Source organism: Eubalaena glacialis, chromosome 15 (genome assembly GCF_028564815.1).
Source record: "Eubalaena glacialis isolate mEubGla1 chromosome 15, mEubGla1.1.hap2.+ XY, whole genome shotgun sequence".
NCBI lineage: Eukaryota > Metazoa > Chordata > Mammalia > Artiodactyla > Balaenidae > Eubalaena > Eubalaena glacialis.
The window spans coordinates 66,560,205-66,701,536 of record NC_083730.1 but is presented as its reverse complement, the minus strand read 5'-3'; the positions used below and the strand labels follow the sequence as shown (position 1 = coordinate 66,701,536).

The window sequence follows — 141,332 nt, the reverse complement described above, 5'->3', positions numbered from 1 at the left end:
TAAAGCAAACAGGGCCAGGGGAGGAGCCAGAGGCCGGTGACAGCATCGCACAACGTGGGTGTTATGTCACCCTAGACGTCGCGGTGACCTGATCCACGGGCACAGGCCCGGACCTCAGCTGGGACCACAGCCCACCGCTCCTTGCTCTGTGCCCAAGCATCCACTGGCTCTGCCCTCCAGGTTCCGCGGGCACAGGGGGTAGTGTGCTGCCCCTGGACAGTCAAGTGCGGAATTATCGTACACTTAAAAAAAAAAGCTAAGGGACTTCCCTAGTGGCGCAGTGGTTAAGACCCCGGGTTCCCAATGCAGGGGGCCCAGGTTCGATCCTTGGTTGGGGAACTGGATCCCCCATGCATGCCAGCCAGCTAAGAGTTCGCATGCCACAACTAAGGAGGCCGAGGGTCGCAGCTAAGGAGTCCGACTGCTGCAACGAACACCTGGCGCAACCAAATAAATAAAATTAAAAAAACTTTTTAAAATTAAAAACAAGAGGAAAAAAAACAGTTTTAATTGGGACTTCCCTGGTGGTCCAGTGGTTAGGGCTCCACACTTCCACTGCAGGGGCCCCGGGCTGATCCTTGTTCAGGGAACTAAGCCACGTGGCCAAAAAAAAAAAAGAGAGAGAGAAAAACAACCCAGTTAAGACTGATGTTACCTGTATTTTATCACAATTAGTATATATATATCTATTAAACAAACGTGACTGTGAGTAGAGGCTGGAGGTTGCTGGAATAAGGCCTGTATAGAATATATTAGCCAAATGGTAACAACAGAATTCTGGCCAGTGGAGCACTGCCTGCCGGTGCCACTTCGGCTGTGCTGGGACAGGCCTTAACTGACCACTGGTTAAGGTCACAGCAGTTCACCACGAGGTGCCATTTGTCCTTTCTGGGTTGAAAACCAGGCCAGTTTGGACTGATAGTTAGAGAAAGAGGGGGATAATCACCCCTTCTCTTAATGCATCTTGTGTAATGGGTCTCCTCCTTCAAGTCCCAGTTTTAACGTATTTTGGGCCATATTAACAATTTTAATGGCTCAGCAAGTCCTCAGGGTCTGATTTGGCAAGACCAGAAGTAAGGGACAAAGTTTTTTGTTTTTCCTTTTTTTAAAATTAATTAATTAATTTATTTATTTATTTTTGGCTGCGTTGGGTCTTCATTGCTGCGCGCGGGCTTTCTCTAGTTGCGGTGAGTGGGGGCTACTCTTCGTTGTGGTGCGTGAACTTCTCATTGCAGTGGCTTCTCTTATTGCGGAGCATGGGCTCTAGGCGTGCAGGCTTCAGTAGTTGTGGTACGTGGGCTCAGTAGTTGTGGCTCACGGGCTTAGTTGCTCCATGGCATGTGGGATCTTCCCTGACCAGGGCTCGAACCTGTGTCCCCTGCATTGGCAGGTGGATTCTTAGCCACTGCACCACCAGGGAAGTCCCTGCTTTTGTTTTAATATTTATTTATTTGGTTGCACCGGGTCTTAGTTGCAGCACGTGGGCTCCTCAGTTGCAGCATGTGAACTCTTAGTTGTGGCACGCATGCGGGACCTAGTTCCCCGCCCAGGGATTGAACCGGGGTCCCCTGCATTGAGAGTGGGGAGTCTTAACCACTGCGCCACCAGGGAAGTCCTGCAAAGTTTCAATTTTATTCCAGTTAGGGCTTCTATCTTGATAATGGGCGGTCCCAGAGGAGCGGGAGCCAGACCCTGGAAAAGTAAGGTGCATTTTTCCTTCCGAGCTCTGACCCCTGGGGAAGCCCAGGTCGCAATATGCCGAGACCAGGTGGGGGCAGCCATGGACATTCTGAACTGGGGGCTTTCCTTGGTGGGAGGGTTTGGTGCTTTGGGATGAGAGGACCAGGTCTTGGGATGCTCCTCAATAATTGCAGGTCACCTAGGGCCTCGATAAGAGTAGTGGTTCCTCAGCAAAGGATGCTGTGCAGCCTTGGAATCTGTAGGCGCTTCTCTGAGAAATGATGCCACATGTGTGCCGAGAGCCCTTCTTCCCAGGCATCCTTGGGGCCGGTCCCCATTCCACTGCATCTGCCATACTTTTCGTTCTCTACCTCAACTCTGTACCACGATCCAGAGGGGGAATTGGCAATCTACAGCCTGGGGGCCAAACCTGGCTAGATGCATGTTTTCATAAATAAAGGTTGACTGGACGCCCCCCCCCGGGAGCGCTCAGCACAGTGTAAAGCCCTTGAACCCTGCCAGGTTGTTTAATAATTGGCCTCCCTCCCCTAAAGTAGCCACTGAGTGAGGGCAGGCCACTGTCCAAGCCACAGATGGCGGAGCGAGGGGAGGGCGGAGGTCATGCCCAGGAATGCGATGCTGTGAGGGTGGATGGGGCGTGGCCATTCCTGAGAGGCTGGTGCGTCTTGTGGAATAGATTATTCGTTTGGGGGCCCAGTTTGAGGGCACTGAGATATGCTGGCCAATTAAAGTGAATCCAGAGCCAGTATAAGCAGGGGCAAAAGCTACTTAGTGCCTTTTTTGTGGTCCAAATCCTTAACTGTGTATTAAATTTTGAAATTCTGACCGAACCAAATCTCAGGCCTGTGTTCCAGATTCTCTTTCTCCCTTGCAGAGGGGTGTGTGTGTGTGTGCATGTGTGTGCACTCTCACAATATAACTCAGAGGTACGCTGTATCCTCTATAGGTCCTTCAGCGTGTCCTATATCCCATAGGAGGTACGCAGGCTGCGGGCCCCCTCCTCCAGGAAGCTCCAGGCAATACTGTCAGTACGAGCCTGAGGCCTTGGGCCTTGGACCAGTTAGACACGTTTATCCTTAGAATGTGATTTATTGTGAACACGTGTTTTGCTCTGGTGTGCGGGTTTGGGGCCTGGAGTCTGAAAGACGGAGGTCAGTGGCATGGGTGCTGCAGCCCATGTGACTGACCCCCAGTAAAAACTGAGGCCGGGGGGCTTCCCTGGTGGGCAGCCCTTTGCTCCCAGTCACACGTAGTTGCTGAGAATTAAGTGGGGCTCCGTGGGGGAGGGGGACGCCTGGGAGCCAGTGCCTGGTCTCTCCTGGACGTTGTCCTGAGTGCTTTTCTCCTTTGAAAAGGGCACTAGTTGGCCTTTGTGACCAAATGATCCTGGCCCCGAATTTGCTTTAACCTATGGGAGACGTGAGATGGGGCTGCATATCCACGGGCCTCAGTCTAGTCACAAGGGGGGCCGCAGGACTTGGGGATCGGCTGGGCCCCCCTGCCGGCTCTGCACACACCTGGTGGCTGCTGCTCACCCCTAATCACCCGAACCCTGGCCCCAATTCCCCACTCCCAGCCCATCCTGAACCCCAACCCTAATTTGGGTCTCTCGGAGCCTTGTCCTGACCATGACCCTGACCCTGACTAGCACCCAGATGCCATGACCGCTGGACTTGGGAAGGTGTCCTCCACTGCTGGGGTGGGCCTGCTGCCCTCCCGTCCTCTTCAGGCTCTGCCACAACCTGCCTGCAGGCGAAATGTCCAGGAGCCCGTGGAGGTGGCCTGGCTGGTGCCCCCCACCCCCTCCTGTGTCTGTCATCATGACATTGGATAGGAAAGAAAACAGTGTCACCCCAGAGCAGTGCCGCGGGAAGAACTATGGACCCTGTAGTTTCTCGTTCACAGTGGAAATTGCTTTTTGTACTGATATCAAAAGTAATGTGTCTGTCGTTTTAATAATTCAGAACATGAACAGTCAGTCCTAACCCATCACCTAGAAATCGGTAACATCTGGTGCGTATATTAGGGGGTCCTTGTGGGTTCCGTCCCAGCCCCCATCCCCACTTCAGTCTTCATTTCTTCTTCTTCTTCTTTTTTTTTTTTGAGCTTGCAGGAGACCAGTCCCACAGGAGGAACGCAGCTACTGCGAGGAGCTGAGGTAGGGCCCCTTCCCGCTTTGGAGCAGGATGAAGCCCCCATCACGGGTGGTTATTTCCAGACAAAACCAGAGTGACGTCTCAGGCTCACTGCTGGGCAGTCCTGCTGGCTGCACCCCAAGTCCACCCATCCTAAACGTTAACACACTGTTGACGAATGGGGTTCATCCCAGTGATACAAAGATGATGGGATGATAGAAAACCTCCTCAAAATCCAGCTGTATCTCCACCACAGGAAAGAAACCCACACAGTCATTTCTGGGGCATGCTGAGGTGTGGCTTAATTCTGCATCCAGCCCTGATTTTTCAAAGACCTAGCAAACTAGGCCTACAAAGATAGTTCATTAACAGGATAAAAATCCGTTGTGGCCAAGAGTCGGCATTTCGCCCGACAGTAAAATACTAGCTCTGTTCCCCCTTAAGTCAGGATGGAGACCTGAGCCCATGGGTAATCAGCCAAGTACGTTCCACCTGCCATCCCTGGTCAAGGTGGGTTTAAGACATACGTGTCCTCCAGGTGGCACAGAGCCTAAATAAGGTGTTTGCCCAACTTGTTTTCCAGGAGCCTGGAGTCAGCTGCGTCTAGTTCGAGCTGCTATGGTTAAGCCTGGATGGGACCACCCACCCTGCACTGGGCCTGCGCCTGACCTTTCCCCCATCACCTTTCCCCAAGCCTCGGACCGTCCTGCTCCTTCAACCCACAAGTGTCCCAGCCCCTGGCCTTCGGGGAGGCAGCTCTGCAGCTAGTGCTCTTGATGGAGCTGCAAACCTCGGCGGCTCAGCGTTTTCCTTGCTGCGTGTCGGGCAAGACGAGCCTGGTCAGGGAACTAACTTAGCGGCCAGCCAGGAGGTAAGTCCGGACGACCTTTTGCCTGTGGCTCGTCCAAGGCTGGTACTGAGAGGCTGTGGCCGAGTCTGGGCAGCGGCCTGGTCCGTCTGTTCCAGGACCGTCCCCGGATTTCCCTGGAGAGGTGCTGAAAACTTCCTCTCTTAGTTTTGTTTTGCAGCAAAGAGACAGTTTGGGGGTTTGGGTTTGGAAGACACTTTTGGGTGAGTAACCTCATTACAGAATTGCACATGTGCCTAGATTGCCTGGCAATCCATCCAGGTTGGAGGCCCACTTGGCGGGATGCTGACAGAGGACACAAGGTTTGCAGCTGCTGAGGTACCGCAGGCCAGGGTTGGAGGCTGGGGCTCTGGGTTTTGGTCTTGTTTGTTCTGGTTTGTTCGTCTATGATTGTCTTAATTGTTTAGAGTTGGCTACTGGGGATTGAATAAGGACCCATAGGGAGATTTTGCTGCTGTGACCACCTGGAAACAAAGCCCCTTCAAAACGGGAAGTGTTAATTCAATTCCCCCTTTGCATTCTCCAAAATTGGGTGATTTTTCAGCTGTAAATCCATAAGAAAAAGATGGTAACACTGTGTGGCCACCATTTCCTTTAGACTCCGGAGCAAAATGGTCTGAAAATGGATCCTTTAGTTACAATACATATTTGCGACTTGATTTATTTTGTAAACGGGAAGAAAAATGGGATGAAATCGCTTCTGTACAGTCTTTGATGTTACTGTATCAGAATAAGCCTGTGCCAAGATGTCAAGTTGTGACTCAGCAGGAAAGGAGGCCAAGGAACCCCTCTTGCTTGATTCTGATGAGGAGGAGGACGACTTGCTGCTGCTCTTTAGCTACCACCGTCTGAGCCTCAGGCTCCCCCCTCCCTACCCCTCGGGTCTGGGAATTGAGAAATAGGAATGGTCTCGGTCTCCCCATCTCCTACCCTCCAGGGCACTCGACTTGGCCAGGGAGCTGCCCAAACTCAGGCCGGGCAGCATCGGTTAAGGGGAGTCCCTGCTGGGGGTGTGAAAGCAGAGAGTGGACAGCCAATGGGATGGGAGGGATCCGGGCCCACGCCCCTCCTTCAACTTCAGCTTTTTTTTTTTTAATTAATTAATTTTATTTTTTCGGCTGTGCCACGCAGCATGTGGGATCTTAGTTCCCCGACCAGGATGGAACCTGCACCCCCTGCATTGGAAGCCTGGAGTCTTAACCACTGGACTGCCAGGGAAGTCCAACTTCTTATTTATTTAATTGGAAGAACAATATGCCAACTTAGAGAGATGACCAAAGAGAACGGAAAATCTTTCATCGATCCTTGCAACCTGCAACCCGACCTGGGCAGATGCTTGAAATTCATTAACTACCCTCCTCACCTCAGAAAACCTTCGAGAGATGCTGGGTGGAGCCTGGGAGGAGGCAGATCAGCTTCACGAAGGAACCCCTGGTGCCCCATGCAGCCTGCAGCGAGCGTGGCTTTGCCAACAGCAGATCCTAATTGGGATGTGAGTGCTGAGGATGGGTAAAACTCAAACATTATGGAGATCGCATTCTTGCAGGATTGTGAAGAAGAGGCCAAGACACGGAAGCCTTACTAAAGCAGAGGAGGTAAGACAGAAATCAAATGAGGAGGCTTCAGAATTTCTAGGCAGGGTCTGTAAAGCCTCCAGGCAATACAGATGCAGACCTGAGGCCCCAAAGAATTCAAAGGTGGTCAGTGTGATTCTCATTGGCCAGAGCGGCCCCTGACATACAGAAGAAACTTCGAAAAGTCAGGGGGCTTTAGGAACACCTACCTTTCAACTTGTTAAGTTGCCTTCAAAGCTCTTAATGGCAGAGACCAGGTTCAGGAGAAAAGGGAACAACGAAGAATGAATCGGGCCACTCTGCTGGCAGCTGACTGAACCCAGGGAAGAGCCAGACCAAACTGAGGAGGTAAGCAGCCTAAGCTCCCACTTGAACAGGGCACCTGATAGCGGGATCCTGCCAATGTGCATATTGCAAAGAGCAGGAACACGTCCTAAAAGAGAGTCCCGCCCTAAATCAGACTTTCTTTTTTTTTTTTTAGGCTGCGTTGGGTCTTCGTTGCTGCGCGGGGGCTTTTCTCTAGTTGCGGCCATTGGGGGCTACTCTTCGTTGCGGTGCACGGGCTTCTCATTGCAGTGGCTTCTCTTGTTGCGGAGCACGGGCTCTAGGTGCACGGGCTCAGTAGTTGCAGCACGTGGGCCCTAGAGCACTGTCTCAGTAGTTGTGGCACACGGACTCAGTTGCTCCATGGCATGTGGGATCTTCCCCGACCAGGGATAGAACCCGTGTCCTCTGCACTGGCAGGCAGATTCTTAACCACTGCGCCACCAGGGAAGCCCCTAAATCAGACTCTTGAAGAAGGTAAACAGGTGGCGCATCAGCTGCCTGAGCTAAGCATGACAGTGACCACGAATGACGGGGCCCTGGGGAACCCTTTAAATCCCACTGAGTCCATCACTATGTCCCACACAGAGCCCCGGTGACCATGACGGTTGGAAATCAATTTGACTTTGTGATGGACGCGGGAGCCACTTACTCAGTTTTAAATACCCAGTTTTCTAAACTTTCTTCTGAGACTGTTAGTAACTGGGGTGTCAGGAGAAACCTTCAAAAAGCCTTTTCTCCAGCTGCTAGACTGTCAGGTGGAGCATACCTTTCTGTACGAGATTTACTAACTAAATACCAGGATTACCTTTACACCTGGACGAATGGACATTGAAGCATCACAAGAGCAGGCTCTCAACCCCCAAAGAGAACAGCCTGCAGCCACTGGGAAAGATATCCTGCAGGAGGTGAGTCTGGAGGTGTGGGGTGTGTGTGGGCAGGAGGCTGCGCCTATACGGGTTAGGCTCTGTCCTGGAGCAAAAATTCCAAACTTAAAGCCCTTCCTATGAAAGGAGCCGGCAAAGTGTGGAATTCAACCCCTGCCTTCCTGGAATATGACTTAATACACCCCTGCTGGTCACCTTATAAGACTCCACCTTTACCAGTCCAGAAACCAGGCACAGGTGGATATCAGTTTGTACACCACTTCAGAGCAATGAATCAAATTGTAGGAAATACTCATCTCTAGACCCTAACACTGCTCACTACTTTGTGCAGAGATTTGTTGGTTTACCCTATTGGATTTGAAGGACTTTTTGTTTTTTTGCATAACCTGAGTTTTGAATCCCAAGAGTTGTCTGCTTTCAAATACAAGATACAAGAGTTAAACACAAGTACTGCTGGACAGCACTTCCTCCGGGATTTAACAATCTCCCCTCAAGATTGGGAGAAATCCTGACCACAAGTGTGAGGGATCCCACCTAAATGAGGGAGCCCCCAGGATGTGGATGATACTCTGATGGCCAGTCCGACAAAGGACGCCCGAGACCAGAATACAGTTTTGACGGAACTTCCTGGTTGAAGGAGGCAGTAAGGTGCCCAAGAAAAAAGCACAGAGCTGTCAGCCCTCTGTTAGACACTCAGGTTTTGAACTCACAAGGACAGACAGCTGCTCCTTGATGGAGGGAAGCTCTCGCCAGGGTTGCTGTTCCCACCAAGAAACAACCACGGGGGCTCCTGGTGATGACCGGGTTAGGTCCCACTTGGATCTCCAACTTCTATGTTGTAGCAAAACCCCTTTAGGAAGTTTTTTTTGTTTGTTGTTTTTGTTTTTTTGGATTTTTTTGGCTGCACCAAGTGGCTTGCAGGATCTTAGTTCCCTGACCAGGTATGGAACCCGGGCCCACGGCAGTGAAAGCGCCGAGTCCTAACCACTGGACCGCCGGGGAATTCCCTAGGAAGTTCTTAAAGGGGGAGACCATGACCCTTTAGACTGAAGTCTTGGAAGGATAACCATCCTGAAGACCAGCTCCATCCTTCCTGGACTGGACCTTGGGTGGTGGTCCTCATGACCCCTTCCTCGGTGAAGTTGAAGGGACACAGATATCTCCGGGCTGGCAAATGACTCCCTAGCCATCTTAAGTTGGTTCTCAAAGAGAAGCTGCGTAGGGTTTCCCTGGTGGCACAGTGGTTAAGAATCTGCCTGCCAATGCAGGGGACATGGGTTCGAGCCCTGGTCCAGGAAGATCCCACATGCCGCGGAGCAACTAAGCCCATGAGCCACAACTACTGAGCCTGCGCTCTAGAGCCTGTGAGCCACAACTACTGAAGCCCGTGAGCCTAGAGCCCATGCTCCGCAGCAGGAGAAGCCACCACAATGAGAAGCCTGTGCACCTCAACGAAGAGTAGCCCCCGCTCGACGCAACTAGAGAAAGCCCGTGCAGCAACGAAGACCCAAGCAGCCAAAAATAAAATAAATAAATAAATTTACTTTTAAAAAAATGCTGTGAGCAAGAAATGAAGGTGTAGGGATTGATGCAGAGTTGACTTTGGTAAAGTGAAACTCTTTAGAAGGCAATTTTTTTTTTTAATTGAAGTATCATTGGTTTACAGTGTTGTGTTAATTTCTGCTGTACAGCAAAGTGACTCAGTTATACATATATATATATTCTTTTTTATATTCTTTTCCATTATGGTTTATCCCAGGAGTTTGGATATAGCTCCCTGTGCTATACAGTAGGACCTTGTTATTTATCCATCCTATATGTAATAGTTTGCATCTGCTCATCCCAAACTCCCAGTCTATCCCTCCCCCAACCCCCTCCCCCTTGGCAACCACAAGTCTGTTCTCTATGTCTGTGAGTCTGTTTCTGTTTTGTAGATTGGTTCATTTGTGCCATATTTTAGATTCTACATATAAGTGATATTATATGGTATTTGTCTTTCTCTTTCTGACTTCACTTAGTATGATAATCTCTAGTTGCATCCATGTTGCTGCAGATGGCACTATTTCATTCTTTTTTATGGCTGAGTCATATTCCACTGTGTAAATATACCACATCCTCTTTATCCATTCATCTGTTGATGGACATTTAGGTTGTTTCTGTGTCTTGGCTCTTGTGAATAGTGCTGCAATGAACATCGGGGTGCATGTATCTTTTCAAATTATGGTTTTCTCCAGATATATGCCCAGGAGTGGGATTGCTGGATCATATGGTAAATATATTTTTAGTTTTTTGAGGCACCTCCATACTGTTTTCCATAGTGGCTGCACCAACTTACATACCCACCAACAGTGTAGGAAGGTTCCCTTTTCTCCACACCCTCTCCAGCTTTTGTTATTTATAGACTTTTTAATGATGGCCATTCTGACTGATGTGAGGTTGTACCTCAGTGTAGTTTTGATTTGCATTTCTCTAATAATTAGCGATGTTGAGCATCTTTTCATGTGCCTATTGACCATCTGGATGTATTCTTTGGAGACATGTCTATTTAGGTCTTCTGCCCATTTTTCTATTGGGTTGTTTGTTTTTTCGTTATTGAGCTGCATGAGCTGTTTGTATATTTTGGAGATTAAGCCCTAGTCAGTTGCATCATTTGCAAATATTTTCTACCATTCTGTAGGTTGTCTTTTCATTTTGTTTATGGTTTCCTTTGCTGTGCAAAAGCTTGTAAGTTTGATTAGGTCCCATTTGTTTATTTTTGCTTTTATTTCTATTGCCTTGGGAGACTGACCTAAGAAAACACTGGTATGATTCGTGTCAGAGAATGTTTTGCCTATGTTCTCTTCTAGGACTTTGATGGTGTCACATCTTATTTTAAGTCTTTAAGCCATTTTGAGTTTATTTTTGTGCATGGTGTAAGGGAATGTTCTAACTTCGTTGATTTACATGTGGCTGTCCAACTTTCCCAGCACAACTTGCTGAAGAGACTTTTTCCCATTTTATATTCTTGCCTCCTTTGTCAAAGTTTAATTGACCATAGGTGTGTGGGTATATTTCTGGGCTCTCTATTCTGTGCCATTGATCTGTATGTCTGTTTTTGTACCAATACCACACTTTTGATTACTGTAACTTTGTAGTATTGTCTGACATCTCGAGGGTTATACCTCCTGCAGCTTTTTTTTTTTTTTTCCCCTCAGGATTGCTTTGGCAATTCTGGGCCTTTTATGGTTCCATATAAATTTTTGGATTATTTGTTCTAGTTTTGTGAAAAATATCATGGGTAATTTGATAGGGATCATGTTAAATCTGTAGTTTGCTTTGGGTAGTATTGCCATTTTAACAATATTAATTATTCCAATCCAAGAACATGCGATATCTTTCCATTTCTTTGAAGCCTCTTTAATTTCCTTTATTAATGTTTTATAGTTCTCAGTGTATAAGTCTTTCACCTCCTTGGTCAGGTTTATTCCTAGGTATGTTTTTTTTTTGGTGCGATTTTAAAAGGTATTTTTCTTTTTTACATTCCTTTTCTGATATTTCATTGTTAGTATAAAGAAATCTTGCTACTTTGTTGAATTCATTTATCAGTTCTAGTAGTTTTTGTGTAGAGTTCTTAGGGTTTTCTATATATAGTATCATATCATCTGCATACAGTGACAGTTTTACCTCTTCCAGAAGGCAATTTAAATACCTTGCTAGTTGCCAGAATGACTGTTCTTTTCTCTTGTGATGTTTTCTTTGTTTCTAACCTCCCAGGCTTGGAAAGACAATTCAATGATTCGGATTTCTTAAACTTTGGCAAAAACAGGTCATCTCTCTAGCTGTTGAATTTGTCATCCAAAACTTCTTTCTGTATTTGATCATGCTGACCCCTTGACTGTGACTGTCACTCATTTTTCAACCATCCCTAACGTCCTTGACTTCAGAGGTAACATATCAGATTAGGCTCATCACCTGTCCCATTTTTCCTTGACGAAGCTGAAATTCGGTTCTCTCCTTGTGTCCTCAGATAAAAATAAATAGTCCTGGTGTGTGTACCCCCCGTCAAGGTCATACTTGATTAGGATATTGTAGGAACGGTTCTTATTTCCCCAGCTTAAGTCCCTTCTATATTTAATACCTAAGTGTTTCAGCCAAATGAATAATGATCCAGATGCTCCAACATGTAAAAAGGTAAGACACTGATCCCTGCCTGAGTGTCCTAGATAAAACCCATATGTGTGTGTGTATATATATGTGTGTGTGTGTGTGTGTGTGTGTACATATATATACGTGTGTATATATATATGTGTGTATATATGTGTGTGTGTGTGTTTGTATATAATTTTTTTTCTTTGGCCGTGCTGTGCAGCTTGTGGGATCTTAGTTCCGCCACCAAGGATTGAACCCATGCTCTTAGCAGTGAAAGCGTGGAGTCCTAACCACTGGACCACCAGGGAATTCCCTAAAATCCCTATAAGTAAGAGCCTAAATTTTAAAAATTAATTAATTAATTAATTTTTATTTTTGGCTGTGTTGGGTCTTCTTTGCTGCACATGGGCTTTCTCTAGTTGCGGCGAGTGGGGACTACTCTTCGTTGCGGTGTGCGGGCTTCTCATTGTGGTAGATTCTTTTGTTGCGGAGCATGGGCTCTAGGCACATGGGCTCAGTAGTTGTGGCTTGCAGGCTCTAGAGCGCAGGCTCAGTGGTTGTGGCACACGGGCTTAGTTCCTCTGCAGCATGTAGGATCGTCCTGGACCAGGGATTGAACCTGTGTCCCCTGCACCAGCAGGTGGATTCTTAACCACTGTGCCACCAGGGAAGTCCCAGTAAGAGCCTAAATTTTAACAATATATCTGACATTCTGTGTGCCCCCTTGGGGTGCACTTTGTGGTTATTTTTTGTTTCTTTGGCCACACTGCGGGTCATGCAGGATCTTAGTTCCCTGACCAGGGGTCGGACCCACACCCCCTGCAGTGGAAGCACTGAGTCTTAACCACTGGATGCCAGGGAATTCCCCTGTCTGTGGTTTTGATGACCAAGTTTGGGTCTATGAATGCCTTAACAGCTGGCCTGAGGGTGGTATGTTTACTGGGATCAAAATGTTAACTTGAAACCAGACAAGAGAATATTCTCAAATGAGTGCTAAACAGTGTCATTCCTCAAACCCCTGTTAGGTCTACACCGCTTGTCAGCAGGAAGTGGCCAGAGTGGCCATTGTCCATCTTCCTCAAGGTTGAGAAACAATCAAAAATGGTCAGTGGGCTGAACCTGTGTATAATCAGTCAAATCTATTCCACCTGTCATCACTCATCAATGCCATTTTAAGACTGCGTGCCCTGATTCACAGAAAGATAGACAAGATGAAAAGGAAGAGGGCTATATACCAGATGAAGGAACAAGATAAAACCCCAGAAAAACAACTAAATGAAGTGGAGATAGGCAACCTTCCAGAAAAAGAATTCAGAATAATGATAGTGAAGATGATCCAGGACCTTGGAATAAGAATGGAGGCAAAGATCGAGAAGATGCAAAAAATGTTTAACAAAGACCTAGAAGAATTAAAGAACAAACAAACAGAGATGAACAATACAATAACTGACATGAAAACTACACTAGAAGGAATCAATAGCAGAATAACTGAGGCAGAAGAACGGATAAGTGACCTGGAAGACAGAATGGTGGAATTCACTGCTGAGGAACAGACTAAAGAAAAAAGAATGAAAAGAAATGAAGGCAGCCTAAGAGACCTCTGGGACAACATTAAATGCAACAACATTCGCATTATAGGGGTCCCAGAAGGAGAAGAGAGAGAGAAAGGACCAGAGAAAATATTTGAAGAGATTATAGTCAAAAACTTCCCTAGCATGGGAAAGGAAATAGCCACCCAAGTCCAGGAAGCGCAGCGAGTCCCATACAGGATAAACCCAAGGAGAAACACGCCGAGACACATAGTAATCAAATTGGCAAAAATTAAAGACAAAGAAAAATTATTGAAAGCAGCAAGGGAAAAACGACAAATAACATACAAGGGAACTCCCATAAGGTTAACAGCTGATTTCTCAGCAGCAACTCTACAAGCCAGAAGGGAGTGGCACGATATACTTAAAGTGATGAAAGGGAAGAACCTACAACCAAGATTACTCTACCCGGCAAGGATCTCATTCAGATTTGATGGAGAAATCAAAAGCTTTACAGACAAGCAAAAGCTAAGAGAATTCAGCACCACCAAACCAGCTCTACAACAAATGCTAAAGTAACTTCTCTAATTGGGAAACGCAAGAGAAGAAAAGGACCTACAAAAACAAACCCAAAACAATTAAGAAAATGGTCATAGGAACATACATATCGATAATTACCTTAAACGTGAATGGATTAAATGCTCCAACCAAAAGACACAGGCTTGCTGAATGGATACAAAAACAAGACCCATATATATGCTGTCTACAAGAGACCCACTTCAGACCTAGGGACACATACAGACTGAAAGTGAGGGGATGGAAAAAGATATTCCATGCAAATAGAAATCAAAAGAAAGCTGGAGTAGCTATACTCATATCAGATAAAATAGACTTTAAAATAAAGAATGTTACAAGAGATAAGGAAGGACACTACATAATGATCAAGGGATCAATCCAAGAAGAAGATATAACAATTATAAATATATATGCACCCAACATAGGAGCACCTCAATACATAAGGCAACTGCTAACAGCTATAAAAGAGGAAATAGACAGTAACACAATAATAGTGGGGGACTTTAACACCTCACTTACACCAATGGACAGATCATCCAAAATGAAAATAAATAAGGAAACAGAAGCTTTAAATGACACAATAGACCAGATAGATTTAATTGATATTTAAACCCATTCTCCAGGATAGATCACATCTTGGGTCACAAATCAAGCCTCAGTAAATTTAAGAAAATTGAAATCATATCAAGCATCTTTTCTGACCATAGCGCTATGAGATTAGAAATGAATTACCGGGAAAAAAACGTAAAAAACACAAACACATGGAGGCTAAACAATACGTTACTAAATAACCAAGAGATCACTGAAGAAATCAAAGAGGAAATCAAAAAATACCTAGAGACAAATGACAATGAAAACACGACGATCCAAAACCTATGGGATGCAGCAAAAGCATTTCTAAGAGGGAAGTTTATAGCTATACAAGCCTACCTCAAGAAACAAGAAAAATCTCAAGTAAACAATCAAACCTTACACCTAAAGGAACTAGAGAAAGAAGAACAAACAAAACCCAAAGTCAGCAGAAGGAAAGAAATCATAAAGATCAGAGTGGAAATAAATGATATAGAAACAAAGAAAACAATAGCATAGATCAATAAAACTAAAAGCTGGTTCTTTGAGAAGATAAACAAAATTGATAAGCCATTAGCCAGACTCATCAAGAAAAAGAGGGAGAGGACTCAAATCAATAAAATTAGAAATGAAAAAGGAGAAGTTACAACAGACACCGCAGAAACACAAAGCATCCTAAGAGACTACTACAAGCAACTCTATGCCAATAAAATGGACAACCTGGAAGAAATGGACAAATTTTTAGAAAGGTATAACCTTCCAAGACTGAACCAGGAAGAAACAGAAAATATGAACAGACCAATCACAAGTAATGAAATTGAAACTGTGATTAAAAATCTTCCAACAAACAAAAGTCCAGGACCAGATGGCTTCACAGGTGAATTCTATCAAACATTTAGAGAGGAGCTAACACCCATCCTTCTCAAACTCTTCCAAAAAATTGCAGAGGAAGGAAAACTCCCAAACTCGTTCTATGAGGCCACCATCACCCTGATACCAAAACCAGACAAAGATACTACAAAGAAAGAAAATTACAGACCAATATCACTGATGAACATAGATGCAAAAATCCTCAACAAAATACTAGCAAACAGAATCCAACAACACATTAAACGGATCATACACCATGATCAAGTGGGATTTCTCCCAGGGATGCAAGGATTCTTCAATATACGCAAATCAATCAATGTGATACACCATATTAACAAATTGAAGAATAAAAACCATATGATCATCTCAATAGATGCAGAAAAAGCTTTTGACAAAATTCAACACCCATTTATGACAAAAACTCTCCAGAAAGTGGGCATAGAGGGAATCTACCTCAACATAATAAAGGCCATATATGACAAACCCACAGCAAACATCATTCTCAACAGTGAAAAACTGGAAGCATTTCCTCTAAGATCAGGAACGAGACAAGGATGTCCACTCTCACCACTATTATTCAACATAGTTTTGAAAGTCCTAGCCACGGCAATTAGAGAAGAAAAAGAAATAAAAGGTATACAAATTGGAAAAGAAGAATTAAAACTGTCACTCTTTGCAGATGACATGATACTATACATAGAGAATCCTAAAAATGCCACCAGAAAACTACTAGAGCTAATCAATGAATTTGGTAAAGTTGCAGGATACAAAATTAATGCACAGAAATCTCTTGCATTCCTATACACTAATGATGAAAAATTTGAAAGAGAAATTATGGAAACACTCTTATTTACCATTGTAACAAAAAGAATAAAATACCTAGGAATAAACCTACCTAGGGAAACAAAGGACCTGTATGCAGAAAACTATAAGACACTGATGAAAGAAATTAAAGATGATACCAACAGATGGAGAGATATACCATGTCCTTGGATTGGAAGAATCGATATTGTGAAAATGACTATACTACCCAAAGCAATCTACAGATTCGATGCAATCCCTATCAGATTACCAATGGCATTTTTTACGGAACTAGAACAAATCATCTTAAAATTTGTATGGAGACACAAAAGACCCCGAATAGCCAAAGCAGTCTTGAGGGAAAAAACGGAGCTGGAGAAATCAGACTCCCTGACTTCAGACTATACTACAAAGCTACAGTAATCAAGACAATATGGTACTGGCACAAAAACAGAAACATAGATCAATGGAACAAGATAGAAAGCCCAGAGATAAACCCACGCACCTATGGTCAACTAATCTATGACAAAGGAGGCAAAGATATACAATGGAGAAAAGACAGTCTCTTCAATACGTGGTGCTGGGAAAACTGGACAACTACATGTAAAACAATGAAATTAGAACACTCCCTAACACCATACACAAAAATAAACTCAAAATGGATTCGAGACCTTAATGTAAGACTGGACACTATAAAACTCTTAGAGGAAAACATGGGAAAAACACTCTTTGACATAAATCACAGCAAGATCTTTTTTGATCCACCTCCTAGAGTAATGGAAATAAAAACAAAAATAAACAAATGGGACCTAATGAAACTTCAAAGCTTTGGCACAGCAAAGGAAACCATAAACAAGACGAAAAGACAACCCTCAGAATGGGAGAAAATATTTGCAAATGAATCAATGGAAAAAGGATTAATCTCCAAAATATATAAACAGCTCATTCAGCTCAATATTAAAGAAACAAACAACCCAATCCAAAAATGGGCAGAAGACCTAAATAGACATTTCTCCAAAGAAGACATTACAGATGGCCAAGAAGCACATGAAAAGATGCTCAACATCACTAATTATTAGAGAAATGCAAATCAAAACTACAATGAGGTATCACCTCACACCAGTTAGAATGGGCATCATCAGAAAATCTACAAACAACAAATGCTGGAGAGGGTGTGGCGAAAAGGGAACCCTCTTGCACTGTTGGTGGGAATGTAAATTGATACAGCCACTATGGAGAACAGTATGGAGGTTCCCTAAAAAACTAAAAATAGATTTACCATATGATCCAGCAATCCCACTACTGGGCGTATACCCAGAGAAAACGATAATTCAAAATGACACATGCACCCCAATGTTCATTGCAGCACTATTTACAATAGCCAGGTCATGGAAGCAACCTAAATGCCCATCGACAGATGAATGAATAAAGAAGTTGTGGTACATATATACAATGGAATATTACTCAGCCATAAAAAGGAACGAAATTGAGTCATTTGTTGAGATGTGGATGGATCTAGAGACTGTCATACAGAGTAGAGTAAGTCAGAAAGAGAAAAACAAATATCATATATTAACGCATGTATGTGGAACCTAGAAAAATGAGCCGGTTTGCAGGGCAGAAGTTGAGACACAGATGTAGAGAACAGACATATGGACACCAAGGGGGGAAAACTGTGGTGGATGGTGGTGTGCTGAATTGGGCGATTGGGATTGACATGTATACACTGATGTGTATAAAATTGATGACTAATAAGAACCTGCAGTATAAAAAGACAAACAAACAAACAAACAGAAAGACTGCGTGCCCTCCAGGTGGCTTGGAGCCCAAACTTTAAGGTGTTTGCCCAAGTTGTTTTCAAGGACCTTGGAGTCAGCTGTGTCTAGTTTGAGCTGAGATAGTTATGACTGGATAAGACCACCCACCCTCCAAGGGGGCCTGCGTGAGTGTCCGCTCTGTGACTTTTTTTTTATGACATTTCTTTCTTTCTTTAAAAAAAAGGTTTTTTTAATGCATTTTACTTCTATGCTAACACATTATATACTTGGTGAGGTACGATCTTTAGTTCTTTTTTCTTAAATTTATTTTATTTTATTTATTTTTGGCTGCTTTGGGTCTTCATTGCTGCATGCGGGCTTTCTCTAGTTGCAGCGAGCGGGGGCCACTCTTCGTTGTGCTGTGCATGCTTCTCATTGTGGTGGCTTCTCTTGTTGCAGAGGATGGGCTCTAGGTGCACAGGCTTCAGCAGTTGTGGCGCGCGGGCTCTAGAGCGCAGGGTCAGTAGTTGTGGCACGTGGGCTTAACTGCTCCATGGCATGTGGGATCTTCCTGGACCAGGGATCGAACCCGTGTCCTCTGCATTGGCAGGTGGATTCCCAACCACTGTGCCACCAGGGAAGTCCTCAGTGACTTTTTGAACATGCAGAGGCCTGTAGTTTAGTTACACCTGCGCAAAACAACAGTCATAACACCTTTTTCCAATCACCTTTCCCCACTACTCAGACTGCCCTGCTGCTTTACTCTTCATCCCATAAGTAGCCCAGCTCCTTGCCTTAGGGGAGACAGATCTGAGGCTAGTTCTCCTCACTTGGCTACAGACCTGGGCGTCTCAGCATTTTGGTTTGCTGTGCATCAAGCAAAACGAACCAGATGCTGTATCCGTGAGGAATACGATTGTGGGGAAGGACAAATGTGAGAAAAACAGCTAAAGTCCATAACAAGAACTCAGGAAGTTGAATGTCAATGGCTGAAATGGCTGCTCAAATTCCATTCAAGGCCTAGGATCCTTTTATTTTCCATTCCACTATGTGGGTCTTTGTCCTCAATTATCTCATGGTTGCAAAATGGCTACCACACCTCCAGGCATTGCATCCAAGTTCCAGGAAGAAGAGAGGAGGAGGAAGGAGCAGTATCTCCTATCAGGAAAGCAGACTTCCCCAAAATCTGTAGCAGACTTTGTTGGTCAGAACTGTGACCATCACAGCTGTGATTGTTTTAGAGGCCAAAGTGTTGAGGTGGACATGTATTGCTCCTCACCCCAAACAAAGTCTGCCACAGGTGACCACTGCCACCAACACAGTGTCGCTCTGAAGTGCTGGGCAATGTGGGTTTTAAGAAGAAATGAAATAAAAGGCTATCTATATGAAAAGGAGAGGCAAGCTTTTTATTTCCAAGTAATGACTTTACCTAGAAAACATGATAAACCAATAAACTGTTAGAGGCCTTCTAGAATGACTCAGTAAAGCTGCTTGGTGTAAAATAAATAGACAAAAGTATACCTACAGTCAAGAGTTGTTCTATATATGTTATCACAGAGCCAATTTACAAACCCCACAAAATTAGACTGAATTTAAGAATAAATATATGAACATATATGAAGAAAACTATAAACCTTTTCTGATGGTTAGATGCAGACTTAAATGGACAGTCATTTACCACATTCTCTGATGTGAAGACCTAATATTATATAGAACTATGTTAATTCTTCACAAACTGGTCAATTCTAATCAAAATCCCAATGAGATATGCAGGGGCATGAAGAGGCTGAGTTCCGAGAAAATGAGTCCTGGGTCACCTGCAAGAATAGATTAAAAAAAAATTTTTTTAGACCTTCTTAAAATGTGGTCTCAGTCCTACCATCTATGAAAACGAATGATGGAGCAGCAATAATGGAAAAGACAGGCCTATGGACCAGTGAGGAATGCAGTTCAAGAACGATGCAGGGACCTTGGATTTTTACATCCCAGATGGATGGATTTAAGAGTTAAATGTATAATATAACCAAAAAGGGATTTAAGGAAGGGCTTTCTTAGAGCCAAGTAAAAATATAAAGAAAAATTGAATAGACCTGATTACACAGACTTCAAAAACCTCTGTACACTAAAAATGCAGTAACAAAGAAAATGTACATTCCAGACAAATATGTGTGTACATATTGCATATGTGTATTGTATATATGTGTATATATTGATATGTATGTGCATATATTGTGTATATGTGTATGTATTATATGTATACATGTGTGTATATTGATATGTGTATTTGTACTGCATATGTGTATATTGCATGTTTATATACTGCATGCGTGTACATAAAAGAATGGAATAGTGGACAAAAGATAGGACTAGACAATTCATATGAAGAGAAGAACAGTCAAAAACAGGAACAAGTAACATCCTTAAATCTATCTACTTATTTATTTATTTATGGTTGGATTAGGTCTTCGTTGCTGTGCACAGGCTTTCTCTAGTTGGTGTGAGCGGGGGCTACTCTGTTGCGGTGCGCAGGCTTCTCATCACAGTGGCTTCTCTTTTTGCGGAGCATGGGCTCTAGGCACGTGGGCTTCAGTAACTGTGGCACGTGGGCTCAGTAGTTGTGGCTTGCAGGCTCTAGAGCGCAGGCTCAGTAGTTGTGGTGCACAGGCTTAGTTGCTCCGCGGCATGTGGGATCTTCCCGGAACAGGGCTCGAACCCGTGTCCCCTGAATTTGTAGGCAGCTTCTTCACCACTGTGCCACCAGGGAAGCCCAGGAACAAGTAACATTCTTAATGTATCAAAATGGCAAATATAAAAAGTGATTGGGAATTCCCGGGCAGTCCAGTGGTTAGGACTCAGTGCTTTCACTGCTATGACCCAGGTTCAATCCCTGGTCAGGGAACGAAGATCCTGCAAGCTGTGCAGTGCAGTCAAAAAAAAAAAAAAAAAAGAAAAGAAAAAGCGTGTGTAGTTGAGGTCTATACCGATGGGGCTTTTTCTGTAGACTTACATGGTTGGAAATGCCTCACAGAGTAACTATGTGGTTTCCTTTACTCACAGGACTAGATCTGTGGAGAAGAACTACAAGACAGAGCTGCTAATAAACTGTGAGAAACCTAACAGTCAACCTTTTTTTATCTTAGGTATTGGCATATGCTAACTGTTCTAGGGTATGATAGCTTAGGAGTGAATATGATTTGAACTTAATGCATGTTTAGAGGGTGTCTAAAATTCAGAACCAGGCAGATCCATCTCCTGACCCTAAACATGGTTGTACAGTAAATTGCTTGAGGAAACTGGTTCTCAAAGACTACAGGAGGGGAATTTTTTTTTAATTAATTTTATTTATTTATTTTTGGCTGCGTTGGGTTTTTGTTGCTGTGCGCGGGCTTTCTCTAGTTGCGGTGAGCAGGGGCTACTCCTCGTTGCAGTGCGCGGGCTTCTCATTGCGGTGGCTTCTCTTGTTGCAGAGCATGGGCTCTAGGCGCCGGACTTCAGGAGTGTGGCTCGAGGGCTCTGGAGCGCAGGCTCAGTAGTTGTGGCACACGGGTTTAGTTGCTCCGCAGCACATGGGATCTTCCCGGACCAGGGCTCGAACCCGTGTCCCCCGCATTGGCAGGCAGATTCTTAACCACTGTGCCACCAGGGAAGCCCAGAGGGGAATTTTTGAAGTGTGTCAATGTTCCATTGGAGATCAAAGAAGCCCAACTAAAAAAATTGTGGACTATCACAACTATAGATTGAGCAAAATTTCTTTTTTGAAAGGGCTATTTTGAAGATTATTATTCTAATACTGGAGAAGCTAAGGTGATTGGCAGTGGAATGAATCAGAACGTGTACAATTCCTTAAAAATTTATTTATTGACTTAAACAATTCTGCCTATAATAAAGCCCTTTACACTTTTTTGTAAAAAAAAAAAAAGACGTGTATACACGCAGAGAAAAAAACCAGAAGGAAATGCATCTCCAGGTCATGACCTGTGAACTGATTCTAAGGGTTATTTTTATTCTTATAAATTTGATTTTTTTCCCCAAATTTCTTCAATATACATGTATTATGTGTATGATCAGAAAACAAAGTTTATATGTAAATAAAAGAACATCGAGACTTCAGTGGAAGGGGGCCAAAGGGTATTTCAAACAGTTTTCAAGAAGAAAGACCAATAATAAGAACACGTTCCATTTCAACCTCACCGGTTATCAAAGAGCAAGGTGCTGCTCTCAGCTGAGGGCGTTAACAGCCCCGCCAGGCAGACAGCAGGTGTGGTGCCCGGGGCCCCCCAAGATGTTTGCATTTGAATTTCTTTTAAAATAAGAAAAATGAGTATGATAATGAATCAAACCGAGATTTTATCTTTTTGCCAGTGCAGTTGTCCAATAGAACTTTCCCTGTTTGTCATGGAGGAAGGGCCTGAGACCGGCCCCAGGGACGCTGGAGGAACAATGGGGGTGGACACCTCCAATCATCGCCGTGGCACCCAGAAGCAAGCCCGTCTGGACCCAGCTCGGAGCAGCGTCGGCCTCTGAGACCTGGACGCGCCTGACCACTACTGACAGTTCTCCTCACACTGAGACGGTATTACTTTGTTATCACACAACCAAAAATATACTAAAACGATGCCTTAAGCTGTTCATTTCCTTTATCTCAAAACTCTCACTTCTAGAAATCTACTCTAAGACAACGCTAAAGAAGGATAATGCAAAAAGATGCTATATGAAGAATGACTTGTAACAGTGAAAACTTGGAAATAACTTCTGCATCCAACAAAAAAACAGCTAATAGAACATCACGCCCCCATCCAGAAGGACAGCTCCAAAGACAGTGAGGCTCCGCGGGAAAAAGAAGTCCTGCTATGCAGGTAAGCAGGGGAAAAAGATTAGAATGTTGGACTGTATATACCGTGTTTAATGTAAAAATGCAATATCAAAAAGCAGAAGGTAACATACCAAAGTGCGAAATGCAATTTTATTAAGAATTATGGGTGTTTTCCCCTTAATTCCGTATTTTCTGAAATGTGGTTATTTTGCCTCCATAGTTTAAAAAGTATACTAAAAAGCATTTCATAAACTCTAGCACTTTATACAAATGTGAAGTATCATCACTGAGAAGGCAGCTTATATCTGCTTAGAACTGAGCAGAAATGATACGAATCCCAGATGAACACCGTCTTTTTCCTTCTCAGGGGAGCACGGGGCCCAGCTCCTCTCATAGGGCTGACCTACGTGGTACCTGAGCGGGCCTGCAGGTGGCCTCGCCAGCCGGGGTGGAGGTATGCTTCCAGACACCTGTGTGCCAACACTGCACCCTGGAGGCACACCCGTGTCCTCCCAGCTTCCAGCATGGACGAGGTGGCCAGGCATGAGGCTGGCATGTTAGGACCCAGCTATGCGGATGCTGGGCCAGGTTCCAAGACAGCTGCGCTGTCACTAACAACATGACTCTGCAGCAGAGCTATGTGAGCGAAGCGAGTCCAGGAAATTTGCTTTTTCCCAAAAAAGCTTATTCTCCTCTCCTGGAATATAACTTTCACTTAGAAGTAATACTGTTCATAATTCAGTTTTTTTTTTTAAAATTATCATTCTAAACATAAGAGTTTACAAAGGAAATTCCAGATCGAAATCACACCAAGAGGCTGTCCAAGGACACATGACTGACATACCTCCTTTTCATATGCAGGGAAGATCTGTCCCCCCTCAGTGACTTCCAAACCCATCAAAGAAAAGAGGACGGGAAAAAAAAAACAAACAGGATGAAGGTACATCCTCAAACACGCTCAATTCTCCTCTCCTATGGTGGATCCCTTCCCAGGAGGTGACAGCCTTAAGGGGTGTTTCCAGGTGGGCAGGTGGGTGTCTCTCGCACACATGAGTTAATTTCTGGGGTTGCTGCCCATGGGGAACTCCTGCCGGCCAAGGGCGGGACCACGCCCAGGAGCTCAGCCACGTCTAGGGCATCGACAGGGCCCACGCTGCTCCCGCCAGAGCCCCCTGTGCCCAGTAGGCTGCCAGGCACGTAGCAGGTGCTCAGCAAGCGCTTGTCGAACTGGACGGCAAAGGGCTTCTCCCCGCTGTGGAGCCTACGGTGCTCCGCCAGAGGGCCGCTCCAGCCGAACACCTCGCCGCACTCATGACACTTAAAGGGCTTCTCCGCGGAGTGGGTCTTTTGATGTTTAATGAGACAGTGATTCTGGCTGAAGGCCCGGCCGCACTGGCCGCACTTATAGGGTTTCTCCCCGGTGTGGACGCGCTGGTGCACGATGAGCGACGAGTGGCAGCTGAAGGCCTTCCAGCAGCGGCTGCAGTCGAAGGGCTTCTCGCCGGTGTGGACGCGCTGATGCACAATCAGGTAGGAGTGGGAGCTGAAGGCCTTGCCGCACTCGTTGCAGCGGAAAGGCTTCTCCCCGCTGTGGACGCGCTGGTGCACCACCAGGTACGAGTGGCAGCTGAAGGCCTTGCCGCACTGGCTGCACTTGAAGGGCTTCTCGCCCGTGTGGGCACGCTGGTGCAGCGTCAGGCGGGAGCGGCTGCTGAAGGCCTTCTGGCAGTCGCCGCACTGGAAGGGCTTGTCCCCGCTGTGGAGCTTCTCGTGCACCGTCAGGGACGAGTGGCAGGCAAAGGCCCGGCCGCACGCGCCGCACCGGTAGGGCTTCTCGCCGGTGTGGATCCGGCGGTGCCGCGTCAGGTGTGTCCGCTGGTTGAAGGCCTTGCCGCACTCGCCGCACCGGTAGGGCCTCTCGCCGGTGTGCACGCGCAGGTGCATGCCGAGCAGCGAGCTGCAGCTGAAGGCCTTGTCGCAGGCGCCGCACTTGTAGGGCCGCTCGCCCGTGTGGACGCGCCGGTGCACGTTCAGGGACGAGTGGCAGCTAAAGGCCTTGCCGCACTGGCCGCAGAGGAAGGGCTTCTCGCCGGTGTGGACGCGCCGGTGCTCCAGGAGGTTGGTGCTCCAGGTGAAGGCCTTGCCGCACTCGCCGCACTTGTAGGCCTTCTCTCGCGCGTGCCACCGCCGGTGCAGCGCCAGGGCTGCGCTCCGCTGGAAGGCCTTGCCGCACTCGCCACACGCGAACGGGCCGCTCCCGGTGCCCGGGCTCTGACGCTTGGCTCTGCTGGACTGCACGCTCCCCACGCAGCCGTCCGGAGAGGCTCCTTCTGTGGCAAGGCTGGGCTGGGCCAGGAGGGCGCACCTCCGGCCAAGAGCCTCCTCAGACACCGCATGGCCCCATCGGTGCTCCTCTGTGGGACCGTCCCTGGCGCTGGCGGCCTCACATCGTGACAGAGCAGTCGCCGGGCCCCCCTGGGCGCCCCTGTCGCCAGGACCGGGGCTGTGGAGACCGGACCTCGCCAGCCCACCTGCGATCGGCTCCCATGACGGTTCTTCTTTGTAAACGCACAGTTGCTGAGACCACAGCTCCTGCACCTCAGGCCCCAGCTCCCGTTCTGGTTCTATAAGAAATGGAGATACTACCTTCTGAGAGCAGGCGGAGGTGCGGCGCTGGGGCTCAGGGCTGAGATCTGCCGGGAGCACAGGTAAGTGCATGAGAGAGAGTAGAGACCAGCAGGGGGAGAGAGAGAGAGCGCAAGCTCAGGGCTGCGCGGAGGGGAGCGCTCAGGGCAAGGCAGACAGGCCGGCGAGCAGGGAAGAGGAGGAAGAAAGAGGGAAAGGAGCCTTGGAGAAGCCAGGGGATTCTGAAAAGAGCCGGGGGGCGGGGGGGGGAGGGGGAGGACAGAGGAGCAGGAGGGGCACTGAGCAGGTGCGGACGGAGCAGAGCAGTGGACTGCGGAAGGAAAGCGGGCCCCATGGGGCGGTGGGGTGGGGCTCCACATCCTCCCAGTGCATCCCGCTCACCTGTACCAGCCCCTCCAGGGACAGCTCTAGGTGCCCACCATGGCTCCTCGCCTCGTTCCAGGTGAGAGATCACGTCTGGCTTGCAGACGGGAGGCCCTGCGCGAAGGGAGAAAGTGGCGTGGCTCTGGGTGCTGTGCTCTCCAGACCCGGCCCACAGGCCCAGCGGCCCTGGAGTGGCCCCAGCGGCCTGAGGCATGGAGAGGTATGCGCCAGCTCCAAGGAAGGAGGCCTCAGACATGGAACCCATATTGACGTGTGTGCTCTGAGGACCCCACAGATACTGACATCCCCTATCTAGGGCAGGCTGGGCTTCCAGGGCCCTGTCCACCCCCTCCCTTTCCTCTGGGCCCCACCCCGGGACCAGCCACACTTCCAGGCAAAGATGCCAGTTGGTGCCACAAGGGCCTGGGGCAGATACCACAAAGGAGACTCCGGAACACATACAGACTGGTGGATGCCCAGACTGCGCCCTCCTCACCTTGGGAGCCATCTTACCCAGGGCGAGAAGGTTCTGGTAGTTCTCCAGCATCACATCCCGGTACAGGGCCCTCTGAGGGGAGTCCAGCTGTCCCCACTCCTCCTGGCTGAAGTCCACGGCCACGTCCTTGAAAGTCACCAACTCCTGGAATGACACACGTGTTCTCTCTCACCCAGGATGGGAGTCAGTCCACTTGCGTTTTTGGGTGACTGAGGACCTCAGTAGCAGAGATAACCTTGGGTGACCTCCTGAGCGCAGAAGATAGGGCTGTAGACACCATCTGTCCTACAGCCCCGACGCACACACCACAACTCGGCCAGGAACTGCCACGCGGCCTGGCCTGGGAGGGCCCAGCTAACTGGGCAGCCTGCATGTAGGTGCTGCAGTGGGGGCAGAGGCTGAGGCCATAAGTTCTGGCCAACTTACAGAACTTGAAATATAATACAAAGAGCCCAAAACCCTACTCAAGTCCCACCACTGCAAAAGGCCCCAACCCCAGACAGGAAGCCCTCACTGCACCCTAAGGAAGGACCCTGTACTGCTCCGTGTCCTTTCTGCTTGCCACCCCACTTCTTCCCGCCAGACCCCTGCTCCCTTGCCCTCCTGGGGCCACATCCCAGCCCACCCCTCGCAACCTGCTCCCACTTTCCCCCAACACTGGCCCCTGGTCTCGGGGTAACCCCCCCCGACTCGGTCACTCCGGTTCCAAGTGTCCTGAAAGTCCCAAATGACTTCCCTTATGTGACTCCTGCTCTGGAACCCCAGTATTCTGCCGGCCAGGGCTTCTTACCTCTCCAGCTGGGCACGCCAAGAGGCTGGAGACCCAGCGCCTGTCCCATGAGAAGAGAACAAAGAGCAGCCCAGGCCACATAGAGTCATGACAGGGATGCATTAGAAGATAGGCAGGGACTTCCCTGGTGGTTCAGCGGTTAAGACTCTGCACTCCCAATGCAGGGGGCCCGGGTTCGACCTCTGGTCAGGGAACTAGATCCCTCATGCCGCAACTAAAAAGATCCCACGAGCTGCAACTGAAGACCCTGCACGCGGCAACGAAGATCCTGCTTGTCGCAACTAAGACCCAGCACAGCTAAATGAATAATACTAAAAAAAAAAAAAGGGCAGACCGTAGGGTGGGGGTGGGGGGGACACAGAAGTGGTGGGGCAAGCAGGTCCTCAGCAGTAAAGTGAACTGGAGTCAGGGAGGAGCGGGGTCGGGGGGAGGCTGCAGTGGCCAGAGTATGAAGATAGATATCTACCCCAAGGTGACAGCGTCTGCATTCTGCAGCAGGCAGCATGGGGGGAAGGCAGGAGGGAGACAGGGGCGTGAACAGGTTCTGAGCATGGGCCCAAGGAGTGACCTGGTAAAAAAAAAAGCAGCCTGGTAAAAACTGGGTTTCGAGTTCTGTTTCTAGGCACAAAGGGGTAACGGGGACCAGATTTGCCCTCTTAACCTCAAACAACTAGTAAACTGGGTAAGATGTATGAAACAATGGTCAATTTCCAGACACTGGACAAAGGACAGCTCAAAACAGAGACCCCTGAGAACAAACAAAGTGAGCCCTACAAGAGCCTCACCTTCCCACATGGAAGCAGTCCCTGATCACAGTGCAGGGAGTGGGAATCCAGACAGAGCTTGTGGTCCAAGGAGTTGAGGAGACAGAGAACAGAGTTTGGGGAGACCAGGAAACTAGAATTTTCAGGGCAACATGCCAGAGCAGAGGGAGCCACACAGACTTGGAACTCTGGATGTGCTCAAGATTGACTGAGGAATGACAGGAGTGTGCCTGGGAGGAAATGACCCCAAACCAGGGAAAGAAACAGCAGAAAGAGGTGTATGCAGGACAATCATTAAAACTCAAACAGGGCTGGGAACAGTCTGTGCTCCAACCGGCCAGAGAGAATGTCCTCCTGCTCTATGGGACACCGAGTAAAGTCCCCAGAAGGATGCTGCTTCAGCAGTGGGGCAAAATTAGCCTGAGATTAAAGACTTCTCTGGATCCACCTTAACAAAACCTAAACGTAAGCCTTGGAAGGATCCAACTGACACTAAGTAATTTCACTGCATCACAGAACATTTAAGGAATTAAATCCAACACTCAACAAAGTAAAATTCACTCCGTCCAGAATCCAATCAAGTAACTAAAAGGAAAAAAGTTAATGAAATCGGAAGAATTAAGAGTATCATAAAACAGTATTTGTTTACCTCAAAAGAAAGCATTAAGGGTGAAACAGAATAAAAAAAGATACAAGACGTAGAAAACAAATAGCATAATGGCAGATATAAACCCAGCCATATCGATAATTATGTTAAATGTGAATAGTCTAAATATCCCAAGTAAAAACTAGAGATTGTCAAATTGAATTTAAAAAGTAAGACCCAGGCTTCCCTAGTGGCACAGTGGTTAAGAATCCACCTGCCAATGCAGGGGACATGGGTTCAAGCTCTGGTCCGGGAAGATCCCACATGCCGCGGAGCAACTAAGCCTGTGTGCCACAACTACTGAGCCTGCACTCTAGAGCCCGCGAGCCACAACTACTGAAGCCCGTGCGCCTAGAGCCCGTGCTCTGCAACAAGAGAAACCACCACAATGAGAAGCCCACACACAATGAAGAGTAGCCCCCGCTCACCACAACTAGAGAAAGCCCGCATGCAGCAATGAAGACACAAAGCAGCCCCTCTGCAAAAAAAAAAAAGATATCCAGAAAATTCTCCACATATTTAGAATTAAACAACACACTCCTGAATAATACATAGTTGAAGGAGAAATTACAAAAAAATCAGAAACTATTTTGAACTGAAAAAAAGGGAAATACAACAGAAAATTTGTGGAATATAGCTAAAGCAGGACTTAGAGGTAAATTTATAGCACTGAATGCTAATGAGAATAGGTGTCAAATCAATACCTCAGTTTCACCCTTAAGAAAACAAAGTAGTATACACTGATGTGTATAAAACTGATGACTAATAAGAACCTGCAGTATAAAAAAACGAACAAACAAACAAAACAACTAATACTAAATTTTCTTTGGGTTATTTGTATGGAAATATGTTAATATAAATGTTTCAGATATTACATGAAATTTCTAAAAATCTTATATGTTCTGGTATAATGTTAAGTCATAATTCTAGTTATTACTTTAAAATGTATATCTCAGAAATAACTAAATTTCCTTGTTAATTGCATTATTATGAACTTTCATCAAATCTTTAACCATGGTCATTTTTAAGTCTTTTGTCATTTACAGACAGTTTTGGGTGTACTCTGATGCTTTCACAAAAATGTTCCTATAAAAGGGTTTCATCTTCGAGGAATTCATGGAAAAGACTCTGACAAGTACAAGTTTCTGAACTGACTATACTGCTGAACTGAATGAATAAGCATTTTCAGAACTCTAATGGAAAACTGATGAATTCATAAAAGTGCTAACAAAAGATCAAGATAAAAAAAAAATTAATTACATGGGACTGAGTGAACTGATGAGGATGATTATAATTTTTGTGACTTTCTGTTTGAATTAAAAAAAAAAAAAAAATCCCACAAGGACTCAGAGGCAAAAAATATACAAATCAATTTTCACTGCAAAGTAAAGGAGCTGTTACAGTGGAGGATTACTGGACTGAATGTCAATATTATGACATAGTATGAGTGTGTTTCGTGTTTGGTAATTGCAATCATTGTTGCTTTTGTTGTGGTCATCCATTTACAATGTTTGGTGTCGATTTATTTACCTCTTGTAAAAATAAAATACAGTGTGTGTTGTGAAAAAAAAAAGAAAAAGAATTCACTGGTGTAGGTGGAGTGATATTTGCATAATTACTCATGTAGATTTGATTGTATATTTATTTTATTATTTTGATTAAACAATGCTACTGGAAAAAAAAAAAAGTGCATACTTAGCTGTTAGCAAGGTTGAAGCTCTTGATGGTTGGTAAGACCTGCCTGAATTTGGACATTAGCATTTTATGCAATGAATTAAAAGCAAAAAGTCATTTCAAAAAAAAAAAAAAAGAAGCCAAAGTAGGTACCTCCCTGGTGGTCCAGTGGTTAAGACTCCACCTTCTGGGGCTTCCCTGGTAGTGCAGCGGTTGAGAATCTGCCTGTCAATGCAGGGGACACGGGTTCGAGCTCTGGTCTGGGAAGATCCCACATGCCACAGAGCAACTAGGCCCATGAGCCACAACTACTGAGCCTGCGCGTCTGGAGTTTGTGCTCCGCAACAAGAGAGGCCGCGACAGTGAGAGGCCCGTGCACCGCGATGAAGAGTGGCCCCCGCTCGCTGAAACTAGAAAAAGCCCTTGCCCAGAAACGAAGACCCAACACAGCCAAAACTAACTAACTAACTAAATAAATTAAAAAAAAAAAAAAAAAAAAAAGACTCCGCCTTCCAATGCAGGGGGTGTGGGTTCAATCCCTGGTCGGGGAGCTAAGATCCCACATGCCTGGGGCCAAAAAACCAAAAACGTAAAACAGAAGCACTACTGTAACAAATTCAATAAAGGCTTTAAAAAAAATGGTCCACATCAAAACAAAAAATCTAAAAAAAAAAAAAAAAAAGAAGCCAAAGAAAGGAAATAATAAGAACCAGAAATTGATGAAAAAGAGCACAGAAAAGCAATAGAGAAAACCAATGAAACCAAAAGATGGTTCTCTGCAAAGACCAATAAAATCAATAATTAAACATATATTTACTATATGACTCAGCCATTCTACTCTTGGGTATTTATTCAAGAGAAATTAAAACACACATCTATACCTGTACTCCAATATTTATAGCAGGTTTATTTGTAATAACCTAAACCAGGAAACAACCTAAACGTCCATCAGTTGGTGAATGGATAAACAAATTGTGGAGCACATATGCAACAATGTTATGTGCTGAACTGTGTCCCTCCAAATTCATATGTTGAAGCCCTAAGCTACAATACCTTAGAATGTGACTATATTTGAAGACAAGGCCTTTAAAGAGGTAATTAAGGTAAATGAGGTCATTAGGATGGGTCCTAAAATGGTAGGACTAGTGTCCTTATAAGAAATGGAAATTTGGACACAAATATGTACAGAGGGGAGAACGTGAGGACACAGAGAAGCACCATCTGCAAACCAAGGAGAGAAGCTCAGAAAAAACCTACGAACACCTTGATCTTAGACTTCTAGCCTCCAGAACTATGAGACAATAAATTTCTATCGCTTGAGCCACACAGTCTGTGGCACTTCGCTATGGCAGCCCTAGGAACCTAAAACAAATGGAATATCACTAGACAATCAATAGGACCAAGCTACTGATTCAAACAAGGAAATGAAGTCAAAAGCATAATGCTAACTGAAATAAGTCAGAAACAAAAGACTACATATCTTATAATTCCACATGAAATTCTTAAAAAGACAAAATTATATTGGATGCCAAGGGGGCGGGTGGAGAAGATGGGCTGCAAAGGGGCATGAAGGAAATTTTTGGGTAATGGAAAAGTTCTACATCATGATTGTGGTGCTGGTTACCCAATTGTATACACTTGCCAAAACTCACCAAATCCTACATATATAAAATTGGAGAAATTTACTGTGTATAAGTTATACCTCAATAAACCTGATTCAAAAAACCCACCGGATTTCAGGGAGATGAGAAGGTGGGAGTAAGGACATACACTGAGAACGTGCCCATAACTGAGGCATGCAGGGATGAAGCATAATGGTGATGGCACTGGCAGAAAGAAGGAGGAAATGGGCAGAAACAAAGCTCCAGAGACATCACAATGCGGTGCTGGCAAGAGAGCACTGTCAGAGGCTACGTGGCTTCAGTATGGAGGTGTCAACAGGCAAGAGCATGACAGGATTTGAGCCTGGCACAGGACTTTCTGAGGGGTATTCCCAACCCACCAGGAAAAGCCCATGTGTGGTGTGTCTTCATTTTGCAGGACAGGAAGCAAAAGGGTGTGGGAATCAAAGGCAGATGTGGAGGGGCTTCCCTGGTGGCACAGTGGTTAAGAATCCGCCTGCCAATGCAGGGGACACGGGTTCGAGCACTAGTCCGGGAAGATCCCTCATGCCGCGGAGCGACTAAGCCCCTGTGCCACAACTACTGAAGCCCGCATGCCCAGAGCCCGTGCTCCGCAACAAGAGAAGCCACTGCAATGGAAGCCCATGCACCGCAACGAAGAGTAGCCCCCATTTGCCACAACCAGAGAAAAGCCCGCGCGCAGCAACGAAGGCCCAATGCAGCCAAAAATAAATAAATAAACAAATAAAATAAATTCATTTAAAAAAAAAAAAAAAAGGCAGATGTGGAAATGAAACTAGCGGAGGAGTCAGAATAGATCACAGGGGATGTCCCAGCAGAGCAGAACCCTTGACGTAGTTATGAGACTGTTGGGAGAGGAGAGTACTTCAGAGAGAGGACCAGTTACTCAAAGACCTGAGAAGCTGGTATTTCAGGAATAATATCTGTGCACAAGAAGGGGAGTACCTCCCGAGGGGGTCACTCTCAGACAGACACCACTTTTTCCTGAACCTTTTCAAGGTAAGTTGCAGACATCAGAACATCTGACTTTACATTCTTCAGCCTGTATCTCCTAAGGATGTTCTCTGACACAATCACAATGCCATAATCACACCCATGAAATTAAATATTCATACAACATGATCTAAGATACAGCACATTTTCAAATTTTCTCAATCTTTCTAAACGCCTTTGATAGAATTTTTGGATCTATAACCCATCAAAGATCACATATTGCATGTGCTTGTCATGTCTCCCAAGTGTCTTACAGAACTACAGAACATTCTAACATTACAGAAGCTGGGCATATCTCACCATACATGTTTTACAGTCATTTCTACTTTTCAAGTGGTAAGTTAACAGAATTGCCAAATCCTAAAAAAATCAACGGATTCTCAACCCTCCTGACCTTTCACCACCTCACACTGTCTTTATCAAGTGCACCTTTCTAAACACTACGACGAGTGGGGGTGGTTTAGGTGGTGGAACAAAATGAGGAGCAAAACCCAAAGTCTGTAAAAGGAGGGATTTGCACCTCTCCCAGCTGCAGAAGTGGCCCCAGGGCCAATTCCCTGTCGAGCCCACAGATCCTCTAAAACCCCAAGCTTTTCCATGAAGGCCCCATGTCAGGAGCTGGGTACAGAGGAAAAGCACACAGGGACGCACCCCCTACCATCACTCTGACCCCAGCACTGCAATGCAGCCCTTCCATCAGCTGTTCCACATTCTCCTACCTAATTCCATCCCGGAAAACTCCCCCAAACAAGGACAACTGCCACAAACATCCCATGGGCCTGAGTGTGGAGATGAGTGATCTCATGTGAGCTGTCACCTACTTGCTTGGGTGGCACTAGAACCACTCATCAGAGCTCCCAGCACAGTGCTGGGCACACAGCACAGTCCTCGGCAACAGACGCATGGCTGGACTGAATCAGGCTGGAACATACACTCATGTTGAGGGCACACCCCGACGTCACCTGGACCTGTTCCCACGCGCAGAGCTTCCTGAGGACTGGAGAGCAGGCCCCCAGGTTGGGGGGGGGGGGCGGTCCTTGGATGACTGAAGATTCTGGGCGGCCGAAGGAAGGTGCCAACCCTCCACATAAACAACGAAATGTTCAAAAAAGAAAAGACAGCCACTCACCTCGGACCTGCCTTCCAGGAGACCCTGACCCAATTTATCTTCTGGAATCTCTTTGAGGGGAAGAGCAGGGTCCTGAGACGACGGAGCTGGAAAGGAGAAATGAGTCAAGAGGCTGCTCCACAGCCACCAGGCACCCCCAGCACGGGGAGAATGAAGGGGAGGCAGGAAGGGAGCCCCAACTTCGGCACAACCTGATAGGGCATCGGGGCTAATTCTGCTACTCAGTGTGTGGGTCACTCCCGTTACGGAGGAAAAGCGCCGCCATTCCCGTCCCCATCATCCCCGGGGTGCCCACGGTGAAGAGGAGGAGGCCTGAATCCGGGGCGCTTCCGGGAACCCAGCCCGCCCTCTCCGTGCAAATCCACAAGCCCACGGCTTGACGAGCCAACCGTACCTGCCTCCCGAGGCTCCGGGGCCTCCATGGCGCCCTCCTTCGGCGGCCGCCCCGGGCGGGGGCGGGTCGGGTCCAGCTCCTGGGGCTCAGAACCCTCGCGCAGCCCCGCGGGGCCGGCCCGCGCCCCGGGTCGGGGTCAGGCGGGCTCCGCAGGCGCCCCGCGCCCCGAGCTGTGCTCTCGCCCCATCGCTCGCCCCACCAGCCCGTCACTGACGTTGTCCGGGCCCGCGCGGGCCGGCCAGGCCTCGGGCTCTGCCGCCCGGCGCTGGGAGTCGCGGGGGCGGCACACAGGCCTGGGGCTGACGGGCTGATGAACCGACGGCCGGCCGGACGCGCGGCCGAACTGACCCACCTCACACAGGACCGCAGCCGCCACAGAAGAGCTCCTGGCGGCCGTCGCGAGACGTGCGCCTGCGCAGACCGGACGCGCACTACAACTCCCGGGAGCCTTTGCGCCGCGCAGGGGTGGACTGCATTTCCCAGAGGGCGTCGGGGCCGGAGCCGCTCTGACGCCTGGGACGGACGAGCGTGTAGCACAGTCTTCTGGGAAGTGTAGTTAAGGGGTCAGCGACCCTGCGCTCTGGCCCCGCCCCTTCTCCCCCATTGCTGTGGAAAGCGCTTGCATCTCGGGGGGTGTGTGTGTGTGTGTGATGTGTGTGGTGTGTGAGATGTGTGTGTGGTGTGTGGTGTGTGTGATGTGTGTGGTGTGTGTGTGATGTGTGTGGTGTGTGTGTGCGCACGCCTGGTGGGTGAGTGTGGAGAGTTTAGGTTGGGTAAGTGTGGAACACTGAGGGTGAGTGACCTCTGTGTGAGATGGACAGGGCCCCACGGGCAGCTGCTGGGTCCTGACACTTGACCTACCAGTTGCCCCATCCCCAGGGATGGGAGTGGGTCCATTTCTCTTTGCTGGGAAGATGGCTTCCTTTGCTCGGGACCACCCAGAACTGGAGGGAAGGGGCCCTCAGGAAGGCCTGCACTCGGCCCCTGGGCCTTTCTTCTGACAGAGGGGGGATGGGGTGGGGTAGAGTGAGGGTGGGGTTTGGGGGGAAGGGGTCTGCAGACTCCCCAGTCTCCCCATCCTGGGTAGAGAGGCGGCCACCCTGAGGGTCCCAGAGTTCTGGGAGGGTGAGACCCCTACTGGGCTTGGCTGGGAACCTCCATGGTGAGGCCCGGGTGCTATGGGCACAGAAACAAGGACGAGGGTGGGGGCGCCACAGGGCTGGAAAGGGTGGCTGCTCACTCCCAGGCTTTGCTGAGTGGGAACCCAAGGCCAGGGTGGCAGGTACTGAGCGGCTGTCCAGCTCGAAGAAGGGAGCGAGTGCCCTGTGCAGTCCGGGGCAGGAGGGGCCGTGGCATCCAGGGGCCTTACACTAAGACCCTCGCTTTTCAAAATTGAGAAGTTAATCGAGCCTGAGGAGAGGGTCGTGGGAACTTCTGATTCGGTCAGAAACCCAGCTTCTGAAGGGGGTCGGGGACGTGGCGGCGGGGGGTGTTCTTGTGGGCCTGAACCCTTAACCTGTGGGGTGTGATGCCACCTTGGGGTAGACAGTGTCAGAATCCAGTCGAATCTTCAGACACCCTACTGGGGTTGGAAACTTGCTTGTTATCATGGGGAAAATCCTCCACGCATTTGGTGACCAGGAGCGTCAGAAGTGAAGTGTTGGCTGTGAAGGGAAGGGAAAACACAGGGAAGAAAAACAAGTCGGGTACAACTGGGTTTTTTCCTACACAGGAAGGAACACACTGAGTTTTCCCCTTTACACCTTCTTGGGGGCCAGGGGCAAGGCGGGGTGGTGGTGGTGGTGGTATCTGTGACCTGAGGCTCAAGGAGCAGGACACACACTGGCCCCGAGGCAGGAAGCTGTTGGCATGGTGGGCAGGAGGGGGCGTGTCCCTGGGGGCAGGTCCAGAGCCCAGGCTCTGCAGGGAGTGGGGAGGAGCTCTTGGGTTGGAGGGTGAGGGCAGAGGGGGTTCTGATCAGACGTAGGTTTTTGTTTTTTTTTTAAAGGAACATTTTTTAAAATCTTTATTGGAGTATAATTGTTTCACAATACCGTGTTAGTTTCTGTTGCACAACAAAGCTAATCAGCCATATGCATACACATGTCCCCATATCCCCTCCCTCTTGAGCCTCCCTCCCATCCTCCCTATCCCACCCCTCTAGGTCATCGCAAAGCACCGAGCCAATCTCCCTGTGCTATGCTGCTGCTTCCCACCAGCCAACTGTTTTACACTTGGTAGTGTATAAAAGTCGATGCTACTCTCACTTTGCCCCAGCTTTGCCCTCCCACCCCATGTCATCAAGTCCATTCTCTGTCTACCTCTTTATTCCTGCCCTGCAACTAGGTTCATCAGTACCATTTTTTTTTTTTTTTAGATTCCATATATATGCATTAGCATACGGTATTTGTTTTCCTCTTTCTGACTTACTTCACTCTGTATGACAGACTCTAGGTCCACCTACCCCACTACAAATAACTCAATTTCCTTTATTTTTATGGCTGAGCAATATTCCATTGTATATATGTGCCACGTCTTCTTTATCCATTCATCTGTCGATGGACATCTAGGTTGGTTCCATGTCCTGGCTATTGTAAATAGTGCTGCAATGAACATTGTGGTGCATATCTCTTTTTGAATTATGGTTTTCTCAGGGTATATACCCTGCAGTGGGATTGCTGGGTCATATAGTAGTTCTATTTTAGTTTTTTAAGGAACCTCCATACTGTTTTCCATAGTGGTTGTATCAATTTACATTCCCACCAACAGTGTAGGAGGGTTCTCTTTTCACCACACCCTTTCCAGCATTTAATGTTTCTAGCTTTTTTGATAATGGCCATTCTGACCCGTATGAGGTGATACCTCAGTGTAGTTTTGATTTGCATTTCTCTAATAATTAGTGATGTTGAGCATCTTTTCATGTGCCTCTTGGCCATCTGTATGTCTTCCTTGCTGAAATGTCTATTTAGGCCTTCTGCCATTTTTTAACTGGATTGTTTGTGTTTTTGATATTGAGCTCCATGAGCTGTTTGTATATTTTGGAGATTAATCCTTTGTCCGTTGTTTCATTTGCAAATATTTTCTCCCATTATGAGGGTTGTCTTTTTGTCTTGTTTATGGTTTCCTTTGCTGTGCAAAAGCTTTTAAGTTTAATTAAGCAAGTCCCATTTGTTTATTTTTGTTTTTATTTCTGTTACTCTAGGAGGTGGGTCAAAAAAGATCTTGCTGTGGTTTATATCAAAGACTGTTTTTCCTATGTTTTCCTCTAAAAGTTTTATAGTGTCTGGTCTTACATTTAAGTATTTAATCCATTTGGAGTTTATTTTTGTGTATGGTGTTAGAGAGTGTTCTAATTTCATTCTTTTACATGTAGCTGTCCAGTTTTCCCAGCACCATTTATTGAAGAGGCTGTTTTTTCTCCATTGTATGTTCTTGCCTCCTTTGTCGTAAATTAGGTGCCCATATGTGAGTGGGTTTATCTCTGGGCATTCTATCCTGTACCATTGATCTATATTTCCGTTTTTGTGCCAGTACCATACTGACTTGATTATTGTAGCTTTGTGGTATAGTTTAAAGTCAGGGAGCCTGATTCCACCAACTCCGTTTTTCTCTCTCAAGATTCCTTTGGCTATTCGGGGTCTTTTGTGTTTCCATATGAATTGTAAGATTTTTTGTTCTAATTCTGTGAAGAATGCCATTGGTAGTTTGATAGGGATTGCACTGAATCTGTACATTGCTTTGGGTAGTATAGTCATTTTCACAATATTGATTCTTCCAATCCAAGAACATGGTATATTTTTCTGTCTGTTTATGTCATCTTTGACTTCTTTCATCAGTGTTTTATAGTTTTCTGAGTACAAGTCTTTCGCCTCCTTAGGTTTATTCCTAGGTATTTGATTCTTTTTGTTGCAGTGGTAAATGGGAGTGTTTCCTTAATTTCTCTTTCTGATTTTTTGTTGGTGGTGTATAGGAATGCCAGAGATTTCTGTGCATTAATTTTGTATCCTGCAACCTTACCAAATTCATTGATTAATTCTAGTAGTTTTCTGGTGGCATGTTTAGGATTTTCTATGTATAGTATCATGTCATCGGCAAATAGTGACAGTTTGACTTCTTCTTTTCCAATATGTAGTCCTTTTATTTCTTTTTCTTCTCTGATTGCTGTGGCTAGGACTTCCAAAACTATGTTGAATAAGAGTGGCGAGAGTGGACATCCTTGTCTGGTTCCTGATCCTAGTAGAAATGCTTTCAATTTTTCACCATTGAGTATGATGCTTGCTGTTGGTTTGCCATATATGGCCTTTATTATGTTGAGGTAGGTTCCCTTTATGCCCATTTTCTGGAGAGTTTTTATCATAAATCGGTGTTGAATTTTGTAAAAGTTTTTTCTGCATCTACTGAGATGATCATATGGTTTTTATTCCTTAATTTGTTAATGTGGTGTATCACATTGATTGATTTTCATATATTGAAGAATCCTTGCAATCCCTGGGATAAATCCCACTTGATCATGGTGTATGATCCTTTTAATGTGCTGTTGGATTCTGTTTGCTAGTACTTTGTTCAGGATTTCTGCATCTATGTTCATCAGTGATATTGGTCTATAATTTTCTTTTTTTGTGATATCTTTTTCTGGCTTTGGTATCAGGGTGATGGTGGCTTCATAGAATGAATTTGGGAGTGTTTCTCCCTCTGCAAATTTTTGGAAGAGTTTGAGAAGGATGGGTGTTAGCTCCTCTCTAAATGTTTGATAGAATTCACCTGTGAAGCCATCTGGTCCTGGACTTTTGTTTGTTGGAAGATTTTTAATTATGGTTTCAATTTCATTACTTGTGATAGGTCTGTTTATATTTTCTAATTCTTCCTGGTTCAGTCTTGGAAAATTGTACCTTTCCAAGAATTTGTCCATTTCTTCGTGGTTGTCCATTTTATTGGCATATAGTTGTTTGTAGTAGTCTCTTATAATCCTTTATTTCTGCAGTGTCAGTTGTGATTTCTCCTTTTTCATTTCTAATTTTATTTTATTTATTTATTATTATTATTTTTTAATTAATTTATTTATTTTTGGCTGCACTGGGTCTTCGTTGCTGCATGCGGGCTTTCTCCCTAGTTGCAGTGAGCGGGGGGCTACTCTTCGTTGCGGTGCACAGGCTTCTCACTGCGGTGGCTTCTCTTGCTGCAGAGCATGGGCTCTAGGTGCATGGGCTTCAGTAGTTGTGGCTCACGGGCTCTAGAGCGCAGGCTCAGTAGTTGTGGCGCATGGGCTTAGTTGCTCTGCGGCATGTGGGATCTTCCCAGGCCAGGGCTCGAACCTGTGTCCCCTGCATTGGCAGGCGAATTCTTAACCACTGCGCCACCAGGGAAGCCCTGAGATTTTTCTTGTTTCTTGAGGTGAGATTGAATTGTTATAAACTTCCCTCTTAGAACTGCTTTTGCTGTGTCCCATAGGTTTTGGGTCATTGTATTTTCGTTGTCATTTGTTTCTATTTTTTTAAAATTTCTTCTTTGATTTCTTCAGTGATCTCTTGGTTATTTAGTAGCACATTGCTTAGCCTCCATGTATTTGTGTTTTTTTACAGTTTTTTTCCTGTTATTGATTTCCAATCTCGTAGCATTGTGGTCAGAAAAGATGCTTGATACGATTTCAATTTTCTTAAATTTTCCGAGGCTTGATTTGTGACCCAAGATATGATCTATCCTGGAGAATGTTCCATGTGCAATTGAGAGGAAAGTGTATTCTGCTACTTTTGGGTGGAATGGTCTATAAATATCAATTAGATCTATCTGGTCTATTGTGTCATTTAAAGCTTGTGTTTCCTTATTTATTTTCTGTTTGGATGATCTGTCCGTTGGTGTAAGTGGGGTGTTAAAGTCCCCTGCTATTACTGTGTTACTGTTGATTTCTCCTTTCATGGCTGTTAGCATTTGCCTTATGTATTGGGGTGCTCCTATGTTGGGTGCATAAACATTTATAATTGTTATATCTTCTTCTTGGATTGGTCCTTTTATCATTATGTAGTGTCCCTCCTTATCTCTTGTAACGGTCTTTATTTTAAAGTCTATTTTATCTGATATGAGTATTGCTACTCCAGCTTTCTTTTGACTTCCATTTGCGTGGAATATCTTTTTCCATCCCTTCACTTTCAGTCTGTATGTGTCCCTAGGTCTGAAGTGGGTCTCTTGTAGACAGCATATATATGGGTCTTGTTTTTGTATCCATTCAGCCAGTCTGTGTCTTTTGGTTGGGGCATTTAACCCATTTACATTCAAGGTTATTATCAATATGTATGTTCCTATTACCATTTTCTTTATTGTTTTGGGTTTGTTTTTGTGGGTCTTCTTCTTCTCTTGTGTTTCCTGCTTAGAGAAGTTCCTTTAGCATTTGTTGTAAAGCTGGTTTGGTGGTGCTGAATTCTCTTAGCTTTTGTTTGTCTGAAAAGCTTTTGACTTCTCCATTGAATCTGAATGAGATCCTTGCTGGGTAGAGTAATCTTGGTTGTAGATTTTTCTCTTTCATCACTTTAAGTATATCCTGCCACTCCCTTCTGGCCTGCAGAGTTTCCACTGAAAAATCAGCTGATAACCTTATGGGGCTTCCTTTGTATGTTATTTTTTGTTTTTCCCTTGCTGCTTTTAATATTTTTTCTTTGAATTTAATTTTTGTTAGTTTGATTAATATGTGCCCTGGTGTGTTTTTCCTAGGATTTATCCTGTATGGGACTCTCTGTGCTTCCTGGACTTGGGTGACTATTTCCCTTCCCACGTTAGGGAAGTTTTCCACTATAATCTCTTCAAGTATTTTCTCAGACCCTTTCATTTTCTCTTCTTCTTCTGGGAACCTGATAATTCGAATGTTGGTACATTTAGTGTTGTCCCAGATGTCTCTGAGATTGTCTTCAACTCTTTTCATTCTTTTTTCTTTATTCTGTTTCTCAGCAGTTATTTCCACCATTTTGTCTTCCAGTTCACTTATTCGTTCTTCTGCCTCAGTTATTCTGTTATTGATTCCGTCTAGTGTATTTTTCATTTCAGTTATTGTGTTGTTCATCTCTGTTTGTTTGTTCTTTAGTTCTTCTAGATCTTTGGTAAACATTTCTTGTATTTTCTCAATCCGTGTTTCCATTCTATTTCTGAGATTCTGGATCATCTTTACTATCATTACTCTGAATTCTTTTTCAGGTAGATTGCCTATTTCCTCTTCATTTATTTGATCTTGTAGGTTTTTATCTTGCTCCTTCATCTGTGACATATTTTTTTGCCATCTCATTTTTTTCTTTTTTTTAATGAGTGGGATTGTGTTCCTGTCTTACTGGTTGTTTGGCCTAAGGCTTCCAACACTGGAGTTTGTAGGCTATTGGGTAGAGCTGGGTCTTGGTGCTGAGATGAGGAACCCCGTGAGACCTCACTCAAATGAATATTCCCTGGGGTCTTAGGTTCTCTGTTAGTCCAGTGGTTTGGACTCGGATCTCCCACTGCAGGAGCATCCCCCCAACCCTGGGCTCGTGAATCAAGATCCTGCAAGCCCCATGGGGTGGCAAAAAAAAAGAAAAATAACAAAGTAAAAAAATAAAATTAGACTAGGAAACTAACAGATATGTTAGAAAGAATATAAAAATTAAAAAACAGATGAATCAACAACTGGAAGGTACATCAGTACCACAATAGTAAAAAACAGGAGGAGGGAAAGGAAAAAGAAAAAGTGGGGGGTGGGGAGGAAAGGCCTTGGATGTGCAGAGCGGGGCCTAAGCAAGGGTGAGGTTTGGGCGGTGGGCAGGGCCAATGCTCAGTACTCACAAGGCTGGAAAAGGCCCTGGGGGCTGTGGAGGGTGGGACTTAGGCTCAAGGAACAGAAGGGGCCCAGGGTGCCCCCCACCTAGGTCTCAGAGAGCCCGAGACCTCACCTGGGAGCCCAGCAGGCTTCCTGGACTCGAGTGGGCAGGGCAATCACCCTCCACTCCTCTCCTGCTCCTCCTGCCTGCCTCTCCTGATCTCCCTGGCCTCCCTCCTATGCCCCCAAGGACCCACACAGCCTGGAGGGGGCTTGGAGGGCAGGGGACCAGCCTGGGAGCTCGGCAGGCTCCCCATGCCCAAATGGGTGGGGTTAACGCCCTCCGCTCCTCTCCTGCTCCTCCCTCAGGGCCCCTCCCGCCTGCCTCTCCTGATCTCTCCAGCCTCAGGGGCGCTGATCTTGCCTGGCCTCCACTTACGTCCTACCGGTTCACTTTGGGGTTCCTCCCGTCTCCTTGGGGGTCAGAGTCCCCCACCAGCGCCCGGCAGGCACCCTAGCTGTGGGGAGATGCTAACTCTGCATCTTCCCACGCTGCCATCTTGACTCCTCCCTCACAGGAAGATTTATTGATTTATTTATGGCTGCATTGGGTTCTTGTTGCTGCACCAGCTTTCTCTAGTTGCAGCGACCAGGGGCTACTCTTCGTTGTGGTGTGTGTGCTTCTCATTGCGGTGGCTTCTCGTTGCGGAGCACGGGCTCTAGGTGTGCGGGCTTCAGTAGTTGTGGCACATGGGCTCAGTAGTTGTGGCTCACGGGCTCTAGAGCTCAGTAGCTGTGGCACATGGGCTTAGCTGCTCTGCCGCATGTGGGATCTTCCCAGACCAGGGATCAAACCAGTGTCCCGTGTTGCCAGGCAGATTCTTAACCACTGTGCCACCAGGGAAGTCCCCAGATGTAGGTTTAACAGGCTTGCCTGAGAGGGTCAGGGCCAAAGCCAAGGACTGGAGAAGTGAGGCCAGTGGGGGTATGGTGGCTCTGTCTGGGGGGCCAGTGCAGCAGCAAGAAGCGCCAGGGTCTGGGGTGGCCGGGAGGGTGTAAGTGGAAGGGCACAGCCAGCTCTGTCAGTGCTGCTAAGAGATCAAAGGTGAGGACAGAGAGGTGACCTTTGGCCACAGGGAGGTGGAGGGGCTCCTGATGGGGCCCAGCCCCGTTCCCCAGGAATGATGAGATGAGGTCCATCCCAGGGGCCAGTCGAATGGAGACCCCGGCTCAGCTGGCAAGAGAAGGGGGACCCCGAGGACCCCTGCATGGGCAGCGTGCCCGTCTGAGGCGGCCCTCCCCGCTCTGCCCCATCTGTGGGTGGAAGGGTGATGCAGAGTGGTGACTGGCCTCAGCTGCCCAAGGTTGGGGAGCTTGTCCCATTGAGAGCCGAGGCTGGGCCCTCGGGGCACACACAGATGCTGGCATGCCTGATGCCCCACCTGGGGCAGGTGGGGGGCGAGGGGCCCAGCCCAGACTGGTCAGAGCTACTCCAGGCTGCTGACGCCAGGACCAGGCAAACAAAGCCATTACCAGGTAATGAACTCATTACTGAGGTCAGGCAAGGTCAATACCGGGTAATGAGTTGCCCCCCACAGAGCCACCTGACCCAGAACAGTTCCCAGGGAATGCCTGGGTAGCTAGAGCCACCAGGAGGCCACGGCACAGTTCCAGGGCCTGGTGGGCAGGGGGTGTTCAGGGGCAAGGTGTGTCCGAGTCCAGCGCCCACAGGAAGCCCCGTTCCAGCACTAGGATCCAGAGTGAGTCACTTCCCCTCTCTGACCCTGTCTTTAAAGGAGGGACCTCAGGCCTCAGGCCTCCCCTGGCCGCTGCACGCCCTCCCGCCTCTGCGCCCTCACCATCTCCTGGCCAGCAGAGACTCGTCTTGGGCTCTGACAGGGGTGAGGGTGGGGTGGGGAGAGACAGGCGAGGCCACAGGGACCACCAGTGGCCCGTGAGGCAGGATGAAGCTGCCCAGAACTGTGCTGAGCGATGGCTCGAGCCAGACCTGCCGGCGTAGTCCACCGAGGTCCCACAACATGGCCTGCACTCTGGGGGCTGAAGGGCACCATAGCCTTCCCTTCCCTAGAGCCCAGGGCCCGCGGTCCAGGCCCCTGCCAAGATGGCTTGCTCACCCTCCAAAGGCCAGCCAGTCTGGCCAGATGGAGAGCACAGCCCCTACCCTAGAGCCCCGGGCCACACCACCCCTTCCAGGACCAGCTCCAAAACTAACCCCCATCCCACCTGGTGGGTGGCCTGCACAGAGGTCCTGTCCCCCTTGGGCCCTTGCCTGATGTGCCCCCCCCCAACACAGGCCCTCAGATCCCGCCGGCTTCAGGACCGCCACCTGCCTCGCCACATCCCCCGCTTTGCCAAGAACCTGGTGGGCCTTCAACTGCAGAAGACAAACACCTCTGTGCCCTCAGTACCCACACCCCCCCTACCTCGTGTGGTTGGGGACCTGCATTACCAGATGCTCCCCTGAGGACTGTGGGCTACAGTCGCATGGCTGCTCCCTAGCCGCCCCCCCAAAGCCACCAGAGCTCCTCCAACATGCAATGCCCTCTTGGCACCCGACTGCCCTCAGGCTCTGGGAAAGAAAACCTCCCGCCTAGGTGGCTGCCAGGGTTTAATTGCAACAGAGTGCAAGGGTGACCACAGGGAAGTCACAGGGAGTGACCACCCCCTTCTCTGGGCAGAGGCTGAGCCCAGGGCGGTCTCTCCTCCCTGAGTTAATGAGCAGCTACTCGCCCACCTTGCCTGGTGGGAGGGCTGGCCTGAAGGCACAGAGCCTGGCTGGGGACAGCCCAGGGGGGTCGGTGGCTTCCCACAGACACGGCTGGCCTGGCCCGTGGCACACAGAGAGGGACGGGATTGGGGAGGAGCTGGGCCTGTCAGCGCCCCCATGCAGGGAGCCCCCTGACAGGCTGGCTTCAGGGCTGTGAGGAGCTTCCGGGAGGACCTGGAAAGCAGGCCTGTGTGCAGCCCCCCACCGAGCAGCTCTGTCCCCTGAAGGGACAACAGCCACTTGGCTGTGACCAGCCAGCTCCGGCCAGGGCACTCCAACCCGGCTCCGCACTGCAGGCCTCACCTGCGCCCTGGCCTCTCCACTGATGAACATGGGGCCAGGGTCACCACAACTTGCTTCCTGATCCTCACTGAATTTGACCTCTGGGGATCAGAGTCGTGCTGACCACCCCTGCCTGTTCGCCCCAACCAACACATCTGCAACTCCCCTCAGGACCCATGGGGTCCCCAGGGCCTCCCCTCCCAGTTTGTCTTTGCTCCTATCACACCCCTTCCTTCGGCCTCTGTCTTCCCCAGGCCCAGGCTGCCTGGGCAGCCCACTCTAGGCCCTCCTGGCTCTCACATCCCTAACTGCTGGTCGGCAAATCTGGAGTCCCTCCCACACCCACTCCCACTCTCTCAGCCTCCCTGCTGTCCCCTCCTGGGGACCTGAGGGCCTCCTGCATTTCACAGGTAAGCCTCAGAGAGGGCAGAGCCCTCGGGTCACACAGCCGGGCTCCAGCAGGCCTGGGGAGGAATCCAGGGCTCTTGTGTCAGTCGTACTTTAATTATGGAGGGGAGGGTGGTGGTGGGTACGGTTAACAAGGCTCTAGGGAGCAGCAGAGCCACAGGCTGGAGGTCCTGAGGGGCCAGGTGACTCAGCAGGAATGGAGGGTCAGAGGGGTTGACAGAGCACCAAATTCTCCCCTCTCCCTGCACCTTCCAGAGCGACAGGCTCCAATGAATGAATGAACCGAGGGGATCCAGGCCTCTTCACAGTGGCCTGGGGCCAAGGCTGCCCAAGAACAGGGTCGACGGCACCCCCCAACTCACACACACACGCACACATGGGCACAGAGCTGCAGAGAGGGTAGGCCCCGGTGGGCCCTGGGGACACAGGCTCCAGTGGCTGTCATGCCATCTGCCCTCCCAGCCCAGCCTGGATCCACGCCAGGCCCTCCCTCCCCACAATTTGCTGGGGAGGTCCCAGAGCATCCAGAGTCCTAACTAGCCCCTTGGGTGCCGTGAGCACAACATGTTGGCAGGGGATACTGCCTTCCAGAGAGGCCCACAGCACACTGCCCACGGCCCTGTGATGGGCACGGGCAGCAGTGCGTGTGCCAAGGCACCAGGGTGAGAATGAATGGGGTGCAGTGGTAAAGTGGGAGGGACAGGAAAGCCAGCAGGGATGGCCGTGAGGGCCTTGAATGCCAGGCAAAGGAGGTGCACAGCTGGCCAGGGGTGGGGTGGCCACACCCGGGACTCTCAGCCCCAGATTCATTCACCCAAGGACTTCATCCAACATCCAGCCCGCTCAGCACCACTGGGCCCGTACTCAGGATCCTACTGTGGATGGAGGTGGACAGAGAACAGAGCCATTTAATCATGATTGTGAGGGTGCTGTGGGGGAGGGGCCTGAGTTCCCTGGTAGGGGGTGAGATGGTCAAGGAAGGCTGCCCTGGAGAAGTGGGATGAGTGGGAGCAGCCAGGCGAGGGGGGAGCAGGGGGCACATTCCAGGCCAGACAAACAGCCTAGGCAAAGGCTCAAGGGGTGAAGACGGTCACTGGGTTAGAGGAGGAAGAGGACAGGGTCAGTGCACAGACAGCAGCGAGGGATGGGCTGGACCTCCAGCAGCCTCCTGAAGGCAGGGGCCCAGCAGAGAGCAATGGGGATCTTGAATTCAGGGGCAGAAGTGCATGTTGTGTTGGGCTGTAGGGGAGCAGTGCAGAGATAGCAGCCTGGACTGTGGTATGGGAGGAGGTGGCCCCAGCCAGTGAGGAGGGCTTCAGGCCGTGACTACACCTGCCTTCCCCTGACTGTGATGGGGACTGTGGCTTCGAGCAGAGTATGTGAGCTCGGTTCCCCACTTGGGGTTGGGCGCTTCCACGTCCCCATCACCTCTGCCCAGAAGCCTGTTCAAGCCCCTTGTTGGGACCCACTGACAGCGCAGCACCGCGGGCAAGTCCTGCACACTCAAGCCTTTGGCGTCGTTCCCCCGGTTCCCCGGAGCCCCATTCGCCAAGGTTTCTGCCCTGCCGGGGTTCCACGGGCCCCAGGCCAGATTCCCCGAGGCCTTGGTCGTTCCCACAGCCGTCCCGGAGGCCCTCTCCACGGAGCGTCTCCCGGGCCCCATTGATCGCTAGGCTACGGGCTGGGGCTCCGGCCCGGCCGGGCTCTGGAGGCGGCGGTGGCGCTGGAGGCGGCGGCGGCGCGGATGGCGGCAGAGCCCCGGCGCCCGTGGGCCCAGGCGCGCAGCGCGTACGGTGCCAGTGAGGCGCTGCGGCGCGCGGTGGGCCGCCGGCCGGACCCCGGGCCGCAGCCCCACAGGCCGAGCCCCAACGAAGCCCGCGCCCCAGGCCGCCTGGCGCGCCTGCGGTGCCAGCTCCGGGCTGAGGCGGCGGCGCGGGCCGACGCGCCCCGGCTGCCACGGCTGGTGGAGCGCGCTGGGGCCGCGGCGGGGGCCGGGGAGCCCGAGGAGGCGTGCAGCCGCGGCTCCGTGTGCTCCGTGTGCGGGGAGCCGCGCGGCGGGGCCACCTACCCGGCGGGCGTCCTGGAGGTGAGCGAGCGGCAGCTGCAGGAGGGCCTGGCGGCCGTGCGCGCCGAGCTGGGCGCGGGGCTGGAGGCGCTGCGCGCGGAGCTGCGGGCCCAGCTGGACGCCCTGCGCGCGCTGCTGCCGCCTCCGCCGCCCGCTCCCCGCGAGCCCCGAGTCCCCCGCGGCCCGGCCCTGCTGCGGGCGCTGGGCACCGTGAACGCCCTGGCCGCGGGCGCGAGGCCCACCGACAACGCCTCGGACAGCCCGGCCGACGGCGGCGCGAGCCGGGCCCCGGCCCGGAAGAACCTCAAGAAGACCCCGCCCGGGGCCCCGCAGGGCGGCGGGGATTAAGCACAGGGAGAGGGAGCCCGGAGCGAGGGCCTGGCGCGCCGCCGCCGCCCGCCGCGGGGCTTTGCTACCTGGGACCGGCCAGGTGGCTCGTGGAGCGTGGCTTGGAGCGAGAAGGGTCCTCCGACGCCGCCGGCTAGCGCTCTGGTATCAGAGGGGGCTGGGGAGTGCGGCCGGCTCTGCGCAGCTGGAGCCGGAGTCCGGGCGGGGGTAAGGGTCGGGCCAGGGGTATGTCAGCCTCCGGGAGTGAGCGCAGCGGGAGAGCCCAAGGTCTCCTCTGTCTGGGGGAGGTGGTTGCAAGTGTATTTTCTTGAAGGGTTTCAGGGAGGAGGCTGGGCCTTCATGCACTGGGGTGGAGAGTGTGACCTACACACCAAGTGACAGACACCGGGGACACGTGGGCTGCTGGGACACTGTCACCTGGACACAGGTTCACTCAGGACAGTGTCACTCGGATGTACGAGCACATTCTACCGTGGGCCCTGGACAGCAGCCTAACTCTAGCCAGCTTCACTCCCCTGACAGTCGGGCTCACCCTCTACTGGACAGCGTTGCCTGGACACAGCGCATCTGGTCAGCGCCCCCTGGACTCTCAGCTTTGCTTTGACAGTGACACGGAGGCCACTTACCTTAAGTAGCCTCACCGCAGGCAGTCACCCGACAGCAGTGTCTCTCCAGTGTCAACCTACATCAGACTCCACAGCCCACCTTCCCGGAGTGTCGCCTGGGTCGGGTCTCACCTGGTACAGACAGCCCTTCACTCACTGTCCCTGTCACCAGGACCCACCACTCTGTGCTGCAGAGCTGGGATCCAGCAGCTTCTCACCTCCTGGCCTCTGGGAAATGGCAGCTGGAGGCATCACTAAACCACACAGTGTCTGGGGTGGTCAGCCAGCTCGTTTGTAAAATAAAATAGTAATCTTAGGCTTTAGCAGGTGGAGTTTCTCCTTCTATCTCATCGGGGGATTCAGGCATAACGTGTAGGATGGGAGTGGGGGTGCCTTCTCCCCGAGAGGGATCTGGGGAGGTCTGGGGTTCTGGATGGGGTCTGGGACTGGCTGTGGTGGGGTCGGGAAGGGTGGCACAGGAGGCCTCCGTGGGAGCTGCGGTGCGCCCAGGCCGCCCCCCTCCCCCCAGCCACAGGAGGCCAAGGTCATTCTGTGAGTCGTTTATTGCGGGAAGGTGGTCGTGTCTACATCCTCGGGCCCCTGCCAGAGCCACAGGCTGAGCCCCAGGCCCAGGAGAGCCCCGTGCCCTCGGGCCGGGGTGGGGGCTGCCGCGCGGACCGAGGCGCTGGGGGAAGCTACAACCCTGCGTACGCCGAGAGGCTGCTGCGGCCGGAAGTCCTCCGTGAGCGGCGCGGGGCGGGAGCCGGGGGGCCCGGCCTGGGCCACGATCCGGAACTGGGCCACCTGAGGGTGTGGGGCGGAGGCGGTCAAGGCGCGGCGCACGGGGGTGCGGGGCGGGGAGGCTCGGGGGGGGGGGGGGGAGGGGCGGGGCCTGTACCTGCGCGCGCCCGATGGGGACCGCGTCCTCGAAGACCGTCCAGAGCACCACGGGCTCGCAGCACCGCGTGGTCAGCGACCCCGCGTAGCGGTAGAAGCGCGAGAGGCCAGAGGCGCCCAGCAGCAGCGAGGCCAGCGGGAAGGTGGACGCCAGGTTCACGGAGGCCCCTGGGAGAGAGACGGCGGCGGGTTGGAACCAACCTCCCGGTGTCCGGCCGCCCCGCCCCCGCCGCGCCCCTCACCGCGCGCAGACACGTTCTTCAGGCCCGACAGACGGCCGAAAAGTTGGCATTGTCAGAGTCCTGATCCTGGGAAGGGGGCTCCAAGTGAGAGGGGCTCGAGCGGGGGTCTTAAAAGGGGGGAACACTGAGGGGGGTGTAGGGGAGACTAAGTGGGAAGACAGGTGAAGGGGGTTTGCTGGGGGGAGGGCCACCCCCACTGACCCTGCAGGTCCACGACTTCTCACTGGCCACACCCCCTCACAGAACCCGGTCATCCTATAAAGCCTCTAGGGGCCCCAATGCCCACCCAAGATTACACAGGCCACCTGCCCCCTCTACAGACCCCCATGGACCCCCTTTCTTGAAAGCAGGCTGTCACACAGCAGCCCCCCTCCCTGCCAGGAGGCACACGGCCCCTCCCTCACCGTCAAGAGCACGGCCAGCACTGCCAGACCATCAGGGTGACCTTGGGCCTCCCCTATGCTCTGGTACCGAGTGTTCATATGGACCACGTGCATCTGGGGAGACACAGACCACGGGATGTAGCCAGCTACTCCCACCAGGCTGCCCTGGCCTCCATGGGGCACTCCCGCCACCCCTCCCCATGACCAGGCCCACCTTCATGGGGCGGTGCTGCCCGTCCAGGCTGTGCTCTGAGCCTGCTCGCCCGGGGCCCCCGCCAGTGGAAGTGCAGCTGCAGGGCACGCTAGGCTGGTGGTGGCAGCCTGGCGCCCTGCATCTCCAGCAGGCTCTGCGGGCCAGTGTCTGTGCGGAGCACTGAGGGGGAGGGAACAAATGACACCCTCTCTTTCCCCCACTCAGCTGCCCTCGTGCCATTAGGGCACAAGGTGCGAGCAAAGGTACCCCCTCAGGCCAGTCTGCCCCCTGGCTGGGCCTCTTTGGAACTACGACACCCTGGGTGTCCAGGCCCCTCTGCTGGCTGGCCAGGTGGGGCTCCACAGACTGCAGTGGAAACCCCCGACCCTGCACAGAGGGGAGAAGGCGGCCTCCCATGGCGGGGGTCCTGATCCACCTCAGCTATGGGATTGTTGTGGGTTGTGGTGACTCCAGAAGTTCTGACCTCTGGGTACGCCCTGACTTCTGGTCCTCGGGGACAATGGCTGATTGCTACTGGTAGGGGGGTCCTGGCATCTCTATGTGGGGGTTCCAGACCTCCATTGGGGGATGTCTTGACCACTGTGTGTGGAGCTTCCTGTGCCATTTATGGAGATTTTGATTCCTGTGGGAGCATTCCCATCCTTATGTAGAAGCTCTTAACCCATCTGTAGGGGTTCCTGACCCTTGTGGGGGGGTCCTTGGTCTCTGTAGGGTGTCTCATCTCCTGTGTGGGGATCCTGATCCTTGTGCAGGGGGTTGCTGTCCTTGTCTGGGGGAGGGGGGGCCTGACCCAGGGTGCTGACCTGTATGACCATCATTCTCCAGGGTCCACGGGCCTGGAGGTGCTGAGTCATAGCCTTGGAAGATGAAGGGTCCAAGGGTGGGGTCCCACTGGACCCGGTGAAGGTCGATGTTGATGGGGGACTGGCCTGGGCCCCCACAGGCTGGGGCCATCTCCTTCCAGTGGGTGGGGCCTGGGGGAACAGGTCTAGGTCTCTAGGGGGGCTGAGACATGGGGGTGCACAAAGGTGGCCCTCCTTCCCCCCCCACACACACCCAGGGAAGAGCCCCCACCTGACAGGTCACAACTGCCACCCCCCCCAAACCTGGCCTGGCCATAGTGTTTGCAACACCATCACAGGTACAGCCCCTGCAGGCAGCTGCTCCACAGGGAAGGGGCCTGGGAAAGTCTCCTGGCACCCAGTCACATGCCAACTTTGGGGACCTCCACGACCTGCTCACACGTGGGCTGGCCACACGGCACGCTTATGGGTCCCGCCTGATGTGAGCAGCTTGGCACACACAGCAGGACTGGAGAGCACAGCAGCCACAGACCCGGACACACACACAGGGGGACAGTCATACACACGCTGCGGGCTCCCAATCGCTGCGACTCAGGACTACAGACAGAAAACCCGCAGAGACCACAGAAGTGCAGTGGACACAGGACACAGACCAATGCCACACAGCCTCACACAACACTCTGTCCTCACCACACTTTGCGTCCTGGGAGTCGTAGCACCAGGCACCTGCAGACGGTGGGAGGGGACTGGGCTGACGCAGGCCATCTGGGCCCTGAGCGCCATCCCAGCCGGGGTCCAAGGGTGGGAGCACAGGGCTTTGGCCAGTGGATGCCAGGCAGACCCTATTCTCCTGTCGCCCCAATTCCAACCTCTCCTCCCCAAAAGACGCCCCCCCCACTAGGGGCAGGGCCTAAAGCGGAGAAGAGGGAGCGTCCGGGGAGGGGAGGGCAGAGCAGAAAGTCAGGGTCCTGTGCTCACCCTCCGAGTCCGCGCGCACCACCAGCGGCACGGCGAGGGCCAAGCCCGGGGACCGCATGGTGCTGCAGTAAGTGGCGGAGGACGCGGGCCGAGGAAGCCAGCGAGGGCGGCGAATTTACCAGCGGGGTGAGTTAGGTGCGTGGCTGAGTCCTGGGGGCTCCAGGCGCGGGGAGGGTCGGAGGGGCGGCGCCTCCAGTGGGGAGACAGCTGGAGCTCGCCAGGCACTCGATCCCGGGGCGGGGACGGCTGCCAGCAACAAACGCCGGCGTCGACCCAAGCTGCACGCTTTCACGGAACCCCCACCCCCCCAACTATTCCTGGGTGGGGGGATGCTATTACTATGCCCATTTACAGATTAGGAAATGGAGGCTGGAGACCAGGAGTGACACGGCAAGGCCACCAGAAAGGACGAAGTTCGAGGGAGATGGCACCTTGGATTCCAGTGCCTTGACTTGGGGGGCTGGGGTGGGGAGGACGCCCCAAGACCACAGCCTCTCTCCTACCAGCGCGCCCCTGCGGACCAAAGGGTCTGGGAAGCCGCTGCTTCCTCCGCTCCGCCCCGCCCCGGTGGGACCCCGGCTTCCGCAGCAGTTTCGGAGGTCCCGGCGCCCAGCGGACCCCAGGCTGTGGCGCGAGCCCCAGTCGCTCTCTTGGAAAGCGGGGTTCCGATTTCCCCGCCCCGCGAGTGGCCAGGAGAGAAGACGACGCACCGGAACGCGCTCGGCGGGCGCGCCTTCCCAAGCGCAAGTGCCGCGCCCCGACCCCCCGCAAGGCGCTGTCCGCGGTGCTGACCGGACCGCCCGCCGCCCCGCAGGTGTTCAGGCCCGAGGGCCGCCTCTCCAAGCCCCCAGGGGCCTCACCAGTGCCTTTCCTAAACCAACCCCTTGCCCGGCCAGCGCGAGGACCCACCCGACGCTGAGTCCCCTGGGCGCCCTCTTTCCTCACATCAGGAACTGAGAAATTACTGAAAAGACCACGGTCAGAGAACGGAAGGGATAGGTGTCTCAGAACCCCACGCCTCCCCTGGCTTCCAGAGGTGGCCCAACTCCTCCACGCAGCCACCTCTGCACCTGTCCCTCGGCCCCAACTTGGCTGGAGCCTCCTGCTCCAGCTGGGGCCGCACCGAGGACGGACCACACTTCTTCCAGAACACAAATTTATTTGGCATTCGGATGAAACGGTTCTCACAGCATCTTAAGAAAAGAATTAGTTGCCAACCCAACCAAAATAAACCCAAACTAAAAACCCTTAGTGAAAGGAAAACATAAACAGGCCTTGAGACAATGGCGTACACACACCCACCCCCACCAAGCAGGTCAGCAGCTCTCACAGGAGCACAAGACTCTCAGCCAGGGCTGGTCGGGATTCGTCTGACCACGGAGCACAACCAGATCTCACGACGGTTGGCCTAGGCAGAAGGCCGACCCCACCTCTCCCCTTGCTCCCCCACCCCCACCCCCACTGGAGCTCAGCCCCTGGGGCACTAGCTCCTGGGGACACTGCGGGCAGCAGGCAAGGCCTGAAGCAGTGCCGCACGTGGGCTGAGCAACCCCAGAGCCCTGGCCTGTCCAGAAGCAGGCCCCCCTCTGTGGCCCCCACGGCCTGCTTCAGGCCACCCCCTTAGTGACTCCCACACGCCCAACTGGCCCAGCAGTCCTTCAGTCCCCAAGGAAGTCCCCAGTCCCAGACATCTAGTGCCAGCCGCCCTGCCCTGTACACACGGGTCTGAGGCCTGGGCCAGAGACATGGGGGCTGGGAGGGACCCTAAGCTGTTGGGGCCAGGCCCCTCTGGGGCTCCACGGGGGAGCCCACTCCAAAGCAGGAGTGCTCAGGACCCTCACCTAGCACCAACAAGGCCTGTGACAGCTGCTCTGTGCCCAGAACACAGTGGAGGCAGGACACGCTTTCTGCTTTGTCTTCAGCAGCCAGTGCAGCCACTCTCCAGTCCCAGCCCTTGGCAGGGGGAGTGCAGGCCTGCTCGGCACGCAGCCTGCCTGCGTGGGGCCGCCTGCAGCACTCTGGCTCCTGTGGGCCAGGCCCTGGTCTGTGGGCAACTTGAGAAGCTCATGCTGCCCAGGGAAGAACAAAACGGTCCCCAACGGGAGACTGTGAGAACGTGTCCAGAAATAGACTGTGCCAGCGAGGCCTGTCACCACAGAGCACCCACTTCAAGTCATCCCCACTCACTGCTGGTCTGGGAGGGCGCGAGGGGCCAGGGAAGGGCTCCCTGCTCTCAGCTGAGGGCCACGCCTCGGGGCCACCCAGCACGCCATGGCTGGCCCTGGAAATGGGGGCCCCAGGCCTGAGTCCCCCTGTACCGCCACCACCTGCAAACACTTAGACACACACACACACATACGCACACAGATACACATGCACACAACAAAGAAAAGATCCAGACATTCAACATAGAAAAGATATGAATGTGCTAAAAATCGCACAAAACCCGCTTAACCTCCAAACCTCAGAAATGCTAAAACCCCGTGTCAGGAGACAACACCACTGCCCAGAAACAGGCAACAGTGACCCTCAGTCAAAGGCCCCCCAGGGTAGGACACCCAGCACCTCGCTGCTGGGGACAGGAAGGTGGCATGCGGCCACCGGGCACGTGGCTCCAGTGGTGGCGGTGGTGGGCAGGAAGTGGACTTCGGGGACGTGGACAGCCCAGGATGTGAATTTCAGCCATCCCTCCGCCTAAAGACACAACCTTTATGGTACAAACAAGGTGGGGTGGGGGCAGGCCAGGCCCAGGGGCAAATTCAGCAGAAGTGGGGGCTCCAGAGGGTAGCAGCCAGGAGCCAGCCCCGGTGGCGGATCCAGGGCCAGGACACTCATGCATGGCTAAAGGCCCCAGCCTGACCCCAGAGCTGCCCAGGGCGGGCCACGCATTGCGATACTGGGGAGAAAATGGTTGGGGTGGGGCCCAGGCCTCCTGGTGTGGAACTGGGCTTCACGGAGCCCAGCTGGAAAGACAGTACAGAGTCCAGCCTCCTTCCCAGCTGCCCTCCTCAGGGCCTTGGGCACCTCGGGCACCAGGCCAGCCCCCAGCCCCCACAGCTGGATGTTCACAACTGGACCTGGGGGACCACCCCCAGAGCAGCCCTTGTGGCAACAACCTCCAAGGCCATCTGTCCCGACTGCACTGACAGTCCTTAGACACCCGCCACCCAGGCACGCCTTCTTGAGTGGCGGCTGGCAAGGCGCGCGCGGCAGCCCGGGCTCCTCTGGAGGGCGAGTGGCAGCAAGCAAGCCCACCAGAGCTGGAGTGTCCAGCCCCGCTAGATCATATGGCGCCTCCTTTGTTCCCTGCTCCTGACACGGGTGATCTCACGAACTCTGTCATCCTTCTGCCGTTTAAAAAGAAAAAGTGACCCAAAGCTACGCGTGTGTTTGAAGCCCCCAAGGACCCTCGGGCAGGTGCTGGCGCCCTGGGGGCTGGTGCGGTGTCTGTGTGTGTGCCCGCCGTCAGGGGTGCAGCTGTGCAGCTGGGTCCAGGCTCACTCAAGGGCCCCTCAAGTCTCCCAAGGGGATCAGCGTTTTTCTCGATAGCAAACAGGTGCTCCCTGCCCATTTGGGCCGCGGGCCCGCCGTCCTCTACACCACGGTATTGAGGGAACTTCGGCTGCGGCGGCCGCCCCCTGGCAGCGCCTCTGTGGCCAGGGCACTGCCACTCTGGGCAGGGTCAGGGGGCACGAGGAGGACACTGCTGCTGTCGGCTGAGTCTTCCAGTTCGGCCAGAGAGGCCCTGGGGGTGGGCAGGGGCTGCTCCAGGAGCCGGGGTGCTGCACCCTCACCACCACCATCCCCTGTGGTCGGTGGGGCGGCCTCTGCTGGCTCAAAGGCGTCATCATCTGTGGGAGGAGATGGGGGTCAGCAGGGGGTGGTCCCGGCTCAGGGTATGCTCTTCCTGCTTGCCTGCTCCCACCAACACCACCGGGCAGGGGACAGCCTGCCCCACGGGGCTCCACCGTGCTCACCCCGTACCTTCGCCATGCAGTGGGCTGTGTGGGGCTGGAGCAGGGGTACAGCCGTGAGCAAAGCATGATGTGTGCGTAGGGGACACGCTTTGACTGAGTCAGCAGATCAAAGGGAGGGGAGGGGGAAACCCTCTCAAACTCTGGGGTTCCAGGCAGGGCTCACATGCGTTAGACATGGGCTGGAACACGGGGGCAAGTGCGGGAGATGGGCCAGAGCAGGCAGCCCGGCCAACTGTCTGGGGGTCTGCAGAACACCCTGGTCTGAGGGAGACCTGGTGGCAGCCTCTCCTTATTCCCGCAGATGCCCTCTGAAAGCTCGGGGCTCAAGGACCCAGCACCGCCGTTCCCCTGGCCGACACCCCCGGCCCAGCAGTCCTGCCCCGGGGAGCATTTGCTCCCCTGCAGCCTGGTCTACGGAGGCATCTGGGACTCGCTCCCCCAGAAGCATCTCTCGTCCTACCCACCCTGGCCCCCTGGATAGCATATTGTGACAATCAAGTGTCCCAAGGACAGAGGTCAAATCCAAGGCTTTCCTGCCTGTGCAGACCACAAAGGACGGGACTAACTGACGGAACAGACCAAGAACACAGCAGTGCCAGCCTTGCAAAGCCCAGCCTGCTGTGTTACATGTGTGCATGTGTGTGTAACACACAGGGAATCGGGATGGGACACCTGTGTGCACACCAGGGACAGGGACAGGTCGGGCCATGGGCAGGACACCTGCTGTTCTTTCTGCTTCGCCTGTGAGGAATGATTTTCCACAGTATCAGATGAACAACAGACTCAAGTGACCACTGGACAGGAAGGCATGCCGAGGGGGTGTCTCCTCAGCTCACCACACGTGCACCATGCCTGACAGCCCAGCGTCCAGGCACCCCGCTACCCACAGGGCCCTGCTGAGGGGGCCCCGAGGGCTGCTCACTAACAGGAGTTCCCGGGAGGCAGGGGCAGGGAGACCACTGCCAGTGGCCATCTGCGACCCTGGGAAGAGTGTGCCCACCCCAGACGGTGGGACCATCTTAAAGGGAAAACCAAAGCGAAAGCAGAAGGCTGGGCAGAAGGTGGGGGGCCACAGGGTCTTGGCCCACATGCCGGCTGGTTGTGACCCACGGCTCCCTTGCCCTGGGGGTCACCTGCAGGGTCGTAGAACATGCTGTCCGGGTTGATGGAGGCCTCATAGGGTGGCGGCGGGTCATCGGGTTGGTCGATGTCCGGGTACTTGTACGCGGTGTAGGGAGGGGGAGGGTCATGGAAATGGAAAGTACCGCCTTCCCCATCGTCGGAGAGATGCAGCGGTGTGAGGCCCGTGCCGAACCCATCTGGGCCATAATCAAAGCCGGGGATCCTTCGGCCAAGGTTGAAGTGGTGCACTGGGCGGTCGGAGAGAGAAACAAGCACGGAGCCGTCACTCCTGGGCTGGACCTGCCACGTCCAGGCCCAGGGCACCACGCACTCCGACAGTCACACGCCTGTGTCCAGCTGCTACCTGCCACCCACACTGGGAGCCCCACCCACCCACCCACCAGCTCCGGCCCGCGGAACCTGGGCTCTCAGAGCATCTGGGCCTGACCCGCGACGGCCTCGGCGTGCTGCCCACCCTGCAGCTCCATCTCCAGGAGGGCGCACTGTGACGTGGGGCCTTCAGACCTGACACGTGTGCCCTCGGAGGCCCTGGGGCCCTAACACAGCAGCTGTGGTCTCTCGTCACCATGATCCTCAGCCCCCCTCCCCACAGGGGCTGGGGAGCCTCCTGGCTTGCTCATCGAGACAAGGGGGAATCTCAGAAACTCTACGCAGGCACAGGCTGTGGCAGAGAACGTGGGCTGAGGAGGGTGGGCCATGCTCCCTAAGCTGCCACCAGCCACGGGTGTCCAAGGTCTTTACTAGGCAGGCTGCCCCGGCAGGTGCCCACACACCCTGGGGGGCCAGGGCTGGCGCCCCTCCCACCACACTCGTGTGGCTCAGCCCGGGAGTGGGAGCAGGAGCGGGCAGGGCACAGCTGCCGGGCAGCCCTGTCTTCCTCCTCCCTGCCCTGGGACCGCGGCTGAGCCGCTGTGGGCGGCAGGGCTGGGCACTCACGGTTTGCTCCAATCAGGGACTCAATGCGCTCCCGGCGCCTCTGGCGCAGCCGATGGACCATGAAGAGCAGCAGCGACAGGATGAGGAAGGAGGACACGCAGCTCACAATCAGACGCATCCCGCTGGCCATGGAGTCCAGCAGGCTGCTGCCGTCTGTGCGGACGGAGAGAGCTGCTCTCAGGAGGGGGGTTTGCCCCCCAGGCAGTGTACCTCCTGACCCCTCCAGCGCCAGGCCCCGCACACAGCCACCGGGACGCCGCAGCCCGGCCTCAGCCCCTCCTGAAGGCTCTGTCCCCACCCCATTCCCCACCCGCCCCCATCGCTGGGGTTGAGCCCCGGAAGCCACTCGGGGCTGGACGGGGTGCTGAGCAGGACTGCGCATCCGGCCACAGCACCCAGGTCCTCCCTGATGCAGGGGAGCTGAGGTCAGCAGGGCTGTGTCAGTGGCCTGAGTTCAGAGCTTGGCTTCAGTCCTACGGGGGGCCCAGAGCTCTCTGCCCCGCCCCTACACCCAGCAGTGCTCACATGTGGAGGCTGGGGTCACCTGGACCCCACAGGTGATCAGGAGAGGATGCAGGTGCAGCTTCCCCTGGACCCCCGAGTCCCTGTTTACAGCCCCTGTCTACCCTCAGCCCTGTCAGTGTCTGTTCTGATTCTTCTTTTTTACCTTTTTATTTTATATTGGAGTACAGTTGATTAACAATGTTGTGTTAGTTTCAGGTGTACAACACAGTGATTCAGTTAAACATACATGCACTGGCTGTTCTGATTCCTGACCTCCCCACGCCCACCCTCCTGTCCTCCCTCTCTGTGGGTGGGGAGCCTGGGGGCCACCGCCAGGGACTCGACTGCGCACTCACGGTCTCGCAGGATGGAGAGGGGGCACCCAGGGAGGAAGTCTGCACACGGGAACCCCCCCCCCCCCGGCAACTCACGCTCCTCTCCCCATCGGGTCATAGCGCCCGCCCGAGTAAGGCTGGGCAGGGCCTGCTCTGGGCCAGCTCCGTGGTGGAGGCCCAGGGTCCCGCAGCAGCTTCCTCGGGGGGCCAGAGTCGGGCCTGCACCCGGATGTCTTGGGCAGAGGCGGTGGGGGCCTAGGGCCTGGGCAGCAGCTCCACGGTGAGCACCAACCCCGCCCCGCCAGCCAAGCGTCCCAAAGTCCTCTGCTTGTGGAGGCCGCAGCTGCAGGGCGCTCTGCTAAGGGCCCCGTGCCTCTGACCGCACGTGTCCAGGGGCCTCACCAGGGTGACTCTGCACCCCCGGGGACACTGGCAGCTTCTGGTGATACCTTTGGTGGTCCCCAACAGCAGGCGGGGGAGGCACTTCTGGCACCTGGTGGGCAGAGGCCAGGGATGCAACTCAACATCCCGCTAGCCACTAGCTCAGGGTCTGACCTGCCCTGCCCGGTGCACACCAGGCTTGTTGGGAGCTGCTAGGAGAGGTGCTGGTGCGAGGCAGAGAGGGAGAGAACGGTGTCGGGCATTCCCAGGGCTCTCGCTTGCGTGAGGTTGCCACTTCTGCCGAGTCACAGAATCGGAACCAGGGGGATCTGGGAACACCTGCCTCCAAACGCAGCGTGGAAGCCAGGGAGCTTCATGGGGCAGGAGTGACCTGAGCCATGGGAGCCTCTGTGTCCACTCCCACTTCTGCAACAGCCACATGGGCAAGTCCCCAACCGCCAGCCCTGAGGAGACACTTCACAGCCAACACAGGTGCCAGTTGGATGGCCAGGCTCACACTGGCCCTCCTCCCATGGGGCCAGAAAGCTTCCCCCAAAGCTGCATTTACTGCTGACAACACTGGAGTAAATGTGTGAAAGGAAACATCCTCTCACCAATTAGCTGCTGTTCTGATGCTGGTCTCAAGGGAACATTTCATCCCCGTCCGGGAGGAGGTCTGTCAGCCCAGGGGGCTGCTGACATGTCTGTTAATTGGCGGCCAGCTCAGAGACCCCAGGGTGGGGGGGTACCTAAAGCAGCGGGCCTCTGCAATGACTAATTCCTGCTCAGTCCTAAAATAAGCCCAAGGACATGGCCAAGGTCCCCGACCGTCATCCACGGTACTCACCAGGAAGAGGCACCAGCAGTCAGACATGAAGAAAAGAGTACTGTCCCAGGGGGCAGAGGCCAGCCAGGGGCCCCCGGGGGCCCCCAACATGGCAGGTCCCTCCATGGGGTCTGGACAGTGCCAGGCGGGGCTGCCTGCTGTGGTCCAGGCTGCAGGTCCCTGGCCAGCCCTGGGCCCCGACAGAAGACACATCCTGCTGCGGCAGACACTGCTGAATGGAAGGGGCCCCGGAGGCCGATGGCCTGACCCTTGGTCTGATGCCTGAGCCTGCCCAGGCCTCCCCAGGCCACCACCAGGAGCTTGGCGCCCCACTGGGCTCGGTGCCAACAACAGCATCCAGTCTCTGCGGAGGAAGCAGGTGGAGCCGAAGCTCAGCAGGAATCGGAGGCGGGTGCCTGGTCCCTGATGCAGGCTCTGCTACCGGCTGGTGCACGGCCAGCACCTCACCTCTCGGCCCCAAGCCCGGGCACCAGCGCAGGACGGAAGGAGAGGCCGTTGCTCAGCGTCCATTTGTTTCCTGAATGAGCCGAATGACCATTGAACATCTTTTCAGGTGCTTGGCAGACTTCGTGCATCTGCTCTGGTCAAGTGAGCCTCTGCCCATTTTTTAACAGGGTGGTTTGTTTTCTTACTGAGTTTTAAGAGTTCTTTATATACTCTGAATACAAGACCTTTGTCCGATTTGTGTTTCTCTGTTGGTGGTTTATCTTTTCATTTCTTTAAGGGTCTTTCAACGAGCAGAAGTTTTCAATTTTGATGAAGTCTAATTTATCAATGTTTCTTTTGTGGACCATGCTTTTGATCTAAAGATGTTGCGTATCCCAAGGTCACAAAGATTTTTCTCCTGTTTTCTTTTAAAAGACTTAATTTTAAAAGAACATATGTTGGGGGGGAGGGATAAATTAGGAGATTGGGATTGACATATACACACTACTCTATATATAAAATAGATAACTAATAAGACCCTACTGTGTAGCACAGGGAACTCTACTCAATACTCTGTAATGGCCTATATGGGAAAAGAATCTAAAAAAAGAGTGGATATATGTATATGTCTAACTGATTCACTTTGCTGTATACCTGAAACTAAAACATTGTAAATCAACTATACCCCAATAAAAATTAAAAATAAAAGAACATATGTTTTCTTCTAGAAATTTTATAATTTAAAGTTTTACATAGGTGTATGACCATTTTGCAAGAAGTGTAGTGTAAGGTTAATTTTTTTGTTTTGCTTATGGATGTCCAATTGTTCCAGCTCCATTTGTTGAAAGACTATCCTTTCTTCATTGAATTGTCTTTGTACCTCGGCTAAACAGCAGTTGACCACATAAGTGTAGACTATTTCTAGACTCTCTATTCTGTTCTACTGATCTATGTGTCCATTCTTTTGCTAAAAAATCACTCTGTTTTGCTTACTATGACTATATAGTAAGTTTAACATCTGGTGTCATGAATCCTCCAACTTTGTTCTTTTTAAAAACTGGTTTGGCTATTCTAATTCCTTTGCCTTTCCACATGAATTTTAGAATCAGCTTGTTAATGTCTATAAAAAACTCTGCTGGAATTCTGGTTGGTGCTGTACAGAATCTATAGATAATTTGGGGAGAATTAACCTCTTAGTCATATTGAGTCTTCTGATCCATGAACGTGGTATACCTTTCCTTTTATTTATGCCCTTGATTTCTTTCATCAGTGTCTTAATGATTTGTAGCATACAGACGGTGTGCATATTTTGTAAGATTTGTACCTAAGTATTTCATGGTTTTTGGTGCTACTATAAATGGTACTTTTCTTAAAAATTTCAATTTCCAACTTTTTACAGGTAGTATATATAAACATAATGGATTTTTGCATATTGACCTTGTATCTGGAGACCTTGCTAAACTAAACACATTTATTAATTCTAGTAACATTCTTGTAGATCCTCTGGGATTTTCTACACAGACAACCAGATCATCCACAACAAGAAATGATTCCATTTCTTCCCTTCTGGTCTGGATGCCTTTTCTGACATTGCCCTCGACCTCCCATACAACCCCGAACATGGTGGTGAGAGCAGACGTCCTAGCCTTGTTGAAGGAGATATTTTCCTGGTGTCTCTTTCCTTGGTGCAGTGTGGGCAGTTCCCAGGAGAGGATGCTTGGCCTGGGAGGCAGTCAGAAGGCTGCAGAAGCAAGGCCACAGTGTGGGGCAGGGTGAGGCCCTGACTGGGCTGTTCTGGCTGCACTGGAGAGAGGCCTGTGGCAGCTCTGATCCTGCCCAGATGCCCTGAAGGCCGTGGTCTGCTGAGAAGTCCTCAGAGCTGGGTGGGCTCCACGGGCCATGCATGCCCACAGATGAGTCACCCTTGTATATGTCTGGTCATTCTTACAGAGCCTGGACAGAGAGTCAAGGCAGCAGAAGTCAACTCCTGAGAAATGGAACCAGGAATCCAGGTGAAGAGACTTGTGAAAGCCAGCATTTGACTCCCGTGGAAGGTGAGTAAGCTGGAGGCTGGAGTGATGTGGCTGGGGCGCAGGAGACCTGGCAGGCACCCAACTGGCTTGTCAGACGTCTGCAGGCACGTGCCCTTCAGTAACGGGTTAAATCTACCCTGTGGGACGGGGAGGCCTGAGCGCACCCCAGCTCCATGTCCCCTGCTGGCTCCTCGCAAACATGGCCTCTGCATGCACCACAGCCAGCCACACGGGTTTGGGATACACGCCAGAGCACCCGGCCTGCCGAGCCTCAGCCAGCCTGACGCTGTCTGGCTTCCCCTGATGGCCCTGGGGAGCAGGACGGCTCTCGGTGTGTGGCCCTCACATGCGGCTCCAGCTTCCCTCCATGGGCCCTGCCCAAGCCGTCCGCTGTGGGGCCCACAAGCCCGTGTCGCTCACACTGAAATTCATGCTTCTGATTTACGTTTCTCTTGAGGTCCTGAATTCACAGGGAGATGCCAGCTGCTCTGGCGTGGAGAACAATCAGCTGCATGAGTTGCTGTGCTAAGGGCTGAAAGGACAGTCCCACCCGCTGCTCTTTTATCAGAAGTGGAAGGAGGAGGGTCACCCAGAGACCACATGGCCCCTGGCGTCCACCGTGAGTCACCACCGAGTGGGGAGGAGTTTTATGTCAAAACTGTGGGTAATATTTAATCTTTTTCTTAAAGATTCTAACAGTAAAGACTGACAATGGCAAGCAACAGAAACTGTCATCACCTTCCACGTCACCACACTCAGAAACAGGAAGAGTTCCAATGGGGACCACGACGGAAGCCAGTTCTGAGTGTTACCAGGAGAGGAGACAGGCCTGCAGCCCTTGGTCACAGCTGCCATGTGAACACGCAGCCCCACGCAAGGCCGAGCTCGCCATCTCACCTGGGTCCAGGCACATGAACTTGCAGCACTCCTTAGGGTCCTTGCGGTACTGCTGGCAGCCCTGGGGCCGCTCGCACAGGGCAGCTACGCACATCTCGGGCTCCCCTCTGTGACAGGTGCAGCTCAGGCATGGGTCGTCTCCTTTGGGGGTGAAGTAGAACCCTTCATCCACAACGTTGTCCTTGATGTCGACACACGTCTGACCTGCAATAGGAAGAGATATGTGGGTCACCAGCCAGAGGAGCCCTGACTCCCCACCCGGGCCTGGGCCAGCATGACAGCAGAGGAGTTGGCAAGATGGACCTGGAGCAGCCCCTTCCAGGGTGGTGGGTCTGCCCATGGTCACAGGGAGGGGCTGAGAGGCCGCCCGACACACTGTCAGGACAACACGCTGCTCGGCATACCTGGCCACGAGCAGACAGCAGGGACAGAGAGCCCGGGGAGAAGCGCTTGCTTTCAAGTGCCTAAGCGCATTACATGTGAGATTCCCTCCATTATAAAATGCAGGTGTCACGAGTACCAGCCCTTTTAGCATCAGAATGTATTTCAAATGAGCCTTGGGAGACGTTCCACTGGACCTGAGACACACAGTGAATTCGTGCAAAGCCGACTGGGACCAGAGGAGGAAGAACTGCTGGTGCGAGACAAGAGGGGGTGAAGGCGCAGGCCCTGAAGCGGGTAGGAGACACGCCCAATGCTGGGCATGAGGGCTGAGGCGGGGGCGTGGTTCTCCTCGGGGACATGAGAAGGAGATGTTCTGGTCTCTCAGTGGGGTACGGACATCTAGGAAAACTCGCAGAAGACGCCACACCTCGGGTCTGTGCCACACTTGACTGGAGTCAAATCTGTGTAACCCATGTGATCAGGAGCGTGCAGGGCAAGAAACTTACATAAAACTGTTCCTGCTCGAACAGAGGGAGGAAGGATGAAGAAAATGAGCAGAGCCCTTGGAGATGCAGGAAAACCATCTAGAGACACAATGGACAAAAACGCCCACATTCACTGCAAAGCGAAATCCTGCACATCTAGGAAGCTCAACGGACTTCAAGTAGGATAAACACAAAGAACTAACACATCAGACACGGCACAGGGAGAAAGCGGGAAGTCAGAGAGGGTGGAAATCATAAAAAGAGCAAGAAAAAATGACACAATACTTATTGTGAACCTCAGTAAGATTTACCGCCAAGAGGCCAGAAGGCGGTGGGATAATGAATTCTAAGTGCTCAGAGGAAAAGCTGTCAACCAAGAGTTCTCCATCCAGCAAAGCTGTCTTTCAAATATGAAGACTTTCCCGGGTAAACAAAACCTGAGAGAACTTGTGCTTTCCGACTCCCAGGATAAGAAACACCAAAGGAAGCTCTGCGCCAAAAAGCAGGTGACCCTCAGAGAGTAATCTAAATCCATACAAAAAACCAAAAAGCGCTAGAAAAGGCAATTATGTAATTATAAGACAGTATAAATGCGTATTTTTCCTCCTTTATTCTCTCAACTTAATTAAAAGGCAAATGTATAAAATAATATATCTATAGTGTAGTGTTGGGCCCATAACATATGGAAAGGTAATATATCTGGAATGTATGTGCCAGTGACAGTGAAAGAGGTACGTGGAAGCAAAGCTGCACTGGGCAAAGGAAACGGCTGCAGACGGTAAAGCAATTACAACTGTGTAGTGTTGGGTTTTTAACGTTAAGAGATCTAATGTATGCAGTACTCATGCTGCAAAGAGAGGTAAAGAGAACGGAGTTTCACAGAACTATGTGACAGTGTGACTTAGAAGAAGCATATATTTGGTCATTCAGATGACCAACATACACTTCTCACATACATTTGGTCTTCACCCACAGTTCCTGGCTCACAAATGCCTGGAATTTCCTAAGTGCAGAGAGTGATACAGGAATCTTTTGTTCTGTGATGAAGCGACTTTTGGAAGCTGGTTGCCAGGAGGACCAACCCTGTGATCAGAGGGTTGGAACTTTTGGTTCCCATCCCTTGATTTCTGGGGAAGGGGTGGGTAGGGGCGGGTGGAGGTTGAATCAATCACCAACGGCCAACGATTTAATCAATCATGCTTATGTAATGAAGCCTCCATAAATACCCAAAAGGACAGCTTTTTGGCCCTTTTTGGAAAGCTTCCATGGCACGGAACCAGACCGTTTCTGTGGGCCGCTGTGCTGGGCACCAAGCTCCCCAAGAACAGAGCTCCTTCATTGGGGACCTCGCCTTATGTGTCTCCTCATCACAATAAATCAGTAATCTAGTGGGTAGACAGGTTTCCTGAGTTCTGTGAGCTGTTATAGCAAATTAATCAAGCCTGAGGAGGGGTCAGGGGAACACCATTTTACAGCTACCACTGGAAAAGAAGGAGACTTTAAGTAAAACAAACAGCAACTACTATGGGTAAAAAAGAGGTTCAATTAATGATTGAAAGGTTCAACTCACCAGGAAGATATGATAATTATAATGGCTTATGTCCCCAACAACATGATCTCAAGAAAGATAAAGCTAAAATTAGAGAGTATCAAGGAAAAATGGATGAATCAACATCCATAGTGAGAGATTATAACACGTCTCTTTCAAAAATTGATGTATCATGCAGCCAAAAAAGATCTTAGCAAGAGCACCAACAAGCCTGAGCTACCAGATGTATAAAAACCCTGTGGCTGGGAGTTCATAAAGATAAATCAAAAAGGCAAACCTCCAGTGAGACTGATCAAGAAAAAAGGAAGAGTATGTAAATGATATCAGGAAACAAAAGGAGAGCCCAATGACAGACATACAAATGCTTCAAAAAAATCATAAGCTATTATTTAGATTAGATTACATGAGCAATGCCCTAGATACACATGACTTACCGAAACTGACTCAAGAAAACTAGGAGATGTGAATACGCCTATAGCCATTAAAGGAACTAAATCAGTATTAAAAATCTCACATGTATACACACACACACGCACTCGCACGTGCACACACACACACACGTCTTAGCTCTGTCCATTGAAAGGGCATAAAAGCAATGAGCATTAACTAGTGCTCAGGTCCTCCAAGGATGATTCCAGAGAGTACAAGATGAACTTGGAAATGCTCAAAGAATGATGCAGACACGTCAGAAGGACAGCCTGTGTAACTGTTATTATTTCACAATGCTCATGAATCCAAAAGCTTAGAGAAGAAATGGCTCAATTATTTGAAAACCACAAACTATCAAAAACTCACTGAAGAGGAAATAAGACAATCTTGATAGTCCTATAACCATCAAATAAATTGAATTCATAATTAAAAAGCTCTCCCCAAATGGTTTTACTGGAGAAGTCTACCAAATATTTGAAAAATTAACACCAATTCTATATAATCTTTTCCAGAAAACAGAAGAGGGTGGAACATTTCTCAACTCATTTTGTGAGGTCAGTGTTACCCTGATACCAAAACTGGACAGTACAAAAAAAGGAAACTACAGACCAATATTTCTCATGGACTTAAATGTAAAAATCCTCAGTAAAATATTAGCAAACCTAATTCAACATTGTACTCAATGAGTTATATACTATGACCAAGTGGGATTTATTCCAGAAATGTAAATCTGGTTTAATATTAAAAAAATCAGGGACTTCCCTGGTGGCGCAGTGGTTAAGAATCCGCCTGCCAATGTAGGGGACACCGGGTTCGATCCCTGGTCTGGGAAGATCCCACATGCTGTGGAGCAACTAAGCCCATGTGCCACAACTACTGAGCCTGTGCTCTACAATCCGCGAGCCACAACTACTGAAGCCCGCACGCCTAGAGCCCATGCTCCGCAACAAGAGAAGCCACTGCAAAGAGGAGCCACCTCAATGAGAAACCCGCACACCACAACGAAGAATAGCCCCTGCTCGCTGCAACTAGAGAAAGCCCGCGCAAAGCAACAAAGACCCAACGCAGCCAAAAATAAATAAAATAAAATAAATTTATAAAAATTTAAAAATTTAAAAATCAACGTACTCCACCATCTCGATAAGCTAAGGAAGAAATACCATATGTTCATAAAAAATGATGCAGAAAAAGCATTTGACAAAATCTAATATTTATAGAAACTCTTAGCAAGTTAGGAATAAAGGTAAACTTCAACTTGATAAAAAATACCTGCCCAAAATACCTATAGCTAATATGATACTTAATGGTAAAAGGAGTGAATACATTGCCCGTAAGATCAGGATACCTGTTCTCATCATTCTTATTCGACGGTGCTGGGAGTTTTAGGCATTGCAGTAAGGCAAGATAAATAAGTAAAAGACACAGAGATTTAGAAGAAAGAAATAAAACTATCTCTATTTGCAGATAACATGATTGTATATATAGAAAATCCCAAGCAATCTACCAAAAAACTTCCTAGAATAAGTGACTTCAGCAAGGTCACAGAATACAAGATCAAAATACAAAAACCAATTACATTTCTTTACACTAACAATAAACATATATAAGCCAAAATTTAAAACACATACATTTACAACTGCTCCAAAGAAAATGAATTACTTAGATATATACTTACACATGTAGAGGATCTGTTTGCTGAAAAATACATAATGCTCATGAAAGAAATAAAAGAATATCTAAGTAAATGGAGAGACATACCATGTTCGTGCATTGGAAGATTCAACATTGTAAAGATGTACATCTCCCCAGATTGACCTATAGGTTTAATGCACTTCCCATCTAAATCCCAGCAAGGTTTTTATAGACAGATAAGCTTATTCTAAAATTTAGGTAGAAAAGGCACAGGCTCTAGAACAGCTAAAACCATCCTGACCTAGAAGAATAAGGTGGGAGGAACCACTTCCTGATTTCAACACTGATTATACAGCTACAGTAATCAAGACAGTGTGGTAATGCAGAAGGTTCAATGGAACAGAATAGAGAACCCAGAAATATACCCACACAAACATGCTTGACTAAGTTTTGACAACGGCACAAAATGCAATGGAGGCAAGACAGCTTTTCAACAAACAGTGCCGGAGCAACTGGACATCCACAGCAAAAAAATGAAGCTTGACCTAATTCTCACACCTTATTAAAAAATTAACTCAGGGGCTTCCCTGGTGGCGCAGTGGTTGAGAGTCTGCCTGCCAATGCAGGGGACGCGGGTTCGAGCCCTGGTCTGGGAGGATCCCGCATGCCGCGGAGCGGCTGGGCCCGTGGGCCACAATTGCTGGGCCTGCGCGTCTGGGGCCTGTGCTCCGCAACGGGAGGGGCCGCGATGGTGAGGGGCCCGCGCACCGCGATGAAGAGCGGCCCCCGCTTGCCGCAGCTGGAGAGAGCCCTCGCACAGAAGCGAAGACCCAACACAGCCATAAATAAATAAAAAAAAAAAAAAAAAAAAAAAAATTAACTCAAAATGGATCATAGACTCACATGTAAAATACAAACTATAAAACTTTTAGAACACAACACAGGGTAAACTCTTCAGAATGTAAGGCTAGGCAAAGAGTTTTCAGACTTGACACCAAAAGAGTGACCCATAGAAGGAAGAATTGTTAAACTGGACTTCAGCAAAACTAAAAACCTTTGTTCTGTTAAAGCCCATGTGAAGAGGATGAAGACAAGCTACAGAATAGGAAAAATACCTGTAAAAAACTCATCTGCCAAAGAACTAGAACCTACAATACATAAAGAACTCTCAAAACTCAACAGTAGAAAAACCAAACAATCCAACTAGAAAATGGACAAATGACATGGACAGATATTTCACCGAAGAAACTATACAAATAAGCACACGGAAAGGTTTAACATCATTAGCCTCAGGGAAATGCAAATTAAAACCATGAGATAGTACTACATACCTATCAGAATGGCTAAAAATTAAAAACAGTGAAAATCACAAGCGCTGGCCACGATGTGGAGAAAACTGGGTCACTCTTACATGGCTGGTGGGAATGTAAACACTCTGAAAAAGTTCGCTAGTTTCATAAACAATGAAACATGCAACTACCATACAACCCAGCAACTGCAATCCTGTGCATTTATCCCAGAGAAGGGAAAACTTACATTCACAGAAACACCTGTGTGCACATGTTTATGGCAGCTTTAACTGTAACAGTCAAAAACTGGAATCAGCTCAGCTGTCCTTCAACAGGTGAGTGACTGGTTAAATGCTACTCAGCAATAAAAAGGAACAAAGTACTAACAAGACACACGTGTAACAACTTGGAACTGTGCTGGGCAAAGAACCAATCCCAAAAGGATGCATAGCAATATGGTTCAATTTATACAACACTATTGAAATGAAAAAACTTTAGAATTGTTAGTGGTTGTAAGTGGTTAGGGATGGGCTGGCTTCTAGCCAGCCCACCTCCAGCTTCCCACACCAACCACATCCAATCCGAGCACACCTGGAGCCATCAGGGCACCACTGAAAAGTCCCTTGCTGGATCCACAACCCCAGCTGGAAGTGGGGAAGCACTTGAGGAGCCCATGCCGCTGGGAGGCCTTGAAGACAGATGCCCTGAAGAGGGGCCCAAAGGGAAAACCTAAAGCAGAGGCTAGGAACAGACACTAAGAAGAGCCCTGTAGCAAACCAGATGCATAAAGGTAGCCACAGCCCAGCCTGACTCCTGCTGAGACAGACCCCTCCACCCACTACACCCAAGGCCCACAGAAGAAAGGCCAGCCTATTTCCAGGCACCAAAATGACTGGACTCCCCTCTACTGTCCTACACAAGGCGCTGACTTTCAACAAAATATGACAAGGCACACGACAAACCAGAAGAAAATACCAAACTCCAGAGACAACACGATCATCAAATCCAGACTCAGGTATGACACAGAAGAAGGAACTAACACACAGAAAATTTAACACAAGTAGGATTAATATGCGAAAACCTCTAGTGGAAAAGTTGACAACATACAAGATGGGAATTTCAGCAGAGAGAGAGAAACCGTAAGCATCAAACAGAAATGCTAGAAATGAAATGTTAAAAAAAAAAAAGATGAAGAAAGCCATCAGTGGGTTCACAAGTAGACTCAACACAGCCAAGGAAAGAATTAGTAAACTCGAAGACAGGTCTATAGAAATTACTCAAACAGAAAGACCAAAAGGAAATTAGAGACACCACAACTAAGTGCAATGCATGATTCTGGACTGGATCCTGGGCCAAGAAAAAGAAAACCCGTAAAGCACATTATTGAAACAACGGATAACACCAGAGTAACAAATTGCAGATTGTTGTGTGGTGTTTGTTGTGTAGTATTTATTGTGCAGTATTGCGTCTAGATCAAACGTCCTTGTTTGGATAATTGTGCTGTGGTTATATAAGAACATGCTGTTGTTCTTAGAAATACGCACTGAGTATTTAGGCCTCAAGGGCACAGTATCTCTAACTTACTCTCAAAAGATTTAGGAAAAATAGGCAGAAAGAGAATGATAAAGCAAATGTGGCAAAATATAAATAACTGGTGATTCTGTGTAGAAGGCGTATGACAGGAAGTTCCTTGTATCATTCTAGTAACTTTTCCCTAAGTGTGGAATGATATCTAAGTAACAAGTTAGAAAGTTCCCTAGCCCCTGGGCCCAGATGCTCCTATAGGGTTGGTCTATCAAACAAGGACAAGATTATCACCAACTTGTACAAACTGACTTAGAGGCTGGTAAAAGAGAATGCTTCCCAGCTCATTTCATAAACCTAATATAAATGTGATACCAAAAACTATTCAAGGAGCACGTGGAAAAGGAATGGTAGTAAGAGGCTAAGCTCACTTCTTAAAGCAGTTTCAAAAATCCTAAATAAAATATCAGCAAACCAAAGCTGGCAATATACATACAAAAACCAGGATGGTTTAAAATGAGAAAATCCATTAATGTGAAAGAGTAAATGATAAAATCACATAATATAAACAAGGCAGTAATGTAAAAGAGTAAAGAAGAAACACCACACACTCCCAATAAATGCCGAAAAAGCATTAATATAAAAATCAATACATTTTTGTAATGTAAAAATTCCCAGCAAACAAGGGCTAGACGGGTACTTCCTTAGCCTCATAAAGGTATCAGGTTTTCTAAGTCCTAGAGAAAGTCTTACATTTAATGCTGAAACACTAAAAGCCATCCCTTTTGGGCTGGGAAGATAAGAATGCTCATTACTACCACTTCTAAGTGAAGCTGCAAGAAAAGAAACGCCAGGGAAAAAAAGTAAAGAAGTTTTAAAGAGAGAAAAGAGATTTGAAAGAAAACACAAAAATGTCTAAACAGAAAGTCTATTCTCTAATAGACAACTAATAAGGGAGTTCAGAAAACTGATCCCCAAATTCATACAGAAGAGGAAAAGGCCCAGAACAGGCAACACGATGGCTGAGGACAGGAGAGGAGCCCACCAGCTGGGAGGACTTCTCACGAAGCTCCTATAAATGTGATGACATGGTGCCCATGCAAGGACTGACCAACGGCCAAGTCCAAAACCAGGCTCTGGCCCCTGTGAAACCCTGACCCACGACAAATCAGCAGGGAAGGCAAGGATGGTCCCCGGAGGGGACAGATGAGGGAGCCCTGCCCTCGGGCTGCACAATCACGGCGTGGCCCTGAGGCTGGAAGAACCTCGATGTGGAATGTGGGCGAGCGAGCTGGCAGAGGGCCCAGAACAGACCTGACACCACAGGCTGGAGGGCAGCGGCCCAGACGGGGCTGACAGAGAAGCAGAGTATGGGCCTCTGGAGGACCCACGGAGAGCAGGGGGAGGTGACTAAGGGAGTCCGAGGCTCCGGGACACCACGAGATGCGGCAGGTCCTCTGGTCACCACCGTCATCCCGACTCCTAACGACACGGGGTGGGCAGGGCCTCTGTCCTGCGGGGAGATGAGGGCCCAGGGATGACATTGCGGCCCAGCCTACAGGGACAAACGGGACGCCTGCCAGCGTCAGATGTGCGCTTACTTCTTTTACACAGAAACGAGGACTTGTCGTGGCAGCTCTCGGCATGCCAGCTGTGCAGGTCGTGGTGGCGGAGCGTGGGGAAGTGGAAGCACTGCAGCTGCGCGCAGAACACGCCGTCACCCTCTGACGTGGCCGCCGCGAAGATGGGGTCTGGGGGCAGGAGCACCTCTGAGGAGCCTGCGGGACAGACAGTGTCACAGCACGATGGCAGCAGGCCGGGGAGCAGGGAGGCAGGCACGCTTAGAAACGTTACTGCAACGTCAGAGGCCCTGCAAGGACGGCAGTGCCCACAGGAAGGAGAAAGACGCCCCTTCCTCCCCAGAGGGACTCAGCCAGTGAGAAGCTGTGGACTCTCCTCGACCACAGTGTCAGCACCACAAGTGTGCCCAGGAGTGTCCGCACTGTCCTAAAGGCTGGCACCCTCTGCTGGGGTTAGGGATTCACCCCAAGAGCTGGGATTAGGGCAGGTGAGAACCTACTAGAATGATCCTCCGCAGGCATGCTATGACTCTGAGCCTGGAAACCTAATGGCCATTTCCGAGTCAACTACTCCACGAGGAAATAAGAACAGGCACTCACACTCCAGGAGTACAGGTCAGGGATGCTCCAGCAGGACCTTTGAGGACTGAGGGGGTGCCACTCGGGGGGAAGCCACTGCCCGGGGCCCTGACCGGTCTGTGTGGAGACACGGCCGCCCACCTGCCACAAGGTCCCCCAGGCTGGGAGACGGGTGAGCTCTGCCCGAGCGCGACGTCCCTTCACTTTCCGCAGGGAGGTGACAGAGCAAGCTGCCCGGGATCCCCGGGCTCACCAGCCCTCACTTGTCCTCAGAGACACATCAACAGCAGGACTGGGATGTGTTTGGGAAAAGGAACTGGCCCCAAGCTCAAGCCAGAGGCCCAAGAAGCAGCCTAACAGGAGAGGCCCAAGGAGGGACAAGGCAAGGCGTGTGGCTCGGGTGGCAGGTGGAGGAACCTGCCAGCACCCGGGCAATGGGACAGGAGAGGTGACCACAGGCAGGTGGGAACGCAGCTGCGCACACGGCTCCTGACGTCACCTCGGTAGTTAAAGCAACACACACGTACGCTCACACATGCACGCTCACACTCACATACACGATCTATTTTAATTCCACCTGCCTGACGGTTCCAGGATGTTTTGGACTCTAACTCTGACCTTCCCTGTCCTGGGAAGCCTGTCCCTCCCTCTCTGGCCTGAGTTCATGTCCGCTGCACACTCTGCTCATTTTTATGCTCCAATTAAAGTTGTGGACTTTGAAACGAGGGTGGACGGTCTAGAAATGGCCAAGGGAGAAGCCACCACAGGTTCCGGAGGAGGCCAAGCCCCACCTGGGCCTGGGGGAAGGGCCGGACCGGGGCTGGGCCATCACAGCCTCCCCGGGTCTGGGGCCCAATCCTCCACACAGCCCCGCACCGGGCACCCGGGTGGGAGAAGGTTGGAGTGGAGAGCCTGGCAACAGTCGCCCTTGTCAGGATGACGCCCCCCAGGTTCAAGCCCAACAACACTTCTGAAGGACCAGGAAGCCTTACCTTTGAATGCCACCTCCCAGTGACCTTCTAAGGAGCGGTTCCGGCCAGTGATGACGTACTGGTAGCCGACCCACAACCTGCAGGAAGACAGATGGCAGGAGACCTCAGTGGGACAGGGGGAAGCAGGCACCACCGTGTGAGTGTGTGCATTTTTTTTTTTTTTAAATAAACTTATTTATTTATTTATTTTTGGCTGCATTGGGTCTTCGTTGCTGTGTGCAGGCTTTCTCTAGTTGCAGAGAGCGGGGGCTACTCTTCATTCCAGTGCGCGGGCTTCTCGTTGTGGTGGCTTCCCTTGTTGCAGAGCACGGGCTCTAGGTGCAAGGGCTTCAGTAGTTGTGGCACGTGGGCTCAGTAGTTGTGGCTCACAGACTCTAGAGCACAGGCTCAGTAGTTGTGGCACATGGGCTTAGCTGCTTCACGGCATGTGGGATCTTCCCGGACCAGGGCTCGAACCCGTGTCCCCTGCATTGGCAGGTGGCTTCTTAACCACTGTGCCACCAGGGAAGTCCCTGAATGTGTGCATTTTTAATAGTTACACTGACCTTTAAAATATTGAGCTTCAAAGGCATTAATGATTTTTGAAAGTTTTGATACTTAGTTTTAATAAAATGCATTAAAATTCTAAATAATAAACTCACTAGTCAGAAAAAGTTTTTATCTCTGGTAACTCCTGCCAAGACTCTTCTTATTAGCTGATCCAATAAAGCTTTTACATTCTAAGTAAAATCAACCTAGTTCTTGGTGGACACAAACCTGTGAATACACTAAAACCAAAGAGTAGTATGCTCTGAGGGGTGAGTTTTACGGCATATGAATTACACCTCAATAAAAGACAACCCCTATGAGTACACACTGCCTCCCTTGGAGCCTCCTACCTGGCAGGTGCTCCCGAGTGTGCTCGGCACAGCACTCAGGGGCCCCCGACCCCAGCCTCCCAGCTCTGGAGATGTCCATCAGTGGGTCCCTGCCTGTCGTGGGTGCCACTCTGCCCCTCCAGCCCCCACCATGCATGTGCCCATCCTGAGGGCACATCCCCACCCCTCTCCCTTTTCCAAGGACTCAACCACCCAGCGAGCTGGGAGTTATCTTTCTCACTTTGGTGATTTGCCAAGCTCACAGGGCATAACGGTGGAGCCTCCACCTGCCATGGTCACTGCGCTCCTATGGCAGTGTGGCAGCCTTTGCCATCGTGCGGAGGGAGCACCAGCAGTATGGTGACCCTGTGATCCACTGCCGGCCCCAGCAGTGTGGAAGGGGTCCTCAGCACACATCTGACCCCAGAACAAAGCCCCGTGAATGCCGGGCCTGGGAGAGGCCGGCAGTTGGCCAGTTTCCACACTTGCTCTCTGATGCTGCGGAGCCTGGGGGTCTAGGCCAGGCTCCGGAGCCAGACTGCCTGGGTTGGAACCTGGCACGCCGCAGTTAATACGTGCCCTGGTCACCACCCTGGGCCCTGTGGTGTCTGGGGGACTGAACGAGTGGGCCCATGGAAGGCACTGAGCACGGGCCTGGCAGAGCCCACTTTCTCAGAAGGATTCCCCCCACCTACCTGCACGGCCTGCGAGCCAGGCCTATGAAGCCCCATGTGGAGCAGCCCCTCCTGACACAGGCCCAGACCCCCTGCAGTTGCAGCAGAACCCACAGAGGGGGACCAACGAAAAGGACTGGCCCAAGGTGACACAAGGTGGCAGCCCATCCCTGCCCCTCTGAGAGACCCTGCCCCATCGCAATACCTACCCTAAACCCCCATCCCCATTTGCTTCCAGGGGGCGGGGCTGCTGCGGGCTGCCAGAGGTCACGTCCTGGAGGCCATCACGCTAGGCAGGCCTTGGCACCCCCCAGGCCCCGGGCCCCACCCCGGACTCACTTGTGCTGGTCCTGCCACGCGAAGCTCCGCTCGGGCTGGTCCCATTCCTGGGCCAGGACGAAGCGCAGCTCCTGGTCAGTGGAGAAGGTGGCGAGGGACCCGTTCACGCGCTGGCAGGTCTGCGCGGCATCCCAGTAGTTCTCCCCGCTCAGGTAGACTCGGTAGCAGCTGGCCGTGCCCTCGTAGTGGTGCCACCCTGTCGGGCACTTCCCTAGGAAACATGAAGGACGGCGGGGAGTTGTCCCCCAAGTTAGCATCCTCACTCCAAAATGCAATTGTACATGCTGCATCTAAGCAGCTCAGAAACCACCCGAGGAAGGGGAAGCTGAGGCTCAACAGGGGAGCTCTGCCTCCAAGACCATGAGCCTCCCAGTTGTATGAGGCTGTAGCCGCTGAGCAGTCAAGACCAGCCGCTGAGTTCGCTGAGTAAAGTGGCTGAAGAGCCGGTAGAACTCCCCAGGCTGGCAGTGTGAGCATTCCCACTACATCACCACACCTAAGCACGTCTACTCAGGAGGGGGTTTCAGCTGTGGTTTTTCTGCCTTTCAATTTTCCTTAAATTTATTCTGCTCTTTTAAAATACTAATATCGTAGATAGTTCATTAAATAACTAGTTATTTAAAAAATTTTTTTAAACAGAGGGAGAGCCACCTACAAAAGGGTGGGTACAGTTCAGCCCCAAAAGGTAACCACCTCGGAAAAAAAAAAGCAGCCTGGTTCCAGAGCCTGGGTTCAGGTCATGGCTTCCTCACTCGGGCTGGGTGGCTTTGGGCAGGTCATTGTGCAGCTTCACCCATCAAAGGAGGCCCTGAAGGGCTATTTTAGGTGGACACCCCGGCACAGCCAAGTGGCATGGGAGAGCCAGGGACCACGTGGGGGGTGAGCCTTTGATCACGAACAGGGCAGGTCTGCAACTTACTGCTGAAGCGGACGGGCTGTGCCACGTTCATGGCATGGAAGTGCGTGGGGTCACCACCTCGAGCCCGCCCCGGCCTCGGATCCACAGCCTCCTTCCCATGGTAAGGACGCGCCTCCCCAATCACTTCTGAAAGCAGAAAGAGAGTGGCTGTCAACACTGCTCATGGGGGCCAGGCGCCAAAGTGAACCACGGTGCAGTCAGATGCGGAGGGGGTTGGGAGGGCAGGGAGGAGGCAGCACAGATTCCATCTATTCAGGTTTTCTTTAGAACTCTAAAACGTGCCGTTTGTGCCAAATGGGTTACATGAGCTTCTTGCTGAAATTACGCCTGGGCAGTCTTCATTTTTCATTATGACTACGAAATGGGGACTCTCAGTTGCATTTTCTAACAGGCTACTGCGGGCACATCACAGGGTCAGCCACTCCTGCTTAACACCCTCCAGCAGCCCCGGCCCCAGGGGGTTCTCTGCAGAGCCTAGGCTGCTCCCCCACTGGCCTGGAGCCTCCCCTCTTAGCTGTGTGTGGCCCTCCCTGCCTGCTGGCCCCTCTCTCAGCCTCAAGGCCAGGGTCAGGGCACCTGGCACAGGCCCTCGTGTGTAGCAGGCCTGGAGCATGGTTAAAGTGTGACCAGAAAGCTCAGGGTGAGGAAGAATGCTAGCTTTATGTGTGGTGGTCCAAGGGTAATTCGCAGGTCTGAGAGAGGAGACCCAGAGAAGCGAGGAGATTTACCCAAGGCAGGAGAGAGTCAGGGGCTATGTTTCCGAGGGGCCTCTGCGCTCTGCCTGCAGGGGGGCGCCTGGTGGAGGATACCGGTACAAGGTCAGCACAGGCGACGAACTTGGTCTGCACAGCTGCACAACAGGCGACGAACTTGGTCTGCACAGCTGCACAGACACCACAGACACCTGCCTGCAGCTGGCTCAACAACCTCAGGCCAGGAGGCCGGGGGCGTGGGCGTGGCCCGGGAGGGGCGTGGCGCGTGCCAAGGCGTGGCGATGGGCGTGGCGTGGCGGAGTGCAGGGCATGGCGACAGGCGGTCCGCACCTCCCCCACCTGCGGGCAGAGGCTCTTAAGTTCCCCACCACGGATCGAACCGGGCCCTGGCAGTGAAAGGAGACCGCCAGGGAATTCCCTGACACTGTTTTTATTTAATAAATCATCTTTATTTTTTCGCATTATAAAATAACACATATTCAATGTAAAATATTTGAGAAATACAAAAGTTTGAAAAGACGAAACAGATAAACTGTACTATTCTAGAGGTTGCTGCCCTTCCAATCTCTCCTTTCTACACAAATCCTTAAAACTATTGGGATCACGTCAAGCACTATTTTACGATTTGCTTTGCAAGCTGAAGACTATAAATAGCTTTCCATATTCTTAAGTGAGTGAAGATCACTTTCAATGGCTGCTCAGCATCTGTGAATCAATTTCTTTAATTACCACAACTCCTAAGGTTCCAAGTTGGGGCTGCCTGCATTTTCTAATTTTTGTAGGAGAAGCACACGTGTGTCCTTCTGAGACCCTAGCAGCTTTGTCCCTCTTCCACTAACTACTCAGTAGAATATTTCCTCAGAGTTTCCACCACAGTCCCTTCCCCGGCAGGTGATGGGATCAGCTTGCCAATCACTCTAACACATAAAATGTGTTCCCAGTGCCTGAGATAAGTTGGACCCCAGGCAAAGACCTAGAGGAGAAGCTGCCCTCTTCAAACACTGCCCTGGGTGGGGCGGCTTTAGCTCTCTGGGACTGGGGTGCCCCGTGCACACGTCTGGGCACCACCACTCCCCGCTCCCCGGAGGAGAGACTGCAAAGCCCCTGCCTCCATCCCTCCAGGGCGCCAGGCAGAGGAGTGGGCAGATCCCCGCTGGGCTGAGGGATAAGGAGGGAGGGGAGCAGAGGGCTCCCTGGCAGAGGGCGCAGCCTGGGCAAAGGCCAAAACCGGGCATGCCTGGGACAAGCTTGAAGACCAGCTTGGGTGTAGCTGAAGCATATTTCACTACGCCTGCACTTCACACCTCCCTTCTGCCTGCTCAAACGAGCAAGACCTGTGGTTCCACTTGGTCTTGGCCTCTTCCCCAGACCAAGCACAGCACCTGGGCACCTGGTATACAACCGGTCAAACTGCTCACAGAGGGACGAGGAATCTAGGGCAGAGGGGAGAGAAAGAAAAGGACTGGTTCTACCGGGGGCACCGAACACCAGGTGGCCAGGATGCGGCCGGCAGTGAAGCCATCTGCAGCCTGGGGAGGGGGTGGGGGGGCAGGTGAAACAGCACAGTAAAGTAACCAGAAAGCCTGGTGGCGGTGGAGGACGCTGCTCTGTGATGAGCAGGCTTCTCTGTGGTTCAGGCGGCAATTCTGAGCCTTCCTCTTTCCTCCATTTTCCTTCATATCCAAACGCCCACATCCATCCCCTCATCACTCATTATTCAGCGTCCATTACATGCTGCCACCGAAACCCACCAACAAACACAGGCCCCCTGAGTGTCCTGGGGGCCAGAAGCAAGAGGTGAGGGTGGCTGGGGGGAGGCAGAGTTCACTGGATCAGCAGCCTTACAGCCCTCTTAGGACCACCTCTGACAATAAGGAGTTTCCTCTGAGCCCCACAGACAGCGCGGCGGCCAGCTGGAGGGTGTGCGGCCAGCCCCAGAGTGCGGGTTTCAGGGTGCAGACACCCCAGAGCAGCTCTGGGCACTGTCCCAGGCACCCGGCAGCAGGTGGCCCTGACCCCTTAGTGGGAGGTCTCACTCTCACTCCCTGTGGTGGGGACGGGGATGAGTCCAAGCCTGGAACCCAACCTGAGCCCAGCCCTGACGTCTCCGAAGGAGTGCTCCTCTCTCTTCATATGTCCCTCCCCGGACTTCAGAATGGGAGCCCGAGGAGGAGACCCGGCTGAAACGCTACTGAAAATCCGAGGAAGAGGGAATGTCTGAGATGGGGAGGCAGGCAAGGCCGTGACAGACCTGCTTCAGAGCAGAAGTGTCCCGCCTCAGGACCCTCGTGTGACCTCGGGGATCAGGGCAGCGAGAGCTGGAGGCCTCGAGTCCAACGGGGAAACTGAGTCAGGAGTCAGGGCAGACAGTGTCCTGCTTGCTGCTCCCAACAGCAAGTGGCCGGAAAAGAAGATGATGTGCAAATAAAGGACAAAATGTGAGTGATTCTAATTTGTGTTTCCAGAAACTTAAAACTTGTCCAGATGAGCCTGTAACGTCTCCGAATGAGGGAGAGGGCAGGACAGACTGGAGCCTCTTCAGTGCTCTGAGCTGTCGGGACACATGTCACTGTCCTATTTCACAACAAACAGGTTTAGAATCATGGTCAAAAATCAAATGTCTCTAAGTTAACCAATACTTGCTAACCAATGCAGGATTTCTAAAACCAGAGAGCCAGGAAATACAGTTACTAATAGCATTTCCGTTACGCTGAAAACGTTCTTTAAATTGATTCTCTTTCCCCACAGCTGGGGCCAGTCACGTCGCTCAGGGGGATCTCACTGGGCTAAAGGTTGATGGTTTGGGGGAGCCCCAGGGACCACCAACTCTGTCCCTGTTCCATCAGGGACACGCCAACATGAGCACTCTGTCTTCCCATTTTATACCCATGTGGACAGTATATGCGGTACACAGAGATTAACTGCAAAAACACAGCCCTATAAGTTTCAAGTTCAAAATCTGCCTCCCTCCTGCGGCTCCTAGGTCCATGAATGTCTCAGGGCACAAGTTCACAGAAGGGACATTGTACCTTCTGCTACTGCCCGGGACAGGAGCTGAAGCCACCAGTCCCAGGCACACTCCACCTGTGGCCACGGCTCTCAGCTGCCAGGAGAGCTGTGGCAGAAGCAGACTGACCTGAGTGGGGCTCCTCACTCAAGGTCTTCTCAATTCTTAGGTATGTACATCACAGGATGAAATAGAAATCCCGCCTCCCCTCCCCCAGCCCCCTGCTCCTAATCCCATTTCCCACAGAAAATTCTTCAGATAGTTTTTAAATTATTTTTTCTTACTTCTTCTGGTAGTTTAAAAAGAATTACTTATTTTTACTTATTTCTTCTGATGGTTATGTCGGTATTTCCAAATAATAGGTTTACCTTGCTATTTCTAGTGTTATCAATTTTAAATGTTACCCACTGACTTAAGGTCAGGCAGGTGCAGGCTTAGCTCACATACACTCTTACCTTCCCAACAGAGTAGCATCAATTTCAAAACTAAAGTCAGTAGAATAATGTAATAATTTAAGTATTCTTCACTTGTGAACCAAATAGCATACTAAGGTTATTTCGATCCTCTAACAACTTTCTTTTTTCCTGGAGTTCATATTTGCATCAGTTTTTAAATTTTCTTAGTTTTCTGTATATCAACCACTGATTTTTTCAGCTACTACAGCAGATAACAAAGGCTAACAGTAAAACTTTTAAACACTCAAAACACTGTGTCAGAGCCACCCGGCTCCACTTTGTCTCCTGGAATCCCTGCCTGCCTTCCAGCTCCAGGCTGAATGGGCTGCTCTCTGGGCTGGGGCTTGGCTGTGATCCTCGGGTCCACTTTGCTACCCTCCTGCACTGGGACCCTGTTTCCTGGACCCCAGGTCATCTCCTTTCTTGCTTAACCCTCTCCTTTTACAAGATCACATCTTTCTAAGAAAGGGTATATAGCAACATTTATGAGTCTATTCATATCTAAAATTTCTTTATTTTATCTTCATGTATCATTGATTTCTCTGGGTATAAAAATCCCAGATTAATAACATTTTTGAAGCTTCTGGTTAAAGATATCAGATTGAACAAACACACTCGTTCTCTGAAACCCATTAAAACAACAGTAATGGGGGCTTCCCTGGTGGCGCAGTAGTTAAGAATCCGCCTGCCAATGCAGGGGACATGGGTTCCAGCCCTGGTCCGAGAAGATCCCACATGCCGCGGAGCAACTAAGCCCGTGTGCCACAACTACCGAGCCTGCACTCTAGAGCCCGTGCTCCACAACAAGAGAAGCCACCGCAATGAGAAGCCCGCGCACCACAATGAAGAGTAGCCCCTGCTCCCCACAACTAGAGGAAGCCCGCGGGCAGCAATGAAGACCCAAAACAGCCATAAATAAATAAATAAATAAATAAATTTATTTATTTATTTAAAAAATAAAAACTGGAAAACAGAAGGACAAGTGATAATGTAGAGAAGGTGACCACACGTCCTAAGATGCCTGGTTATGCCCGCTGTCCCAGTATCCCATCCAGTTTAGCATTTGTCAGTCTCAAAATTGTCTTATTTTAGAAGTAAATCACTCCAAATTTATTTGAGCCTAGAAAGCTAAATCCTAGGCCAGCAGCTGGGCAAAGTAAGGAATTTGCAAACTACATACAATGACCCTTAGACCCAGCAATCCGACATTTAAGAATTTACACTGATGATACATCTCCGAAACCCCCTCCAAAACAAAAAAGCCCCCCCCATAACCCTGCATATGCACAAGGTTACTTACTGTGACATTATTTAAAATAGCAAACTAATGAGAACAACCTAAAGGCCCACACATAGGAGATTGGCTAAATAAAATACGGTACATTCCTAAGATGGAGAGCAATATAGCAGTAAGAAAGAATTAAAAAAAAAACAAACAAAACTTTATGAATTAATACAGAGTTATTTTAAGGATAGTCTACTGAATTAAAAAAGAAAAAAAATCAGGGCAAAAAGTACACACAGTAAGACACTTTTTTTATGTAAGAAAGGGTAAAGAAAAAGAAACAAGTAGTAAAATATACACGTATTTGCTTATTTTTGTAATTAAAAAAATGCCCAAAACTCAGAAAAGATAGGCCAGAAACCAATCAAGCTAGTGGCCTATTGGATATGAGTGGAAACAGGTAAAGGGAAATAGAACTTCTAAGTGTATGTTTTTATACAGTTAACGAGTTTTGAATCTTGCTAATGTTTTACATATTCTAAAAAAAAATCAGTTAATCTTGTGGATACACTAAAACCCATGAAATTGTACACTTTAAAGGGGTAAACTTTATGGTACATGATTTATATCGCAATTAAAAAATAAATGAAGATGAGGAGGCAAAGTCCTAAAACTGAATGCAAACATTCAGACATTAACACATCACACAGAAGAAAACCAGGAATGAATCCGGTGGCTTCTGACTACACAATGACTGTACCCCCTCAGTGCAACGCAGTCTAACATCATAAAGAACTGAGAAGAAATCCTAGAATTTAGTTAGTAGGTTTGTTCTTGGCCGTGGTACAGGAGCAGTAATTCCAAAACTCTTTTATGTGTACTTTAGAATTGGCCAAATGAGTACATATACAGATGGTGCTGGGAACCAGGGTTCTTACTATGGGAAAGGGAGGTACAAATATGAGATGGGAGAGGAGAGGAGGAAATCTAGATTAGAATCGGAGGTACAGCAAATACGAACTCATGATTTAAAAAAAACGTTTTCTTGCATTATCCACTGAAAGTGCCTAGAAGCAAGGATGAGCCCAGCTAACACTCAGATATTGGTTTCTAAGTACCATTCCTCACCGAAAGTAGCAGGGTTCCTTAAGAGAAATGGCTGATTCCAGGTTTAGGGCAGGATAAGTACAAGATGAGCCTGGAACATCTTCAAATGCCAGAAAACAGGAAAGCACTTTATAAAATAATATCATTTGCAAAGTGTAGTGCGTATGGCAGAGTAACAAAAACACCATTTTAAACTACCACTATTATAACTGATTCAGACAAGAATCATCAGTATAAGCTAAAACAGTTGGGTAATACCTAGAATACCCCTCCACAGATTATGTATTCATTACCTATTCACAGATTACTTTTCATTACAAAAGGGGGGAAAAACTATTACAATAGTGGAATCTGGTAGACATTACCTTAACAAAATGATCAAACATAATATCACCAATAATGGGACAAAATGACCTCATGTGACCCTTGATTTGACACTTCATGACCTGCTTAAAAAAGAAAAAAAAGTCTCACCTGAATCTAATGATGAGGAAACAGACAAGTTTAAACTAAAGGACATTCTACAAACCAACTGGTGTGGACTCTTCAAATATGTCAATGTCACATAAGATCAGTAATTTTTAAAAAGGCTGGGGGGCTTCCCTGGTGGCGCAGTGGTTAAGAATCTGCCTGCCAATGCAGGGGACACGGGTTCGAGCCCTGGTCTGGGAAGATCCCACATGCCACGGAGCAACTAAGCCCATGCGCCACAACTACTGAGCCTGCGCTCTAGAGCCCGCAAGCCACAACTGCCCACATGCTGCAACTACTGACGCCCGCGTGCCTAGAGCCCGTGCTCCGCAACGAGAGAAGCCACCCCAGTGAGAAGCCCACGCACCGCAACAAAGAGTAGCCCCCGCTCGCCTCAACTAGAGAAAGCCTGCACGCAGTAACGAAGACCCAACGCAGCCAAAAATAAATGAATAAATTTATAAAAAATAAATAAATGATAAATAAATAAATAAAAAGGCTGGGGACACCTCTTGACTAAAGGACAGAGGAAGATGGCAAGAAAATACAACATGTAACCTTTGACCAAATCCTGGACTTAAAAGTTTAAAAAACCTGTAAATGACACTTTTGTGACTATTGAAAAAAATTTCAATATGGACTATATATAAGATAATAGTGTTATAGTAAGTTGCATGTGAAAATTGTACTGTGGTTACAGAGTGGATTATTCTCGTTCTCAGAAGATGCTGAATATTTAGGGGTAAATGTCATATCTGTAATACACTCTCAAAGGGTTCAGAAAAAAATACATATAGAGAAAGCAACTGTAGCAAAATGCTAATGGCTGATGAATGCAAGTAAGGGCTACAGGAGCGTTCACTGCACTATTCACTGCACTATTCTCAAGCCTTTTCTGGGGATATGAAATTTCTCGTATTAAATCAGGGAGAAGGCAGGGACTTCCCTGGTGGCGCAGTGGTTGAGAGTCCGCCTGCCGAGCAGGGGACACGGGTTCGATCCCTGGTCCGGGAAGATCCCACATGCCGCAAAGCAACTAAGCCCATGTGCCACAACTACTGAGCTTGTGCTCTAGACCCCGCATGCCACAACTACTGAAGCCCGCACACCTAGAGCCCATGCTCCACAACAAGAGAAGCCACGACAATGAGAAGCCTGCGCGCCGCAACAAAGAGTAGCTGCCGCTCACCACAACTAGAGAAAGCCCGTGCACAGCAATGAAGACCCAATGCAGCCAAAAATAAATAAATTAATTTAAAAAAAAATCAGGGAGAAGGCAGTCCACACACCCAGATCCCAGCCCCTGCACGGTGTGCTCAGGAAACCTGCCCCTCCTTCACCCTAGCAGAACACGGGGGATTTACTAAAAAAAGTAAAACAGGGGGTCTCTGGGATGGGGGATACCAGTTCAGCTGAAAGTCATGGTTCTTTATTTAAGGAGGGGACGGCAGACTCCCAGCCCCTCTTCCTCCACTAAGTTCCTCCTTTATTATGTTTAGGTAGTTTCCTTCTATTCCTAGCTTGTTGAGTGTTTCACCATGAAAGAATGTTTAATTTTTTTAAAAAATATTTATTTATTTATTTTATTTATGGCTGTGTTGGGTCTTCGTTTCTGTGCAAGGGCTTTCTCTAGTTGTGGCAAGTGGGGACCACTCTTCATCGCGGTGCGCGGGCCTCTCATTATCGCGGCCTCTCTTGTTGTGGAGCACAGGCTCCAGACGCGCAGGCTCAGTAATTGTGGCTCACGGGCCTAGCTGCTCCGCGGCATGTGGGATCTTCCCAGACCAGGGCTCGAACCTGTGTCCCCTGCATTGGCAGGCAGATTCTCAACCACTGCCCCACCAGGGAAGCCCCCAAGAATGTTTAATTTTGCCAAATGCTTTTCCTGCATCAAGAAGATCATGTGTTTTTTCCTACATTCTACTAGTGTGGTATATTACACAGATTTTAGTTTTTTGAACCACCCTTGCATTCCAAGAATAAATCCATTTGATCATGGTGTGTAAGCCTCTTAATGTACTGTTAAATTCTGTTTGCTGGTATTGTGTTCAGGATTTTTGCATCAGTGTTCATGGCACATTAGTCTGCAGTTTTCTTTTGGGAGGTTATGTGTTTCTTTGAATTTGTCCATGTCATTTATGTTTCTAATTTGTTGGCATATAATTCTCCACAGTACTCTTTTTTTTTTTTTGATGTGGACCATTTTTAAAAAGAAATCTTTACTGAATTTGTTACAATATTGCTTCTGTTTTGGCTTTTTGGCCGTGAGACATGTGGGATCCCAGCTCCCCAACCAGGGATCGAACCCGCACCCCCTGTATTGGAAGACGAAGTCTTAACCACTGGACCACCAGGGAATTCCCCCACAGTACTCTCTTATAATCCTTTTGTTTCTGTAAAATTGATAGTAATGTCCCAACTTTCATTTCTTCTTTTTTTTTTTTTTTTTTTTGGCTGCGTCAGGTCTTAGCTGCAGCACGTGGGATCTTCGTTGAGGCATACGGGATCTTTCATTGTCACGCAGGCTTCTCTCTAGTTGTGGCATGCGGGTTTTCTCTCTCTAGTTGTGGCGCGTGGGCTCCAGAGCGTGTGGGCTCTGCAGTTTGCGGCAGGTGGGCTCTCTCGTTGAGGCTCGCAAGCCCAGTAGTTGTGGTGCGTGGGCCTAGTTGCCCTGCGGCATGTGGGATCTTAGTTCCCCAACCAGGGATCGAACCCGCGTCCCCATTGGAAGGCAGATTCTTTACCACTGGACCCCCAGGGAAGTCCCCTCAACTTTCATTTCTTATTTTAGTTATTTGAGTCTTTACTCTCTTTTTTCTTTCCCGGCTTCACTCACTTTATTTTTCTCCCCATTCCAGGGCTCCCAGGGCCTCTGGGCCCTTCCACAGCAGTGGCGTCATTCGCCATTCGGTGTTTTTACAAAGAAGCTGAGTCTTTTCTCTTTAGTCAATCTAGCTAAAGGTTTGTCAATTTTGTTGACCTTTGGTTTTGTTGATTTTCTCCACTGTTTTTCTATTCTGTTTACCTCTGTTCTGATCTTTATTATTTTCTTCCTTCTGCTAGCACTGAGTTTAGTTTGTTCTTCTTTTTCTACTTCCTTAAGGTGTAAAGTTAGATTGTTGATTTGAGACCCTTCCTCCCTCCCTCCAGCTGACACTCTCTCTCTCTTTCTTAATATAAGTATTTACAGCTACATATTTTCTTCTTAGTACTGTTTTTGCTGCAGCCCCTAAGTTTTGGTTTGTTGTTTTCTTTTCTTTTAAATAAATTTATTTGTTTATTTATTTATTGGCAGGCAGATTCTTAACTACTGCGCCACCAGGGAAGTCCATGGTTTGTTCTTTTCATTTTCATTTATCTCAAGATTATTTTCTAATTTCCTGTGTGATTTCTTCTTGACTCATGAATGTTTAAGAGTATGTTGTTGAATTTCCATGTATTTGTGAATGTTCCAGTTTTCCTTCTACTGTTGATAACTATTATAGTTTCATTCCACTGTGATTTATATGATTTCAATCTTTTAAATTTGTTCAGACTTATTTTGTGGCCTAACATATGGTCTAGCCTAGAGAATGTTCAATGTGCATTTGAGTAAAAAGATGTGCATTCTGTTGGTTGTTGTTGGGTGATCCTGTAAGTCCCCAAGGCTCTGTTCACCTTTCTTTGTTCTTTTTGTTCCAAACACTCAGTAATTTCAAATGTTCAGTTTTCAAGCTCACCTAGTCTTTCTTCTGCCTGCTGGAGCCTGCTGCTGAACGCTTCTAGTGAAGTTTTCAATTCAGTTTAGTTTTTTGTCCATGTTTTCCTTCACCTCTTTGAGCACATTTAAGATGGTAGCTTTAAAGCCTTTGTTTAGTATGTCTGAGGCCCACTGTTTCTTGAGGGATAGTATCTGCCACATAATTTTCTTCCTTCAAATGGGCTGTCTTCTCCTGTTTCTTTGTATGTCTGTTATTTTGTTGTTGTTGAAAATTAGGCATTTGAATAAATCCTCTCCCAATCTTTGCAGACTGGCTCTGTATTGGGGAAGACCTTCATTAATTAGCAGGGTTTGTTCTAAGCCTTGAGACCAGCTCAGGGTGAAGGCTTAAGGTCTTCTTAGGTCTTTTCTGCACTTGCATTGTGTCTGGTCCTGTGTGTGAACTTCTTTTGATTCTTAAGTATATATGCCTGCTTTAAAATGTCTTAATTTCCCAGAGCCAGTCACCTGCTTCTCAGGGTCTTGGACGTACTACTGTATTCCTCCACCCATAGTCCCTTGCCCCAGGCATCTGCAGGTCTGTACCCAGTTTTTGTGAGCATTGCTTGACACTTTCTGCAGTTTTTTGCAGGCTGAGATCCAAACTATGTAATTTTTCCCTATCTGAGCTCCAAGGCAGAAAAAACAGACATCAGTCCCTCAGGCAGCCCCCAGACAGGTCAGAATGTTGCAAATAAGGTCACTCTGCTCCCTCTGGTTGGAGGCAAGGAATTTGGAATTGGGTTGTTGCTTCTTTTAGACTGTGCTGTGCCACTGGGGGAGGAAGTGGGGCAAGGGTGAGTAAAAATGCCATGATATTTCCTACCACTTGAATGTGGCTTTTTCCTGATTGGGTGTTCCCATGGTTGCTATAGACTCTGACCGTTTTCCAGAGCTTCCATGAAGTTATTTTAGCCATCCTCTAGTTGCTTTTTGAATGTATGCATGGCAGAATGGGGGTCTGAAGTTTCTGAGACAGCCATTTTGCTGACATCAGAATATACTGCTATACCGTGTGGCGCAGCCAAAAAAAAAAAAAGAAGAATATATTGCTAAAGTTTTCTTTTACTCCCTGAATTAATAAAATAAGAGCTAACATATAGTGAGGGATTGCTGAGTGCTGTGTTCTGCTCTAAGCACCTCGTGTACATCAATCCTCTAGCAACCCTAAGGTAGGCACTATTAGCCCCATCTCACAGGTGAGGACAATGAAGTTCAAAAAGCATCTTGCCCACAAGACTACAGCCGGAGGAGGCAGAGGTGGGGAACCAGCCCAGGCAGCTTGGTTCTGAGCCCCCACATTTAACCGCTGTTTTACACACAGCAGAGTTAGCTACCTCAGCCACTCTGTGCTGGTCCTTTTGGTCTAGGATGCTCTATCCAGAGTCCAGGGAGCATCCCGTGGCTGTTTTCTTCCAGAGTCTAGAGAGCACTGGCTGTCTTTCACGTTTAAGAGGAAGGTGGTCCAGCTTGCCAGAGGCTCTGTGGGCACTTGTGGGCCAGGTGCTGGTAGGGTTCAGGTGAGTTCAAGGTGGGAACCCTCCAGCTTGTTGATACCGCTTCTACCTCGTCCATGATGCGCCAATTTCTCCGGAAAAGACTTGCACAACCCCCTGCCTGAGGAAACAGACCATTTGGGGAGCAGGGCAGAAGATATGGTCAAGGGTCTCATCTGTCCCCATAGAGAATTTCTCTTAATTCCTCTGTTTTCCACCTCCATGGCTCCTCTCTGCTGGGCTTGGTGCCTCCTATGCTGCAGACTGTAAGTCCAAGTGCTATCTAACAGAAATATAATGCAAGCAACATTTGAAAAGAGATGAAATTAATTTTAATAATTGTATTTAACCCAATATATCCAAAGTACTATAATTTCAACATGTAATAAATATTAAAAAGTATTAATGAGCTGTTTTACTTTTTTGTACTAACTCTTTGATATTCAGTGTATACTTTACAGTTGTGATGCATCTTAGTTGGAAACGGCCACATTTCAGGCACTCAGAAGCCACACGTGACTCGTGGCTACCATACTGGACAGCCAAAGTGTGGAAAATAAGCTTCATGTCTGCCATGGAAGAGTCATCTAGCCCCGTGGAGAAAGTGAGGAAGTGAGGAAGCCCAGCCACCCCCAGCCAGATGCCCACCAGACTGGGCATTTAGGGCCTGCTGGGCAAACTGGCTCATTTCCTGGTGTTCTCTTCCCCAAGCAGGCCCGCGGCTGCACTTTCTCTGCCACATCAGTTTTCACTTTCCTTCCACTGGCTTTTCTTAAAAAACAAACAAGGCTGTCTAATATCTGAAACATTCCAAAGAGTACATGCAGCACTTATGTAAGATGTAAAGCCTAGTAATAAAGTACGTCGTGAACCCCCAGCCCCTGCTAAGTCGGTCATCTGCTACAGGGCTGCACCGCGACGTCTGCTTCTCCCAGGCTGACCCCTCTGTCTCCCCATTAGCAAGGAACCGGAAGCCCGGGTTTTGTGTATCTGGGCTGTTTAGCCTTTCTTCCTCTTGGTTTACCACACGCGGACGTATCTGAAAATGAGATGGTGCTCAGTTATGCTCGTCTTTACTGTGCTGTGTGTACTTTTGGGCAACTTGCCCTGTCACCTACATTCTGCTTTAAGAGTTTCCGTGTTGCTACAGGAACCTAACAGGCACCTGCTGTCGCTGGATCAAATACTCCGCTGTGTGAACACACATTTGGGTTGTTTCCAAGCTGTACATTAGTATGAACAGCACTGCAAAAATTTCTCCAGAGCTTCCCCCAAATGGCAATCCTGGATCACAGAATATGAGGATGTTCAGCTTTGCAGGTTAATGCCTGTTTTCCAAAGTGGGTGTGTCAGTGCACCCCTCTCACCAGCAGCCCAAAGACCTCCAACACCCGGGTTTGTCAGACGTCCTCAGTTTCGCCAATTTAAGTATCTGCAAAGTGGGAGCTCACTGTCGCCTCTGGATACTAACGAGGTAGGACATCTCTTTATGTGTTTAGCCACCATTCTTGTTCGTTTTTCTTGTTCGTTGACATGCCTGACCATCTTTTGTCCATCCGCAGGAGTCCTCTACACACGCTGGATTATAATCCTTTATAGGCTTCCCACTCTGTACTTGTCTGTTCACATTCTTTATTGGGGCTTTTTGATAAAGGGGAGAACTTAATTTTAATCTGGTAAAACAGGTCGTTTGTATTTAAGAGTTAACATTTTTTGTGACTTAAAAAAACCTTCCCTACCAAGGTCATAAAGGTATTCTCCTCTACGGTCTTCCAGGAGTTTTTCTTCAATTAACCTGAAACCGATCTTTCGTACACTGTTCATCAGGGATCTGACGGCATTCCTTTTGGACTCCATCCTTTGTCTAGTGACGGGTAATCCACTTCTGTCTCAAATCAAGTTTCTCTGGTCCATTTCTGGCAGCTCTTCTGTCTCACCAGCCAATCCCTGAGCCAATTGTGAAGGAAGCCTCAGCACTGGCAAGGCTGGTGCGTGCTTCTTTCTCTTCTTCAAAGTGGACAAACGATATTAGGACTTTATCCTTCCACGGGTTTTAGAACTGACTTATCGTATTTCCCAGAACACTGAATCCACAGATCAATATAAGCAGAACAGGCAGCTTTACCACACTGAGCCTTCCTTGCTAAGAACACCCTGTCTCTACTTATTCAAGTCTTCTTTACTGTCTCTTAATAAAGCTGTGAATTCTCCAGTAAAACTTTTACATTCCCATTTGTATCAGACATGGTTCACTCAGGAGAGCAGGGACCACGTAGGTATTGCCAACACGAAGGGAATTTGTGCTTTCAAACAACTGACAAGGCTGGGGGGTGCACAAAGAAAATGGGCCACCTCTAACCGTCAATGCCCCCTCTGTGCTGCAGCTGAGAGCAAGCAGGCCAGTCTGCCACCCACCGCTGAGCAGAAAATGCTGCCGGGACCACTGCCACTCTGCAGCCCTGCCACGCTCCCACTGTCCGAGCCCACACACCCACACTGTGGCCAGGGGAAGAAGGGGCCCCCTCCCTTCCACCTTCCAAATGTCACAGGAATGCATCTCAGGGGCTAAACAACACCAGAAGCCTCTGGCAGGGGGTCTGGGTAAGACAGCTCCAGCCCCTGAAAGGCAGGGACTGTCCTGAAGGCCCAGACTGCATCAGGCACACCATCTGCTTTCTACCTCCCCAAAATACTGCTGAAATTACTGATCTACTGTGTCATCTTTTACCATTTTCTTGGTCCCTGTGGTTTTACATCTTTTGTACTTTTTTGTTATAATTTTAGCAGCCTTTTAGCAGGACAATGAAATAATCTCTTGTGGTCACTCAAGAAGTCCTGCAGTCCAAGTTCAAAAGTAGCCAGACCTAGCACAGCTAGGACTTCCCACAGATTTACTTAAACTTCACCACATCAGGAAGGTCACAGCTGAGCCCCTGCCTGCACCCCGCACCCACAAAGATATTCAATGACCGGGTGGGCTCCCAGACACGGGCCTGCCCTGGAGGCTCCCAGCCTGGCCGCCACCATCCCCAATGTCACCAGAAAGACAGACGCCTCAACCAGAGACACACACGAGACAGCCAAGCCAGAACAGGCTCCAGGACGACCGGGAGGGGTCGTCTCTCAACGGTCACCTTCACAGGCAGATACTGTCCAACACCTCGAGCCGACACCCAGGTCTTCAGCAGATGAGTGTGCTATGTGTGTGTGTCACAGGCACACACACACACCCTGGACCAAGCTGAGAGCCAGGGCTGCCGTGAACACGCTGCTCTTGGGGGCAACCCTCATCGAGGGGACGGGAGCAGAACCGAGCAAAGGAGCCGCAACTCAGACTTCGTGTGGCATCCACCCCTGTCTCCGGGGCCCGAGTGAGCAGGATGGCAGGAGGGCCACGGCTGGTCACCAGGGCTGCCACCCAGGGGCTCACTGTGGGCCGCAGTGCTCCCAGACGTGGCCTCTTGGGCCCCCTCATGCCCCCCATGGCCCTGGCCCTGCAACCGGCTGTGCTAGGACCTGCTGGCAATGGGCATGTATTTTTTAAAGAGACACAGAAAGAGAGAGGGAGGAGGGGAGGGCGGCCACCACACGCGTCCCCCGGCCCGACACTCACCTGGACAGTCGGCTTCATCACTCTCATCCTCACAGGTCACCAAGCCGTCACACTGCCAGGGGAGGGGGATGCACTGGATGGCACCGCTGCGACAGGCAAACTGGCCTGGGTTGCACCGCAGCTCTGTAGGACCAAAGGCAAGAGGCCGTTGAGGATGTGGCGCCACCTGCACCTCTGAGCACACGGGGCAGGGGCGACACAGACACTGACCAGACAGAGGTGCCAGCACGCTAGGTGAATGCAGGGGGAGAGGCTGCCCCCACCCGGGGCCCCAGGCCACTGCCTGGATGAGGTGGGGGCACGGGGCTCCCGAGGCTTCACAAGGTGCACAGGATGGCGCAGGAGGGGAGGAACAGGGGAGCCCGCCACGAACCGAGACCACGGGGACAGGTGGGAGGAAGGTATTTCGAACTTCAGGTCACATGTTGTATGGAGCAAAGGTGATTTAGCCAGTAAGTGACATGACAAGACCTGTGCTTTAAGGAAGGTACAATGGGCAGTGGTTTCTGGAAGCAACTGTAATAGGGGACCAGACAAAACACTGAGTAATTCAGTACCGAAGGGCCTGACTGAGGCAGGGGTCAGCCAGCTCCTGCCACCCGCCCGCCCTGGCTCTCAGGTGTGCCGTCAGCAGGCACGGCCGGGGAGAGACCATCCTTGGGGTAAGAGGGAACAATAACAATAACTGAAGCTCATCAGGGCCACAAAAGCGCCTGTTCTCAGGATCCACACTGGAAAAAACTTCTAATTCATGGGGCACTGGGTCAAGATGCAGAAGAGTCTTGCCTGGTTAGTGGGGAAAAATTAACTCTAGGCTAAATGCTGCCCTAGTCCTGACTAACCAAGATTAAAACGAAGAGCTGAAATGACCAAACTGTTTGCAAGTCACATCCTAAAACAAAGCTCAAGAATATTTATAGGAATATGCAGAAATATGCAGAACTCAGAAAGTCAAAATTCATAGTCTGCCATCCAATAAAAAAATTACCAGATATGCAAACAGAAAATTATGACCAAAATGAGAAGGAAAAAAAAAAACCAATCCAGAAATGGCAGAAATGACAGAAAAGATAAAAACATTAAGAATTATTATAACTGTATTGCAAATATTGAAGAAGTTAGAGGAAAGATTAAACATGTTAAGTAGAGATATGGAAGACACGAAGAAAGAAACCTACTGTGAGAGATACAAACACACTGCACAGACAACAGAAACTCTAAACAGAAAGGAAAGAAGGCTAGAAAAAAATGAATTGTGGCTCTGGGACCACTTCAAGCCACCTGCACACATGTACACGGAGGGGAAACAGAAAAAATATTTGAAGAAACAATGGCAGAAAAATTCCCCAATGTGATGAAAACTATAAACCCACAGATCCAAGTAGCTCGATGAACCGCAGACACAAGAAATAGAGAGAAAAATACGCCAGGGCACATCACAATCAAATTGCCTAAAACCAGCAATAAGGAGAAAAGTCTTAAAAGCAGATAAAAAAGACATGATGCACAGAAAAACAAAGTAAAGATGACAGCAGATTTCTCACTAGAAACAACACAAGCTGGAAGACGCTGGAACAACACTTCTCAGTCTGAGAGGAAAAAAGAAAAGACTGCCAACCTGGAGGCATTTAAAGCAAATGCACACATACTCCATTGTGGGGTTTATAACCTGAGTGGTGGCCCCCACTTGCCGCAACTAGAGAAAGCCCTCGCACAGAAACGAAGACCCAACACAGCCAAAATAAATTAATTAATTAATATTTTTTAAAAAATTAACTTTGCATTCAAACTTGGTGTTAAACCACATATTTTAAAAAATAAATAAATAAATATAACCTGAGTGGAAGTAAAATTGTGACAACAGCAGCACAAAAGCCGGGAAGGGAGAAACTGAAGCATACCGTTTAAAGGCTCTAACACTACAGGTAAAGTGGTCTGTCCCATGAATGCGATAAGTTAAAGTTGAATATCACTAAGCTAACACAAGAGCTACAGCAAATAAGCCAATGAGGAAGACAAAAGGAACAAAACATACTCAACCCAAAGGAAGAATAAACAAAGGGAAAAGGAAACAACAATTGGCACAAATAGAAAACAAACGACAAAATGGTAGACTGTAATCAAATTTGCCTGATCAATAAACATATGGGGTGATCGAAACACCCTAATTAAAAGGCAGAATTTGTTACATAGGTAAAAAAGCATGATGAAACTACATGTGTCTAAAAGAAACCCACTTTATATAAGGACACAAATAGGTGAATATGAAACAATGGACAAAGATATGTCATGCTAACACGGATCAAAAGAAAGCAGAGGTGGCTGTATATATACATATTTATATATATATATATTTTTTGATTTATTTTTTGGCTGCGTTGGGTCTTTGTTGCTGCATGGGGGCTTTCTCTAGTTGCGGTGAGCAGGGACTACTCTTCGTTGCGGTGGGCGTGCTTCTCATTGCGGTGGCTTCTCTTGTTGCGGGGCACGGGCTCTCGGCGCATGGGCTTCAGTAGTTGTGGCACACAGGCTCAGTATTTATGGCTTGTGGGCTCTAGAGCGCAGGCTCAGTAGTTGTGGCGCACGGGCTTAGCTGCTCCGCGGCATGTGGGATCTTCCCGGACCAGGGCTCGAACCCGTGTCCCCTGCATTGGCAGGCAGATTCTTAACCACTGCACCACCAGGGAAGTCCCAGGGGTGGCTGTATTAATACCACACAAAGGAGACTTCGGGGCAAATAATATTACGAGGAATGAAAAAGGTATGTAATAGTGATAAAGGACATAATAACCTTAAATGTCTCTGCATCTATAGCAGAGCTTTAAATGAAGGAAAAACTGCTGTAACTGCTAATAGACAAATTCACAATCAACTTCAATCCCTTCTCTCAATAACTGATAGAACAAGCAGACAGAAAATCAGCAAGGATACAGACAACCTGAACAACACTATCAACCAGCTGGACCCAACCGACATTCACAGAAATCTCTGCCCGACTACAGCAGAATACACATTCTTTTCACATGCGTACAAAACATTGACCATAATAGATAAATATATGAGCCATAAAACAAATCTCAATACATTCATAAAGGTTCAAATTTAAGTGTGTTTTTTGATCACAATGGAATTAAATTAAAAATCAACAGCAGGGGCTTTCTTGGTGGCACAGTGGTTAAGAATCCGCCCGCCAATGCAGGGGACACGGGCTCGAGCCCTGCTCCGGGAAGATCCCACATGCCACGGAGCAACTAAGCCCGTGCACCACAACTACTGAGCCTGCGCTCTAGAGCCTGTGAGCCACAACTACTGAGCCCGTGTGCCACAACTACTGAAGCCCGCACGCCTAGAGCCCGTGCTCCACAACAAGAGAAGCCACTGCAATGAGAAGCCTGCGCACCGCAACGAAGAGTAGCCCCTGCTCACTGCAACTAGAGAAAAGTCCGTGCACAGCAATGAAGACCCAACTCAGCCAAAAATAAATAAATTAATTTAAAAAAAAAATCAACAGCAGAAAGATGCCTGGGAAATCCCCCAACTGTATGGAAAACAACTGACATACTTCTAAATAGCCTATTAGTCAAAGGAGAAATGAAAAGGGAGATTAGAAAGCATTTTAATTTAATGAAAATTTGTGAAATGCAACTAAAGCAGTTCACAGAGGCAAATGTATTGCATTAAATTTCTATATCAGGGGATTTCCCTGGTGGCGCAGTGGTTAAGAATCCACCTGCCAATGCAGGGGATGCGGGTTCGAGCCCTGGTCTGGGAACATCCCACAAGCCGAGGAGCAACTAAGCCCGTGCACCACAACTACTGAAGCCCGAGCGCCTAGAGCCCGTGCTCCACAACAAGAAGCCACTGCAATGAGAAGCCCATGCACTGCAACGAAGAGTAGCCCCTGCTCGCGGCAACTAGAGAAAGCCTGCGTGCAGCAACAAAGACCCAACACAGCTGTAAACAAACAAATAAATATTTTAAAATGCTTAAAATTCCTATATCAGAAAAGAAGAAAGGTCTCAAATCGATGACCTCAGCTGCCACTTTAAGAAATCAGAAGAACAAATGAACCCAAAGTAAGCAGCAGCCAAGAAGTAAAAAAAGATCAGAGAGAAAATTGATGGCACAAGAAAACAGAGAAAATAACAACTGGATAGCCATTTAAAAAAAGAAAAGAAAAACTGTGATCCATTTCTTGTGCCAAAAATTAACTCAGAATAAATCACAGAGCTAAACGTAAAACCTAAAACTATAAAACTTCTAGAAGAAAACATAGGAGAAATTCTTTGCGACCTTGGATGAGGCAAAGATTTCTTAGATACCTACACCAGAAGTATAATCCATAAAAGAAAAAGTTGATAAATTGGACTTCATTAAAATAGAGAACTTTCCTTTTCAAAAGACATTGTTAAGAGAATAAAAAGAAAAGTCGCATACTGGGAGAGAAGAACTGTAAATCACACATCTGATAAAGGATTTGTATGCAGAATATATAAAGAACTCTCGTATTTCTTTTGAGAACTCTCATATTCTCAAAAGAAAACAACCCACCCAATTTTTTAAATGGGCAAAAGATTTTAATGGACAATTAACTAGGGAATTCCCTGGTGGTCCAGTAGTTAGGACTCGGTGCTCTCACTGCCAGGCTGCCAGGGCCCCAGGTTCAATCCCTGGTTGGAGACCTAAGATCCCGTAAGCCTTGAGGCATGGCCAAAAATAAAAAAAAAAAAAAAGCACAATTAACCAAAGAAGATATACAGATGGCAAAAACACATAAAAAGATGCTCAACATCATTACTCATTAAGGAAATGCAAATTAAAGTCCTAATGAGATACCATTACATATTAGAATGGCTAAAATGAAAAATGACGATACCAAGAGCTGACAATATGTGAGGTAATTAGAACTCTCCTACAGTGCTAGTGGGAATGTAAAAATGGTACAACTACTGTGGAAAACAGTTTGACAGTTTCTAAAAGGCTGAATATATACCTACCATATGACACAGTCATTCCACTCCTAGGGATTTATCCAAGAGAAGTATATGACCATACAGAGACATGTTCAGAGTAATATTATTTGCAATAGCCAAAAGCTGGAAACAACCCAAATGCCCCAAACAACTGAATGGATAAACAAACTGCAGTGGAGCCATACCATGGAATACTACTCAGCAGTAAAAAGGAATGAACCACTGAGATGCAGCAACGTGTAAGACAAAAGAAGACCAAAACGAGCAGCCAGCTGCAGGCTGCAGTTTGCCAAACCCTGTTCTAGAGTTAAGTGTCGAAATAAACCTACCCATACCCAGCACCTAACACAGGGAGGTGCCCACTGAATGTCTGCCGAACTGAACTACTCTGTTCTTTAAGTCGCTAACAAAGCGTCATCAGTTCTGATATCCCCGGGAAGGTTCTTTCCCTTCCTGACTCACCTGCACAGTGCAGGGGCTGTTCAGAAAGCAATCCAACCTGTGAATCACTGGTTAACACATGTGAATTGCTCATTCAAAAAATATTTGCCAAGCACCACTTCGTGCTGGGCAACCCTCCAGGTGATTGCGCTAGTGTGGTCAACGGAGCAGGAAGAGCCAGTATGTGGCACAGCCTGCCTCGCATGCCAGGCGGGGACCAACACACGGTTAGCTGCTTACTGTGTCCGCTGGGGATTCCCGAGGGTCTCACTGGTGTTACTCCAGCTGTAAATCAACATTCCCTTTCCTTTCTTCCTCAATATCCTCTCGGGTCCCCTTGTAAAGCATCCAGCACAATTTCTGCCACGTACAAAGCTGCTCAAAAATCGTCTCCCCCTCTTTCCACTACTGGCTTCACCAAGGTCCTGTCCCAGCCCCCTCTTGTGATGACTATCTCCTGGCTGGCTATTCTAGCCAATGGATTGTTCATGCTTTTTGAAATAATCCATGCCCTCACCATGTACGTGCAAGGCCACACCACCAAAATATGAACTTCTTTCACACTACTTCTCAAATCTTTTCATTTCAAAACCTTTTTAAACTCTTAAAAATTCTGAGGACACCAAACATCTTTTGTTTATATGGGATACATCTATCAACATTTACTGTATTGGAAATTAAAGCTGAGAAACTGTGTAAACACAAGTTTCCCAAGCATTTACTCAAAAGGTTAAACACATCATAAATGCTGGAGAGGGTGTGGAGAAAAAGGACCCCTCCCACACTATTGGTGGGAGGTAAACTGGTGCAGTCACTATGGAGAACAGTACGGAGGTTCCTCAAAAACTAAAAATAGAGCTACCATATGATCCGGCAATCCCACTCCTGGGCATATATCTGGAGGAAACCATACTTTGAAATGATACATGCACCCCAATGTTCACTGCAGCACTATTTACAATAGCCAGGACATGGAAGCAACCTAAATGTCCACCAACAGATGAATGGATAAAGATGTGGTACATATATACAATGGAATATTACTCAGCCATAAAAAAAGATGAAATAATGCCGTTTGCAGCAACATGGATGGATCTAGAGATTATCACACTAAGTGAAGTCAGACAAAGAAAAACAAATACCATATGATATCACTTACATGTGGAATCTAAAAATGATACAAATGAACTTATTTACAAAACAGAAACAGACTCACAGACTTAGAAAACAAACTTATGGTTACCAAAGGGGAAAGGTCAGGCGGAGGGATAAATTAAGAGGCTGGATTAACATATACACACTACCAGGACCTCCTGTATAGCACAAGGAACTCTATTCAATAGTCTGTAATAACCTATATGTGAAAAGCATCTGAAAAAAGAATGGATATATGTATAACTGAATCACTTTGCTGTACACCTGAAACTAGCACTACATTGTAAATCACCTATACTCCAATATAAGAAAAAAAAAAAGCTTAAACACAGAGTTACTACAGGAGCCAGCAATCCCACTCCTAGGTATGTGTCCAAGAGAACTGAACGCCAGGACTCACAGACACCTGTCCTCTGATGCTCACAGCAGCATGACTCACCAGAGCCAAGAGGAGGAACAACCCAGGTGTCCAGCAACAGATGATGGATAAACAAGCTGTGGCCTGTCCATACAATGGAATATTACTGGGTCATAAAAAGGAAGCAAATTCTGACACATGCTACAATGTGGATGAACCTTAAGGACATTATACTCAGTGAAACAAGCCAGACACAGGAAGACAAGTACTGTACGACTCCACTTACATGAAGTCCCTGGAGCAGTCAAATCCACAGAGACAGAAAGTAGAAGAGGTTGTCAGGGGCCGGGGGTTGGGGATGGGGAGCTTTTGTCTGATGGGGACAGAGTTTCAGTTTGGGAAGATGAAAAAGTTCTGGAGATGAATGGCAGTGACGGCTGCACACCACTGCCAATGTACTTACACTGACCTGTACACTTAAAATGGTTAAACTGGTAAACCTGATGTCATGTGAATTTTACCACAATTTTTAAAAACCCTTTAAAAGAAAGGAGAGAGAATAAATAAATGAATGAATGAATGAAAAGAGAGAGAATCCCAAGCACATATCCCACTGGCCATCACATCAGGTAGCCTCTGGAAACAGCACTCTGCACCTGTGAGAGGGAGAGAGAGGCAGAGGACCCCTTGGTGCTGTCATGAAAATCATCCGACCTCTTGGAGTCCTAGAAACCCCAGCCACATGGGGAGAGCTACTGCTTTTTTGTTTTTTAAATAAATTTATTTATTTATTTTTATCTTTGGCTGCATTGGGTCTTCGTTGCTGTGCACGGGCTTTTTCTCTAGTTGCGGCGAGCGGGGGCTACTCTTCGTTGTGTGCACAGGCTTCTCATTGAGGTGGCTTCTCTTGTGGAGCATGGGCTCCAGGCGCATGGGCTCAGTAGCTGTGGCTCGCAGGTTCTAGAGTGCGGGCTCAGTAGTTGTGGCTCGCGGGCTCTAGAGCGCAGGCTCAGTAGTTGTGGTGCACGGGCTTAGTTGCTCCACAGCATGTGGGATCTTCCTGGACCAGGGCCCGAACCCGTGTCCTTCGCATTGGCAGGCGGATTCTCAACCACTGCGCCACCAGGGAAGCCCAGAGCTACTGCTTTAACCACGCGATGTCTGGGGCCTGAAGGACTCGTGCCCTGTAGAAATGTCATGTCTCTGCAGTAGATTCTTTCTCTAGATTCAATTTCTTCTTTGTCAGCAAGTCTTGGCCTCATTTTAAATTATGTAAAGTGAGCTGTCTCAGGTTTCTGTGTGAAATTTAGTACATGGCCTAAACTGTCTGGAACTGATTTTCTCTCAACATTTACCCACAAAGAAATAGAGGAAGGGACTTACATGGCGGACCAGTGGTTAGGACTCTGCGCTTTCACTGCCCAGGCCCGGGTTCAATCCCTGGTCAGGGAACTAAGATCTCACATGCCATATGGTGTGGCCAAAAAAAAAAAAAAAAAGAAAGAAATAGAGGGGGACTTCCCTGGTGGCACCAGTGGTTAAGAATCCACCTGCCAATTCAGGGGACACGGGTTTGAGCCCTGGTCTGGGAAGATCCCACATGCCGCAGACTAAGCCTGTGCACTACAACTACCGAGCCTGTGCTCTAGAGCCCGAGCGCCACAACTACTGAAGCCCGAGCGCCTAGAGCCCATGCTCCGTAACAAGAGAAGCCACTGCAATGAGAAGCCCGCACACCACAGTGAAGAGTAGCCCCCGCTTGCCGCAACTAGAAAAAGCCTGCGCACAGCAACGAAGACCCAACGCAGCCAAAAATACATAAATTTATTAAAAAAGAGAAATAGAGGAAGATAGCATACAGCAGAAGCCCATCACTTGGGAAATCAAAACTCAGCCCAGAAGTGCAGGAGCGGGTTGGGCCCCCTCTCCCCAGCCACCACGGCCCAGGCTCCCAGCGGCCCGCAGGCCCAGCCCTAGGCCACCCGGCCTCCCCAACATGGTTCGCACATGCTTCCCCGGAAAGAGCTCAGGGTGGGGCCCAGTGGGCGCTGGGCAGCACTGCGCAGGGCTAGAAGGCATGGCGCCTGGGCATGAGGGCTGCCGGTCCCTGCTAACAAGTGCTGACAACGCAGAGAAGTCAGATGCAGATCCGCAGGTCGCCCTGCAAGGCGGGCCGCCGCAGAGGGCTCACCTGAGTCCCAAGGTCAGAGGCTGAGAATAAGGGGCCTGAACCCCCAGTGACCACAGGGAAGGCCCTGGGCTGGACCCCTGCCACAATCAGGGAAGGTGGGGCGTGTGCCCTGGAGGGAGCCCTGTGTGGCCAGGCCCAGCGGGACACATGAACCAAAGGGACCAAGTGCCTTCACGGTCACGCTGTGAGGAGCCACGCAGGAGTAGCCCCAGAACACCCATGGCAGCAGGGCCTGGGAGGCCGTTCTAGAACCAACTGAGATTACATCAGCAACTCCCACCTTCCCGACGGGTTCCAAGTGCCACTTGCCCTTTCAGGAGGTGAAGGGCCGCCTCCAGCCTTCCTCCGGCACCCCCTCCTCCCATGTTCTTGGGAACCCTGACTCAGCTATTCCCACGGCTCCCCCTGTAGCACCCCTGGCCCATTCCCAGTGGTTCCCAGTCGCTATCACTTCACGGCTCCAGCATGTTCCTGGCATGATATACAGGGAGATGAGCTTTGAAAGAGGCCCCAGGGACCTGTCCCGAGACAAACCGCAGGCCTCAGCTCCCGGACTGCAGTGAAGCCCCTTGTCAGCCAAGACCCCTACTCCACCTTGCTGGGCTCCATCCCCTCCTAAGGGCGGTGGACACGAGGCCCCAAGGAGGTGGCCAGCTGCACAGCTTCATGTGTGTCCTCCGTCTCCTGGAATGACTCCGGGGCCCTCTGAGGAGGAACATGCTCTCGGAGGGACCTGCCCGGGGAAAGGGGCAGGCCCAGGGCTCTGAACGGTGCGGCGCCCCGTCGAGGCCCCGTGGACAGGAGGCCTGGGCGGCCCTGGGCTCAGGCAGACGGCAGGGTCACAGCAGGAGGGACACTGACATCTGATCTTCAAGCCGCAAGGCGCTCAGAGACCAGCTGCCTGTGACACTCAAGCCCGAGGGCCCAGAGTTCTAGAGGGAGACGGAGGCGCATGGCTCAGGGCAAACTATAGACTGAAGTGTTACCAGTGGGGTTTAAAGGCAGGCCAGACACCCCGCTGCTTATGCTATCCCCGCCTCAGCCGCCTAGCTCCCTCAGCAGAAGGGCTGACCCACCTGCCCTGTCCCCTGTCGGGCTGGCACAGCGGGATAGGACCCAGATCCCCAGCCCCGAAGCCAGCAAAGCTAAATGGAATCCGGGCAGGAATCACAGCCGCCCCGTCAGGATGCTCTGCACTCTGATGTGGGGCGTGACTAACCCATCGTCCTTCAGAGGGTTGGGTCCAAATTTTCTGATTCTGACCCATTTTCTCTCTGTTAAGACAGAAGTCAGAGGACTCATGAAACGCAGCGCCTCCGTAGAGGTCAGCCCCACAAAGCCCCAGGGGACCAGGGCTGCCTGTCTGCCAACGGGACCTGCAGAGCCAGGGATGCACCAAAGCACTGTGAACATGAAAAGGCTCCTGTGGTGGTTTCAAAATACGTCCACTGATGCTTCGATGTGCCTCCCTACCACCAGGGGCTCCCCAGTGACTGTGACCTTCAAACCCTTCACTGAGCCAGGGCCAGGCTCCCCCTCACTCAGCCCACCTGAGGGAGAGAAGACGCCCCCTGCTTCCCGGCACCTGCCTGCCCCAGGGGAGCGGCAGCCACTCCCGCCCATCAGCCGAGAAGTCACAAGGCTGGACATTGCTCCCACCAGCACAAAGTGACAAGGCCGAAGTTCAGCGTTGATTTCTCATAAATAACAAGCACGTTCTACATCTACATCTACATGACCATGACCTGCAACCTTCTCTCCTCAGACACGGCCCAACCAGGACACTGGCTGGTCTGCTGTGCCTGCCCTGCCCTGTGAGTCTCCTCGGTGGATGTTCGGGAAAGAAGGCCTGGCTGTAAGTGAGTGAGCCTAAAAGAGGAGGGGAGACCCCAGGAAAAGGACGGGACCAGAGAGGAGAGGCAGGATTGCCACGCATTTCTACTGAACCAACAGCACCTCAAGGAACGAACAGCAACTGGCAACAAGTCTACACTTTATGAGGGCTGGGTGCAGGGGAGGGAGGGAGGGGCATACTTGGGAGGGAGACCAGGGCAAAGGGGTGGGCAGAACTGGAGTAACAGCATCCGCCTCTGACGGAACATCCACCAGCAGCTTCATCCAACACTCATGCCACACACTTTTTACTTTTATTTTTTTCTCCCGGTTTTATTGAGATATAATGACAAACAGCACTGTATAAGTTTAAGGTGTGCACCGTAATGATCTGACTTACAGACATCGTGAAATGATTATTACAATAAGTTTAGTGAATATCAATCATCTCATACAGATAGAAAATTAAAGAAGCAGAGACATTTTTTTCCTTGTGATGAGAACTCTTAGGGTTTATTCTCTTAACGACTTTCCTATATAACACGCAGCAGTGTTAATTCTATTTATCATGTTGTACATTACATCCTGAGCACTTATTTACCTTATAACTAACTGGAAGTTTGTACCTTTCGACTGCCTTCATCCAATTCCCCCTCCTCCCCAACCCCCGCCTCTGGTAACCACAAATCTGATCTCTTTTCTCTGAGTTTATTTTTTGTTTTTGAAGTATAACTGACCTACAACACTATGTTAGTTTCCGTTATATAACACAGTGATTCTATATTTCTATACACTTCAAATGATCACAACTCCAGCTACCACCTGTCACCATACAAAGTTATTATAATATTATTGACCATATTCCCTATGTTGTATATTTCATACCTGTGAACCAATTACATTGCAACTGTAAGTTTGAACCTCTTAATCTCCCTCACCTATTTCTTTCCTTCCCCCACCCCTCCCCTCTGGCAACCACCTGCTTCTTCTCTGTATCTATAACTCTGTTTCTGTTTTGTTACACTTGTTTGTTTTGTCTCTTTTTAAATTTTTATTTATTCATTTACTTAGTTATTTATTTGGCTGTGCCGGGTCTTAGCTGCAGCACGTGGCACCTTTGTTGCGGCATGCAGGATCTTTAGTTGCAGCACGCGGGATCTAGTTCTCTGACCAGGGATCGAACCTGGGCCCCTTGCATTGGGAAGGCAGGGTCTTAACCTCTGGACCACCAGGGAAGTCCCTGTTTTGTTTTTTTTTAGATTCAACATATAAGTGAAATCATACAGTATTTGTCTTTCTCCGACTTATTTCAATTAGCATAAGACCCTCTAGGTACATCCACGTTGATACAAATGGCAAGATTTTATTCTTTTTATGGCTGAGTAATATCCCACTGTATATATATACCACATCTTCTTCATCTACTCATCAATTGATGGGCACACTTAGGTTGCTTTCATATCCTGGCTATTGTATACAATGTTGCAATAAACATAGGTGTGCATATATCTCTTTTACTTAGTATTTTCATTTTCTTTGGATAAATACCAAGGAATGGAACTGCTGCACCGTATATGGTGGTTTTATTTTTAACTTTTTGAGGACTCTCCATACTGTTTTCCATAGTGACTGCACCAATTTACATTCCCACCAACAGTGCACGGAGGTTCCCTTTTCTGCACATCCTTGCCAACACTTGTTATTTGTTGTCTTTTTGATGACAGCCATTCCGACAGCTGTGAGGTGATATCTCATTGTGGTTTTGAATTGCATTTCACTGATGATTAGTGGTGTTGAGCATCTTTTCACGTGCCTGTTGGCCATCTGTATGTTTTCTTTGGAAAAACATCTATTCACATCTCTGCCCATTTTTAAATGTTTATTCTTTTTTATGTGACTGTAAATGGGACTGTTTTCTTAATTTCTCTGACAGTTCAGTGTTAGTGTATAAAAATGCCACAGATTTCTGTATATTAATTTTGTATCCTGCAACTTTACAAAATTCATTGATGAGCTCCAGCAGTTTTTTGGTGGCGTCCTTAGAATTTTCTATGTGTAGTATCATGTCATCTGCAAACATTGACAGTTTTACTTCTTCCTTTCCAATTTGGATTCCTTTTATTCCTTCTTTTTCCTTCTTCTTCTTTTTTGGCCACGTCATGCGGCATGCGGGATCTAAGTTCCCTGACCAGGGACAGAACCCGGGTCCCCTGCATTGGGAGCATGGAGTCTTAACCACTAGACGGCCAGGGAAGTCCCTATTCTTTTTTTTTTTTTTTTAATTTCTTTTTCTTGTCTGATTGCTGTACCTAGGACTTCCATTACTCTGTTGAATAAAAAGTGGCAAGAGTGGGCATCCTTGTCTTGTTCCTGGTCTCATAGGAAATGCTTTCAGCTTTTCACTGTTGAGAATGATGTTAGCTGTGGACTTGTCATATATGGCCTTTATTATGTTCAGGTACGTCTCTTCTATACCTACTTTGTTGAGAGTTTTTTAAAATTACAAACGGATGCTGAATTTTGTCAAAAGTTTTTCCACGTCTATTGAGATGACATTTTTATTCTTTAATTTGTTAATGTGGTGCATCACATTGATTGATTTGTGGATAGTGAACCATCCTTGCATCACTGAGAGAAATCCTACTTGATCGTGGGGATTTTAATGTATTGGTTTTTTTGTTTGTTTATTTTTTTTAATTTTTTTTTTTTAATTTTTGGCTGTGTTGGGTCTTCATTGCTGCGCACAGGCTTTCTCTAGTTGTGGCGAGTGGGGGCTACTCTTTGTTGCGGTGCGTGGGCTTCTCATTGTGGTGGCTTCTCTTGTTGCAGAGCACGGGCTCTAGGCACGCAGGCTTCAGTAGTTGCAGCACGCGGGCTCAGTAGTTGCGGCACGCGGGCTCTAGGGCGTGCAGGCTTCAGTAGCTGTGGCTCACGGGCTCTAGAGCGCAGGCTCAGTAGTTGTGGCGCATGGGCTTATTTGCTTCCCAGACCAGGGATCGAATCCGTGTCCCCTGCATTGGGCAGGTGGATTCTTAACCACTGTGCCACCAGGGAAGTCCGGGATTTTAATGTATTGTTGAATTCGGTTTGCTAATATTTTGTTGAGGATTTTGGCATCTATGTTCATCAATGATATTGGAATGTAATTTTCTTTTTTTGTGATATCTTTGTCTGGTTTTGGTATCAGGGTGATGCTGGCCTCACAGAATGAGTTCAGAAGCATTCCTCTCTGTAACTTTTTTGAATAGTTTGAGAAGGAAAGATATTAACTCTTCTCTAAATGGTTGGTAGAATTCACCTGTGAAGCCATCTGGTCCTGGACTTTTGTTTGTTGGGAGTTTTTTTTTCTTACTGATTCAATTCCATTACTGGTAATTGGTCTGTTCATATTTTCTATTTCTTCCTGGTTCAGTCTTGGGAGATTTTACATTTCTAGGAATTTGTCCATTTCTTCTAGGTTGTCCATTTTATTAACATATAATTGTTCATAGCAGTCTTTTATGATCCTTTGTATTTCTGTGGTATCAATTGTAATGTCTCCTTTTTCATTTCGGATTTTATGTGGGCCCTCTCTCTTTCTTACTGATGAGTCTGGCTAAAGGTTTATCAATTTTGTTTAGCTTTTCAAAAACCCAGCTCTTAGTTTCATTGATATTTTCTATTGTTTTTTAGTCTCTATATTTTATTTATTTCTGCTCTGATCTTTCTTTCTTTCTTTCTACTAACTTTGGGTTTTGTTCTTCTTTTTCTAGTTTCTTTATGTTGTTTGAGATTTTCTTATTTCCTGAGGTAGCTTATATCATTATAAACGTTCAGAACTGCTTTTGCTATATCCTATAGATTTTGGATCACTGTGTTATTTTTTATTTATTTATTTTTGGCTGCATCAGGTCTTAGTTGCAGCACGCAGGATCTTTTGTTGCAGTGTGTGGGCTTCTCTCCAGTTATGGTGCGCGGGCTCCAGATCGCATGGGCTCTGTAGTTGCGGCACGCAGGCTCTCTAGTTGTGGTGCACAGGCTTAGTTGCCCCACGGCATGTGGGGTCTTAGTTCCCCGACCAGGGATCGAACCCACGTCCCCTGCATTGGAAGGTGGATTCTTAACCACCAGACCACCAGGGAAGTCCCTGGATCATTGTGTTTTTGTTTTCATGTATCTCCAGGAATTTAAAAATTTTATTTCTTCAATGATCCATTGGTTGTTTAGCAGTATATTGTTTAGCCTCCACATGTTTGTGTTTTTTGTATTTTTTCTTGTAGTTGATTTCTAGTCTCATAGTGTTGTGGTAGAAAAAGATGCTTGATATGATTTCAGTCTTCTTAAATTTACTGAGACTTGTCTTGTGGCCTAGCATATGGTCTATGCTGGAGAATGTTCCGCGTGCACTTGAAAAGAATGTGTATTCTGCTGCTTTCAGATGGAATGTTCTATATAGGTCTATTAAGTCCATCTGTCTAATGTGTTGTTTAAGACCAGTGTTTCCTTACTGATTTTCCTTCTGGCTGATCTGTCCATTGATGAAAATGGGATGTTAAAATTCCCTACTATTATTGTGTTACTATCAATGTCACCCTTTATGTTGTTTTATGTACTTAGGTTATTCCTATGTTGGGTGCATGTATATATATATTTTTTAAGACTTTTTTTTTTTAACGTGGACTGAATTTTTAAAGTCTTTATTGAATTTGTTACAATATTGCTTCTGTTTTCTGTTTTGGTTTTTTGGCCCTGAGGCATGTGGGATCTTACCTCCCTGACCAGGGTTCGAACCTGCACCCCCTGCATTGGAAGGCAAAGTGTTAACCACTGGACCACCAGGGAAGTCCCTGGGTGCATGTATATTTACAATTGTTATATTTTATTCTTGGATTGATCCCTTGATTAGTATGTAATATCCTTTTTGTCACTTCTTACAATCTTTTTTTTTTTTAATTTACTTATTTTTATTATTTATTTATTTTTGGCTGTGTTGGGTCTTCGTTTCTGTGCGAGGGCTTTCTCTAGTTGTGGCAAGCGGGGGCCACTCTTCATTGCAGTGTGCGGGCCTCTCACTATCGCGGCCTCTCTTGTTGCAGAGCACAGGCTCCAGACGCGCAGGCTCAGTAGTTGTGGCTCACGGGCCTAGTTGCTCCGCGGCATGTGGGATCTTCCCAGACCAGGGCTCGAACCCGTGTCCCCTGCATTAGCAGGCAGATTCTCAACCACTGCACCACCAGGGAAGCCCCACTTCTTACAATCTTTGTTTTAAAGTGTATTTTGTCTGATGTAAGTATTGCTACCTCAGTTTTCTTTTCACTTCCATTAGCATGAAATACCTTCTTTTATCCCCTCACTTTCAGTCTGTGTGGCTTTACATGTGAGGTGAGTTACCTTTAGGCAGCACATATATGGGTCTTATTTTGTGCATCCATTCAGCTACTCTCTGTCTTCTGATTGGAGTACTCAGTCCATTTACGTTTAAAATAATTATTCATATGCACCTACTTAATTGCCATTTTGTTGACTGTTTTTGAGTTGTTTTGTAGTTCTTTTTTGTTCCTTTCTTCTTCTTTTGCTCTATTCCCTTGTGATTTGATGAATCTTTCATGTTATATTTGGATTCTTTTTTTGTGTGTGTGTATTTATTACAGGTTTTTGGTTTGTGGTTATCATGAGGTTTATATATATAGTTAGATATATACCTAGATAGATAGATACGATTATTGTAAATTGCTGATCTCGAGTTCAAACGCGTTCTAACCTGCATTTTTACTGCCCACCCCCGCACAAAGTTTACTGGTTTGACATCATATTTTATAACTTTTTGTTTTGTGTATCCCTTTACTTATGATGGATATAGATGATTTTACTTTTGTCTTTTAACCTTCCTACTGGCTTCATACATGGTTGATTTACTACTTTCACTGTATATTTCCTTTTACCAATTAGATTTTTCCTTTCATTATTTTCATATTTCTAGTTGTGGTCTTTTATTTTCCACTAGAGAAGTCCCTTTAACATTTTTTGTAAAGCTGGTTTGATGGTGCCGAACTCTTAGTTTTTGCTTGGCTGTTAACATTTTGATCTCACCATGAAATCTGATGAAAGCCTTGCTGGTTTGCAGAACTGGAGTGATAGCTATCTCACATCTTATGTAACATATATCAGCAATTTCATACAACACTCAAAACATATTCTGATGACAGCCATGGTATAGTATAGCCAGTACATCTCAAGAGAAACAACAGCTATAGCAAAATCAGATTCTTGAAAGTTCATTTTGCATGTGCCAAGCAGTGTATAAAGTGCCTCGAATACATTTTTACATTTAAATCCTTAAGACAAACCCATTAGCTCCTTCAAACAACAGAGCGTTGTGCCTCCTGGGGGCCAGGTACTGTGCTGGATGCAAGCGAGAACAAAAGGAGAAGTACAAGGTCTCTGCCCTCACAGAGCTCAAAGTCTAGTAAGGAGGCAGATCTTCCCAACCATGGAGTAGGTAAAGATTACCATAAAAGAAAAAAACTGATAAATTGGACTTCTTCAAAATTCACAATTTCTTCGATCAAAAGCTCAGTAAAGATACCTAGTTCAATGGAACAGAACACAGAACCCAGAAATAAACCCACACTAATGTGGCCAATTGATTTTTGACAAAGGTACAAAGACAATTCAATGGAGAAAGAATAATATCTCAGTAAGTGGTAGTGAAACAACTGGAAGTCCACATATCAAAAAATGAAGCTCAACTCACAGACATACAAAACAAAATTATGGTTACCAAAGGGGAAAGGGGTGGGGGGCAGGAGGGATAAATTAGGAGTTTGGGATTAACAGATACACACTACTATATATAAACTAGGTAAACAACAAGGACCTATATATAGCATAGGAAACTATATTCAGTATCTTGTAATAACCTACAATGGAAAAGAATCTGAAAAAGAATATATATGTAATATAAATATATGTATAAACATATATGTAAACATAAACATATATACATATATATATCTGAATCACTTTGCAGTACACCTGAAACTAACACAACAGTGTAAATCAACTATACTTCAAAAAATAAAAAACCCCAGTGCTCTACCACTCAAAAAAACAAAACAACAACAAAAACAAAAACCCCAAAAAAACAAACCTCAACCCATACCTTACATCGGATATAAATATTAACCCAAAACAGATCAAGGACTTAAATATAAAACCTAACAGTATAAAACTTCTAGGAGAAAATATAAGAAAATCTTTGTGAACCTGCGTTAGACAGACTGCTTACATTCATCACCAAGAAGAAAAATTATTATAAACTGGACTTTACCAGAAGACAAGTGGTTGCCAGGTGGGACCTCAAGGCAGAGGAGGCACTGACCACAAGGTGCACAAGGGAACTACGGGGGGATAGAAGTGTGTTCCACATCCTGAGTGTGGTGCTGGTTACATCTGTCAAAGCTCAAAGAATGATATACAGAAAGAGTGAATTTTAGTGTACTAAACAAATAAACATATGTTTTTAAAAGTACAGTTAAGCAAATGAATGGGTAAGTCACTGACAGAAAATATCTGCAACACATCTAAGAACTTTTGTATATCTGGAATACAAAAAGAACTTCTACAACTCAACAATAAATATAAATAACGAAAAGGCAAAAAACCTCATACAAGTGAGCAAAATATTTGAAGAAACACTTCTCCAAAGAAGATACATGAATGGTTAAAAAGGACATGAAAAAGGACTTCCCAGGTGGTCCAGGGGTTAAGACTCTGTGCTTCCACTGCAGGGAGCATGGGTTCAATTCTTGGCTGAGAAACTAAGATCCCGCATGCCGTGTGGCATGGCCAAATTAAAAAAAAAAAAAAAGGACATGAAAAAGTTCTCAACATCATCACTCACAGGGAAATGCAATTAAAAAGAACCACCTGATGGGACTTCCCTGGTGGCACAGTGGTTAAGAATCTGCCTGCCAACTGTTGGTGGGAATGTAAATTGATACAGCCACTATGGAGAACAGTATGGAGGTTCCTTAAAAAACTAAAAACAGAACTACCATATGACCCAGCAATCCCACTACTGGGCATATACCCTGAGAAAACCATAATTCAAAAAGAGTCATGCACCACAGTGTTCACTGCAGCACTATTTACAACAGCCAGGACATGGAAGCAACCTAGGTGTCCATCGACAGATGAATGGATAAAGAAAATGTGGCACATGTATACGATGGAATATTACTCAGACATAAGAAGAAACAAAATTGAGTTATTTGTAATGAGTTGGATGGACCCAGAGTCTGTCATACAGAGTGAAGTACATCAGAAAGAGAAAAACAAATACAGTATGCCAATACACATATATGGAATCTAAAAAAAAAAAAAAAAAAAAAAAAGGTACTGATGAACCTAGGGGCAGGACAGGAATAAAGACGCATACGTCGGGAATGGACTTGAGGACATGGGGAGGGGGAAGGGTAAGCTGGGATGAAGTAAGAGAGTAGCATTGACATATCTACACTACCAAATGTAAAATAGATAGCTAGTGGGAAGCAGCTACATAGCACAGGAAGATCAGCTCGGTGCTTTGTGTCCACCTAGAGGGGTGTGATAGGGAGTGTGGGAGGGAGATGCAAGAGGGAGGGGATATGGGGATATATGTATACATATAGCTGATTCACTGTTATACAGCAAAAACTAACACAACATTGCAAAGCAATTATACTCCAATAAAGATGTTAAAAGAAAGAAAGGGAGAGGGAGGGAGGGAGGGAGGGAGAGAGGGAGAGGGAGAGAGAGAGGAAGAGAGGAAGAGAGGAAGGAAGGAAGGAAGGAAGAAAAGAAGGAAGGAAGGAAGAAAGAGAAAGAAAGAATCCGCCTGCCAATGCAGGGGACACAGGTTCAAGCCCTGGTCCAGGAAGATCCCACATGCCACGGACCAACTAAGAGAAAGAGAGAAAGAATCCACCTGCCAATGCAGGGGACACGGGTTCGAGCCGTGGTCCGGGAAGATCCCACATGCTGTGGAGCAACTAAGCCCATGCGCCACAACTACTGAGCCTGCACTCTAGAGCCCGCGAGCCACAACTACTGAGCCCGTGTGCTACAACTACTGAAGCCTGCGCGCCTAGAGCCCGTGCTCTGCAACAAGAGAAGCCACTGTGATGAGAGACTCGTGCACCGCAACAAGGAGTAGCCCCCACTCGATGCAACTAGAGAAAGCCCACATGTAGCAGTGAAGACCCAATGCAGCCAAAAATAAATAAATAAAATAAATAAATTTATTAAAAAATATATAATAAAGAAGACACAAATACGGAGTTCCCTGGTGGTCCAGTGGTTAAGACTCCATGCTTCCACTGCAGGGGGCATGGGTTCGATCCCTGGTTGGGGAAGTAAGATTCCACATGCCACGTGGTGCAGCCAAAAGAAAAAAAAAGACAGAAAAAAACAGAAAGACATCCAATATTCATGGACTGGAAGACTTAAGAGGTCAATACTGGGACTTCCCTGGTGGTGCAGTGGTTAAGAATCCGCCTGCCAATTCAGGGGACACAGGTTTGATCCCTGGTCCGGGAAGATCCCACATGCCGCAGAGCAACTAAGCCCGTGCACCACAACTACTGAGCCTGCACTCTAGAGCCCATGAGCCACAACTACTGAAGCCTGCGCGCCTAGAGCCCATGCTCTGCAACAAGAGAAGCCACTGCAATGAGAAGCCCACACACCGCAACTAGAGAAAGCCCGCACGTGCAGCAATGAAGACCCAACAGAGCCAAAAATAAATAAAATAAATAAATTTCCAAAAAAAAAGAGGTCAATACTACCCAATCTACAGATTCAATGCAATCCTTATCAAAATGCCAATGATTTTTTTTTTTGCCAAAAGAGAAAAATTCATCCCAAAATTAATGTGAAAACTCAAAGGACCCTGAACAGCCAAAACAATCTTAAGAAATAAAAACAAAGCTGGAGGCCTCACACTTCTTGATTTCAAAACATAGTAAATTACAAAGCTACAGTAAACAAAACAGTGAGTGGCATAAACAATGACATATAGGCCAATGGAACAGAATAGAGAGCCCTGAAACAAATTCTCACATATATGGTAAGATGATCTTTGAGAGAGTAGCAAGGTTACACAATGTGGAAAGGATAGTCTCTTCAACAAATAGTGCTGAGAAAAGTGGACAGCTACGTGCAAAAGAATGCAGCTGTACCCTTACCTTATACCATATACAAAAATTAACTCAAAATTATTAAGGACTTAAATATAAGACCTGAAACTATAAAACTCCTAGAAGAAAACATAGGAGAAAAGCTTCATGACATTGGATTTAGCAATGGTTTCTTGGATATGACACCAAAAGCACAGGCAACAAAGGCAAAAGTAGACAAAGGGGACTACATCAAATTTAAAGAAACAACAAACTAAAAATGCAACCTACAGAATAAGAGAAAACATTTGCAAATCATGCATCTGATTAGGGGTTAGTAACCAGAATATACAGAAAACTCCTAAAACTCAACAGCCTAAAAACAAACAACCCAATTCAAAGACAGGCAAAAGACTTGTTCCACTAATGTCCTTTTTCCATTCCAGGATCCAATCCAGGACACCACATTGAAGTTAGTATTACAAAGGAATTTCTTCTCTTTAAAAAAATACTTATTTATTTATTTATTTTTGGCTGCATTGGGTCTTAGCTGCAGCACGCAGGATCTTTCGCTGCCGTACGCGGGCCTTCGTTTCGGTGCGCGGGCTTCTCTCTAGCTGTGGCGCACGGGCTTAGTTGCCCCACGGCATGTGGAATCTTAGTTCCCTGACCAAGGACTGAACCGGCATCCCCTGCATTGCAAGGCGGATTCTTAGCCACTGGACTACCAGGGAAGTCCCACAAAGTAATTTCTAATACACTCCATCAGAAGATTTTAAGGTAACAAAATAAAAAACATTAATAGCATTTATTAACGTTAAAATCTAAATAATTCAATTGTTATAAATTTTACTTGGCCTTTCTCTCCAGTGATGCTGACTGGTTGTCTACTCAACATACATAATTCTCTTCATACCACAGAAGCAAAACTGGAAAAAATATTTTAAGCAAATAGCAATATATACTAATGAGAGTTGACATGTTAAAACTGTAAATATCTACTCCTAAAATGATACTTTAATTTACCCAGGAAAATACTACAACCCACTGGAAAAAGAAATGTTTCCTTACCAATTAGCGTGATGAAATAGAAGCTTGGTATAATAATGAGATTATAGTAAATACTTTTCTCAGTATTATTTGTTTAATAAATGTGGTTTAAAATCAATACAGTTTTGAACCTAACTGTTTAACAGACACACATAAGAGAAGAGAATTAATCCAAATAGCTTTTGGACCCAGTACTTTGAGTACATACCATCAGTCTAAAGACAAAAAAAAGCTGGAAAAAAAAATTCCCAAACTCTAACTCAGTCAGTCTGCTGCTGGTAGTGGTAACAGGTATAGCACTCCTGAAATGGTTCTCTGTGCACTGTGGGAATAAGGAAGTAGTAAATCTACTGATGTTGTTGGAAGCCCCAGCTCTACTGTAGAAAAAGCGAGATACCAATATGAACCAGGGAAAGGAAGCAAGACCCTGGGATGCTGGGTTGGAACTAAAGATACAGTATGAACTTATAAACAAAGAGACTCACACGGACACACCCATACGCCCACACTACAGAGAGGGACACACGCCCCAGCTGGACCAAAAGGTCTAGCAGCAGCAAGGTCCTCTTGGCGATGAACACACCTAGCACCAAAATCTTTGTTTCTCCAAGAATACCATCTCCCACTAAAAGGAACCAGTGCTCCGTGGAAAAATGCTGGGGGCAGGAAAGATACAAGGTGAGCCTGGTAATGAGGAATGTTCAACAGTGCTTGGGGCATGTCAGAAGGATACAGAAGCCAGCCTGAAGGGGTTCCCACTGCCCAAAACAACTGCAATATAATCACCAAAATGAATGACAATAATGACTATCATGCACTGAATAAGAAGAATCCATGAGTCCACACCGGATGTTAAAGAGGAAGAACAAGCTTTTTTACAGTAGACTAGTAATAAATGAAAGAGGAGTAAGAGAAAACCATCATTTAGCAATCATCACAGCAGTAACTGATTCAGGCAAGAATCAACAATAGATGCTTAAAACCACTGGGCCAGGGCTTCCCTGGTGGTGCAGGTTAAGAATCAGCCTGCCAATGCAGAGGACATGGGTTCGAGCCCTGGTCTGGGAAGATCCCACATGCCATGGAGCAACTAAGTCCATGAGCCACAACTACTGAACCCATGAGCCTAGAGGCTGTGCTCTGCAACAGGAGAAGCCACCACAATGAGAAGCCCGCACACCACAATGAAGAGCAGCCCCCGCTCGCTGCAACTAGAGAAAGCCCGCACGCAGCAACGAAGACCCAATGCAGCCAAAAAAACCACAAAAAAACAAAAAAAAAACCCCACACTGGGCCAAGTGATCTGTCTCCCTAACGAGTACCTGCCGACCACAAAGGGGGAAAGAAAGCCACCTTTCCAGTCGAGAAATGCAGTCAAAGCCACCTCACCACATGGCCACAGTTAACAAGGCTATTCCTGGGACAAGCTGCCAGCTGTGCCCAGGATGCACGCCCTGAAGGGGACTCAGTGTCTCAGGGGATCACTCCTGCCAAAGATGTGGCAATTGAATCTGACCACGAGGAAACAATCTGATAAACCCATACGGAGGAATATTCCAAAAAATGGCCGGCCTGTACTGTTTAAAAAGTCCACACCACGAAAGACAAAGAAAGCTAGGGAACTGTACCAGATTTCAGAAGATTAAATGCACATGACAATTAAATGCAGCAGATGATCCCGGGCTGGATCCTGGATTGGGGGGAAAAAAATGTGTGGTGAATGGGACAACTGGCAAAGTGGGGATATGGCTCATGGTACTACCCCCGTGTTAGCAGTCCTAAACGTGCTTCCGGGAGAATGGCTTGTTCTTAGGAAATAGGGGAAATGAACTTAGAAATGAAGGGTCATGTCTGTGTGTGCAGATACATTTCATCTCTGGACGTGCGCGCATGCGCGCGCGCACACACACAAAAAGCATGCAGATGTGGGACGAGTCAGATGTCACAATCGGTAAATTTAAGTGAACTGTATACAGTTGGAGTTCACAGTACTATTTTTGCAACTTTTCTAGAAGCATGAAATGTTTTCAAAGTTAAAAATGTTTTGGAAAAAGAATGAGGTAACCCTCTGCCTTCCTCTGAAGGAAGATACTTTGAAATCTTAATTCTTTTTGGAATTAAGGCTTCTTCATGCCAAAAAAACATGCAGATCATTGGATCTTAGGATTTGGTTTCGCTTTTGCCTGTAAGACACCTCACAAATGAGTAATTTTGTTCATGTCAAAGTTCCTCTAGTAATTTTGTTCATGTCAAAGTTCCTCTAAATGGTCACTCTGAGTCTAAATTATCCTTGGTGAAATTATGTCATTTAGGTAAATAAGCACACGAATTAGAGTTACAGCATAAATACACGTAAAAACCAGGAGTCGACCTGGAGCTGCTGCAGATGGTTTTAGGCTGAGACAAGCCCATGAGATCAGATCCTCAGCACCTGCCACCATCTCCAACCATGCAGCTCTCTAAATTGCAGCTTCGGGTTGAGGAAAAGTTGTGGTAAGAGGTCGCCTGGAAGAAGGCCCCGCGGGCAAAACAAGACTGAGGAAAGTTCTTATAAAGGCTTGTTTAAAAAAAAAGAAAAAAGAATGAAGTAAAGCTGTATGGACTTACCCACAAAGACCTCCAAAACACTGTCAAATGAAAAAGTAAAAAAAAACTTGTAAAAAAAGTATAATTCCATTTACGTAAAATAATCTATGTATGAATTTTTATAAGTGTGAAAAAAACCCCGCCATCATATTTCCAGACTGTGCTGGGCTTTCCCACGGCTCACACACCGGTCTGGACCCACATCCTTCGCACGGATGGGGTGGAGGAGAGAATCTGAAGAACGTCTCCCTTCCAGAAGTGGCCAACAGACCCCCAGACGGCTGCTGCAGAGCCCGCCGCATCCTTTCCAGGCCCTTCCAGGCCTCCCGTCCCATCTCATATGACCATGAAGCTCTGTGGGTAACTGACCGACCCAGGGACCCTAGGAAGTCGCCAGTGACACATGAAAAGGCCTCCACGTCAGTAGACCCGGTGGCAAGTGAGCAGGGGGTCCTGGAGCCTTACGTCTCCAGACCGACCCTCCGGGACGCCCTCACGGTGGCTCCTGCCCCCTGTCCAGTGCCTCGGGGAACCCCAGGCAATCCTCCCCACAGCGACCAACTCCAAAGGAGGGTCCCCAGGGAGGAAGGTGGCTTCCCAGCAGGGCAGGAGCTCAGGGTGGACCCGGAGGCCCTTGTAGTACAGTATCCACACAGGGCTCTGCTCTCAGCCCCCGTCTGTCCGACACGGAGCTGTCAACAGCTGAGGACAGAAAGACAGACGACAAGCTGATTGGACTGACAGCTGGCTGCCAGGGGCCCGGAAGCCAGCCTACAGCAAGGGACCGGAAGGGGCAGGGGCATGAAGGACAAGAGCCAGCCCTAGTGACTGGAGCAACGGCCACGCCAGGCGGAGAGGAGGGAGAGAAGGCAAGAGGCGAGCGTGTGCGGACCCCACACCCACCGGCTCTCGAGTGAGGCCAGTGTAGTGCGCCAGCCTGGGAAGGGCGGGCCACGTCCTTGGGCAGAGGGCACGGCCATCGGAGGGGCAGCCTGCCCCCCCAGCCCCTCACAGCCCCCGCCTGGGCGGCTGGTGAGCTTCTTCAGTGAGGACCCACAGCGATGAGAAGCCTCACCTGCCCTCACCTCTCAGGGCAGCTCACGCCTGCAGGAACGATCCTCCCCCCAACAGCGTGAGGCCCGGGCCAGCTGGCTCTGCAGCATTCCCTCCCCCCCTCCCCCGAGTCCCTGGTCCTCGCCACCCCCACCGGGGCAGCTGCGAGGCCCGCTGGCAAAGGGAGCCGTTGCTCTTTATGTCAAAATATAAACAGCCATTTGTGCATTTGTTCAATAACTGATTTCTGAGCGCCCACTCTGTGCCAGACCAGGCCCGGGAGACCCAGCACGCATGTGACAAAGAGCAAACCATGTCACCGTGAACAATCCTGGCCCTGTCCAAAGTGCTGTGACTGTCTGGGGGGCTCTGGGCAAGCCACCCCCCACCTCCGGCGGCAGCTGGACTCAGCGCTCACGAAGCGTCAGGCACTGGTCACAGCCACTGCACTCCCTGCCTCAGAGTCGGGGGGCTCTCCTGAGAAATATGTCCTCGTGTGCTGGCACGTCCATGCTCTCAGGGGTCCTACACTCCCTGAATGCAATTCGTGGATAATGCTCACAGCTTCTATGGAGCATTTGCTTTACATCTGTACGCTTTTTAAAACATGATACCAATCCACTTTCATTCTCATATCTCCACGAAGTACATACGCTCTGTTATTACGTCCATGTCACAGATGAGAAAACTGAGGCAACGAGAAGGCACAGAGTGGGCAGCAGAGCGGGGCCAGGCCCTGGACAGCGCAGTATTAGGCTCCTTGCTCTCAAACCACCACCCTGGACTCGCCTGGATCCAGCAGAAGCTCCAGGGAAGCAACCCCAGACCTTGGTTTTCCTCTCTCCCAGATGGATGCCCAGAAGCCCCAGAACACTCTGGGACCCCAGGTCACCACGCTCCGACCACGGCCCACAGGCCATTCACCCTCCCCTGGACTTGCCCTGCAGAGGCCGATGGGGCCAAGCTTGGAGCGGCAGGACAAGATGTGACCTCTTTCACAAAACATCCCAGGTCAGGGCTTCCCTGGTGGCGCAGTGGTTGAGAATCTGCCTGCCAATGCAGGGGACACGGGTTCGAGCCCTGGTCTGGGAGGATCCCACATGCCGCGGAGCAATTAGGCCCGTGAGCCACAACTACCGAGCCTGCGCGTCTGGAGCCTGTGCCCCGCGACAAGAGAGGCCGCGACAGTGAAAGGCCCACGCACCGCGATGAAGAGTGGTCCCCGCTTGCCGCAACTAGAGAAAGCCTTCGCACAGAAACGAAGACCCAACACAGCCAAATAAATAAATAAATAAATAAATAAATAAAAATCCTTTTTAAAAAAAAAAAATCCCAGGTCAATAACCACACTGCAAGCCCACCCATCACTCTGACTGGCAAACAAACTACCGGTCCAAAATTGGGCTCTCAGGATCACTGGCCTGCTCCACAGCCTGGATGGGGACGGGGCCGCTCACTAACTCCTCAGCACCCAGACACCAAGCACAGGGACAAGGGAGCAGCCCAGCAGCAGCTGGAGGAAAAGACGTTTAGTGGGTCCCTTGCTGTCTCCCAGCTCCTAAACGCTGTCACTGACACACTGCACTCAGAGTCAACTACCAGGTGTCGCACCTGTGCCCAGCGCCAGGGAGGCAGAGGACAGCATGAGCTATGGGATTCCCACCGGTGCAGGGCAGCCCAGTCAGTGCTGCTGCTCATGGGTGGGGGAAAGCCAGGCCTGAGAGGGACCAGGGAGGGCTGCGGCGACAGCAATCTGGGCCAGAGAAGCCACAGAGGTGCACACACATGAGCCAAAGTGCAGCAGCCACACACCCCTCACTCCTGAGACCAGAACCACCAACTGAAACTCTACCCCTGACTCAGGCTCCGGGGCCAAGCAAGCTTTGGCCGCAGTGCTGCCTTTCCCCTTCGCCACGGCGACACGGCGCCCGCACACAGCAGGCGGCAGGCAGGGAGGCATCACTGCTCATCTCTGCTCTCAGCACTGGCCAGGGTGATGGGGGGGAAGGGTCACGACATCTTCCACTTACTCTCAAATGGTTCAGAAAACAACCACGTGTGCACCTGCATATATACACACGTGCACACGTACACATATGCCCTCGGGGCGGGGAGAGTGGGGGTAAAACAGATGAGGCAAAATGCTAACAGGGAGGTCTGGGCAGAGGATGCGCAGGGTTCTTTGCACTAATTTTCTCCCTGCAACTCTTCTGTAAGTATGAAACCATTCCCCAGCAAAAGATTTCTTTATAAAAAAAAAAAGAACAATTCATTAGCTAGTGAGATTGGAAAGTCTATTATGCTACTTTCCAAGTAAAAAGAATCCAAGTGTCAGGCCCAAAGCCCCATCTGTCAGCAGGACAAGCTCGGCAGTGCTGTGGGTTGGGGCTGAGCAGGGCCTCCAAACTCGGGAGGCGCCTGGCAAGCCCCGGGCAGACTCCACTTTCCAGCTCCGTCTGTGAGCTTTGGCCACGTCTGCTTGTGAAATATCCCCCCTCTTCCTGTTCACTAACCCATGTGCCACTCCAGAGGCCGCAGGCGCTGGCCGGCTCACTGAGGATTTGTCAGTTCGGCACAGCCAGCAGGAGGGGTCCCGAGTGGCATAGGGGACAGAACCCTGAACTAGGAGCCAGCCCCCCACACACACACCCTGGTCTGTGCCTCAGCTCTGCTGCTCCTCAGCTGTGTGACCTCATGCACATCACTAGCCTCTCCCAGCCAGCTTCCCAGAAGCACAAGGAAGACAGCGTCCAGTCCTGCTCCCCTATCAGGCCAACCAGGTGAAAACAAGCTCTTCCAGAACTGCGGCCTCAGCTCACTCAGTGAAGGCAAGTACATGGTGGGGTCATCCTGGATGGAGCTGTGGCCAAAACCACAGCAGGATTTCCTTTCATAATTGAAGCTAGAAAAACACGGTTTTAGAAAGAGCACTTGATGCTGCATTCCCTGAGACTGGGATGCAGATGGAGAAAGGTCACTGCGATGGTATCGCAGTCAGTGGCCCCCAAATGCCCCTCCATGTTTGTCACCCCTCGAAGAGGTCCCCACCCTTTTTTTCTCACCACAGCCCCAGAGTATACAACACACACCATTGTCATTCATGATGCCTGATCACAGCAGGGACCTGAGAGGAGGGCTGGTTCTACCCCTCAGATCAGAGTATTCAGATGGAAAAAGTTCTGCACCCTCACCTGGAGAACCACTGGGTGGATCAGGGGAACAGAGGTGGCCTGGGGGTCCACAGCTGGGGTTAAGGACAGACAGGGCAGGACACAGACAGCTGGAAGGGAGAGAGCCAAGGGTGCATGATGGCAGACAGACCAGACTTCTAGGACTGAAACCTCATCCCAGCCACCTGGTGTCATGAGTTGTTTCATTTCCCCCATCTGTAAAATGGAGGTAGCAATGGCATATAATGCCATTATGGCATATATTGCCATTATGGCATATAATCCCCTGGCATATAATGCGTCCTCAATCAACCAAGATCAAACATGCATTTAAAAGACATTGTGGGGACTTCCCTGGTGGCGCAGTGGTTAAGAATCCACCTGCCAATGCAGGGGACACGGGTTCGAGCCCTGGTCTGGGAAGATCCCACATGCCACGGAGCAACTAAGCCCGTGCGCCACAACTACTGAGCCTGCACTCTAGAGCCCACGAGCCACAACTACTGAGCCCGAGTGCCACAACTACTGAAGCCCACGTGCCTAGAGCCTGTGCTCCACAACAAAAGAAGCCACCACAATGAGAAGCCCGTGAACCGCAAGGAAGACTAGCCCCGCTTGCCACAACTAGAGAAAGCCCGCGCACAGCAACAAAGACCCAACACAGCCAAATAAATAAATAAATAAAATAAAATAAAATAAAATAAATAAAAAATAAAAGACATTGTGGCGGGAGGTCAAGTTCAGCACTTTCCTGTTGCCCCACTCTGTGAAAGGCCTCACACCCTAGCCTGCATCAGGGGAGCCAAAAGTGCTCCACCTGGCAGAAAGCCTCCTGGGAAGCAGGTCTGCCTGGTTCCCTCCTCACACCCCAGTGTAGGTCTAAGCCAGGACTCTGAGAAAAAGCATGCAGACTAAGACCAGAAAAGCCCCCCTCCCAGGCGCCAGCCAGCAGACCCCTGCCTGGAAGGACACAGCACATACAGGTACCCAAGGAGAACATCTGACCCAGAGTGAGACCCACCTTGCTGCCCAGCCAAAAGCAGGGAGCCAGTTGGAGCCCCACAGGTTTTGCAGGGCAACTCAAGACACCACCAGGGGCTGCTGCAAAGTTCTGATGTGAGGAGTCATGGAATGAATAGGATAACTTTGCTCCCTCAACCAGAGCCACCCCCCCTGCCCCAACTCAGACCTGAGTGTGAGGCCTCCTGAAGCACCCCCCTGCTTTGCAGGGGCACAGGGTTGGCCACCTCTGCCGCTACCTCATCTCTGCTTCCACACCTGAAGAGCACTCCTACAGGGAAGGTATATTCTCTTCATTTGAGCATCCCTAGTGATGGGCAGGTGGGGAGCCACGCCAAGACACTCTGAATTGCTGCTGGCCAGATGGACAGATGGAAAAGGAGTTGGGGACATCGGTCACATCCATCCACCCAGGCAGGAGATGCTGGACCCGGAACCAGAGACACCCCGAGAAAGACATGTATGACGTGTGGCTTCACCCCTCAGAGTCCACTGACATAATGCGCAAAATCGGGACCCAGAAGTCAGACGGGATGACTCTCACTTCTCCACAGGTATAAACATGTTTTCTAAAGAACGTTAATCACAAGAGCCCACAAATCCATTGGCTCTGGTCCCCAAGAGCCCATACAGCACCCTCCTCCACAAGTGCTGGCTTCCGTTCCTACCAAGGCCACCCCACAACCAGTCACCCCACCGTCCAGAGAAGCATCGCTGGACACTCCAGCTGAGTGTGGGCCAGGGTCCTGGCTACCAAGTGGACACTGGGGAGGAGGCAGAGCACTCCGTACAGACGGCAGAGGCAGCGAGAGGTGCAGCGTGCCCAGGCAGGAGCCTGACTGGGGAGCCTGCACACCGCTGTGCTCCCCTGCCTGCTGTACACACCCAGGTCTTACAACACCCACACAAGGAGCCCTGGCCACTTCTGCCTTCATGGGCCCCTTCCTCCATTTAAAAAAAAGATCAAGAACCACACTTTTCAACTGCACCGGTATAAAAACTAATGTGCATGTTACAGTATTTCCTTCAACCTAAAAGTTTAGGGCTTTTTCCTGCTGACTGTAAAAGAAAACATTTTTACAGTCCACCAAAAGCACCTTGGGCCCCCGGCCTCCTGTGCCTGACGGATAAATCGGCCCTGCATTTGGGGTCTTGATTTCTCGCTGGAGGAGGAGGTACATCAGGAACAGAGATAAGAATCGTCCGGGACCTTCTGCTGCCGCGATACCGATTCCTCACCACAGGCTTCCTTCAGAAAACGCAAGCCCCCGGGGGCTCCAAAAGCATCTGAGGGTCACAGACCAGGAGCACCCCCGGTGCCCGGCTCGGCGGCTCCCGGGCCAAGCGACCGTGACCAGCCAGGGGCTTCCAGGTGCCCCGAGCCGCCCCCTCGGCCCCCGGCCTGACCCCCATCGCTCCCGCTCCGTCGACCGCCGAGCGCGAAGTGAGGGCCCGGCGAGGTGGGGGTCCCGGCGCCCCCGCCCCCGCCCCCACCGCTGCGCACCTGGCCGCAGCGGCTCGGTGACCGTGAGCACCAGCAGGAAGAGCAGCAGGAAGGCACCGCTGTCTGCCTTGGGCACCATTTATCCTCCGTTCATCGTCCCCGGGGCGGCCGCGCGACCCCGCGGGGAGGCCGGGCCGGGCCGGGCCGAGGGTCGGGCCGGGCCGGGGCCAGGCCAGGCGAGGACGCTGCGGGATGAAGCTCCAGGGGCCGCAGGCAGGTGCGCGCTCCGACTCTGGCCCCGCGCAAGATGGCGGCCGTCTTGCTCGGTCCGCCCCGCCCCGCCCCCGCCCGCGCCGCCCGCGCCGGCCAATGAGCCCCGGGCGGGGGCGGGACCTGCGTGTTCCCCATGCGCAGTGGCCGAAAGGGGCGGGGCCCAAGGGCGGGGCGGTGGCTGAGGGGTGGGCCCTTCGGGGGCGGAACTACGAGGAGTCAAAGGTGTCATTGGCTGAGCAGAGAGGAGAGGCTCGGGGGCGGAGCCTCAGCGGCGGAGCTTCCGAAGGGCTCCGCAGAGCCCGGGCGGCGGAGCCGAGATGACAGACACGGAAGGGGCGGGGCGTTGAGGGGGCGGGGCGGTACGGGGGCGGGGCCTGAAGGGAGGGGCGGGGCACAGGGGAGCCGGTGGGCGGGGTGGGTATGGGCACCGGGTGAAGAGGGCCCTGGGACACCTAGCGTCTTCACTCCTCGCGCACCTGCAGCCCCAGGTCCGGTCAGTGGGCCAAGAGTGCGCCCCAAAGTCGTCTTTTAAAGGCCGAACCGCTGCGGAGAGGGATGAGGAAAACTGGAGGGACCCGGCCTAACCCTGAGGAGGTTCCGGAGGTGGTTCCACCTCGTGAGGAACACGCAGGTGTGGATTCACCGGCACATACAACTGAAACGTTTCAAACGGATGAGGGAGTAGCCTCAAGGAGGGTCACACAAGGAGAGCTGACAGGGAAGCCCAGATCCTAGAGACGGAGCAAAGCCCCCTCTGGAGGAAGGGCCCTGCCCGCACAGCGGGGACAGGAGAACGCAGCACAGCTGCCGCCACAGCAGGCCCGTCTGCACGGAGGGAAGCCGCCGGGGGCAGCGCTCCGAGCGCTGGCCGCGCACCTGTCACCGTGGGAGGGTACACAGTAGGTGGGGTGTCTCCAACGAGAGAGGAGCAAGCCCTCCAAAGGAAGGACCACCAGCCGCGCACACAAGGGCTTGCCCAGGGTGTCAGGGTGGGGAAGAGGGTGGGGAAGAGGGTGGGGAAGAGGGTGGGGAAGAGGGTGGGGAAGAGGGTGGGGAAGAGGGTGGGGATGGGAGCAGAGAAAAGGGGGAGGGCCAAGGTTGGTGGGCACCCAGCCCAGCCCTGCCCACCTCCAGCCCACCAAATCACTCTCCAGGAGCAGTCACCCCAAGCCCCTTCAGGGCATGGTCCTCCTGAGCATCCCAGGATTCCAGCCTGGGACATTCAGGGTCATCTGAGAGAGGCACCCACTCCCTCTGGACGGATATGGCCAAAGTCAACCCCAAGGCTAGGCCAGACCTGCCCGCTCCTGTCCCCTCAGGGCGTGGCACACAACAGGGGCCCACAGCAGAGGGGCCCCACTGCTGGTGGAAACGGCGATCCCTGTCCAACGCTGCCCTGTTAGCACATCCTCAGGGAGCATTCCCAGGAGAAGCTGCTGCACTGAGAGGAGTCCAGGCCCACCTTCTGCCCCCCAGCCCCAGATCTGCCCTGGGAGCCCAGCCAGGGCTATGGATGGTCAGACCCCCGGGAGGGAACTCACAGCCAAGAGCAGAAACCCCGGCCAGTTGTACCCCACAGAGCCGGCCAGTAAAGGTTCGGATGAGGAGAGCAGCACAGGAAAGTGAAAAGTCCAGCAGACCACGCAGCAAGCAGGCAGAGCCCCAGCTTCCTAAACTGCATTGACCACTGGCCAGGATCCTTGCCCCTCCTGACCCACCTCCCCCTTCTCGGCCTTGCTGTGCAGCCAGCAGGCTGCCTGCGTGGACATTATCAAGGGCTTTCAGGGCTGCAGGGAGGGAGAAGAGGTCAGGGACGTTTCCCCCCCCCCCCCACCCCGTGGGGTCCTGTGGCCTCCACCTGACATCACTGCTTCTGTCAAGGCGGCCCTCCCTGTACTCCTCTTCCCAGGTCCCAGCGACCACCCTTCTTCCAACGGTCCATTACTACTCAGGGTTCTCTACACTCTGCTCCACGTTGGTAAATCATCCCCTAATTAAACTCTCCTCAGACAGTCCTAACTTGAGTGTGTCTCCTGTTTCCTGATGAGACCCAGAGTGATGGGACTGCCTGCCCTGGATTTCCAGGGATGCCCCGGGTTGCAGAAATCAACCCGCCGCTCCACCAGCAGGCCTGGCTCTGGTTCGGAGGCTTGGGCTGACCGATGCACTCCCCACAGCCCCCTCCTACCTTGGGTCCCAGCCGAGCATGAGGCCATGCTCCGCTGGCCTTCTGTCTGCTGCAGCCCACTGGCCGGCCTTCCAGGGTTCCGAGTCTTAGTGGCTCAGGCCAGAGCCTCATTCCCCAGGGCAGTCCTCCTTTATGACTTCACCCACTGAAGTCACCAGGGAGACAATGCCGAATGTTCCACCCCAGAGTCTTGGCCTCTAGGAGGCAGGCCAGAGGACTCTCTGTCCACAGTGTAAATGAGGACGCCGCTGGCCCATGTCCCGCAGGGATGTAGAGGGCAGCCTCAGGGGCACTGGGCGCTCCCGGCACCATGGATGATGCTGCCGTCCTCAAGCGACGAGGCTACATCATGGGAATCAATTTGGGAGAGGGCTCGTATGCGAAAGTCAAATCCGCTTACTCTGAGCGCCTGAAGTTCAACGTGGCGGTCAAGATCATCGACCGCAAGAAAGCCCCCACAGACTTCCTGGAGAAATTCCTTCCCCGGGAAATTGAGATTCTGGCCATGCTAAACCACCGCTCCATCATCAAGACCTACGAGATATTTGAGACCTCCGACGGCAAGGTCTACATCGTCATGGAGCTCGGGGTCCAGGGCGACCTCCTTGAGTTCATCAAGACCCGGGGGGCCCTGCAGGAAGACGATGCGCGCAAGAAGTTCCACCAGCTGTCCTCAGCCATCAAGTACTGCCACGACCTAGATGTTGTCCACCGAGACCTCAAGTGTGAGAACCTTCTCCTCGACAAAGACTTCAACATCAAGCTGTCCGACTTCGGCTTCTCCAAGCGCTGCCTGCGGGATGACAGTGGCCGACTGACACTGAGCAAGACCTTCTGTGGGTCGGCGGCGTACGCGGCCCCCGAGGTGCTTCAGGGCATCCCCTACCAGCCCAAGGTGTATGACATCTGGAGCCTAGGCGTGATTCTCTACATCATGGTCTGCGGCTCCATGCCGTATGACGACTCCAACATCAAGAAGATGCTGCGCATCCAGAAGGAGCATCGCGTCAACTTCCCGCGCTCTAAGCACCTGACGGGCGAGTGCAAGGACCTCATCTACCGCATGCTGCAGCCGGACGTCAACCGGCGGCTGCACATCGACGAGATCCTCAGCCACTGCTGGGTGCAGCCCAAGGCCTGGGGCCTGTCCTCTGCAGCCATCAACAAGGAGGGGGAGAGCTCTCGGGCCACCGAGCCCCCGTGGACTCCTGAGCCCAGCTCCGACAAGAAGTCTGCCACCAAGCTGGAGCCCCGGGAAGAGGCCCGGCCCAAGACCTGGGCGGAGACAAGACCCGAGGAGGAGGCGCTGGCAGTGCAGGTGTCGAGGCAGTCAGAGGCCATGGGCCTCACCAGCGAGCAGCCCAGCAAGGAGATCAAGGAAGGGGCCACCCCGCAGCCTTCAGAGACACACACCTAGTCAGCTCTCGCGGCCCAGGGGGCCGGCAGAAAATGAGGCAAAGTTCATGGCCTCAAGCCTGAGCTCCAAAGAAGCCAAGGGACAAGCCGAGAAGGAAGACAGTCCCAGATGAGCCGCTATTTTCGTCAGTTTCTTCCCCCTCCCTTTGACCTTGGTAACTCATGTGGCTAAAGAAGCAATAAATCACTATATTACTGCAGACCCTGAGGTCAGTGTCTTTGACCTGCGGACTTTGGTCGCCCAGGGAGAGGATCCTGCACTCCCCCCGTCCCCACTCTCAGACCGCGCTGCACTTCACCTCCCGCTTTGGAAAACACAGCCCTGTGTGCCCAGCCCTGACCATGACCTCAGGCCCTGGACCGGAGCAGAGCTGAGTAAGGAAGACATTGCTTCAAGAGGGAGGCCCATGAGTGTGATGCCGGGCTGGAGAGGGGCGCGAAGAGCAGGTGGCTACGGGCAGAGGAGGGCTGGGAGGTGGGGATCTTCCCCCCGGGGTCTGGGTCCTCAACAGCCCCACAAGGCTGCCAGTGGGGAGAACCTGTAGAGGCAGGCGGACCAGCCTCCCTCGAGCCCCTCCCCGTGGGCAGCTCTTTCTGCTCTGGCTCCAGGGTCCCCCACGTCCTGCCAGCACCCAGTTCCCGACAGTGCCCTGAGTCATGCCGCCTCGTGGGCATCCCCCAGCAGCAGGGGCCCTGCTACATGGCCAGCCCCTCTCCAGCCTGCATGTCCCGCAGTCACTGTGTGGTCTGAACACATTTTGTTCCCCTCTGGTCCCAGTTTCTCCCAGGGGTGATGCTCCTGCCAAAGCAGATAAGCAGACACTGGCGAGCAGGAGGGCACAGGCGTCCTCACACGCGTGCCCGGCCTGCGGCCATGGTGTCTGCAGAGGTAGCAGGCCCGCGTGTGCATCGCCAGCTGCTGGGCACTGCGGGGCCCGCCATTCCGGTTCTCACGCTGTCCTTACCCCGGCTATGCCGTGGCAGCTGGTTTCTCCTCCTGATCTGCACGTGCACCTGACAACCTCGCATGGACCTGCGGGTTTAACACACCAAGAGAACAAGGCTCGCCTCTCCTCCCACCCCTGCTGGTGTCTTGGGAGACGTGAGGTCCAGTGAGTACCCCAGACATGGCCTCTGCCTGGCTCCTCCGTCTCCCCACAGCCACCTCCACACATCCTGTGTCCCCAGAGCTGCGCATCCCCATGTGTCAAGGCTCAGCCACCACCTAGGCCCCTGTCCTTGTTCTCCCATCGCCGCCCACGGTGGCCAGAGCCCTCCTTCTGCACCCAGTCTGGCTCCCACTGCCTGCGGGAAGGATCCCCACACCTAACCCTTGAGGTCTTCCCAGGTCTGGCCTCCTCTTGGCCTCCCAGCCCCCTGCCATGTGCCATAGCCCTGCTTGTGGACGCATCCCTGCAGCCCTGCCCATCTCTCCAGGTTTGGCCAAGGGGCCACGGCCTCACACACAAAGCCTTCTGGGGGCCTCTGCCAGGGCAGGCCTGCGAGTGAGTGCCCAGGGCCCAGGACAGAACCGCTGCGGAGTAGTCCTGGAGGACCCGGGAGCCCAGAGTCACACAGCTTGCCTAGCGGTAGAGTGGAATTCCAGAGCGCATGGGGCCAGCGGGGGTGGGGATGTCCCAGGAGGCTTGTGAACCTCCTCCGTCATCAGTGCGGTCATTGGGGCAGAGGGCAGCGCGATGCAAGGGGGCCTGGGAGCGACTCATTGCAGCCCAGCCCGGAGGCATGCCTGGGCAGGAGGGACCTCAGGAAGGTGCACCTACTGTGTGCTTTACAGGTGGGGAGATGGCTCAGAGAAGGTGGGGTGACTGCCGGAAATCACACAGTGCGGAGCAGAGGCCCAGGTGCGTGAGGCTCCCTCCTCCCCAGGTGGCCTTAGATGCCGGGCTACTCCTGTGAGCTGTTCCACTAAACACAGCGTGGGCTCAGACATTTTCAGGCCCTTGATCCTGAAGCTTTAGGATCAAGACCCTCAATGTGGCCTCCGTGCTCCCTCCCGCCCCCGCATGCTCTCACCATGCTGACCTTTCAGACCATCACACGCACTGCAGTCCCCGTCCTCCTCCGTGTGGCCTGACCTCAGACCTCAGCATTCCAGCCTTCCTGAGTCCAGCCCCAGCTCTCTGACCTCACAGCTCCATGTCCCTGTGTCACGGCCCAGCCGCAGGGCATTCATACTGTGCGTGACACTGAACCTCCCTGGCCTCCGGGCTCCAAAAAGGCAAGGTTCTGTTCATGTCACCCAGGGCCTGAGGCCGACCCTCAAATGCCATGGAGTGGAGAAATGGAGGCCAAAGCTCCACGGGGGGCGTCCCAGGGTCTGCAGGTCTGGGACCCACAGGCCCGTAGCCGGGAGCACCCTGAGCCCCTATCCAGTCTAACATCCCCCCAACCCAGCGCACCAGCAGCCCCTGCCCCTGCGTGCACATCCTGGGCAGAGCCGCCCGCTCCACGCCCGGCAGGTCCGCTGGCCTGATGCTGGTACATGCCTCCTCCATCCATGTCCCCCAAGAACCAAAGAGGCCACACTGTCCTGGGCAAGGGCGGGTGTGGAGAAGCAGAACCCACAACAAAGGGGAAAGCAGGCGGTGGGGTCGGCCAAGAGGGCAGACGTGCAGGGTGCCCCCGACAGAGACATGGGGGCGAGGGAGACAGGTGGGGAGGGTGCCTGGCTTCCGGGGCCTGACCTGGAGGCCTCACAGCTGGCCCCTCTGTGACACAAAGGAGTGAAGTTCTGGTCATTTCTACCAAAGCCCCCAGGAGAAAGGCAGGCATCAGGCCAGTCACTCCCGCTGGCATCTGGACCCGGCTGCCCTGCCCTGAGATCTTCCACACAGACCTCCTGCCAGGGAGCTCTCTGCGCTCCAGGTGTGTACACGCGCTGTGCTCCGGCCAGGACAACACACCTCCCGGCACCTGGGGGAGCCCTGCTGATCCCCTGCATGCGGGTTCCACAGTCACTCCCACCCACCCACCCACAAACAGGACTTCCTCTCCCCCAACCCCTGGAGAACTGAGCACACACACGGCACGCCTCCTGTCCTGACAACGCACTACAGAGGACAAGTGGACAGCAGGGCTTGCGAAGCACCCGAGGAGACGCTACAGGAGGCCACGTTTCCCAAAGCAAGAACAAAAGGGTTTCCACATTGTTTCCAGGGGCAAAGACAGTCTGAGATGCAAAGATGATGTGCCCTCCCAGGGTTCCAACAGCTCACAAAGATCCCAGCAACATAATTCAGGATCCCCCCTCACCCAGGTGCTTGCTCTTCACTGTCAGTGCTAGGGGTGCTGCCGTCCCCCAAGACCCCCGGGACCGCAGCACCAAGGCTCCACCCGAGGCCCCGCCCACTCACTGGCCAACGCACCAGAACCCAGTCTCCCTCTGTTGCCGGTCCCCCTCCCCACGGGCCTGCCCCGTCCAGCCTCCCCGTGCCTGGTCATAGGCGCTAGCCTCCGCTCACCCCAAAGCCCCTTCCCTATGTGCTCTTCCAGGACCCGTCTGAAAACGGGACTTGGGTTCTGGCTGCTCCTGCCCCGGGACCTGCAGCAGCTGTCCCCCGACCCTCTCCTCCACCTTCTCCTAACTCTGGGACTCAGCCATTCTCAGAACGTCCTTCCCTCCCCCACGCCCTTCCCTGCCTGGACCTATCACCCCCTCACGGAACGTGCATCTGCCAGCCCACTGGGGACCGGGCTGCCGGGCTGGGCACTCACAGCCTCTGAGCTGCCCCCTGCCCCAAGCACACCCTGCTCGCCGCCACAGCACTGACCCACCCCCACCCCACCCCTGCTCCCCGGACAGCTGGTCTTGTCTCCCAGGCTTGGAACCACCGCCAGCCCGGCCGGACCAGGGCAGTCCCTCCCTGGCATGGCGGGTTCCGAAGACACAGCCCCAGAGGGGGTGCTCATCACACCTCAAAGAAGCGGCAGGAAATTGGCCCTCGTGGGACAGAGGCCATTGCAGAGTCAGTCCCCACATCCAGGAGAGGGAAACGGGCATGGGGCCCGCACACTGGCTGGACCTGGGCGGTCCCCTGGGCCTGACTCGGGACAGTGAAGCACAGCGAGGAGGAAGAGCAGTGCAGGTCACCACAGTCCTGGGCGCCAGCTTCCTTCCAGCAGGCAGGGAGCAGCACTCCTGCCAGGCCAGCCTGATTTCCGGGGCTCCAGGGCCTGTCCCCCGCCCAGTCCCCACTCCAGGCAGCCTGGCTTTATGACTTCACAGGCTGAAGTCACGGGGGGACAATGCTGGGTGTTCCACACCTCCAAGTGCAGGCCCAGACAGGCCAGACGGCTCCCCACAGTGCAAACGAGGACAATGCCTGCTGGCCCAGGTGGGGAGGGGATGTAGAGGGCAGCGGCGCCAGCCGCTCCTGGCACCATGGATGATGCCGCAGTCCTAAGGAAGAAGGGTTACATCGTGGGCATCAACCTGGGCAAGGGCTCATATGCAAAAGTCAAATCTGCCTACTCCGAGCGCCTGAAGTTCAATGTGGCCGTCAAGATCATCGACCGCAAGAAGACGCCCACGGACTTTGTGGAGAGATTCCTTCCCCGGGAGATGGACATCCTGGCGACCGTCAACCACCGCTCCATCATCAAGACCTACGAGATCTTTGAGACCTCCGACGGCCGCATCTACATCATCATGGAGCTCGGAGTTCAGGGCGACCTACTCGAGTTCATCAAGTGCCGGGGGGCCCTGCATGAGGACGTGGCACGCAAGATGTTCTGGCAGCTGTCCTCCGCCGTCAAGTACTGCCACAACCTGGACGTCGTCCACCGAGACCTCAAGTGTGAGAACCTTCTCCTTGACAAGGACTTCAACATCAAGCTGTCCGACTTCGGCTTCTCCAAGCGCTGCCTGCGGGACAGCAGCGGGCGCATCATCCTCAGCAAGACCTTCTGTGGGTCGGCGGCGTACGCGGCCCCTGAGGTGTTGCAGGGCATCCCCTACCAGCCCAAGGTGTATGACATCTGGAGCCTGGGTGTGATCCTCTACATCATGGTCTGCGGCTCCATGCCCTATGACGACTCGGACATCAAGAAGATGCTGCGCATCCAGAAGGAGCACCGCGTGGACTTCCCGCGCTCCAAGAACCTGACAGGCGAGTGCAAGGACCTTATCTACCGCATCCTGCAGCCGGATGTCAACCGGCGGCTGCACATCGACGAGATCCTCAGCCACTCATGGCTGCAGCCCCCCAAGCCCAAAGCCGTGTCTTTGGCCTCCTTCAAGAGGGAGGGTGAAGGCAAGTACCGGGCTGAGTGCAAACTGGACACCCAGCCGGGCTCGCGGCCCGAGCACCAGCCTGAACACCAGCCCGACCACAAGCTGGGGGCCAAGACCCAGCACCGGCTGCTGGTGGTGCCCGAGAACGTGGACAGGATGGAGGACCGGCTGGCCGAGACCTCCAGGGCGAAGGACCATCACGTCTCCGGAGCCGAGGTGGGGAAGGCGAGCACCTAGCGGTGCGGAGGGCCCGGGGGGCATGGCGCGATGAGCACCCCGTAAGCTAAGTAGGAGGTAGAATCTGAAGAAGGCACAGGTCCAAGAACAAGTAAAATCCGTCAATTAAACCGTTATTTTGATTACGTTCTATTAGCTTTCTTCCACTTAGTAGCAAAGACGTTAAATCCTGACCACCAAATAAACCAGAGTGTATACAGCAGAGAGGCCCGCGAGGAGTCATTTTCTCTAGGGCTCAGCACTCCCCTCCCTGCGGCGCAGGGGATCTGGAGTGGGGGCCAGGCCTCATGGGCAAGGACTCCGCGGCCGCCCGCCCGCCAAGCCCCCACATGCCTCCCCACCCTGCCCAGCCCCCCCACCTCAGGCAGCCCTTCCTCAACACCCCCCTCTCCCTTCGTTCCCGCAGTTGGGATGGGAGACCCCGAAGCCGAGACCTTCCAGTGGCATTCCCCCTGGCCCTATCCCCGCCAAGCAGCCCTCATGCTTTATCAGCCATCACCCCCATCCCCGCCAGGTGGTCAGCACCTGGTCTTTGGTGGCCTTGCCTGGACAGCGCCCCGCATCTTGCTCACACCCACCCAGACCTCCACCCCCTACTTGCTGGGGGCTCCCTCAGGGCCAAACCCACCCTTCTCTATGGAGAATAAAGCACCCAAAGCGGCCCTTTCCTGACCCTGGACGGTCCCAGCCCCGCCCCCTCGGTGGGGCACAGGGCACAGCCGGGACTTGGCTCCCAGGAACTTGCAGGACTTCCCTGAGGAGGAGTGCGGGCCAGCTGGTGCCCAGGCAGCCTCCAGGGAGCATGAGGATGGCCCACTGCAGGGTGCGCATGCTCAAAGCACGAGGGGCTCCCATCTGAGCAGAGCCCAGGCTGCCTCTCTGAGCACAACCCGACCCCACCTGAGGCCTAAAGAGCCTGTCTGGGAGCCAGCCCACCTCCCTGTGAGGAGCTGGCCCCAAGACTTCCGGGGTCAGGCACCAACACCCTTGGGCCGAGAGGCAGGTGCCCGCCCGTGGTGCCCACGGTGCTCTCGGGCCCAAGTGGAGCCCAGCCCCACTGCTTGTGACACTGTGGCCCAGGTTACTGTTACATGGGGGTCTCGCTGGTGGGGTGACAACGGGGTGAGGCCGGCAACCCAGCAGCACGTGGCAGGCAGGGCCTGGAGCCCCGAGCAGAGGGAGGGAGGGGACATGGGAACGGCCCTGCCCATCCGAGCTAGAAGCCAGGTGCTTGGGAGGTGATGGCTGAGGCCACTGGGAAGACGCCTCCCAAGGGAGCAGCCTCACATGCAGGACCCGTGCAGCCGTATCACCAGCAAACCACGCAGGTCAGGCCTGGCCAGGGAGGCTGTGGACCTGGGCCCAGAGCCCGGGTGAACCTGGCGGTGGGGGGACCAGGGACCAGCTCTTCATGCAGGAAAACCTGGGGCACAACTGCCAAGGGCTCTGCCCTCCCCAAGGGTGGACTGAAGGGCTGTGAGCTCAGCTCAGAGACAGGTCCCCAGCCCTGGGGGCACCACTGGAAGCAACGCAGGCAGCAGCAAGAAAGGCTGGACACCCCAGCCCTCCGAGGGTCACCACCCAGCAGCCTCCTCCCGGGAGGTCCACGGTCCTGAGCGCAGGATGCAGGTGCGATGCAGGCACGAGGGTGACCCCAGGGCGCGCAGGCCACAGGGCGGAGAGGCAGCCCCGCTGAGCTGTAGATGCTCTTTAATGAGGATTAAATAGGAACAGGTTGGGGTTTGACAGAAAAGCATGTCAGCAAGGCCCTGGGATGCTCCCCAAGGCCGCGGGGCAGGTCCTGTGCCAGCCCAGCACCTGTCTTCTGGGTCTCCTGGGATGCTCGCTGCTTCGGGCTCAGGCCTGGGTCCCCAGAAAGCCAGAGTCCTCTGCTGGGCAGAGAGCTGCCCTGAGGGCTCCACGAAGCTCCCGCAGGCCCAGCCCAGGACAAACTAGAAGAAGTCCGAAGCTTTGCGCCGGGCGGGGAGCTGCAGCAAGTTGTCCGTGATGCAGGCCGGATCCTGGCTGAGGGGGGTGCGTGTGGCAGAGCCAGGAGCCGGTGTGCTCGTCGGGGTCTGGGGCCCGCCGGCTGGGGTCTTGAGGTGGGTAGAGCGTGCTGGGGACGGTGTGTAGCTGGCACGCAGGGCCCGGTCCGTGTACTTGCTGGCTGTCCTGCTCACGAGGCGTTGCAGGGCTGGAGACATGGCTGGGCTCAGGCCTTTGGGGGTGAGGCTGCAGCGGAAGGAAGGGGTGGGTGAGAGGCAGGATTAGGCCCGACTGGGCTCCCCCCGCAGCAGGGCCTCCCTTGGCCCCACAGGAAGGCTCCCAGGAGATGCGTGATCATTCTGGGTGGGGACCTGGATGGCCTGGCCCAGACAGTGAGCCCGAGCCTGCAGTCGAGGGGTGTGGCTGCCCTCAGCTGAGAGGCTGCAGTGGACCCCAACCCTCTCCGAGGGCAGCGATAACACCGACTCCACGGGGTGGACAGGAGCTCAGTGGGGACAACGGGCCTAAAGGTGCCGCAGGTACGCGGGAGGAGGAGGCCGTGCACGAGGCGGAGAGGGCCCCGCTCCGGCCGGAGGGACGGCCACAGGCCCCGGACCTGAGAGCGCCCACTGCAGGGGCCGGGCCACCCTCACCTGGCTAGGTTCTCCGTCGCCCTCCGCAAGGCCTCCTGCTTCTTGGCCCGGTTCTTGGCGGCAGCCTCGTTGGCCATCTTCAGCCCCAGCCGCTCCCTGCGGCCCGGCTCCAGGATCTAAAAGACAGCAGGCGTGGGGGGGCTGGGCCACTACCCAGCCAGGGAGTCCTTGCCATGGGGGCGCCGGCCTCTTCCCGTGGCCCCTGCGGTCCCAACAGCCCGCCATCGCTGCCCCTGAAAGCCCCCAGCCAGCCTGAGCTGCCCACCCGCCCAAGGCCCACCCGGGTTCTTCATGAAGCCGGCACTGCCCGGTCAGGCACCTGTGACCCCCTTCCAGGAAAAGGGCCTGTTTCAATATGCCTTTGTCTGACTGCCGGGGTGTACCAGCCTCTGCGTTTCCATAGAGAACTTCAAGAAATGTTTTGTGGGCCTGTCTTTCTGTTTGTTTGTTTTAAAGATTTATTTATTTAATTTTATTTTCTTTTTGCTTGTGTCAGGTCCTAGTTGCGGCACACGGGATCTTCGTTGAGGGATGTGGGATCTTCGTTGTGGCGCACGGGCTTCTCTCTAGTTGTGGCATGCGGGTTCTTCTCTTCTCTAGTTGTGGCGTGCAGGCTGCAGAGTGCGTGGGCTCTGTAGTTTGCAGCACGCGGGCTCTCTCGTTGAGGTGCGTGAGCTCAGTAGTTGTGGTGCGTGGGCTTTGTTGCCCTGCAGCATGTGGGATCCCAGTTCCCCAGCCAGGGATATAACCCGCGCCCCCCGCATTGTAAGGCATACTCTCCACCACTGGACCACCAGGGAAGTCCCTGGGCCTGTCTTTCTATTGGTTTTTTGTTTCCTTTCTCACTTGCAGGAGTTTCATCTACGTTGGCTGCGTTGACATACACCGTTCAGATTTCTCTTCAGTTATCTGCTTGTAGTTTTACTTTTGACGTTTTCCGCTGTAACTTTTGACGTTTTCCGCTGTACTCGGGGTTGTCATCTTCCCGTAGCGCGATCCAGCCCCCACTCCCTTTGTGATTTCTCTCTTTGCTGTCGTGTTTAGAAAGCCTTCCTGCCTCAACGTCACCTTAAACGTCGACTGGTATGTTATTCTGAGATTTAACATTTGTTGTTTTAACATTCAACTTTTCCATCTTTCCGGAACTCATCCTGCTGTGTACACTGAGGGCCTGGCTTGTTACCCTAGCTCCACACACTCAGCACAGTGCCCCAAATCCTGCCTGGGCGCTGGGACCAGGCTCAGGTCTGACCCACCTGCCAAGGGTGGCTTGCTTCAACGCCTGACAGCACACATCCCCCTGCAAGTTTTTCTCAGCTGTCGCCGCATCCCAGGCTGAGAACCAAGGTGCCCGGGCCCTGCACACGCTGTCTGGCCACGCGTCACCCTTGCACTGGGGAAGCACCCGCCCCTCAGCCACCAGGTTTCTGCCGCACAGGTCTGTGCTTTCTCTCCAAGCCAGTCGCTCCTATGATTTTATGTTTCTGTTGCTACAGTGACTGACACTTTTTCCTTTGCATTCCACACTGGTGCTGCCTGTGTTTAAAGAGACCCGTGACCCTGTCCCCTCCGCAGACCTATGTGAATTCCAAATTCCGTGCCCCATTCTTTGGGGTTTCAAAGCAGATGACGTGACCCTGCAGCCTTCAGCCTCTGTGGCACCACCCACCTCTGCCATTAGCAACCCCCCCCAGCACCCGACAGTACGTGCAAGGCTCTGGGGACCTCCCCCACTTCCCCCCCAAACCACACCCATCGCTCAGTTTCCCCACAAACTGTGTGCAGACCAGGGACCTGCCTTCCCAATGTCACTCTGGGGCCCCACCTGCCTGTCTGTTCGCTGGCGCCTTCCCGGGCCAGCCCATCCCTACAAACCACCTGCCACCCGGCCCCCTCGCCTGCCTGCCTGGCCCACAAACGGCCTTCCTCCTGGGCTCCAGGCCTTGTGAACCTCAACTCTGACTGCTCCTATGACACCGGGCTGGGGGCGCCTGACCTGGTTCTCCCGTAACCAGAGGCCTCTCTCTGCAAGGACACAGCTCTCCTGAGGACACAGCCGCATCCCACAGACACTAGGATTCTGGGACCCTTCCCGCCCTCAGGCTGCAGCACAGCAGGAGTTTCTGGCCCACCTGAGACCACCCCTCATCTCTGAACAGCCCCATCCTCCGGGCCTGCAGGCTCGGAGCGGCCCCGGCAGCTCCCTGCCTTGGTGATTCGAACCCCCCCACCCCAGTCTCTCCCCCAACCCAGCCACCCGCCCACGCCTGTCTTCAGTGCCCGGTCCTACGTGGAAGTGCAGGGCCTGCCCAGGTGTGCAGCCCATCCGCTGTGCATGGAGCTATGGGTGCTCAGGAGGCCCCGCGTCCACCCGTGCTGCTCCCACCGTAACCCACCTTGAAGGCTGGCCCTGGCGTCCTATCCACGTAGGGCGTTTCAGATCCTTCGACTCTCAAGGGCGTGTTCTCGACCTCCCCCCAGGTCATCAGTGGGGACTCGTTCACACCTGCGGATGGAGAGCCCACAGCCAGCTCAGGCCTGGGACCCGGATGGGGGTCGCAGCTCACAAGCACCAAGGCCAGCAGCTGCCCTCTCTCCTTCCCAGGACCAGAACCCAGCACTTCTGACTTCTCGGAGGGAAACATCAAGGCCAGCCCATGCCCCTGCACCGTGGGGCTTAGCCTGGGGTAGGGGGCTTCGCAGAGAAGCTGGGCTGGGTGAGTTAGACCCCCATCCTAGCACAGGGCCAGGGGGCCCCCAGAGGACAGTCACAGGACCCCGCTGCAGGGAGGAGATCCGGGGCCTTCCAGGGCTCCCAAATCTCCCAGGATCCTGGGCAAACCGTGGTGCCTCCACAGGCCCTTGCCATGGCGCAGCCACCGGTGTCCCTGGGCGCAGAAAGAGACCAGCGTGTGCCCAGGAGGCCACCCCGAGTCTCGTGCGCCTGCTGTGATCTCTGGGCTTAGGTTTGTGAGCACCGCACACCTGCTGACGTGAGACCCAGAACTAGGAAAAACTACCCAAGACTGACAGGGACACCCAGCCCAGGCCAGTGGCACAAGGCAGGTGGCCTGAGGGAAGCGCACGTGGCCCTGTAGGACCCCTCAAGCCCGTCCTGCCCACCTGCACAGGCCAGGCACGGCCCCTGGAGGCCAAGGTGCACCCAGTCTCCTGCAGACTGAGCTTGGCTTCCACGCGCAGGATGCCTGCCCAGGGGCTTCCCTGGTGGCGCAGTGGTTAAGAATCCGTTTGCCAACGCAGGGGACATGGGTTCAAGCCCTGGTCTGGGAAGATCCCACATGCCGTGGGGCAACTAAGCCTATGCACTACAACTACTGACCCTGCGCTCTAGAGCCCGCGAGCCACTACTACTGAAGCCCGCGTGCCGCAACTACTGAGCCTGCGCTCTAGAGCCCGCGAGCCACAACTACTGAAGCCCGTGTGCCACTACTACTGAAGCCTGCGCGCCTAGAGCCCACGCTCCACAAGAGAAGCTACCGCAATGAGAAGCCTGTGCACCGCAATAAAGAGTAGCCCCCGCTCTCAGCAACTAGAAAAAACCCGCATGAAGCAGCTAAGACCCAATGCAGCCACTAAGACCCAATGCAGCCAAAAATTAAATAAATGGATAAATAAATAAATAAATAAAATTTTAAAAAAGGACGCCTGTCCAGCACCCACTGGACTCACTGGCCTCCCCCCAGAGCCCCTCTGCCTGCTCACCAGGCCAGTCTGTCCCGCTGAGCTCAGGGTGAGCCACAGGAACCACCCAGCTAGACCAGCTGGCCCCACACGTCCCAGGTCGGGCCTGCCTGAGAGCCCAGCCACCCACAGCCCTGTTCGGCCCTGGCACAGATGGGACCCTGGGCCCGAGTCACATGAGGCACAGTGCAGACCCAGGGGAGCGCCAGGAGTGCCAGGCCAGCCGGGCAGCCCACCTCCCCCCAGGCCGTCCCACCAGCAGGCGTGTTTCTCACCAGGGGCAGGAGAAGGCGTGGCAATGAATCCAAATCCGCCCACGCGAGGGGACTCCTGGGGGATAAGCTCCTTGCCATCCGGGCCCACCTTGCCCTGTTTGTGCTGGACCGAGAGAAGAGGTGGTGTCAGGGGCCCAGGCCATCCCCGCTGGCTGAACAGAGGCTGCCCACACCCCTTCCCCCCCGACCCAGGGGAAGCGGGGAGGACCCTGGCCCTTGCAAGGACCTTGAGGACCCGTCAGAGCGGCAACCAAGCGAGGAAGCACCTCCGCTTTCCACGCCGGGCCACACCTGACATGCGTTACCTTCAGGGGCCACTGACTTCAGGGCCCTGCGGGGAGCTATGCTAACTGGGGCAACTGTGTTCTGATGGCTCCCACAAGGCACCTGTAAAAGTCTTCAAAACAGTCCCCCCACCTCCCACCTCCTCAACGCCATGACCGCCGGAGTCACCGCCCTGCAATAAACCTGGGGTCAGGAACCTCTGCTGTCTGCCACACCGAGCCCAGCCCACCCCACGGGAACTGGCACAGACCTGACCCACAAAACATGTCTGATCGAAGCCCCCACGAATGGAGAAGAGACTCAGACCCCGCCACATAGGGACCCAGACACACCCACACCGCCGAGCCCTGCTGAGCCCAAGGACAGTCCTAACGTATGGGGGTGGCCAGGACCAGAAAGGCGGGACTGCCCACGCCACCCCGCTGGCCCGGCCCCTCACCTGGGCGTTGAGGGCAGCGGCCTGCTGCAGCTGGGACCTGCTGAGGGCCTGGCTAAAGGGGTCCCTGAGGAAGCGGGTGTTCTTATGCACCACCTGCCGTGGCTTCTTGAAGAGCTGCTCTTCGTCGGGAACGCCTGGCAGCGGGAGCAGAATTGCCTCAGCGTCAGGGTGGGCAGGCCCCCCGCCCCTCGCTCAGGGCCTGAGGGAGAGGAACTGGTTCCCCACGGAGCACAGCCTGAATGCAGCCGGGGGAGCCACACGACCGCGCAGACTCCGCAGGCGAACCTGCCTGCCCTGAAATGGACCGGGACCCCCAAAGGCCCAGAGTACAGGGGGCACAGACACACACTCCCAAAAGCCAATCCAAACCTTCGGCCCCAGCCTGCGCCCCCGCCCGGCCCGCCGCTCACCCTCTGGGTAGTACATGAGGGAGTTCTTGGCCTTGTACTTCCAGGTTTCCACACCAGCCTGGCCACTCTCCACGGCTTGGCACTCTGCCGACGGGAGCGCGAGATTATCCTTCTGCCTCTGCGTCATGGTGGGAGCGCGGGTCAGGGAGGACCCCCGGCCCTGGGCCCTGGCCCGGGGACCCCCACCCCGAGTGGGTACCGCTGACCCTGCACCAGGGCACCTTCTCAAACTCCTCCTCGGCCTGGTAGAGCCATGAGTGGCGCGCCCGGCTCTTCTCCTTGGCCACCTCCATGATCTCCTGGAAGGAGGCGTTGTCCTCGCTCGTGTACCGGCTCAGGAAGACGTCCAGGCTGGGCAGGGGTTCCCTTTCCTCCTCCTCTGTGGCCTCTCCTGCGCAGGGGTGCGGGCAGGTGA

At 50.9% G+C, this 141,332-nt stretch overlaps 7 protein-coding genes and 1 pseudogene across 10 annotated transcripts in view; 4 read left to right on the top strand and 4 right to left on the bottom strand.

Moving 5' to 3' along the window:
- Positions 1 to 20,687: 20,687 nt before the first annotated feature.
- On the top strand, positions 20,688 to 20,811 carry LOC133076079 (small nucleolar RNA SNORA18; annotated as a pseudogene).
- Positions 20,812 to 21,629: 818 nt separating this feature from the next.
- ZNF74 (zinc finger protein 74) lies at positions 21,630 to 34,463 on the bottom strand. The gene is given in 6 exon segments (XM_061169397.1): positions 21,630 to 23,631; positions 23,634 to 25,157; positions 25,561 to 25,656; positions 26,056 to 26,182; positions 33,678 to 33,763; positions 34,072 to 34,463. Coding segments are annotated over 6 exon segments (1,905 nt in total). The 5' UTR covers positions 34,100 to 34,463; the 3' UTR covers positions 21,630 to 23,587.
- A 12,598-nt stretch (positions 34,464 to 47,061) lies between these two features.
- Positions 47,062 to 47,730, top strand: LOC133075142 (protein FAM246B-like). The gene has a single exon (XM_061169243.1). The coding sequence runs from the start codon at positions 47,062 to 47,064 to the stop codon at positions 47,728 to 47,730; it is 669 nt and encodes a 222-aa protein (XP_061025226.1).
- A 1,166-nt stretch (positions 47,731 to 48,896) lies between these two features.
- Positions 48,897 to 50,467, bottom strand: LOC133075141 (carbonic anhydrase 15-like). Its single transcript, XM_061169242.1, has 4 exons — positions 50,318 to 50,467; positions 50,072 to 50,147; positions 49,234 to 49,400; positions 48,897 to 49,139 (listed from the first exon to the last, which is right to left on the bottom strand). The coding sequence occupies exons 1-4, from the start codon at positions 50,465 to 50,467 to the stop codon at positions 48,897 to 48,899; spliced, it is 636 nt and encodes a 211-aa protein (XP_061025225.1).
- Positions 50,468 to 53,301: 2,834 nt separating this feature from the next.
- On the bottom strand, positions 53,302 to 124,125 carry DGCR2 (DiGeorge syndrome critical region gene 2). 3 transcript variants are annotated; one of them, XM_061170495.1, is made up of 10 exons: positions 123,860 to 124,125; positions 92,390 to 92,512; positions 76,564 to 76,689; positions 75,645 to 75,855; positions 73,775 to 73,851; positions 72,225 to 72,401; positions 63,332 to 63,535; positions 57,909 to 58,061; positions 56,963 to 57,199; positions 53,302 to 55,703 (listed from the first exon to the last, which is right to left on the bottom strand). In XM_061170495.1, the coding sequence occupies exons 1-10, from the start codon at positions 123,936 to 123,938 to the stop codon at positions 55,447 to 55,449; spliced, it is 1,644 nt and encodes a 547-aa protein (XP_061026478.1). In that variant the 5' UTR covers positions 123,939 to 124,125; the 3' UTR covers positions 53,302 to 55,446. The 3 variants fall into 3 exon arrangements, with proteins under 3 accessions (XP_061026478.1, XP_061026477.1, XP_061026479.1); XM_061170494.1 differs by having other exon boundaries at positions 75,645 to 75,864; positions 123,860 to 124,124; XM_061170496.1 differs by lacking the exon at positions 72,225 to 72,401 and having other exon boundaries at positions 75,645 to 75,864.
- Positions 124,126 to 126,570: 2,445 nt separating this feature from the next.
- Positions 126,571 to 127,677, top strand: TSSK1B (testis specific serine kinase 1B). The gene has a single exon (XM_061170027.1). It carries the CDS (start codon positions 126,571 to 126,573, stop codon positions 127,675 to 127,677), a length of 1,107 nt encoding a protein of 368 aa, XP_061026010.1.
- A 4,401-nt stretch (positions 127,678 to 132,078) lies between these two features.
- TSSK2 (testis specific serine kinase 2) lies at positions 132,079 to 133,167 on the top strand. The gene has a single exon (XM_061170041.1). It carries the CDS (start codon positions 132,079 to 132,081, stop codon positions 133,165 to 133,167), a length of 1,089 nt encoding a protein of 362 aa, XP_061026024.1.
- A 1,693-nt stretch (positions 133,168 to 134,860) lies between these two features.
- ESS2 (ess-2 splicing factor homolog) overlaps positions 134,861 to 141,332 on the bottom strand; it is a 9,749-nt gene continuing 3,277 nt past the window's right edge. For both annotated transcript variants that reach the window (XM_061169186.1, XM_061169187.1), the window contains 7 exons: positions 141,139 to 141,308; positions 140,918 to 141,035; positions 140,508 to 140,641; positions 139,784 to 139,886; positions 138,203 to 138,312; positions 135,807 to 135,922; positions 134,861 to 135,399 (listed from right to left, as the gene is read on the bottom strand). In XM_061169186.1, the coding sequence (XP_061025169.1) occupies positions 135,120 to 135,399; positions 135,807 to 135,922; positions 138,203 to 138,312; positions 139,784 to 139,886; positions 140,508 to 140,641; positions 140,918 to 141,035; positions 141,139 to 141,308 (1,031 nt within the window). In that variant the 3' untranslated portion in view covers positions 134,861 to 135,119. The remainder of the gene's footprint in view (positions 135,400 to 135,806; positions 135,923 to 138,202; positions 138,313 to 139,783; positions 139,887 to 140,507; positions 140,642 to 140,917; positions 141,036 to 141,138; positions 141,309 to 141,332) is intronic.

Excerpts from the sequence above, each read along its gene's own strand:
- LOC133075142 (XM_061169243.1), top strand. The coding sequence starts at position 47,062 with ATGGCGGCAGAGCCCCGGCGCCCGTGGGCCCAGGCGCGCAGCGCGTAC.
- LOC133075141 (XM_061169242.1), bottom strand. The coding sequence starts at position 50,467 with ATGGGAGGCCGCCTTCTCCCCTCTGTGCAGGGTCGGGGGTTTCCACTG. Across the intron at positions 49,401-50,071 it reads GGCAGCACCGCCCCATGAAG|GGGCCTCCGTGAACCTGGCG; the intron begins GTGGGCCTGGTC and ends TCTCTCTCCCAG. Across the intron at positions 49,140-49,233 it reads TCCCCATCGGGCGCGCGCAG|GTGGCCCAGTTCCGGATCGT; the intron begins GTACAGGCCCCG and ends CCACACCCTCAG.
- DGCR2 (XM_061170494.1), bottom strand. The coding sequence starts at position 123,938 with ATGGTGCCCAAGGCAGACAGCGGTGCCTTCCTGCTGCTCTTCCTGCTG. Across the intron at positions 76,690-92,389 it reads TGATGAAGCCGACTGTCCAG|AAGTGATTGGGGAGGCGCGT; the intron begins GTGAGTGTCGGG and ends TTCTGCTTTCAG. Across the intron at positions 75,865-76,563 it reads ACAGCCCGTCCGCTTCAGCA|GTTTCCTAGGGAAGTGCCCG; the intron begins GTAAGTTGCAGA and ends GCCGTCCTTCAT.
- TSSK1B (XM_061170027.1), top strand. The coding sequence starts at position 126,571 with ATGGATGATGCTGCCGTCCTCAAGCGACGAGGCTACATCATGGGAATC.
- TSSK2 (XM_061170041.1), top strand. The coding sequence starts at position 132,079 with ATGGATGATGCCGCAGTCCTAAGGAAGAAGGGTTACATCGTGGGCATC.